We start from the raw sequence: 104,060 nt of genomic DNA, 5'->3' as shown, positions 1-104,060 counted from the left end.
AATAATTCCACATGAGTTTCATCTTTCCTGGCTCATTGGTTCTTGAGGAGAAGACTTTTCAATAATGCCATTAATTATTTGTTATTTTGTAATTATCTCCCCTTGGAGGAGGGCGTGGCCCTTCATTTGAACAAACTTGAATCCCCTTCACCCAAGGATACTTTGTGCCAAGTTTTGATTGAAATTGGCCCAGTTGTTCTGGAGAAGAAGATGAAAAGGTGAAAAGTTTACGACAATATCAACAACAACGCCAACGACGATGACAGACAACGGACAAATTTCGATCAGAAAAGCTCGCTTGAGCCTTCGGCTCAGGTGAGCTAAAAATGACAAGAGGTATTCAACTGTGTCATAATTTTCTTACCTGTGCCTTCCTTATGACCTTTAACTACTTTTTCAAGATTTTTTATTAAATTTTATAGAAGGGTATATTGGTGAGAGCGATTTAACTGTGTCAAAATTTTCTGACCCTGACCTTCCTTTACTTTTCAACATTAATTTTAAATTAAACATCATTCAAAGATACATATTGATGAGAGCATCTCATCTGTGTCATTATGACCTGCTGGCTGCATCTTCCTTATGACCTTCACCTCATTATTCCTTGTTCTTCACTCAGGGTTGTCCCTAACACCCAGGGAATTTCCCCACCTATAATGACTTAAATCCCTGGTTATTCTGGTATTTCCCCCCAACCTTCTTTTGTGGGAGGAACCCCATGCCCCCTCTACTTTTTACATGTCCCCTGCTATTTCAATTCTTAGGGACAACCCTGTCATTCATCTTTGTTTCAAAAGAAACTGTTCATGATATTTTTCATACCAAATATTAAAGTTCATATACCGATTGGTGAGAGCAATTCAACTGTGCAATAATTTTCTGACATCAACATTCCTAATAACCTTGACCTTCATCTGCTCTTCTTTGTTTGTCCCTGATCTTCCCTTTGACCTTGAACTTCACTTTTTCCTCATTTTGAACCTAGTTTAGAAAGTATCTCAATGAATTCCTTGAAGGATAAATTCATACAATTCCATAATTGCAAAAAAAAAAAAAAAAAAAAAAAAAAAAAAACCCAAGTGAAAAAAATAACTAATTTAGAAATGTTTTAAAATGTTTAATTTTTCATGGTCCTAACAAATGTTAACAATATTTCAACAACAGTAAATCCTACTCCCAAACTGATGAAAATTAGGAGAGAAATGCATACAAATCAATTCTAGCTTTGTAGAAAAATATACTAAATTAGTTCATACTTAAAAAGTTAGGAACAGTCATAACAAAAATAATATAAAAAAATATTTCATTGTACAATAATACAGGTGATTGAATGAATAAGTCTGTATTCACAATGTGCCACATATAATAAACATAATTCATCAATCAGGAATTTATGTGATAAAGAGATATATGAAAGTACATTTATATGGATCATATTGAAAATAAGGGACAGGAATTGTATCCCTACATCTTACCAAAATGCTTGTTTAATTAAATGCAATGAAATGGAAAGAATTTTTATGAAGTAGCTTATAACCAACAAAGAACTGGTTAAAAACTAATTTTTATTTAATGAAAAACTCAAATCAAGATATAATTATGTATGTTCCCAGTCATTAATTAATTATACTTACAGTTTATTCTTACAATAAATGTGAAATTTTTTTTAATAAAATAAACACAGATTAAAAATGCATGCAATCAAATGCTTTCGAACTTGGATTCTGGAGTCAAAATATTTCAATATTCCCTCAAATTTACATTTTTTTTTACAATAACCTGATCAGTTTTTTCGTGGAATGCCAGATTCTATAATATCATCATAATCATCCTCTGGCTCTGAATCCTGTCTTTTCCTCTGCAAAATAAATTCATATGAAAGCAGATTTTTTTAATTTACTCAGTGTTTTTATTGTTAAAGAAGCATATCCCTTCTCTTGAAAGTCCAGATAATTAAAAACAGATTTTAGAAAAATTAAAGGAAATTTATTTACAGTACATTTAAATGTACAAAATATTAAGATCACAACCATTAATTTATAATAAAAATGACAATAATATAAAGTTTGTCAGGAATTCCTCATGAGGTATAAAAAATATGTAAAAATATGTAAAACTTTTCAAATATTTTTTATAATATATTTGTTGCATTTATAAATGTAAATGAAAAAAGATTGCATCACTGTGAACATACTGCATGCAGCATAACAATGATATGAACAGAGAAGTCATGCATGAAATACCTTGTAATAATGTAGATTTTTTAAGGTTCCACATCCCTCTGTTCACTCAAATAAAATTTTGATTAAATGATGATGATTTTCCAAAAGAAAACTAAGTTTTAATTGAAATGTGTACACTTTCAGCATACCCTGGGGTGCAAAATTTAACAGAAATTGCTTTTTAATTTGACATTTTTAAGGGGAATATTTGTCTTTAATCTCAGTGAGTTATCTTTCTTATTAGAGGGTCTGTGAACCTTAAATTAAAGAATGGAGATGCCAGGAGAGTCAACAAAATTGCTATATGTACAGCATTCCTTGAAAAGTGGAAGACTTTGCCCGATTCTTCTTGCATGTAGTAGATTCATAAGCATTGACAAGATTGTATTATAGATATCAAACCAGCACTATGACAAAATTTCATACAATAATCACTGCACACTTCATACAAAAATAAATCAAATGAAGGCACTTTCATTTTCTCTTCTTCAAATTTACAAACTTAATATTTTGTATAAATTCTGATAAAATATAAACTCACAAAGGTAGGTTGGCAATACATTCATAATACACTGTTGCATTCAAATTGAAAATAAAATGATGAAAAAAAATTCAACAAAGGCTCAGAAACCAAACATGATGATTTAAGAGTTTTTGCATTTGAAATCCGTCAAAAATTCTCAGAATGGGAAATCTGCCAATGCAAATACTGTACGATAACATATATTGCACATGATTGATATTCAAACAAAAGTCATATTCATACATCACACATTTTATATCACACTTCCTCTAGATATTCAGCTGGTACCCATCCCTCCCTCCCATCAACTCTTGCATACCACCAGTCATCCTCTGATGAATCAAGCACTTCTACAACCCAACCTTCCTTAAACCCAAGTTCTGTGTCACTTTCCGGAATAAATTCTGCACAAGTTCTGTATTTGACAGAGGAAACGGAGTTACTTCCCTCTTCAGGGGAAGTAAATCCAGAATCACACACAGGTGAAGGGGATCTTGGTCCACACCCACAAGGTTCAATGTATGTGGCTGGTGCCCATCCTTCACTGGTTCCCACCCTCACCAGCCACCAACCCTCGGTTTTTCTCAACACTTCTAATTCAACTCCTTCTTCAAATGAAACTTCCCCATTTCCATCTGCTTGATATCTTGCAATAGTTTTATAGGACTGTTGTGAAACAGATGATTTTGAAGATGTTTTTCCTTGATCAGAGTCTTCTAACTTTGCACCATATATTTTTTGAACAATTGGGGATTTCTTCGGTATTGCAGGTTTAAAATCAGTATTTGTGTCTTGTTTTCCAAGATTAGAAGATAATTTTGAAGCGAGGTCTTTTGCAAAACCTGATTTAACAAGAGACTGAGGGGAACCCCCTTCATTTTTACTGTCTTTTACTTCATTTTTAGGTAGCACTGGCTTTTTAGGTTTTGCAAGAACAGGTGGTTTTGATTTCGGCTTGCATGATTCTTTTTTCCAACCTGGCTGGAAACTCTTATCAGTTTTGTTTGTTTTTGTCACAGCTGTCCTAGAATCCTCTTTCCCCCCTGTCTTATTCACATCTATTTTAGGAGGGAGAATTGGTGTTTTGTCCTCACTGATGGTTTTTTCTGGAACTATAGGCTTTGATGGAAAGGATTTCTTTGGCTTTTCTACAGCACTATAGTGCTGTGATGATGTTACTTCAACATTTGATTGTCTTCTGAGCCTTGCTTGTAAAGCATTCGCTAATTCTGAACTCTCCTCCTGCATGCTCAATCTTTTATGGGCTGACTCATTCTTTGTTGGTTTCAGATGAATAGCAGGTTTATCAAATTTAGGGGGCAATCCCGGCTTTTCTTGTTTTGGAACTGTTTTGTTTGAAAAATCTGGATTTGATTTTGCTTGGCACAGAGGCAGCTGGGAAATCTGTACACCAGTCTTTTTAGGGAAAGTATTAAAAATTGAACTATCTGTATTTTCATTTTCTTCAGTTGTAGTTTTCCGAGATTCAAACTTTGCCTTCAGTATTTCAGCTAAATTATTCCCACCATCACTATGGATTCTCTCTCTTGACACCTGTGTTGGCACTGAAGGCTCAGGGAAGCTTCGTTCAGTTTTGTCTGGTCTCATTGGTAATTTTGGTGGTAGAATTGGTTTCTTATCTGAATCTGAACTTGAGCTGGATGACTTTGCTTCTAAATCAGGTTTTGAAACCTCCTCTGATACCCTTGCTTCTAATTTATTCTTTAATGCAGCAGCAAGAGAGGAACGGTCTACAGGGGGTGGCTTTGGACTGCTGTCCCTATTTGCTACAAATCCAATGGGTGGGGGAGGAGGTTTTGAAGTTGGTCGTTTAATGGCATTGGGATTCTTTCTGACCCTCAACTCAGCCTGGCTAAGCGGCCGAACAGAATCAAGCTTCTCCTTAACCAGATCTGGTGGTTTGGGTAAATTAGGCTGTTTAGAAAACACAAAATTAGGTTTTTCTCCCTCCCCATTATTATTGACTGGGACTTCATATTTAACCTCTTCATATTCATTATTACGAATCATGGAGTCAGGATGCTCGTAATCTTCTTCATCATCACTATCAATTGCTACTTCAGAATAGTTTTCATCATTAGGAACGTAATCCTGAGAAATGAAGAAAGACAGTGGATAGGAGAGAGAATATACATTTATCTTCAGACAGATTCTCTGATTTGTATACAGTTTAATCACACTAACAATAATTTTTTTCCACAATATTTTTTAAATTTAAGTCTGATTTTGAAAGACTTAAAAATAATGAATAAAGTGCCATTTTTTTTTTCTATCACAGGAAATCTGTCTGATATACATGCAATACAAATTTTTAAAGTAAATATAGATAGTTACATAAGGAAATTATTGCTTTAAATAAAAAAGATAGAGATTACAATGTATTTTTACATATTAATATATCAATTAAAAGTTATATTTTTGTATTATATATTCAAAATGCTTTGTTAAATAAAGAACCTTTATTATAGGAGAAACATGCCCATAAATGTTAACTTTTATTTAAATTAATTTTGATGTTTGCCAAAAATATTTAAGAAATTAAATACTTACATGTACAATTGTTTAAAGCTTATTTGGATATGGTCAACAATAGATCAACAACAGAGAAAGTCTGCACCACAAATAGATATCTCCTCTAATTATTTTATGAATATGGATAATATCTAATCACACAAACTATGGAAAATAAAATATGCAGATGCAGGCTTTCCTGTTTCACTTGAACAGATGTCCTTTTTGATATTTTTAATCTATATATACCTCCTGTATATCTCCCATCTCCCTGCCTTCTATATAAGTAGAGGGGGCCCAGCCCTCATTATTTCCGATCCTCACAAACCACCAACCATCAGCTGTCTTCTGTTTGACCTACAAAAAAGAAATCTTTTATTAAGCAATATTTTTTTTTGTTTTTATGAAGTCAGAAAATCTGCACAAAATCACTTGACTCTCAAAAGAAACACTGATACAAACATCTCACCTCAACACTTTCACCTTTTGAGAAGCTGATACCATCCCCAACTGTGTCCGTAAAGTCAGCAATAGTTACATACTGAGTTTTCTTCTGTTTAGGGGGTTTTATATCTATTTTAATCTGAAAAAAAAAGAATCATCAGAAACATGCATTTTCCATTAATTTTATCATTTTTGGAGTTATTTCCCTTATCATGATATTTCAAAGTACTTACATTTTTGATTGAGTTCTGTCTGGGAGGTGGCCTGATGGATCCTCCCCTCTCTAAGGACAGGGACTTTTTAGACAGGTAGGGTTTGGTGGGGTGAGGTGGTGGGTCAGGTTCATCATCCCATGAGTCATCCCCATTATCCTGCATCAGGTCACTGATGTCTTGAAGTCCCCCCACAATCTGGACACCCGAGGCACGAGCTACTCTCTCCATGTGAGCTTTCTCAGCCTTCATCATGTATGTCGCAGGTGCCCATCCCTCTTTTCCTTTTTGTCTACAAATTGTAAATTTTCATCATTTTATCCTTTTTAACAGGCCAAATCTGTTCCATCAGAGATGTACACATCTTTGTGCCCAATTCATAAACATACAATCATCCACACGTTTTTTTTTTAATTCTTTATAAAATAAGATCTGAATATTGATAAACTACTCTTAATGGTTAAGGGAATGAATTTTTGAATCATTTTCATTTTCATCATGGATTTATATTTTTGGATTAAATTCCTGTAATTTTTGTTCTTTGAAACCTTTAGAAACCAAATTAAAGAAAATGCAGATTAAATGATATTGTGCTGCAAATGGTGGATTTGTAACACAGTATGATGTGAAAGGCAAATGTAAAATTTGCCGATTTACAGCTTAAACTCACCGGATCCACCACCAGCCGTCCAGATTTTTCTCGATGACCTCCACCACTGTCCCCTTCTCCAGAGGTAGCTCGTCTGAATTGGAGGGGTAGTAATCATCGGTACAGATGTACTGTTCCTCTAAAAATCATCACAGAATCATTAGCCACACTTCCTGAGTAAAACTAGTGAGTACCATTCTACATGTAGTTCTCCGAGGAAAACGGATATTAAATTACTGTAAACTTTTCTGATGATTCATATCTGTGTTATTGTATTTTTTATCCTCATGAATCAATCAAGGAACAAGTAATTTAACAATTATAATGATTCTGAAAAAGTTAGTGAAGTACATAAAATTACATTAAAAGGTAAATATCTAAAGAAGATTTTTTTTAAATACTGTTTGATAATTAAACGTAAACCGTAGATATTTTTCAATTAAAATTGTATTAATAGGAGTTAATTTTTCAACTTACTGGTATAGAGGGTTATATTATTTTTAATCCACTGGATTATATTAATGATTTTTCATGAAGCAAGCAATTTGAAAGCATTTATAAAACAGGTTAGCTGGATCTAAAAAAATATTCCATGGGTAGTTTTCATTTCTACTGAAGTCTTTATTCTGCATGGCGATTTTGGTGAAAAATCATTTCATCTGTATATCAATGCTGCAAGTATGGCCCCAATAGAAATTCCACATACATACATTATTTGACTCAACTTTTATTGAATTGAAGTTATATAACTTTACAAGAGACAAAATCTGTAACAAAATATTGATCTGTTTTTAATCACTATTACAATATCTCCTAATTTAAAAACAGATATCAGTTTAGATTTCTAGTGCAGTGTACATTATAAATAAGTAAACATTTCCCACATGTTGGGTTAATAGGAATTGTAAGTTCATATTTCATGCAGTTAATGTTTCGATGACCCACACTTAAATAGACATAAAGGGGAACAAGTCATAAGAACAAGAGTTATATTAATGGTTTTCCAATCACCTTCCCCCGGCCTCGCCCGTTCGCTTAGTTCCTCTTTGATACCATCCGCCCTTTTAAGATAGGTACTGGGGACCCATCCTTGTTGGTCCTGGACGTGGACAAACCACCAGCCTGAAATTTTACCACAACCACAATACTACAGAGCTTGCTGACAAGGAGTTTTATAATATATATCATGTACATCCCCTCCCCAACACAAATAAAATAGACAGCTTCGTCAAGTAAGGGATTCAGGTATAGCCTAGTTGCAGAGGTTTACATGTCCAAGTTCATTTGTACTTGTTCATGTTTTCCTTTCTAAATGCTAAAATGTTTTAAAATTTATAAAAATATTTTGCTACTTAGTATTGATGTAGAAAGGGAAAATAATATGAAACAAAACAGGTCGACTTTTTCTACATAAAGTAAACTAATTCTTTATGATGAATTCAGAAAGGTCATTCCGTGCTGTTTCATGTAATTATCATCTTTGTCAGCAAACTACCATAGATATGAAATAAACCATGACACCAGAACAGTTTTTTTTAAAAACAAATTTTTACCATAATTATGACTCTCTCCGTTTGAGTCATTCTGATAATAGAAGACACCTCTTATATCTATATCGGTGTCATTCTCATACAGAACGACAGACTGTCTATCAAATACACTGTCATTGTCTGCTACTGATTCATTGGTTACTATCGTGTTCAAAGGGAAAAAAATTACAAAAAATAAGTATTGAAAAAATATACAAACATGTAAAATCATGCACATTTTCATAAAAAATTATAATAGACAGAACCTCTTTCTCATATTTAGACATAAATGCAGCAAATAATAAGCCCTCCAAAAATCAGAATCGTTACAGAAAAAAGGAAGATAATAGACCCAACCCAACCCAAAGCAAAACTTGAAAAATCATTCTGAGGCATATTTTTTAAAGTCTTCAGTATCAGCTTTCATATCCTTACACGTCTTTCTCAAATTGTGTCTACTGAACATTGCCGTTATACAATGAAGATTTACCGGGTATTGTTAACTTACTAGACCTAATGAAAATCTTCACTGAAATTTCCTTCTTTATTGTGAATCTCTTTTCCCTTTGAAACTCTCACACAAAAACATTATGATATGTTAGTTTCTATACATCTAAATTAACCCCAAAACAGAGTAAATTTACACATGAGTCTTTTAAAACTACAATCCAGAAAGTGATAAGCTAAGGAAATGGGCTTTGGTTCAGGAATGTTTTAAGGATAAAATCAGCTGTTACATCATTACAGAAGACTCTGGGTTTATACAGTCTAAGAACATCCAGATCTGGCAATACCTACCACTTTCTGTTTTCTCTATAACCTCAACCTCAGTGCCAGCTTTCAGATTTAAGTCCCATTTATCTTCCTTCGTGTAGTCAGCTATGGCCCTGTACTGTTCGCCAAGTCTGGGCTCGGAAATCTTACTCGCTGTGTCAAAAGTCGCTTTTTTCTTTCTTCTGCAAAAAATACAGATATGCAAATCAAAATAGACCTAGGTGCTGGTGAATTTAATACTGTAAATCAACTATTTTTCACAATAATTTTTATTCACAATTTGTCAGTTTAATGTCCATCTACAATAAAATTTCCACCACTCAGAGGAAACTGAATTCCTCATAAATACATAATTATAAAGAAATGTTAAAGGTAAGAAATATTCTTAAGTAAAGAGAGTTGCAAAATCTGCGGATAATTCTAGTGCACTTAGTAAAAGTATGTTTACAGATTTTTTTTTACTCTTTGTGATTCAGTAGGATGTACCTTATATACCATACATACATGTATGTAATATGATAATCAACCAAAAAAAATATTGCATAGTGTATAAAGATTATGTAACTACAAACACTATATTCTGCTTTCAAAGAAACTTAATTCTGATGGTTGGGATATCCAAGTAAATTGTATTAAAATATTTCACCTAAAAAGAATTCTATTTTACATTAATGATTTCCTTATGACAACCTTTATATATATAGTTGGAGTTCTTTTAATCCAGTTTACTGCACACAAAAAGAACTTAAAAGATTCATTTTAAAACTAGCTGTTAAAGATAATGCAAACATAAATTTGGGTGATAATAAACCATATTTTTCATGCATGTTCCTTTTTCTTTTTCAGATGGATAATAAGATGTACTGCTATACAATAATGTACCAGTATCCATATACATGTACAAGCAAATGCATAAAGGTAACATTACAGCTTTTCATACAGACATTTGGTAAAAAAAAATTTTCGTACAGAGGTGTGATCCCTTTAAACTGTTGTCCTTAAATGATAGCAATGTCCTTAATAAACTCAAGTTGGTCATTTAATACAATAGTCCATTCTTCCTTTATTGTGTTCATACAGTAACATGATTTCCTGTTTCTCCTACATACATGGATATACACGGACTACCAATCATCTTCATTGACGAGGGGTGACTATAAGTGTATTACGTTAATGTTCCTAATAAAACATTCCTATCCTACATATAAACAACTCTGTCACACGTCAGACATATCAAGCCTCATGTTAGATTTCACGTCTTACAATTAATGAATATATTCCTGACGCTTAAATTCTCTTTAGGCACAAAAAAACTTTATTATAATTGTGATACTCATTATCAATAGATACATCTGTATTTAGCACTCTTCACCTAATCAAAAATACTGTAAAACTGAAATGACTGAAAATTCAGTTTTTAGTATAAATTTATGAAGTGTAGCAAACAAACACAAAATTTAAACTAGCTAGATTTCAGTCTCATATAATTATATACTTTTTTTTTCTTTTTTAAAGTATCCAATAATTAATGTCTTCTGACTGAATTACTTAAGTTTCCTCTCAAACCATTCTGTCTCCTCCTTAGTCATAACCAAAAGAATCAGTGGATGAATGAATTAACAAGATACCTGCACAAGGTACAAGAATAAGTCCAAATAAACTCCATCAGCATACTGAAAAGGGACGGGGTGTCTTCCCCTTCTATAACAGGGGGCTCCCGACTCACATTGGACATGATAATATAATCAGAGTCGGAATTCTCCGACAAAACTTCTAGATTATCAAGGTTAATGTCCATTATTCCATTAATCTGTAATTTATATAATGAAATGGAGTCTATCCCTTCTTTCACCACGCAAATTGCATTTCATTCATAATCTTCTCTCCAAAGGAATGCATGTTAATAGTTCTCTTGTTCTACCTAACTTAAGCATGTTGGGCAATTTGAATTCCATGTTCACAAATTTATAGTCCAATTAAAAATGAAAGATTCCTTTAGTTTTTTTACTGCTACAAGAAAAATCACAATGAACATCAGCGTATTAAATCAATGCACCCCAGACACCTGTGATGTTAATTAAGGAAGGAGAAATACATCCCTGTCTATCCCTGCCTGGGTGCTTAATGATCAGTCTTCCCGATTGACAGGTAGATCCACCCTGGGGCCTCAACATCCAATACATTAGCAGAGAATTGTGTACAATTATATAACAGTACACTGTCGTTTCGTGAAAGTTTACAGAGAGTGTGATAATTGATGTAATAAATTCATTATATCATAAAATTTTGGAATCTACAAGTAAATTTAAACTGTCAGAATTAAATATACTAAACACCTTTTAAACATCAATTAACATAAGAAAAAATTATTTAAGACATAAGATATTACATATTACTTAGTCTTTAAATTTCATTTTCAAATGATTATGAAGTTAATTTAAAGTCACAATAATAAGTCTTCATAAAATACAAACTGATTTTCACTTTCCATCTAAGTATTTTCAATTGATACTGAACATTACAAAATACATCAAACAATTAAATTTTGGAAAACATCTGTATTTATAGTCAAGACACCTTTCAGAAAGAAACACAAATGTTGCATACAAAATATGACTGTTATAAATGTTTCATAAACCATGGAAACCTATCATAATGTTACACAAATTTATGTTAGCTTGAATGACATCCCTATAATCTCATTATTCTCAATATCTAACAGGCTGTTACTTTATATTTATATAGTGTAGTTATACATACTGCATAGCCTAAAGTTATTTGAATGTGTTGTAAAAGTATCAAGTGTAAATACCTGTATAGTTAAACAAATAGAGAGTTTATCTTTGTTTAGTTTCCCACTCCTTTGTATACAAGAGCCCTATAAGAGATAATCCCAATTATAACACCAAGGACCTCCCTAAAATAGTCCTGCCTACACTTTGAAATCTTTCTACAGTCAAACCTCGTTATCTCAAACTCAATGGGACTTGGAAAAAACTTCGAGATATTTAGGGTAAAAAACTAAAATAAAAAGGGCTTGGGACTTTCCATTATCACTTCAACATATCCATTGTATTCCAGATATCCATGTTCGAATTACCGAGGTTCAACTGTATATGTTTCTATTTCATTATTGGCCGCAGGAGTGGCCGATCTATTTGTTGTTGTGTTAGAAAGTGCGCATGGAGAAATGAGGTGCTATTTCTTATTTAGTTTGGTAAATTAATTCATTCATGATAACATGTATTAAAATTAGAGTAAAATAATTTAAAAACTTGATTTAAATAAAGTCTTAAATGTTGTTATTATCTATTATTTTAATTTTTGTTCTTCTTCAAATGATTATTAATTTATGATTATATACAATGGGTTTACAATAGGTACTCCCCAACTTGGGAGAGTGTATGATATGAGCACAAATCGTTATGATTTTTCGGATAATAATTACAGTGGTAAAAGTGATGAATAAAAAAAATAAAAAAGTTTGTAAAACTAGTAAAAATAATTTTGTATATGCTACAGCTGCAAATGAAACAAGGATATTTTTCTACACTTTGCATTTTATTGTGTTGTCCATCACCGCGCCATGCTGCATAGTCTGCAGGAATCATCGACATGATCACATGACAAAGATCAGGGTATCCGCATGTGGTTCATCTGTAGATTTGAAGATAAATAGACCAACAATTTTTATCATCATATACACATTACTGATTTTCTCATCGATGAATCAGTTTGATGAACAAAAGCACTGATTCAGAAATTCCTTTTTTTTCTTGCAATTTTTCATCTTTCTTTCTTTTTTTGGGGGGGGGGGGGATTGTTTCCTGAAATAAAAATGTTAACTCTTTCAGCTTTGAATATCTTGCACTTTCCTTAAAAGCTTACTTGTGAAAATACTTTTTTTTAATGCTACATTTTGTTTGCGGCGGATTTGATGCTTTGCATCAATTTTACTTGTATAATATTGTATTAGTACTGTTAAAGCTCAATTATAATTACCAACTACAAATCGTCTATGAACAGGAGAGATGCTGAATTATTATCCCCTCGCAATGAAGTTGAGCTATGCGTGCATAATGGAAGTTATGCAAGTAATCATTTATTAATATGTGTGCTCTTTTGCTGTGCCCTTGTTGAAAATTATTTTAAGAACTATCAGGGGTATATCTAAAAGCTGCAGACTGCAACTCTGCTTTAAAAAATCATACTCAAAGAGGAAAGAGGCTCCAAATCACATAAACAAAGAGGAAAAAGGCTCAATTATTAAAAATTATGATAAAACTATATATCTTTAAATCTCAGGCTACAACTTTTTAAGCCTTCAAGTTGTTATTTTAATTTCTTCTTTATCTCTCAATCTTTCTCCTTGCTAACAATATTAGAGCTGATCCCACCAAGCTATACATTTCATATCACTCCCAAACAGTGATTCTTTTTTTTTTTTAAACATGTTAATTATGTTGCCTAACATGAAAAGAGCATGTAAACTCATGTTCAGAGATGAGTACACAAAAAAAGTTACATGTGTCATTTCAAATATAACAGAAAATTTGCAACTTTAATATTTCTGCCTGATTCTAAATACAGCAATCAGACAGTTCTTTTTTTTTTTTTTTTAAATTTAACCAGTCTACTTTCAGTGGGACTAGTTATCACCAGTAAAAGGAAACATCTGGATTTTCTAGGATATTTTAGTACTGTACATGTATCAATTTACAGCCACAAACTTTGTAAGATTGGGAGACTGAATCTAAATGTTAAATTAGAATTTGGTAGCTTTTAGGAAATTTCATGATAACTTTGATTAAAGGTTGTTAATAACAAAGAGATGATAGATGTAAGAATTAGGGATACAGGAAATAAAGGTAATTGTTAGCATGATTACAGCTTAAAAAAATTATTTCCTATATAAATCTACATGAAAAAAAGTCTATCATTTCAAGTGTTTTACTGAGCAGAGAAAGAAGTTCCAGATATCCAAGGACTTGAAATATCAAGGGTAAAATAACGAAAAAATTTATTAGACCTTTAAATCACTTCAACATATCTATGTTATTCAAGAGATACCGATCTGTTTGACCAAATTAAATCCACAGTACTGTTAAATGAAATTTAAATCAATTATTGGAAACATGATATGTTAACACAAGTGGCCCATGGGCTACATAGCTCACCTGAGTACTTTGGCTAGAGAAAAGCAGAAATCAATTCAGTACTGAAAAGTACAAATATATAAGTAGTCCCAAACTACCCCAAAGGAAGGGGGTATGATTTGAACAAACTTGAATTTAAACTAACCAAGGGTGTTTCTACATCACGAATTTAGAGGATTTTTCAAGAATTTTTCCTATATTAAATTATTTCTTTGTAAAAGTTTGATCTTCTATTGTGGCCCAACCCTATCCCAGGTGTCTTGATTTAAACAAACTTGAATCTACACCACCTGAGAATGCCTCTATATTAATATGACAAATTATGGCTTTGCTGTTCTTGAGAAGATGATTTTTTAAAATACATGTATTTCTTACATATTCAGATGTACAACTTTGATTGCCCATTGCAGCCCCACAAATACCCCCAATGGTCATAATTTGAACAAACTTGAATTTACATTATCTAGGATGCTTCTGTATTAATTTGACTAATTTTGGCTTTGCTGTTCTTGAGAAGAAGACTTTTGTTCATTGTGGCTCCACCCTCCTTTGGAGGTCATGATTTAAACAAATTTGAATCTGCACTATATAATGAAGTTTTCACATAAGATTCAACTTTTCTGGACTAGTGATTCTTGAGAACAAGATTTCTGAAGGATGCCATTTAATTTTTCCTACTTCTTAATTATCTCCCCTTGAAAGAGGGAGTGGCACTTCATTTAAAAAAGAAATATGAAAACCCTTCATCCAGGGATGTTTTAGAAATTGGCCCACTGGTTTTTGAGAAGAAGTTGAAAATGTGAAAAGTTTAAAGACAGACGGGAAAGGCAGACAAAATATAATCAGAAAAGCTCACTTGAACTTTCAGCTCAGGTGAGCTTATATAAAGTTAAAGGTATAACAAAACATTTATTGACTATGTTCTCAGGCAAAATGCATTTTGTTGAACCCTCACACCAAACTGTTTGCCTCATTCCTAATGGCCTCAGGTTAACAGTTTGGTTCTTGGTCCTACAAAATGTGTGTTGCCTTCGAACCTAGTCTGGTATTAAAATGTATATCAGGTATCCTGCAATACAATGCACATTAATGATAAGATTTATGCGAGACAAATTAAGGCATTATTGAACAAGTACGTTAAAAAAAAAGTCTGACATTTTTTCCCCAAACAGTCCAATAAATAATGAATGATGAAAACCATAATCCTTAGTATTTTTAGTCCTTTTGTCTGTGTGTGGACATGTTTAACTTGTCCTATCACCCCTTTAGATAAAAAGACTCTGAGTGCATCCACTACTGGTATACTTGTTGAAATTTAAGACAATTTCAATGTTAACACATGCACTAACAAGTAATTTAGTTTTACACATGATAGTTTTTGATAGGTTGATCTTATGCAAGTCTAAACAAAGGAAATAGCAAAGATTAAGATCATTGCTTGACAAATGGTTATCTATAAGGTCAAGTCTCAATTACCGAGTGAATATTTCTGTTACACAATCATGATAACAGACCTTCAGTGAACAACTAAAAATACACATCTTTTGCAGCATTCAAAGCAGTGCCATTAGTATGTATTTCTAGAAGCATCATCCATGCAAGTTTGGTACAAATATGGCCTACAGTTATTTGGGAATTAATTTACCAGCATAAAAAATCAAACCTGCTTAATCATTCAAAAAACTATAGGTCAGATGCAACACTCAAGCAACTCTCATACTGTGTATCAAGTTTGGTCTCATTAGCCAGCTTCAAAAAAATCCAAGTTTATTCACTCATATCAAAATTATAGGCCAGATGCAACATCAAAAAGTATGGTAGTGTAAATCCCTACAGTATGCTTAGTTCAGATAGTCATGCTTGGTCCAGGTAGGCCTTTAATTATGTTACATGGGAAACCTGGTCCAGAAACTTAACATGGGATGCCAATGTTGTGGGTATAGCAAAGCTCCTCATAATTCATCAAGGTGAACAAGCTAAAAATATTAAGCCACATGAAATTTCAGACCATTGATATCCTTAACATACTTTGTAACTGACAGTTGTGCCAATCACAATGGTTAATAGAAAGGTTAAGCATTTGACCGTAAGTGTCTACGTGTACGTGTAAACCTAGAAGTGTTTTTACAAGTACCGGTACATGTAACTAACATCATGTTCTGTTTAACAATCTGTTCGTGTAGCGGTACGTGTAAATGTCATTTCAACGAGTCACTTTACAATCCATTTGTATCAAATAATTCTATGACTTTGATTAAAAAAGATACATAAATGTACGTAATAAACTCTCAATGTCACAACAAACACCGCCTGAAAAATATACATTCTATAATTTGGGTTTAAGAACGTTCTTTCCTACGTGTACATATGAATCTACACATTGTGTACAACTTGTAGAATTACGCGCTATGCAAATCTGATGACGTAAATCGCAGTAAATTAGGGGATTTCCCTAGCTACATGTACACGTAGACGTACATGGTCATATGCTTAACCTCTCTAATATCAAGTCTCCTGCTGGAAGTCAAGAGAATTTTTGCAATTAGGCACTTCAGGATGAACCAATTTCATCTTTGCTTTGTTTTTATACAATAAGGGATGATGCCATCATATATTTGTAGGGTAAAGATTAGTATTGGCACAAAGCAGAGTACTTCCAATGTTTCTTTTATTTTTTTTAATTCCTTCAATTTTAATTTTGATTGGTAACACAGATTGTCTTGTTAAACAGCCAAAGCCATTTTTTTTTTAACTACTAGAAACATTTTTCTCTCAACCTTGCTATTTGGAAACATTTGAACTAAATCTTTAAAAAATATCTGCTTCATGTGAGGTTCTTATGATTAACAATTTATTGGGTAGGTCACACCATTAAATTTTAGTGATGAGTACAAGATATCACTATAAGGATCAAACCAATTTAATTCACCATGCTTTAACCTTCTGAGGCTGACAGATCTTCCTGAACATTAATTTCATAATTAATATATAAAAGAAAAAATTATTCATTTCAGTAAAACATATCATGAAAGTTTTCATCTGAAATTACTTCCTCTATTAAAATGATCAAGTCTTCTCTATCAGAATAACTTCAATTTCCTTGTAGTTAACTGTAAATACATAATGTCTCTCATTCATGATTAACCACAAAATCATGTTTAAATTCAATTATCCAAATTCCCGTCTTGTTACAGGATCTTAGTTCAATAACCAAGTGCAAATGCAACTTTTACGGTAAATTTACAAACCAGTTATAGTGAAAGTAGAATCTTATTGTTAAGCATAAATGGGTGTGCCAAATTTATTTTTTTTCACAGAGAAAATGTTTTTTTTTTAATCAATTAGAAAAATAAACATTTTACAGAGAGATAGATACTTACTATCTTTACAGAATTGGACAGACATCTAGCCTACATCTCTGATGAGATTAGAAGGGAGACCCAAAGGAGGTATCCCAGTCAACTTTGGAGTTTCTCATCACAGATAAAATTCAATGATGCTCTCAGCATCTTATTAAAAAATTAAGTGATGAAACTTTAAAATTTTGAGAGTCATGCATAGCATTAGGCCTTTAATTTTTAAACTTTAAAACTTTTTACCACTCCGTTTAAACATTATCAGCATGCTGGGTTCAGTCAAAGTCAAACAACTAAAAATTTATCTCCATTTCTCCATCAAGATCAAAGAATGACATGCTTTACAATCTGTTTACCTTAAAAGTTGATGGATTTATGCAAAAATGTCCCCATCATTCAGAATTAGTCACAGTTAAATGTAAATATGCACTTCAACATAGACACATACAGTTGAACTTTAGTATCTCGAACACTGATATCTCAAATACCATGGATATGTCGAAGTGATCTGGAAGTCCCAACTACTGAATCTACAAGTATTGAACCCTTGATATTTCAAATCTTCGGATATGTCAAAGTTCTTTATCAGTCCCGTCGAGTTCGAGATAATGAGGTTTTACTGTATATACATCCATGCATTACTTAAGTTTAATTAAATGTTTATTGACACACACATACAATGTGCATGAAGATAAATTCCATATTCATCTACAAAACATTGAATTTTCTGTTTATTACATTTTCTTTGATTTTCCCTTTGCCTCTGTCTTATCTTAACACAGTGTCATAGGCTTGACGTCATAGTTGAGCGGTTGAGACGTCATAGCTTAGAAGTTGTGTGTCAGATTGAAAACATTACATAGCATGGATTTTAGCAACATATTTAGGAAGAAATTTGCAGTTTTAGCTCTATCAAGATGCTTAGTTACAATCTCTATCTTATGACAGGCCAGAAATTATTTTTTACTTACTTTGATATCCTTTCACACTGTGAGAGAATATCATTTTTGGTATCCTTTCACACTGTGAGAGAATATCACTTTTATTCAATAAATAAATCACAGTATTTCACTGTTGAAAATGTAATAAATATATATATATATATATATATATATATATATATATATATATATATATATATATATATATATATATATATATATATATATATATATATATATATATATATATATATATATTTTTTTTTTTTTTTTTTTTTTTTTTTTTTTTTTTCTTTTTTTTTCAAACACAATGTTTGATGAAACAATATATTAAACTGCTAGAACTTATGTTCAAAATAAAATTTCAGAAAGTGCAAAGTAAAATTTGACATAATCATGAGCATTTCTCTCATTTATTATTCAATCAGTAAAAGTACTAATTAATACATACTAATGTCATATACCTGACTGATCACCTTCAATGATATTGCCAATACCAGGCGACTTTTATGTCCATTTTATAACAAAAACCACAATCTGTCCCTGATAAAATCAGACTTTTTACCATATCATTATCATTAAGACTAGTTCTCAGTCAAAACAGTATATGACTAACATTGTAGTGGGTGGCTATAGAGAAAAAACTAAGCTACTAGTACTGTATTGAATAATTCATGTTCAATGTGAAATTCAATTACATGTAATATGCTTTAAGTAGCATTCTAGAACAAAATGGGTTATTTGTGCAATAAAATTTGAATAAAATTGTCTGCATTTTACTGTGCAGTAAAAAAAATATTGCAAGCAGAAAACAATTATCAACTACAGTTCTCTAATTCTGAGCTATTACGGTACATTTATATTCTACAGTAAATAAACCTGTCTTTAACACTAAATAATGAACATTTTACTGATTTTACTAGAAAAAAAAAAACAAAGGAAGAAGGAAGAAATTAAATAGAATTAATTGTCTTCATTTATACAAGGGGTAATTATATAAATATCAACTCTTAATTTAAGGAGGGACTTTATTAGCACTTACTGCCTGAGTATATTCTATATACTTTTGCAAAGACACAGATTCGGTCTGCATATAATAGCCTATGTCATGCTAATGCAGAAGCTAATCAAAACAGCTAGAGGACCTGAAGACTTGTAAACAAGCATGCAATGTTTAAAGTATTAATCCATTTCATTGATGTAAAAATGCAATCACTGAACTTACGGATCTGATGAAAAGGAATTTTTAATCCGAGTAAAAATACTTCCAAGAGAAAGCTTCGAAGAATCTGCAGACTTCATTATAATGCAACAAAATATTTCATCCTTGGCAAAATCGTAAAACAGAAAATATGATCTGAGCACATATATATTAACACAACATAGGTTATTAGAGAGTGGTATAAACTTTCAGGATATAACTACATGGCCACTAGATTAAGGCTTGAGTCACTTGATATTAAGTAATGCATGACGATAGGTTTATGATGGACAAGGATCAATTTCTGACAACCTTTAGTCCAGTATTTGTGGTGACTTAACATTTGAAAGATCTCAAGGTGTCTTGTCTTTGCAAACCACAGACTGAAAAAAATGCCTATATACCGCAAACCATCTTCACGTTGCATATATCATCAATTATTGGCTTGATCGATGCACAATGTGAATTGGAACTGGTAGCTAGGTCATCTCAGAACATATAGATTGAAGGTATATTCAATTAATACATCATTATTTGTACAAAACTGAAAATAAAAGCTGTGTTTAAATTTAACCTAACATTTAAAAGTTTCAAAATCATATACTCTAGCTATTCTGATCATCTTAACTAAATTTATAAGATACTCAGAACTTGCAAAAGATTTGTTTAAAAATTTTTTACTGATAAGTATATATGGACATGTCCTTTTCTGAATCTGCATATACATCAATGTGTAATATATAACATGATATTCTTCTTATATGACTCATGGTATTATGTCAAAAATATTTTATCAGTAAACTAAATTTAATTGTTTGAAATTCTGCCTGAAACCTAATGTATTTTGTAATGTCAGGAAACTCAAACGAGACAACATGTACTTGACACAGTTTTAAACTTACACACATCAGGTAGGGAGATTGTTATTTATGACCATCCCTGGTATGAGCTCATCTTTAATTTTGAAATATGTTTATTTTTCATGACTTTTCATCAGTATTAAGTTAATTATGTCTCTCTTGCTAAATAAACTTTAGTTAACTCTTTAGGAAATTTAACACAAGCAGTGTTTTCCCTTTATTTCAAAGTAAAGGGTTAGGGATCAACTGTAACAATTAATTTAGCTAGCTAGGGGTTGAGGTTTATGAACAAAATCTTTGTAGACCATACAACAATTACATTTTTAAAAATTTTTACTTCTAAGCGGCATTTTTATCAACTGAAGTTGTCAATTTGGCTGGTTCTTAGGGAAAATACTGCACAAGTTATAATATGAAGAAAATAATCTTATTTTACATAATTTTCCATACCATTCACAGATATTCTATCCACTTTTATGATATGGTATCCCAGTTTTCTGGTACCTGTAGGACCCCAGTGAAAGTGTTTATTGAACAAACAAAGAGTTTAAGTGAACTGTTCCTTCATTCATAGGGACTGTATGATAACATGGTGTTGTAGAATTCTGTTACTATAACATTTTAAATGATATATGAAGACAAGAATCTTAAACAATTCAAAAATATACTAATTTTAAAAACAAATTCATAATATTTCATATCCTTTTAAATATTTACTTAGAATCAGATACACAAGTACATGTATTTGATTATAAATAATTCAAAACTCCACTTTAAACATTAGAATTCTACTTCAAAAAATTTCAAAGAAAACAAAACAACTGTCATGAGTGTGGATCTTACAACTTTGTTGGTCATAATTTATAACCAGATAATTTTACCTATATACTTACTGAACATGAGTATTGTCCACTACCCACGAATTACGGATTCTGCTTACAGTATCTGAAACACTATCCTTAATTCGATATACAGCAGTCAACATGGTCCCTTATTAACTGTAAAATAATTTTGTCACCATCGAGTGGTGAACTGATATCGAGTCACACAGCAATTTCTCATCAATATATAATCAAAGAGAAAAATTGTCACGAGGAAAAAAATATGGGATTAGCCAAAATTCTGTTCTAAGGGGAAGTAACATTGTTTTATGATCCATTGAATACCTAAAATAAATGAGACAGAAGGAGATCTTTGCTTACACCTGTATCCTTCAGGGGACATTTCAAAATTTAAATGGATCAATTTCACATCTCTTTCAAGCTTGATGGCCTTATCTAAACCACACATATATAGCCCTGGATGAAAGTTGAGAGAAGATGCCTGGTCACATGGTATATATGACGAGATTCTCAGAACTACATGTATATCCATGATAGGTATGCTTAAATGGATTATATCAAAATCTGATAGTATAATGCATAATTTTATCAAGAAATTATGTTTTAAAAGATGAGAATTAATTTACCTTTCAAATCCAAAATTAACATGCCAGAATTAAAAAAAAAAGCATTTTCATTTCAATTTATATAGAGAATATGACTTAAACAGTCACCAATTTAATACCTGCAATAAATTATCTTTAATGAAATTTGTTCATGACACCTTAATGTATTTGTTTACAGGTAAAAAAAGGGGGAAAACATTGCAACATGATAAGTTCATTAGCTGACTCACTAGGGTCAATGTTTGTTCAGAATAGTAAATACCTAATTAATAAGGTCATGGACTGTCCAAATGTTTAACATGTTCCAAGATATGGAAAAAGTCAACACATCAACGTGTCAGTCACCGAGAGACATGAAAAAAGCCAGATCAAATTAACGTTATAGGTATCTCTCTAAGGCCCATGTATGCCAAATGTTAGGTGTCTCTATAAGGTCCATCTATGTAAACTATGTCATATTTAATCATTATATCAAGACAAGTATCATGCCTAAATTTTTGGCATTAATTTTCCTTTCATCTTCCTAAAACCTGGTATTTAAGGATAAAATGCAATGATTATAAGACAAGGATTTAAATCCTGTTTCTGTCGAATTCTAGAAATATGTGTTCTATGACCTAAACCATAAAGTCACCAGCTATCAAATATACTTACAGCCACATGTCTTAGCTGAGATTTTCACTCTTAAATGGTTTCTTGCCAAAGATAACAACAGAATCTTCCCTGGCACTAAGGATTTTTTGATAATCTTTTAGATAATTTAAATATTTATAACAATTTAATACTATAATTAACAGGAAAGATTTAGATTATTTAACTACCGGGCAGGCAAAACTTCAACAGAGCTTAAAAACTATTTTCCATTCACAGGTATTTAACCACCATCAGAAAACGACTTTTTCCTCATTTATAAAACATCAATTTCCTTTATCAATTCTCCTTGAAATATTCTATATAAAAATGATTATAAATACCAGTAGTGAATAACAGTTGTAATATTCAACTTCCTGGAGTATTTTTTCGTTAAAAAGTTAACAATATGTACTTCTTGTCCAGTATGCTTCAGAAATGAAAATCTGTTACATAGTCTTCCCTATTAATTACATAAGTATGAACTTGAGGTGTGCATTGTTTTTAGTTAGTACACTGAAGTACAAAGCACTTCTTGTGTACTAGTGTACGTAGGAAAAATGCATCATGTAATATATTCTCCCATTCCTTCTCAAACTACTAGTATTATTCTCTTCCTGTTACATTGTTATTAATTGCTAACTACATGAAGCATGAAAATATACTGTAAATGCATTTTTTTTTTTTAAAATGCACATTCATAATTTGCAAGAAATCAATTAAGCAAGAAGGAAACATGTTTTCAATTCAATTTAAATACATGCATATACCCATGGATATATATAAACTGATGAAACTTAAAGTAGTCATGAGTCACTGCATAGCCTACGTAGTTGCTTGCTGTGGAAAAAAAAAAACATCACTAACCCACAAATTACATGTTCCACTTATGACCAAGGGCAACATTTTTCTGCTGAAATATGCTATTTCATAGTTGAGCTCATAAAGTCCTGGGTTTTTTTTGTTTTTGTTTTTTTTTAAAAATGTTTTCTTTGTTTTTCCCTGTGAAATTTAATCACTAACCTTGAAAATATCATCAACTCACATCTTTTTTTCATAATAAGCCTATATACCCAGTAATTGTCATACAGTTGCACCAATAATACAATTGGAAAACAAGAGGCTCATGGGCCACAAAGCTGACCTGAGTAACTATGGCCCTTCTGTTCTTCATCAGCAGATTTTTTCCCAATATATAATTTAGATAATATATTGTGGCCGTGCCCTACCCCCAGGTGTCATGACTTGAACAAACTTGAATCTGAAGATGCTTTTATAAATATATGATTAATCATGGCCCAATCTCACCCCTGGGGGTCATGATTTGAACAAATTAGAATCTACACTAGCTGAAGGTGCTTCAATATAAATATAACTAATGATTGCTTTGTTGTTCTTGAGAAGAAGAATTTTAAAGATTTTTCCTACGTATTACTATGAAAAACTTCGATGGCCCATAGTGCCCCCCCCCCCTTCCCCCCACCTACCCTGGGGGTCATGATTTAATGATTTGGACAAACTTGAATCTACACTCCTTGAGGATGCTTTCTTATAAATATGACTAATCATGGCTTTGCTGTTCTTGAGAAGAAGAATTTCTAAGATTTTTTCTATGTTTCTTATGTAAAACTTTGATTGCACATAGTGGCCCCACCCTACTCCTGGGGGTCATGATTTGGACAAAATTGAATCTACACTACCTGAGGATGCTTCCTTACAAATATAACTAATCATGACTGCTGTTCTTTAGAAGAAGAATTTTAAAGATTTTTCCTTAAGTATTCCTTTGTAAAACTTTGATTGCCCAAAGTGCCCCACCTAATCCCCGGGGGTCATGATGTGAACAAACTTGAATCTACACTACCAAAGAAAGCTTTCAAATAAGTTTCATCTTTTCTGTCCCAGTGGTTCTTGAGAAGAAGATTTTTAAATTACCCCACTTAATTTTCACTATTTCTTAATTATCTCCCCTTAGAAGAAAGTGTGGCTTTTATTTGAACAAAATTTAATCCCCTTAACCCAGGGATACTTTGTGCCAAGTCTGGTTGAAATTGACCCAGTGGTTCTGGAGAAGAAGATGAAAATGTGAATTTACAACAACGACCACAGACAACAGATAAATTTTGATCAGCAAAGCTTACTTGAGCCTTGAGCTCAGCTAGGTGAGCTAATAAAATGTTGAAAAATTGTTTGTTTGATTTATATGACTTGAGCACAAGTCAAAGAAAGATTGTCACGCGTAAAACTCTCACAATTTAATTAATGCAGCAATAACCAAGTTATTGTAGGTATCCTCAGGGCAAGTTATCTCCTCTTTGTACTATTTTATTATTACAGAGAAAATGTTCATCCTCCTTAATTTACGTGCTCTCTTTCATCAAACTTGATAGATGAATTCGATACTGGTCTCATTAATAAAATGCATATTAATAAGATGCATATAACTTGTTTTGATAGCTATAACAAGAGTCATTTTGTAATGCTGTTGTGCTAAAAAATGGCTTAATTCAGTAAAATACCTCTTCACATATAATTTTTTTTTTTTTTTTTTTTGCCAGGCATCTTTTATATATATACTGTAACAGCTTAATTAGTGGAAAATAATTTTCTGCATGAGGTAAATACAAGCATAACTTCAATTCAGGTAAATTCTAATTCATTGCAATATTTAGAGAAACACATGGATTAGAAGTCTTGTTGTAGTCATAATAAATAAGATCAATGGGCATTTCAATAATCCTATAATTATATTTCACTGTGTGTAAATATACTGGAATGTGCACAGGCTGCAAGAAAAAACATTAAGCCTGCAAGTCTATTTAATGAAGTATCATAATATGTCTCTCAATATATGATTAATTCAGCTCTGTGCACTCTGGGGCATGAATGCTTGACCCAGGGGGGTCACAAAATGTACACTTTTGTAAAAGGATCTCTACGTCATCATTATAAGTTAACCCCCCCCCCCAAAAAAAAAAATTATTTAACATAGATTCAGCCCCTGAACTCCTCAGACCCTAGTGGGTATATTTTTTTAAACACATTTAATTTTTGTGCCCTTCTACAAAAAGATGAAAATTGTTGAGAATTAATTAGTCAAAATAATCACATTAGGCTAACAGGTCTCACATGAAACACACTTGTATGACAATGGATATGAAAATTAATTGTAATAGGTCACCTGAGTTCAAGCAATGTAAACTCTGGTGATACAGGGGAAAAAAATCTTGTCCTAGAAATGTATCCTCTAAGTGACTGTTTCTTTTATATCTTTTTATACAAGGAAGAATAGTCCTTTCTAAGAAGTAGCATATACTTCCTGTGTTTTGAATTTTCTACAAAACAATGACACAAATGCTCTTTGTATTCCAACTTTTTTTTTTACAGATATATCGCAATACAATGACAAGGGAGAGAAGCATTACTTACTCGTCATCCGTGGGAGGATTGAGATCATCCTCCTCGACGCTGAAGAATTCCAGGACCTCATCACACTGGGAGATTTTCTCCTCCAAACTGATCAGAGCCTGGTAGAAAAAAAAAATCAATATTGAATGATATATGTAGTTGATCATTTGACTCTGGTAGTACATGTAATACCTAACTGTATATTAGTCACTCAGTTTTATTCTTGATTTCATGCAATCATGTGACAGTGTGATCTAACTTTCCAGATCACCACACTATGGTTTTCTAAATCCACAGCACTATGTTCTGAAGTTGATGACATAGTCTACAGTATAATATATTAGATTTTTTTCCTGCATGTCAAAAAAAAATGTGTTTTGTTTTATAGATAAATGTCATATAATTGCTTCCCAAATTTTGTTTAAAATAGAGGGGTATATTATAAATTTATCATTATAGAAACAACTTAATCTAAAGAGTCAGATCACATCAAGTTGACAGGCGCAGATCATCAGATCAAACGAGGTGCTTTGCATAATAATACATATACATCAATTTTATTCCATGTATATAACTTAGAATGAAAACATCTTCACCGACAACAATGATGAGCAAGTAAATTAAGAAAATATGTTCATCCAATCCTAAATTGTGAGAACTTAATACATAGAAACTTTCTAAATTCAATGAAATACACAATGTTTGATGTGCAGGACATAGATACACTACTCAATAAGGAAAAAAAAAATACTGTTCTCAAAAAAATCACCGATTGTTATGTACCAGTATTGTTCTTTTGTATTATGTTCTTCAATAACATCCCCTTTTTTCTATTTACTTGCACTATGCATAACCTAGTCTAGTTTTTTTTTTTATATTAAAAAATTTCCTTGTCCTTCTGTAATAACAATTTTTATTTAATTTGAATACAAATTTTATATAAAAAAAAAAAGTAGCAATATTTCTTCATACTTATTGTATTCACACCGTATATAAACTTCCTGTCTAAATATAGATTTCCCCAACTTGGTATGGTTACATAGTGTAACATTAATGATTAACAATGTGTGTATCATATATACTTCCTTAACATCAGTAAAGTGTCTGTTGCTGGAATCCACTTCTGAATATTCACATAAAAAGGTGGATTTAGAAAAAAAGAAAAATATACAGAATGGTGTAATATTTACATAATTGATTGATTGATATACCACCTAAATACTGAATTAACCCTATCACCAGCAAATTGTGCAGTCTAACTTGTAATTAAAGATGGAAAACAAAATAAAGTTTATTCTTAAAATCATCTTCACAATGTCAAGGTTTTGTGTTATTGTTCCTCTTCACAAACCAAGGGTTTGCGCGTACACAGGAACGAATATCACAAAACTTTGACATTGTGAAGATGTCTTATAGACAATCACTAGGAATATATTTACTTGTGAAGGCAGTAAACTGGGGTACCTTCAAATTAAATATATAGTTCCTATTCTATAGACCACAGCAGAACTCACCTTGCAATAATCATCTATCTGACTTAGTCTCTTCAATGCCACCTCTCTCACCTGGCTGCGGCCAAAGTATATTTTACCTGTATAAAATCAATTGGTTGATGAATAAGAGCAATGACCATTGCCAAATATATTCCTAAGTTGCCTACCTGCCTCAACAATGTCTTTAAAATCAGTTCTGCGTATATGTATAATTTAAAGTATGTTTCAAGTGTTGGAAGAATGTACGTGACTTGAATTTAAAATCAATATGTTACCTGGAAGAAATGGAATAACTCTTTGGTTAGGGTCTAGCTGTCCTGATTCTATTGGAAATTTCTCTAGTAATGAGTGCTGAAGTACAAAACATATGCAACTTATTTCAAAGCAATGAAGAGTTACTAATTCTCCATCAAACTTGGCCTCTTCATGTGAATTGAAAAATTCTCAATGGGCAATCACATAAGTTCTCAAAAAGATTTTTTTTTTCACTGATAAACTTTTCCTGATAAATTAGTTTGTAAGTTGACAAATTTACCAATAACTATGCTTCTCTTGAAAAGCCTAGCATGCACACATATTTTATATGTCCTTTATTTTAAAATATTGACTTTTTCAACATTTATACATGTACTATAAATTTTATAGCATATAAATTCATAATTTTAACTACATGTATAATGCTATCATAAATTACATATTGTACACTAGACTAATGTGTACTTTTGTAATTGATCAAGCAAATATCATGCCATCAGATTAACTTTTAATTCCCTGTTAAAAAGAACTGAACAAATTACCTGAAAATCAAAGAATCTGCTGTATCGTCTGTAGATAATATTGACTGTCCTTGTAGACCAAGTGACTCGTATAATATAAACCTGCAATGATGAGATTTGCTATTACTCAGTAAATTGTACTCAAAATGTCTGTCATATGACTGTTTCAACTCTTCATTACTGTATGTAGATCGTTCAAAACTACAGTAGCTAATCATCCTCCTGTTCATAGAACATGTAGAAAATTGATTTTTAAATGATTTTCTATGTGTGTGTGGTAATTAAGGGATTGTGTTACAAAAATATGTTTTTGCCCATTTCCTGTCTTATAATTATTTCATCAAACTTGGCAAATCACAGTTTAAAGGTGCAAAAAAAAATTACAACAACACCTCCTCCCTCCACCTACCACCCAAGTACCTTTTCATAATGCAAAATGCTTAATCATTTTCCCTAGATAATCCAAAATTTTCTTCACTTTCCTTTATCGTGTTTATAAACCTTTATAAAGTTATGGTAATCAGGTATTCTTGTCAATATCGGCCTAACCACATGTTATACCTACATTTTACAATGGCCCTCTCTATCAACTTTGTAAACTTACTGATAAAATTTCAAAGAAATTTTTAGATTAAAGAATACGTACATAATGTTTGCTGGGTTTTCTACGTTTTTGTACATCGGAGACTTCCACATTTGTGATCTTTCTCTCCTGTCTTGATCCCATTTTCCTTTAATAAAAAATGTTTACACTCATACCGTATCAATCATCGGTGAGTCAACTAAAACATGAGCTGAAACGCAACCAAAACAAAGTGTCACTGCTAAACCGGAAACTGCACTTGAGACATTGCAAAAGCGAATGTTGTCTGTGCTGTGTATTCGCTGCGAATAAATATAACAAGACAATGGAACGGACTAACCCGCTTACGGTCAATTTACAGTCTTTACCTGTGCACATTTACCTTCTCAATTTACCTATATAGGCATAAAGTGCGACAACCCTCGAAAGCGTGGTTGACTACAGCGGAGGGTTCGATCGTGAAGTCCAAAGGCGGATCAAGCACCGGGAGCCCCCCCCCCCCCGTTTGTTTTTTTTTTTACTTTCTTCCTACTCTCGATTAAGTCCACAAGTTAAAGTTTTCGGCACATAGAATCGGAGCTGATTTTTTTAAAATAAAATCCTGTGGAAAAAAGCCTGAACCTCAGCAATACACTCCTACCCCCCCCCCCCTCCTTTCCATGAAATAGGATTTTTGAGTTTGCGCCCCTCCCCGTCCTGAAATTATTTCTGGATCCGCCACTAGAGTCGTCGTGTATGAGACATTTTTCTGACAAGGAAAAAATTAATTGAATTTAATTGATATCAGAAAATAACAAAAACTCGAAAATTGAAAATCAGAAATCAAAGAATGTAGGCCCTAAATAGAATTTTTTGTTACAGACCTCGTAACAAATTAATTAAGATATCAGAAAATGTGAGTGAAATCCAATTCATGCTTCTTGTGATTTTTTACTGTCATCTCTCGGTCTGAAAATGGCGGGATAGATAGTCAAAAATCTTTGTGTTTATAAATCGCATGGGGGCGTGACTACCATAATCATGTTGATATATTGTATAACTTTAGAAAATAAAGCTATTTTATGCAGGTGTTCCCTCAATAATAACGTCTGATGGCCTCTTTTTGGAGAACTTAATTAATGCTCAAAGAATTTTTGCTTTTAGTACCCCCAATTGCAAACTGAAATTATTTGGTTGTGCCTCAACTAAAATGATTCCTACGGGCCTGTATTTTAATAAACCCGAACAACAGAACTTGTTGATATCAAAAATTGAGTTTTCAAAAATTCCAGCAGCTAGAAAAAGGATTTTAAATCCTGATATCAGCAAATAGGATTGCTGATACTAGTACCACAAAATCCCACTTGCTGTTTTCAAAGAAATCTGTTTTCTGATATGCAAATGTGATAAAATGTCTTAAAAATACAAAAAATGGCGCCGCCTTATACGTTAAATTTCGTATTTGACACTTTTATGGATAAGAATCATCTTATAAAAACAATTGACTTTGTTAATGTAAATGTAAACCTCTCCTCCCCCTCCTCCTTCTGAAATATATGAACTGATAATGAACTTTAAGTGGTATTTTCAGAGATTTCATACTCTGCTTAAGAAAAATACATGGAAATATATTTTTTAAAAATTAATCCAATCGTTCTTTCCATATTTATACTGTGGCACTGATCCCATTAAAGACGTTATGAACCCATGTGATTACAATAAAAATAAAATTGTTCGCCCTTAAATTCACGCTGTTCGCCCTACTTCTCGTTCGCCTAGACCCCGATCGCTCTAAAACTCGTTCGCCTTACTGTATGTGCTGTAAAACAATCAAATGTTCATAGCGACTTATTTTCCCTACAAACCGTGGAGTAAAACAGGGAGACAATATGAGTCTTACACTTTTTAACATATTTATTGATGATTTTACAAAATATTTAGTTTTCTCAAAAACATGCCCTGTTCAACTGAACAACATTCACTTTGACAGCTTATTTTTTTTGCAGACTATTTATAACTTATATCAGAATCAGCAGATGGGCTACAGCAGTGTCTTGATTCATTGGGAAGATACTGTTGTGACTGGAAGTTAGAAGTAAATACACAAAAAACTAATGCTATGGTATTTTCTAGCAAGAACCTTAAAAATTGAGTCGTAAAACAATGAGACTTAAAGAAGATGTTATTGCTTTTGTTGATGAATATAAATATTTGGGTGTTGTCCTATAAAATAATGGTAAATTGAAATATGCATGCGAGAATTTAGCAGGTAGAGCATGGAAGGCATATTTTACAAGAGACTTTGATAAAACTCCATTTGAAAAAAATTAAAATTTCATCTTAAAAGACATGTTAGGGGTTCATAATAAAACTTCTAATTTAGGGCAGAGTTTAATTGGTGCACTTCTTATAATTTTAGAATATATAAATTATTATTTAGATATTATTACAGATTACAGAAAATTGGTTCAGATCAGGAGAACTCAAACTTGCTTTTACAAAATGCATATCTAGAGGATGAAAAACTTGCAGGAAATGGAAAAACATGTTGTCAAAACTGTATACGAAGAATACTTAATGAAGTTATTGGTTCAAATGCTAATACATTATCTATAAATGATTTTGAAAATAATTTGAAAAAGTATTTTTAGAATATAGTTTTCAGGAACATTAGAAATATCAAAGAAAGGAGGTAATGGAAAATTGTCATTCTACAGCCAGTTAATAGGTCCACAAAATCTAAACAAGCTTGAAATTCAACCATACTTAAATTTTTCCATTTCCAAGAAGCCTCGTTCTTTTTTGACTCGGTTAAGAATAAGTGCCCACAAATTACAGATAGAGATTGGCAGATATTGTAATCCAATTATACCAAGAGATGAAATATATTGTATTAACTGTCATACTGTTGTTGAAGATGAAGATCATTTTTTATTTGTATGCCCTCTTTAAAAACAACTACGAAGTGAATATTGTACACATTTTTAATCCAACAGATGTTAAATCAACAAGAAATATTTGTAACTTCATACGTGATGCATTTAACATAAGAAAATCTATGTGACTGTCTATATTTGTATACTGTATGTACAATGTATGTAGTTTTTGTCAATAAATAAATAAAAATATGTAAGTCGGTAAATTTTCGTAATTTCCTTTGATTTTATTGAATTTCATGAATTCTTCTGTTTAAATTATAATTCATTACATCTATACATTCAGTATAGATGAAGAAATAACAAAATTAAAATTAAAAAAAAAAGAACCAGTTAAGTATGGTTGTGATACTCATTAATTTATTAGTAACTTTATTTAAAGTTATATTAAGTTGAGAATAATAAGATTCTTAAAAAAAAAAAAAAAAAAAACTTCTGCTTAGACGCTGCTTATCCCCAGATAAAATGACCTATTAATATCTCAATTCCCTTAATTATTTTCAAAGCATAACACTAATCTAAAAAAAAAAAAAAAAAAAAAAAAAAAACAAAAAAAAAAAAACAAACAAACATAAAAAGGTGTTTCCTAGTTTACAGCATTAAAATTAGAAACAATTTAACCAATTAAGTCTTTGATAAACATTAAAATCGGAAATAAAGTCAATATTGATGGAAAGGAAATAAAATTTGACTTAGATCTATTAATTAACAAAATAAAAAAAATAATAAGAAATGACTTCATATTATATATTTACAACAGGGCGAACGGGGTACAGGGCGAACGAGAATTATGGCGAAAGGACTTGTGCGAACAGGTAGATACGGCGAATATACAGATTACGAACAGTGATCAAGCTCAAAAGTCCATTGAAACAATACAAATCGGGAGCAGAGCAAACACGGACCTCTCAGTAAAAAACATCAGAGATGGGATCAGGTGCCATGGGGGAGTAAGCATCTCCTGTCGACAAGTCACACCCGCCTTGTCATGATCGGGCAAACGGCAATTCAGTGTTTAAAAAATGGCCTAACATTTAGTATGAATTTGCCTAAATGATAGATATGGTATTTGCTGACAAGGAATTTGTATCGACCATAGAACTTGCAAAATGATGACTTTAAACTAGACTGTTGATATATTTGTTTCATCAACGTGTTTGTCAATAACTTGCCTCATTTTAGAAATTGTTCGCACGTGCATGGGATATACCCTTGCGCATCCAATCAACTGGGAAATATACACCCCATATGCATGCAGGTAATAAGGGTATACTGCTACAGAAGGGAAGTTGACGATAGAAAAGTTGAAGTCATCACGTTTATCATAAAGTTTTGTTGTTAGGTTACCATTAATGTATTTTTATAGTAAATATCCAAATATGAAACAGAAGTGTCAGACTCTGTGGTATCTTTTGAAAAAAAAGAAAAATGGAAAGATTAACTTTGGATCATTTAAAAAAATGTCATAAATACTGCTTGTAGAAATACCCCTAGGTATTCAGCCCTGGACTTTATTATTCGTTTGTCAAACATTTAAAAAATCTGCCCGTGTAATACTGTCTGGTATGCGCGAAATTTTTCGTACGATAGAGACAGGCATATTACCAGTCTTAATACGAATATATTATGGTACGAGTAAGTTAATAAACCGCGCATGCGCTTTTCGCTTACAGGAAGTAGCAGACTGAAAAATGTAAACAGTTTCAATTTTTGATTTTAGTGTATCAAAATGACACAGAATAAACCTGTCAAAGTTGGTAAAGGTGTTGAACGGAGGAAAGATGCAGGAACATTACCGACAAAGGTTGAACTTAATTCTAGATGAAATTCCGTAAAGCCAGGGATGTGTATACTAACTTTGTATAAACGTCCCTGGGGCTGATAAAGCCTTTTCATATCTAAAAAAGAAGTATTGATGTGATCCCTTCAGATGTTGAAACTTTACTTTTTTATATAATATATTTTGATCACTTTGTGAATATACATGTTTATGTTCATCTTAAAGCGATGTATATATCACGGGCGGTGCTAGGACTTTCAGGAATCCCGTGATTTCGGGAGAATCCCGCTACAGGAAGAAGAATCCCCGGCAGAAAGGTAGAATCCCCCTAAAAATGAATTAGTTGGGATACATAAAGGGTTTAGGTGGTGATTACTAGAATTATATTGTTATCCGTACATTTTTATAGCCAATTTTACCTGAGAATCGACAAAAATCGGACGCCATTACTAGTTGTCGTGGTATACCGTATACCACGCCCGATCTAAAATCGCATTCGCTGACAACTACTAGTTCCAAGTTGTACGTGAAAAATATTAATGCTTATAAAAAGTGAATGATAGTATATAGGAATTTTATAATAAGAATTAACATGATTATAAATACATGAAAGGAAATAAAAAATGAATAAAAATTAAATCTAATTAAAAATAATATAATTCAATTCAATTCAATTTATTGACAACACCATCATACATTGGCATATAGTCATGAATACAATAAACAATAACATACATAAAATCAATAAAATTATTCCAGTAAGCATATCAGTTATGTTGAAGTTTTTTCTTTTCTAATATTAAAGCATTTTTTCAGAAAGTTACATACTCTTCTAGCAATTTTAATACTTGGAGGGTTGATAATGTCAATAATAGGGTTTCCTTCATGTAACATTGAGCATTAAATATATCACAAAATTGTAATCTATACTGATCATAACTAGAACAATAAAGTACAAAATGTTTTTCATTTTCAATAAAAAGTTTACAAGCATGACATACACGTTTTTCTCTAGGAATAGGTGGCCTTGAGTATCTCCCTATTTCAATATGTAGTATATGAGCACTAATTCTTAGTTTTGTTAGGATTGTTCTTTCAGATTTCTTCAATGGTAACTGTAGGTAGTTCTGTAATTTATATTCATTTAAATTTATTATATTACTATAAAAAGTTAATTTTCCAGAATCTGATTTAGAAATGTTCTTTAACTGTTCACAGATTTTGTTCCTATAGTGCTCCTCTAATTTATGTCTTAAAATTTTATGTGGTATGTCCAATGAGGATAAAGACAATTTCTGTTGAAGAGTAAAAAGTTTTCTTTGCCAAGATATTCTAGACCCAAATGTTTTATCTTCCTTAAATGCAGACACCACTAATTGGTTCTGATGCTCATTCTCTGACTCTAAATTTTTCAATCTTGAATAAAATTTAAACATATTTTCATAACCTGAATAAAATAGTGGGAACTGTCCCAACTCGTATAGAACAGCAATATTAGATGATTTTCTATGAACACCCAGAATGTCTTTAAATATCTGAAGTTGTATTTTTTCAAATGGGAAATGATCTGAGGATAATAAATAAATAAATATAAATCAAAATATTTCATGGCTTCATTGACTCCTTTTGTTCACAGTAGTTTTGTACCCCTTCAACTGGGAATTTTACATCGAAAATTATGCTGCAGAATTTGGAAATATTTGTGAAATGTATGTGTTACTGTAATATAAAGACAATGAGATACTATGTTTATCCCCTAAGTACATTTCTATATAAGCCAGGAGACTCAATATGGTTGATAAACAGCACAGTGAAAATATTTTGGTGAAATTTTAATTTGGAATTTATTTATGTATTTATATATTTTTATTTATTTATTTATTTTATATTTGAAAGTTATTTATTTATTTATTTATTTTTCCTTTATTACATTTATTCATTTCTATAATATTTATTTATTTTCTTTTCTTTGCTTGTTTTTGCATGTTTGAAAAGAAAATAAATACTCATTGCTATTAGAAAGCAATTAGTATTATCCAAGAATGAAATAATTTGAACACATGTCTATTAAAAATAGAAAGTTCCATAAAAATTAATAATATGTGCATGTTGCATATGTGACCACATGTTGAGGGAGTATTGTGATAATACTATTTACACATCAGCCAGGTTTGTTGGTATTTACTGGGACGGGCAGCCACCCCCCTGTATGTATACATGCAATATATATACACAGCTGTTGACACCTGGTCCAGTTGGTAATAAACACCTTTTGTTTAAACACCTGTTCTCTGTCCAACCACCCCCCTCGGGCACTGCATGTGTATACATTGGACCTTCACTATGCTCAATTAGTTCTTTAATTTCAATTCAATTTTGTAATTTAAAATGATTTTGTATTGTAATTGTACTGTCTTTTCATTCAACACATAATTATACCCTTACTGTCAGACATTTTATTTTAATTTTTTTATTAATATAATTTAACAAAATTGAAATTAAATGACACTATGCTTTACAAATTTTCACATAAGGACATTAGCCATAAGAAAATATGAATTTATGATAATAAAAATATTAATATCTGACAAATATCCATAGTTTCCTTATATTTCCAGCTCTAGCCACGTGGAGGCCTCCTTAGTGTAGAGCCTTGATTTAAGACATTTTTGAAACATAAAAAATATTAAAGCCAAAGGACTGAAAGATAAATAAAAAAGAAAAAGAAAAGAAAAAGGTACTTAAAAAATACTTTATCATTATTCAAAGTCAAAATATTTCTTTCAAATATAAAAATATTACAGCCAAAGAGAGCAATAAACATAAAGTGAATTATTAAATAACTTTATGGAAAATGACAGAAAAAATAATTTATAATTTTATTAACATCATTAGATATTGTCTGTCCACTGCAACATAAAGTTTTAATTTCAGTAATTTGATCTACCCTGCTCGACAATATCTCCTTCAGCAATTCTCGCAGTCACTTCTCCAGAACGAATTGCAATCATTGGTCAAAATCATGTGTCAGAATTAGGGAATAGTGTAACAAATGGTTGTGTGAATTTTACTTTGCCCAGTAATTATTCAATACAGATTTTTAGTGAGAAAGATACAACAACAGAATCAATTATTTTTAGTCAATCCTTTGGAAGCGCCGTTGAATTTTGTCCAACAAAAGTGTTTTTACAAGTAGGAGAGAATGACATAAATTTTTTTTCTGTATCAGAAATAGTGTTAGGAATACAAAAAAATTATTGAAAAATTGTTACGAAATGAGTCAGTTCAAAAAATATATATTGGGAGTCTAATTAGGCAAATGATTTGTGGAACGATGGATCCAGGAAAGTACAATTCGATAGTTTTGACAAAAATAACGTCCTTCGGAGAAAATATGCAAATTCTCAAACTGTGATATTTTGGAGATGTAGGGGTTTAATGAATTCGAATAAAAACATTTGGCTTGATGATGGGTTTACTTTGAACAGAAAGGCAATGGAAATTTTTATTCGACAAATTCAATTGGCATTGAAATGTAAAAAAATATAATTTTTTTAATTTATTTCAAGGTTTCAGGTAACATGGAAGAACATATAATACTTATGTTTGGAGACAGAAAGTCTTCACTTTCATCCAGTCTAGAATGAGACTTTTCTCCCCAGTTAAATTCAATAAATTCTTGTGTTAATTTTGTGTGTGTTGTTTTTCCTTTTTTTTGAATTAAAAGAAAATATAGAATGGTTTACAGTCTGATTTAAAATTGCTAAATATTTGAAAAACTTGATAAATTTTTAACTTACTATTTCTTAAAAACATTCTTCTGGTTTCATTTAAAATTCAGTCAATTTAATTTTTTTATTATTATTTGTGTGTGTGTGTGCTTTTAAATGAAAAAATAATTTTATATAGAATGTGACAAACTCTGATTTAAAATTTCTCAATATTTGAAAAAACTTGATACATTTTTAATTTACTATTTCTTTCAAAACATTCCTCTGGTTTCAGTTAAAATTCAATCAATTTAATTTTTTTATTATTATTTGTGTGACTGTGTGTGTGTGTGTGTTTCAAAATTAAAAAAAGTAATTTTATATAATCGATCTACATAATTTTATGTAATCGATCGCGATTTTAGATCGGGCGTGGTATACGGTATACCACGACAACTAGTAATGGCGTCCGATTTTTGTCGATTCTCAGGTAAAATTGGCTATAAAAATGTACGGATAACAATATAATTCTAGTAATCACCACCTAAACCCTTTATGTATCCCAACTAATTCATTTTTAGGGGGATTCTACCTTTCTGCCGGGGATTCTTCTTCCTGTAGCGGGATTCTCCCGAAATCCCGGGATTCCTGATAGTCCTAGCACCCTATCACGGGCATTGGAAGTTAATGTAAATATTGAGTATGTGCATGTATAAAAAAAATTATACGTGCACATACTCAATATTTACATTAACTTCCAGCGCCCGTAGTATATATTTGCATAATTGGGATATTGCCTGTCAGTGGTCATCATTAAAAAACCTGTACACCATTAAGGCATTTTCACTGTATTGTGCTAATTCGGGTGCCATAGTGTTATAATTTTCTTACATAAACAGTTAAAGGGAAAAGACACCACATGAATGGATTTTAAGTTAATTTGGTAGTTCTGGTGAAGATCTAATAAGGAAAATAATATACAACTTGCCTATATTGATAATTATTGAAATTACTGAACAAAACAGTGTTAAAAATCAAAATTTTATATGTTATGCTGTTGCACTTTAAGAAAAAACAAATTTGATTTAGTTGCCATTAAAACAATATTAATTAATGTTTCATGGTATGGTATTCAAGTGGTTATGTAGAAATGTTCCTCCATCGTCATATGCTTTTTTACTGATCAAAATTGCTCCAATAACATGGGAATGCATGGGACTGAATAATGTAAACATATACATTTATGTCTTTGTTATGCATCTTGTATTTTTATGCAATTGATACAAACAACAGCAAAATTTTACAGATTGCTTATTTGCCCTCTTTTTTTTTTTATATTGAATACTTTATTTACAATATAGTTTTGAGCACTAAGTTTTAAATGTAACTTTTGTTTATGCACAATAAGGATGTTGTATCATTTTTATTCATGGTCAAGAAAAATGCAAAAATTGTCAATTTGTAGTACTCATTAAAACCAAAATTTATAAAAATGCTACCAAAAAATAACTATGTGAATTTTGCAATAAAAAGACACTGCACTAGCTTGAAGAATCACAAAATATCACTGATATATATATTTCCACATTGTCCATTAGTATGATTACACTATAATGTTCATTACATGCAATATTAGAAACTGTCATTTCTTGTCACTCATTCAAGTAATTCAACTTTTTTCATGTTATCATCTCAATTTATAACTTTTAAAATGTGAAGTTTTATCAACAGAATGTTAAATTCTTTGGGATTTACTATGAACACAGTACACATAACAGCAAGTGGCTGAGAAACCAAGAATTACCAATTGTTGTTTTATATCTAGCCTATACACAGAATGCTTTATAAATAATTAAATGAATAATAAATTAAATAAATTAATTCCAAGCATCCATACCCTATCTTACAAAGATTTACAGAATAACAAAGGTAAATTATTGATATTTTAAATTTAAAAGACACTACAACAAGTGATGGTGAAGGCAGAGCAATAATATCTGGTAATATTCAGGTTTGTTTAAATTACCAAAGAATGTTAGTGCAAAAGTAGCAAGGATCAACCCATAAATTTAAAATAAATTGAAAATAAAGTAATTGAAAAAAATTGAATAATTACTTCCTTGCCAAAGATTTATTAAAATCTTATTGAAATTAGCAACATTGTCAATAATGGCCAATATTTGAATTCTTATCTTCAAGATGACAGATTTTGCTGATACTGGAATGATTAAATTTCTGTATCTACACTGAAAAAATCTCTATTCTATCTTCAAATTTCATTTTTCAAAAGTAGATGTAGTGTATGTTACACAATATAACTTCTTTCAGTATTTGATTAGCAGTGATACTTTAAGAAATAAATCTGAGCTTCAGTTACATACCAAGGAAAAATATTATTATAATAAATATTATTATTAAGTCAGTGTAAAATACAGTCAAATCTTGTTATCTCGAAATCAATGAAACCAAGATAAAACTTCGAGATATCCCAGGATTCGAATATCCAGGGTAAAATACTTAAAGAATATGGGGTTGGGACTCCCAAATTACTTTGACATATCCATGATATTCGAGATATCAGTGTTCGAGATACCGAAGTTCAACTGTACCTTTTTAAAGTTCTTAAGTTCTTAATAAAAAAGAAGATACCAACTGTTAAATTCCAATACTGATATGCTGAAATGTCAGTCTTGTTATCAATTACAATCGTGTTGCATATTACTGTATTCTCTCTAAATTGAAAAAATAGTTCCTAATAATATTTTCTGTAGTGTCTGTTGCATTTAAGGAATACAAATTCAAATGGTCATGGAAAAGGAAATGTAAACAAATTAATGCAAAGATTAATTAAGGAACAGTGTTTTATCTTAAATGCATGATTCAGTACAAAATTAAGGGCAATTTCAAGTACATTTGTACTTGTATCATGTACAGACGAACTTCGGTATCTCGAATACCATGGATATATCAAGGTGATTTGGAAGTCCCAAACCCTTATTCTTTCAGTATTTTACCCTGGATATCTCAAATCCTTGGATATCTCAAAGTTTTTTCTCATTCCCATTGAGTTAAAGATAAGGAGGTTTGACTGTATTTTACCAGAAATGTTTCAAAGTTTCATGTCAAATTATACTGTAGATTCCTAAATATACGCGAGAAATAAATTATCGCGTAATTACGCGAGAAGCACCACTCGCAAAATAAAAGTACTCGCTTTTATTTTTATGGTGCTTTAATGTATGTTAAATCTCTAGATAAATCACCCATTCGCGAATTATTGTTCTCGTGGTTTGACGCTCTTGGGCCTCTTCGCGATATTAAGTACTCGTGTAAAATAAGGAATTTACAGTACTATGAAATCTTTAAACATATCAAAATACCCCCCCCCCCCCCTTCCAACAAATAATATCAAGCTTTTTCTACAATTTTTCACTCTTGACTTTGAAAAAGGCACCATTTTTTTTAAGTATGAGAGTTAATCATAGATTTTTTTTCATTTTGATTTTAACTTGAGGATATAATATGAAGAATTTGTGGTGTCCGTTACGTAGAAATTTTTTGGATTCATATACCCAAGAGATACTGCTTACAGAAAAAGTTAAGAAAATTTATATTGATACAAGATGAAGTTTAGCTCAGAATGCAACACATTGAGCACAAATACTGTGAAAATGGCATGTAGAAAATTGGTTTTTACGTCATGTTTTTTTAATCCATGATTTGAATTAGTTGCTGCCCTACTTATAGCAGGGCATTTTCATCACCATCTCTGTAGTCTCATCCTGATGTCACTTTATTGTAATTTTCTCCATGCACGTTTCTACATGTGACTATATATGCACAAAAAATGGCATTCGCAATGTAAATATTTAAAAAAGATGTCAATTCAATTTTTGATTAGTCATGAGAACATATGACCTACAATGCTAATCAAGTCGGCATATTTCCTGAAGCTTGTTAGTTCATGTTCCTCATGAGTTTCAAAATTAAATTACATATAATTTCTTATACATGTATTTACATTTGTCAGTGAGTGCCAAAATCTTTTTTCAGCTATACCCCATTCAGACTAGTAATGGCAACACCTTAATAGCCCAAATCACTTTTTAGTAGCTAACTCACTTCCACTCCACCCAAACTTTCAACCAAAAAAAAATTTGATAAATTGATCTCTTGTATCATTTCTATCCTTTAGATTTAATTAATTTTTTTTTTTCAATTCAGACTGTTAACTTCATTGACGTGAAGTTTGGGTCTCAACTTTTCTGAAACATTTCTCTCATTCTTAAGCCATTCAAACATGTGGCTATGATGAGCCAAACCAAGCAAAGATTGACAGAGATACATCAACCAGGATATGAAAAATCATGAAGAAAATCTCAAAGAATTTAATTTTTTTTTTTCTGTGCAAAAATGTTTTTTGACACTTTTTGTCAATACTCATTATACTTGGATCAAAAACAAAAAAAGATACATGTAGATGTTACAAAAATTGCTACTACATTGTAGTCTAGGTGATAGACTGAATTTTTACTAGTGTTCAAGCATCGGGCTAGTCCTTCTGGCACACACTGTATTATTCATTTGATGATTGGACACAAATTATAACAATATTATAACAAATATCCTTTTTTTTAGTTGAAAAAAAAGCAGATTGTACCAAAATTTTGATGCCACGTATGGTATTATGTCACAATGGAACTATTTAAGATAACCTTTATCAGATTGCGAGAAAAGGAATTGCATTCCTATTTGTTAACATCTAGAGGAAAATAATTTGAAATGTTAATATGTAGAGATGTTTGATTGCAGGTGGTAATAAGAAGATTACCCCCAAGTCTTACCCCCGAGTCTCTGATTGAACAGATTTCACCTTTACCTGAACATGATTTCTTCTACTTTGTAAAGGCTGACATGAGGTAAGATATATACTTGCAATGGATGTATATAAATTAAGAAATAATAATAATAAAGACAAAGTTTTTATCTAAATAACATGAGTGTTCTACAGTATTTAAATTGGAGGTTGGAAATGTTTGGTGCCATCATTATTTAACTATTTGATATTTTTTGTATTATTTGTAAATGAAATAAAATTTTGGATGTATTCAGGACTTTGTTCACAAAGTATTGCTCCAAACATGAATCCCACTTATACAATAAAGCAACAGCAGTATTTCAAAGCAGAAATTAAAGTGATATTTGCCTCAATAATCTGTATCCCAAAAATATAAAGGAAGTTATGTTTCACTTGTTTCACTCATGTAACAGACAGCATACTTAACTCTGAATTCTTGAAAGAAGGAAGAGATTAGTTCGATATTTTAGAATGACATATGCCTCAAGACAAGGAAGAATTTGTTAAAGTTTCAGACTATTTTTAGTTGAATTTGAGAATTTATATACTTCTATTTTTAACAAATTAGCTGTAATGGTATTTTAATAACTAATTATATGAGTTAGTAGTGTCATATATTCAGTATTCTTTAATATATGTCTTGCAGCCTTGGAAGTAATGCATTTTCCAGAGCCTATCTCAACTTTTCAAATCCATCGGAAATCTTCATCTTCAGAGATAAGTTTGATGGCTATGTGTTCATTGACAGCAAAGGTATATAAGCATTGGTACACTAGTGCATTTTTACAGGCATTTTATGAAAAAATATTAACTTGAAATTTTTTAGTATTTGTTAACAATATGACTTATATCACCTGCAACCATAAATTAGGTTACTAAGGTTAGGAAGGATTAAACCATTTGTGTGCCAAGTATTTTCCTCTGTTCAAATACATACATACATGTATATTTAAAGTTATAGACCATATCGCTTATTCTTTCTTAAGAGGTATAATTTTTAATGCCATAAGTCTTTAAGATTTTGTTTGCTTCATAGGTATTTTGATCTATTGTAGGAAACGAGTATCCTGCAATTGTGGAATTTGCTCCATTCCAGAAAGTTCCAAAAAGAAAATCAAAGAAACCTGATTTGAAGAAGGGAACATTAGAACAAGGTCATTTTAAAAATCTGGTAGAAAGGGGGATAACTGTATGTTATATGCATACTTACTGTAGATTTAAATTTCTATTAAATAGCAGTTTGTTTTGACATGAAAGGATCCAATAGTGGGGGAACAATTTCTACAAATTACCATTTGCCATTAGATACATGTAGCTATAATTTTAAGATTGTTAGTTATTGAAATATCCTATAATCTATATTTCTTAAAATTGTTGTTGACTACTAAAATAGAACTGATAAATGCAATTTTTTAATACCTAGAAAACTTGGATTCTATGTATAAACAAGTTTTGAACAATGTTAACAGTGGGAATTTTTGTATTAAAAAAAAAATGGAGGAAGGAAGGGATTTTACCATTTATGTTTATAAATGTAAATCTTTGTCTTTAATTTTATTTTTTTTACCTACCAACCAACCTATTTTTGGGGAAAAACATCTGTTACAAAAAAGTGGTTTTATTGTTCTAAATACACAGAAATATTCAATCCTTATGGTTAATTATTTCACTTTATCAGACTTCCAGTACTACAATGATAAACAACAAGATAGTTGTAATGTATTATCAAGAGACTGTTCATATGTTTCTGCATTGCTAGAAATATTTTGCTGGACTGGACAGATCAGAGAAAATGTTTTTGTTTTTCTAAATACTAGTAACATTTTTTTTAACAGATGCAGATTATGTAAAATTCAAAGAGTGGCTAGAATCCCCTGAAAATGAAGATGCTAAAACTATTGATGAGTATCTGGAGGAACTTGAGGCCAAAGAGAGGGAAATGAAATGTAAGCCAGAAATTTCTTAAAGCAGTTTTGATATCGGTTTACTCTCAGTGTAATAAAAGTACAGTTGTAGTTTGCAGAAAATTGATTCTAATCATTAAAACCCCTGTAAACAAAGTTTGGGGAAATATATATACATGTATATATATAGGAATCACCTTGTCCATCTGTCTATCTGTCCACCTAATCATATCTTGGCCATATCTTTGTAACAGAGAAACATTGAAAGCTCATACTTGACACAAAGATTGCTTATAACCTGAGAATGTGTTATGACTTAAGGCTATTGGCAGAAAAAGTTTCAAATTTGTGTCCATCCATAAATTTCTAATGGAGAAACATTGAAAGTTCATTGGAAGGTTACTTATCTCTAACATGTATCGTGAACTTGACCCAAGGTTATCTAGTATTCAAGGTTACTTTTAGAATAATGTACCATATTGTGTAATGGAGAAACATTGTTAGCTGATACTGAGCACAAAGATTGCCTATGACCTATGATTGCCTATGACCTATGGTCATTTAGCAAGTTCAGTGTCATTGGCAGTACAAAACGTATAATTTGAGTTTAGTACATAAATCTCTAATGGAGAAAATTGAAAGTTAATACATGACACGGAAATTGTTTATGATCGAGGTGTATAGCATGATCTTGACTCTTAACTTTAAGAATTGTGTACTAGATCATTTTTGGCAAGTTCATGGTTACTGGAAGAAGAAGTGTAAAATTTATGTTCTATCTATAACTTTCTTATGGAGAAACTCTGAAGTTCTACTTCACACAAATATTACTTATGTCCTGAAAATGTGTCATGACCTTGACAAGGTCAATCCCATAAGTTCAAGGTCATTGGCAAAAAAACCCATAATTCGTGTCAAACTCTTACCGGTAATTGGATAAATATTTGAAGTTGATTCTTCAAGCAAAGATTACTCATGAGCTGATGGTATGTTGTAACCTTGACCCAAGGTCATTTTGGCAGGGTCACTGTTAGAAAAAGTGTAAAACTCATGTCTGGTGCAGTACTTTCTAATAGAGATACATTAGAAGTTCATACTAAACACAAGGTTATGTCTGACCAGAGAGTGTGTCATTTTCTTGAATCAAGGTCAGTTGTGCAAGTTTAAGCTCTTTTAAAAAAATATTGTAGCATAAATTGTAGTATAATTTTGTGAGCTCTCTAACAGTAGCTGTAAGTTAATAAATGAAATTCATCTTGTAATTCTTTTGTTTACCTGAATTCAAGGCAGTTGATATTAAAACATGATTAATCATGATGTCCATTTCTAATCTTCCTAGTAAGAAATCTGTTAATGTGTATATATGAAAAAGTATTTTAAAACTGTTTTGTTTTCAGCAAACCATGGCTGCGTGAAAACTTCAACACCTTTAATTGAGTATCTGAAGAAACGTAAAGAAGAGAAAAGGGCAAATATTTTAGTAAATGAAATTAAATTAACGTTCAAAATAATTTTTAGTCTTTGACATACTAGTATATATACATATACATGTATTTATTTTGGCTTATTTAATTTGAGTGCAGATCATATCGACTTCAATATAATTGAAGCGTATACAGTTACTGGTATATTTATTATAATATTGATTTACATGTACTGGTATAATTCAGCTGTGGTTATGAATTAATACTGAATGAAGAAACCACACCCTCCAGCGTAGCAACAATCAACATTGCTTGACGACGTGTAATATAATTTCAAAAAAATGTTGACTGCACAGAATTTATGTGCACATGGTTCACCGTTATATGTATTTCTATAGAACATTCATATAACATAATAAATACTATGTGTAGTTGAGGGTAATATTGAAAATTTTCACCCCTCAAAAACCATTGTCAAGCCTCTGCTGCTCTTCGGTTGACAAGTTTTCTTTGGGTGAAAATTTTCAATGTTACCCTCAACTACATGCAATATTTATATGATATTTCTTAATGAGATGCACACATAAAAGGTATTGATTTGAAGCCATGCATGTGCATGTAGGAAAAAGATGTTTTTATAATTATATATTTATTTTTGATAAAATTATGTTGTCAGTTATTTTTACTTTAGATTAACTTGTAATTCAAATGCAGTAAATTTTTACCGTACTTGTAAACATGTCATACTGTTGTGTGTATAGAAAATTCAAGAAGAACGTAAAAGACGAGAACAAGAAAAACGCAGGCAAAGAGAGGAAGAAAGGAGGAGGAGAAGGGAGAGGGAGAGAGAGAAGGACAGAGAAAAAGACAAGGATAGGGCACGGGATAAAGATAAGGATAAGCCTCCCAGTATTGATTTATCTGTGAAGGTATGTAGAGTAGCAGCAATTGAATTTATGTTAATATTATAAAATGAAATTCAAAATAGGTGCTTAAACGTGTATTTATTTTCAGGAATTCATCATGCAGGTATCGCATATTCTTGTTTTAAAAATTCGTACGAAGTTTGATGTTTAAATGTTATGAACAAGGCATGCTATTGTTAGAATTATTTTTGTTTTGAATTTATTTTCAGTTTTGTTGATCTTAATTTGTTGTTTCTGCTGCTTTTAATTACATGTAGTTAGACATGTGTTATTGCTTTATTAAGATAATAATTTAAGAATATATTACATATACATGTAAATGTAACTGTTTTAGTTGTTGAAAAATCCTGACAGAGAAGAAAAACAAGACAAAGTGCCATCATCAGGTAGGGGTGATGTCAAGTCAGCCAAAGATGAGGACATCAAAAGAAAGGAAAGAGAAAAGCTGCGCTTCTCTAAAGAAAACAGAGAGAAAATGAAGAATGAGAAATCTGCAGCAAATCAAGACCGTCCAAAATCTGGAAGAGATTCAGGAAGGGGATTTGGCAGGGAAGATCGTGCTGAGAGTAGAAAAGATAGGCAAGAGTCAGATAGACGGCCAGAATCGGGAAAAAGACTGGACAAGACTGGCAGAGAAGACAAGAAGTATGGAAGAGATCGAAACTGGGACAAAGATAGAGAGAGTGAGAGGGATAGACAAAGAGAAAAGAGGAATAATGAAAGAGGGTAAGTACCGAGTGTAACAGGATACGATGTATTGATTTCTGTGCCTGGCAAACAAAACATCAATGGAAACTAGTAAATTGTTTTTAAAAAAATGGAAATCTAAAGTTTGCTGTCTTGTTGATTTAAAATAATTATTCCACAAGATTAGGAAGAATTGAAAAGTCTTTAAAGATTCAATCATTTTGTAGGGGCAGTGCAAAGAAAGATACTGAGAGGAAAACTTCAGTGAAAGGAGAGGTAGTTATTCTAAACACTCAGGCATCCAATGTCTTATATTTTGTCTTGATATACATGTAGGATATATTTTTAGCTCACCTGAGCTGAAAGCTCAAGTGAGCTTTTCTGATCACCTGTAGGCCATCCCTCTGTCTGTCCGTCCATCAGTCTGTCTGTAAACTTTTTACATTTTAAACTTCTTCTCAAGAACCACTGGGCCAATTTTGACCAAAGTTGGTACAAAGTATCCTTGGGTGAAGGGGAGTTTAAATTCTTAAAATGAAGGGCCAAGCCTCCTTACAAGGGGAGATAATCAAGAAAAGACAAAAATAGGGTAGGGTCATTAAAAATCTTCTTCTCAAGAACCACTGGGCCAGAAAAACTGAAACTTACATGGAAACATCATGGCGTGGTGTAGATTCTAAATTGTTCAAATCATGACCCCTGGGGGTAGTGTGGGGCCACAATGGGGAATCAAAGTTTTACATTGAAATATATAGGAAAAATCTTTAAAAATCTTTTTCTCAAGAAACACTTGGCCAGAAAAGCTGAAACTTACTTGGAAGCATTCTGGGGGTATTGTAGATTCTAAATTGTTCAAATCATGACCCCCGGGGGTAAGGTGGGGGACACAATGGGGAATCAAAGTTTTACATTGAAATATATAGGAAAAAATCTTTAAAAGTCTTCTTCTAAAGAACCACTGGACCAGAAAAGCTGAAACCTATGTGAAAGCATCCTAGGGTAGTAGCTCTACCATTGATAACGTGAATGTTTGGATGAAATTCGAGTTTAAATATACAACATTGATCAAAGATATACTGGAATCATGTAATATACAGTATTATCCGGGAACATCAGCAGTTCCAGGTTGTGCAACAGCAAATACAAATCGTGGCATATCTACCAATGGGGAATCAAAGTTTTACATTTAGATATTTAGGAAAAATCTTTAGAAATTTTCTTCTCAAGAACCACTGGGTCAGAAAAGTTAAACTTACAAGGAAGCATCCTGAGGTAGTGTAGATTTTAAATTGTTCAAATCCTGATCCCCGGGGATAGGGTGGGGTCACAATACATATTACAAAGGGAAAATCTGGTGAAGAACAGCAGGGCCAAAGTTACTCAGGTGAGCGTTGTGGCCCATGGACCTCTTGTTTAAATAATTATCTGCCAAGAATCAGATGATTCAGATTATAATAAATTCCATAGGACACAAGTCTCAAAGACAAGAAGGAAACTGATGATACTAAATCCTCCTCCACCTCAAAAGAATCAGAGGACAAGGATACTACAAAAGAGAGGAAAACCTCTGCAGCCAGCAAAGAGGGAGAAGTGCTGGATGATGTAGAGAGCTCCAAGAGTACGTCCAGCAGAAGAGGAAGTCGTGAAGGGGAGAAACAGATGGCAATAGTGGATATCGACTCCAGTGACACAAAATCAGAAATCTCAGTGGACTCAGCAGGGGAGGATAGTAAATCTAAAAGCAAAAAGCTCGAGAAATCTCGAAGTCGAGATGATTTAGAGGACAAGAAGAAGAAAAGAAGGGTAACTCATGTATTTCTTTAATTGTTCATTATATGTCTTATGTAATTTACAAATGTAAGTGATATTATTGCTTCAGGGACATGAGGAAATTTAGATTTTGTCCTTCATTTAATATAAAATCCAATTTTGGTGATGTGAAACCATACCTGATATTTGAAGATATTTCAAAGCTGAATTGTTATTTATGATGTGAACATGTACATATTCTTCTTGACTTGTTGCTTTCCACAATTTAGGACAGGCCCGAGCGAGAAATTTATGACCCCAGAAAGGCAGCAGAAAGAAGGAGAGCAGCAGGGGAGCCTAGACAAAAAGGTAGGTGGCACTTTTCTAAAAAAAGTATTTACAGACCATTGAGTTAAGAGTTATTGCTGATAAAATAAGTTTTCTACTTAAAATGATCTGAGATGTACATATATTATACACTTTATTGATTTTTATTTTGTTTGACGGGAGGAAAGATATACCGTATAACGGGTATTTTCTGCCGTTGTCCAATTTTTGCGGAATTTTGCGGATAAGACAAATCCGCAAAAATTACAATCGCAAAATATTTTTAATATTTATTCAGATATTTTAAACATGCAATTATGATAAGTGGTGCGTATGTCTGACAGGGTTCTCATTAACGCAAGAACCTGCGTTCAGGACGCAAAAAAGATAGCTGGAAGGTTTTTTAAAAAATTCGGGCCACATCGAAATTCGATTTTAGACGTCAGGATTTGTTCAAAATATATTGAATCGAAATCTTCCTGTAAATAATATCAATTGAATAAGTATCTTTTCTTGTACCTACTCTGTATTTCGCAATAATATTATTAGTCCAAACTCCGATAGCTGCACACAACACATGGTGGCTTTCCTTTTTTAGCTCACCTGAGCTGAAAGCTCAAGTGAGCTTTTCTGATCACATTTTGTCCGGCGTCCGTCTGTCTGTCCGTCTGTCTGTCTGTAAACTTTTCACATTTTCAACTTCTTCTCAAGAACCACTGGGCCAAATTCAACCAAACTTGCCACAAAGCATCCTTGGGTAAAGGGGATTCAAGTTTGTACAAATGAAGGGCCACGCCCTCTTTCAAGGGGAGATAATTAGGAATTAGTGAAAAAATAATGGCATCATTTAAAAATCTTCTTCTCAAGAACCACTGGGCCAGGAAAGATGAAACTTATGTGGAAACATACTCAGGTAGTGTAGATTCAAGTTTGTTCAAATCATGACCCCCAGGGGTAGGGTGGGGCCACAATGGGGGATCCAAGTTTTACATAGAAATATATAGGAAAATATCTTTAAAAATCTTCTTCTTAAGAACAGTAAAGCCAAGATTGGTCATATTTATATGGAAGCATCCTCAGGTAGTGTAGATTCAAGTTTGTTCAAATCATGACCCCCGGGGGTAGGGTGGGGCCACAAAGGGGGATCCAGGTTTTACATAGAAATATATAGGAAAATATCTTTAAAAATCTTCTTCTTAAGAACAGCAAAGCCATGATTGGTCATATTTTTATGGAAGCATCCTCAGGTAGTGTAGATTCAAGTTTGTTCAAATCATGACCCCCGGGGATAGGGTGGGGCCACAATGGGGGATCCAAGTTTTACATAGAAATATATAGGAAAATATCTCTAAAAATCTTCTTCTTAAAAACAGTAAAGCCATGATTGGTCATATTTATATGGAAGCATCCTCAGGTAGTGAAGATTCAAATTTGCTCAAATCATAACCCCGGGGGTAGGGTGGGGCCACAATGAAGGATCCAAGTTTTAACATAGAAATATATAGGAAAATATCTCTAAAATCTTCTTCTTAAAAACAGTAAAGCCATGATTGGTCATATTTATATGGAAGCATCCTCAGGTAGTGAAGATTCAAATTTGTTCAAATAATAACCCCCGGGGGTAGGGTGGGTCCACAATTGGGGATCAAAGTTTTACATAGAAATATATAGGAAAATATCGTTAAAAATCTTCTTCTTAAGAACAGTAAAGCCATGATTGGTCATATTTATATGGAAGCATCCTCAGATAGTGAAGATTCAAGTTTGTTCAAATCATTACCCTGGGGATAGGTTGGGGCCACAATGGGTGATCAAAGTTTACAGAGGAATATATAGGAAAAAGTCTTTTTCTCAAGAACAGAAAAGCCATGATTAGTCAAATTGATATGGAGGCATCTTTGGGTAGTGTAGAATGAAATTTGTTCAAATGAGGGCCCCCGGGGGTAGGGTGGAGCCACAATGGGGGATCAAATTTTTACAAATGAATATATGGGAAAAAAATCTGCTGCTCAAGAACAACAAAGCCATTTGTTATATTGATATGAAAGCATCATCAGGTAGTTTAAAATTCAACACCCCCCTCCCTGTAAACTTTTCAATACTGTACTGATTTTTGCTTTTTTTCCTAGCCAATGTGCTCAGGTGAGCGATGTGGCCCATGGGCCTCTTGTTTTTTTTTTTTTTAAAACACTTTTTTTTTCAATCTTGTGTTTTATCTTGAGACAATAATTACTGCTTGTATACACAATGCGGCTTGATTGTCTAGTGAATTTCACCCAATGCAAACGACTGACAGGATTAGTTACGCTTCGATGCACATGACACCTGTGATTGTTAACCGTCAACTTTAAGGTACTAAATTATGCAACTGTTTGTTTTAGCTTAAAATACATACACCAAATTAATTTTGATGGTAATTAACTATACGTGTATTCTAGAAGATGGCTTGGATGCATTTATTATCCTTATCTATATATTTAAATATTTTAATAGATCGCATAAGACGTCTGTTGGAATAAAGATTTCTATTGTTGTTTGGGGGGAGTGATACTGCATTAATTCATTTCAATTGGGACTCGACATATTTTTACAAAGACTAATTAAAAGATATTAGTCTAATTAAGCTTAATACAGGTTCTCATGCACCTTTGATCAATATGTCTTAATGAATTTATAAAACGTAAACATGACAGGGTTCTGATAATTTATAAAGTTTAGTGATCATACCCCGTAAATAAATGTTTGCGGTATAATGCAACCGCAGAAATTGAAAACGCAGAAATTAATTTGCTACCTTTTAGGGGTTAAATCGCAAAAATTTCCAACCGCAGAAAATACCCGTTATACGGTATGTATAAGAGAGAATCTCTCATGAAATTTGTTCACATGCACCTACAAAATTTTCATACTCCCTTACATATTTTCTTCAGTGATGGAATTGTAAATAGTAAATAATATAAATAGAAGACACTATGCTTGTGGGTGTTTACTAAAATATATTTTTTCTTTAGATGATAGAGAAAAGCCAAGAAAGCAGAGTTCAGATGACAGGTCAGGGGAGAAAACTCCTCGCACATCACCTAGGGACTCCCAGGAGAAAACAGAATCAAGACCAAGCTCTGGAGAAGGAGGTCCCAAAAAGGATGCAGAAACAAGAGATAAAGCAAAAGGATCCTCCCCAGAGATTCCTGAATCCAATATCACAGAAGTGAGGGAGGAAAAGAATCGCAGTAACAATGCTTCCAATGAGAGTGCACAAAAGGTAGATAATGAGGAAGATATTGGATCCTCTGTGGATCCAGTGAAGGTTGAGGAGAAATGCAGCAAGAAGGAACCTCCTGTTGATCCCGAGGAACCAGAGGAGCAGATGGCTGCTGAGGCAGAAATGACAGCACCAGAGGATAATATTGTTGAGGATGAATTATCTGTTGATTGAATGCTTGATGATGCAGTGTTGAAGTACATATTAAGTTGATTGGATTTGATGTTAAAAATGAAGACTGAAATAGGTGTTGCTGTCAGAGAGGTCAAGGATATGAATTTATTTCAATACAGCAATAGAGAGTTAAAGGTCAATTATAGTGACAGAATTCAACGTCTGATAGAATTCAATATCTGATCTATTTATAGTAATTTTAAATGAGAAATGGGTCTATTGCTACATTTCTTGTAATGTCCAACTAATTCATAATGATTTTCATCAGAAAAAAAGTGCTTTCTTTGATTTGATTTTTACCCCTTGAGTTTTGATTGTTTTAAGCAAGAGGTACAATTAATTGGGTATTCTCTGAACGTAAATTAAATGATTAAACAAAAGAGGGGAAGTCAATATGTCATGTTGTATCAATTTTAACATTAACAAACATTAAAGATCATCAATAAACAACAAAATGTTCATTTTTTTTTTACTTTATAGGCCACCTGAGTCACTCAGGTATATTTTGTATATAGTGGGTAAAGGAGAACTGAATTTGATGTTCTCTGTTTCCCTGGGGCCTGAGATGTTGGACCAAACTGTCAAAATTTATGCAATTTTCAAAAAATCTTCTTAACTCCTGGGCTTCAAGCAGTCAAATGTTAGCATGATTAAAACAAGCAGTGAGCCCTCTATCAAAATTTGTGAATTCCATGGCTCCTGGGTGCAGTGTTCACACTCCAAGATGGGGTGGTCATACAATGTATATTGAAAAGGCATTTTATAAAGTTTTCTTTTTCTCAGGGACATTTAGCAGGCAAATTGTTGCATTCTTACAATAAGTACTCAAGGTTTTACCAAAACTGTGAAATTTATACCCCCTGGGTCCATTGGTCAGGCCCTAGGATGGGGTGTAGTTGAATATATATTTATTATTTGAATATTCATCTCTGAAAATCTCCTCTTTTCTTGGACATTAAATAGCCAAACTGTTTATATGATTTTAAGAAATACTTAGCCCTCTATCAAAATGATCAAATTCATGGCCTCAGGGGTGGGTCTCAGTTGGATTACATTTGGTGGATGAACAAATTTAGTGGTTACAACCACTGCATTACCCTTTACCAAATTATACCATTCATGTCCCCTGGATGCATGATTCAGGCTACAGGGTGGGGCTAAGCTGACCATATTGAAAATACAGAATAAAAGTACATTCAAAAACTTGTTCACGGCTCATGGACCTCTTGCAGATAAACAAGATTCTCATGGGCCACATCACTCACCTGAGAACTTTGGTTAGAGAAAAGGAAAAACCAGAAGTCTCTGATGAGACTGTAGCTCTACTGGTCTGTACATATAACAAAGCACTTGGATTTGAAACATGCAACAATAAATAGAATTATGTATCTTACTGTAGTCTACTAGTGTGCCAAGTTATATTGAAATCAAATGAAAACTGTAGGAGGAGTAGTGTTTTAAAGGAATTTCACAGAAATTTCTATTTTTAGTAACCATGGCAACACCTTTCATCGAAATCAAAAACCGAAATACATGTATCGTAGTGTATTCTGTGTGCCAAATTAGATTGAAATCAGACCAAAACTGTAGGAGGAGTAGCGTTTTAAATGAATGTCACAGAAATTTCTATTTTTAGTAACCATGGCAACACCATTCACTGAAATCAAAAACCAATGCACTAAATTATGTATCTTAGTGTAGTCTACTTGTTTGCCAAGTTATATTGAAATCAGACCATAACTGTAGGAGGAGTAGTGTTTTAAATAAATTTCACAGAAATTTCTATTTTTAGTAACCATGGCAACACCGTTCATCGAAATCAAAAACCGATGCACTAAATGATGTATCTTAGTGTAATCTACTTGTGTGCCAAGTTATATTGTAATCAGACCAAAACTGTAGGAGGAGAAGCATTTGAAAGGAATTTCACAGAAATCTCTATTTTTAGTAACCATGACAACACCGTTCATCGAAATCAAAAACCGATATACTAAATTATGTATCTTAGTGTAGTCTACTTGTGTGCCAAGTTATATTGAAATCAAATGAAAACTGTAGGAGGAGTAGTGTTTTAAAGGAATTTCACAGAAATTTCTATTTTTAATAACCATTGCAACACCTTTCATCGAAATCAAAAACGAAATACATGTATCGTAGTGTATTCTAATTGTGTGCCAAATTAGATTGAAATCAGACCAAAACTGTAGGAGGAGTAGCGTTTTAAATGAATGTCACAGAAATTTCTATTTTTAGTAACCATGGCAACACCGTTCACTGAAATCAAAAACCAATGCACTAAATTATGAATCTTAGTGTAGTCTACTTGTTTGCCAAGTTATATTGAAATCAGACCATAACTGTAGGAGGAGTAGTGTTTTAAATAAATTTCACAGAAATTTCTATTTTTAGTAACCATGGCAACACCGTTCATCGAAATCAAAAACCGATGCACTAAATGATGTATCTTAGTGTAGTCTACTTGTGTGCCAAGTTATATTGTAATCAGACCAAAACTGTAGGAGGAGAAGCATTTGAAAGGAATTTCACAGAAATCTCTATTTTTAGTAACCATGACAACACCGTTCATCGAAATCAAAAACCGATATACTAAATTATGTATCTTAGTGTAGTCTACTTGTGTGCCAAGTTATCTTGAGTTCATACCAAAACTATAGGAGGAGTAGTGTTTTAAAGGAAATTCACAGAAATTTCTATTTTTAGTAACCTTGGCAACACCGTTCATCGAAATCAAACACCGATGCACTAAATGATGTATCTTAGTGTAGTCTACTTGTGTGCCAAGTTATATTGAAATCAGACCAAAACTGTAGGAGAAGTAGTGTTTTGAAAAAGTGTTTACAGACAGACGAACAGACAGCTAGACGGACGGACGACGGACATCTTACTATTGCATAAGCTCTTCTGGTCTCTGACCAGTAGAGCTAAAGATCAGTTCAGTTTTGGAAAAGTGGCCCCACTGTACCTTGGGAGGGACAGTGTAGGGGGTAATGATTTGAATGAACTTCAATCTGCACTAACTGATGATGCTTCCATATTCATATGACTGTTCATGGCTTTAAAAAGATTTTTCAGATTTTCTCCTATATATTCCTGTGTAAAAGTTTTATCTTTTATTGTGGCCCTGGCCTATCCCCAGGGGCTGTGATTTGAACTAACCTGAATGCTTCCATATTCGTATGACCAATAAGGCTTTTGCTGTTCTTTAGAAGATTTTAAAATATTTTTAATATATTCCTTCTGAAAGAAATTGAAAGCTCATTGTGGCCCCACCCTACCCATAGATCATGATTTGAACAAACAAATCTACACTACCTAAGGATGCTTAGATTTGAATATTAATAATTTGATAGCCCATTGTGGTCCCACCCTACCCCTGGGGATCATGATTTGAAAAAATTCAAATCTACACTACCTGAGGATGCTCCTATATGATCAATCAGGACTTTGCTGTTCTTGAAAAGATTATTAAAGATTTCCCCTATATATTTCTATGAAAACTTTGATTGCCCATTGTGGCCCCACACCCTAGCCTCGGGGGTCAAGATTTGAGCAAAGATGAAGCTACAATATGTAATGAAGCTTTCACATAAGTTTCCTGTCTTCTGGCACAGTGGTTCTTGAGAAGATTTTTGAAAGATGGCATTAAATTTGTACTTATTCTGTATTATCCCTCCTTGAAAGAGGTTGTGACCTTACATTTGAACAAATTTAAATTCCCTTCATCCAAGGATGCTTTGTGGTAAGTTTGGTTGAAATTGGCCTATTGGTTCTTGAGAAGTCCAAAGTTTACGCACGATATACGGACTCTTATACGGACACCATTTACTTAGCCTTCAGCTCAGGTGAGCTAATAAATTGTAAAAATACAAAAATTGTGAAATTCGTGGCCTCCACGGTGGGAGTAAGCTGGCCATAAAGTAAAAATACATTACAACTTGGAATATCCTTTTCTTTACCCATGGACATGTACCAAGTGAACTATTTGCATGGTATAATAATACATGTACATAACTCTTTGAAAAAAATATATTGTATGAAAAATGCACTTGATTTGCAGCCAAGACATGAAAAGTTAAACTTTTATTCTCTTCCTTGATTTTGGAGTTGACAATGCTTTAATAGACTTTTAAACGTATTTCAACGATAACTTCTATAAAGAATTGTAAGTTGTGGTTTTTGATATGAAACGTAAGTGACAATCAAAATCTGTCTACATATGCATGTACATTTTACCTTATGATTCAAGAAATTGATTTCTTGAGGTAGAAAAAGAATACATGTTTACGGATCCACGCGTTAATTGACTTTTAAGTTGTGATGATCCACTACTTTGCACTTAAGAGATTAAGGTTTTAAAGTCAAACAGCTTAAAATAAAATTTAGCTTCGTGTGACTTGTCTTCATGCCAACATATTTGCAATGTTCTTACAAGTATGGGAAGTACCTGGACAACAACCTTATAAAGATATGTGCAACATGACTTTGAACTTTATTTTCTTATTCCCTATATAATTCAAGTTAGAGTTCCAATAAGTAATTGAAGAACCTTTGTGCGATTTTATGATGCTAGTAATGCTCCTCTGAATCAAATTTTGAGGAAATTTCAGTTAAAACTATAGTTTTGTTAATTTTTCTTTTAAAAAAATACAAGGATTTTTATAATTTCGTATCTGTTAAAAACTTCTTGTAATGAATGCTGATTTCTCTCTCATAATATTTGATGGTACAATGATTTTAAATTAAGAGTATCTTGGACAATTATCGGTGGGAAAGGTACATTGTGAGTACACGCACATGTACGTTGCGTATGACCTTTATACTTCTTTGTACTCGTATCAATTAACAGACAATATTTAAAAAAAGTAAGAAATATTTTGATCCCTTTATGAGGCACTGAAGTCAGATATATATGATTTCTTTCGTCTGAGGAACGGAATAGACAGAAATTATTTTCTACTTGGTGTTTTAATGAATTACTTGTTAGGAATTACAAGGTTTTCATTCGAATACCTGGCTAATACCACGTGGTTCTTTAGAACTGGCATCGTTAGCAAGGCTATGTAACACATAGAATAGATATACTAGTAATACATAAACATGAATTCATAAAATAAATATCTTGTGAGAAGTAATAATTTACAGCATCTTTTATGGCCAAGTGCCTGTTGAGAAGATTTTTAAAGGACCTCACCTATTTTCACCCCTCTTGTGAGATGGGGTTTGGAGACTATGACGTAGTTAAACAGAGTCTTGTGACCATGTTTCCTTCATCCCCTTAAGGGAAGATCTATATGCGGGACCCCGGGCCGTGATGGTAAATCCGCTAAGGATGCTCTGTTGCAAGTTCGCTTGTAATTTACTTAGTGATTCTGGAGAAGTTGATAATTTGAAAAAAAAATACAGATGCCAGATAGACAAACGCCGGATAATCTTCGATCAGGAAAGTTTTTGTTGAGTCCTTGGTTTAGTTGAGCTAAAGCAAAATGGTAAGCAATGCGGTCACTTCAATCATGTCTTCTATCTCAATTTGGTAAGAAAAAAATGAAGCATGAACAAACCTTCTTGAGGGAATGTAACTCACACGTTGTTGGTGTTGTGTTTCCTGGTCTGATTCAATAATATCTCAAAATATAACATAGCCTAATCTATGTAAACCTCACTGGGGTGATTTATGGACTACGTGAATTTGGTCAAAGGAGATGGGCAAACATCTCGTGCAGAAAGCCTATAGCTTCAGATATATAAATATGTTCATTTTGTGAATTTAGTATTTAGAGTAAAGTTCTCAATATTGAAATTTATGGAAATTATGATAAACAAAACTTTTCTGAGGGAAATTTTCTCGGAAAAAATTATTCCTTTAATTTAAAAAATAATGTGGTATTCTACGAAAGCCCATTGAGCTCAATTTGGTAGGTAAAAAAATTATTTTTCGCGTTATACGCGAAACTTTCGCGTTATAACGCGAAACTTTTGCTAATAAATGCGTAACTTTCGCGTTGTAACGCGAAACGTTCGTGAATAAACGCGTAACTTTCGCGTTATAATGCGTAACTGTCGCGTTATATAACGCGAAACTTTCGCGGATGAACGCGTAACGTTCGCGAACAAACCCGGATTTTTTTGCTATAAAACCGAGACATTTGCACAAGTCCCCATTTTCTCTTGATTTTAATGATTTACTGTATTCCTTACAATGAAAAACGAAAGACTTGTCCGGCTGTATTTTGAACTTGGACTAACACAAGCTGAAATTTTAAGTTTTCTCGCAATTGTACATAAAGTCATCATTAGTAGAGGAAAAATATATTCTGATGTATGTGACGTTGCTTTATTTATTTTGAATGAACTACAGAATTCGGGACAGCGTCATGGCTACAAATGGATGCATAACAAGTGTTTACGCTCTGGTTTAACTGTTTCTCGAGACACAATGTTTCATCTTCTGAAAGTTTTAGACCCAGATGGGGTTTTGGCGAGGAAAAGAAGAAGACAACATAGACGGCAATATGTCAGCAATGGCCTCGATAACGTGTGGCATATTGACTCCTGTGATAAACTGAAGTCTTACTGCATAGCTATAAACAGATAAATGGATGTATTGATGGATTTTCAAGAAATATTATTTGGTTGGAAGCCAACTCAACCAATAGCGATCCAAAAGTCATAGCTAATTACTATATAAAAGCCGTGCAACGCCGGGGGGATGTCCACAAAGGGTAAGGGCTGATATGGGGACAGAAACAAATGCAGAAATTTTTGAGACGCAATCATGTGGACGCTCACTCTGGTGACAGAAGTTTTTTTTTATATGGGAAAAGCACATATAATGATAAATCAAAGGATTGAATGGTTTTGGGGAATCCTAAGAAAGGAATTTGGGCAGTTCCGGATGAATCTATTCGCAGATATGGCCAACTGCATTGGAGAAACTATCTTCTGTAGAACTTTCTTGGACAAAAATTTAGTACAATTTTACTTTATGGACATCGACAAGATAGGCTAAGACCCCTTTTTAGCCCCTGGTTTGGAATCGATGTCTTTTAAATTAGAATGATGCAGCAGTTTATCAATAAAAACCTGTTGTCACCTCTGCCACAAAATGAGTATTGGTTTTAAGTTATGGGATACATAGAGGTCACAGGAAGGTAAGAAAATATGTCAATTTCCGAATTTTCATCGTTTTTACAGCACATTTTGTTTTAGATAACATAGAGCACAAGCTTGCCTATCTATCAAATTTATGTATTTTATACACTAGCATCAGATGCATCTTGTGTATAAAAATCTCAGATAGGCAAGCGTGTTCTCTATGTTTCTCGAAGTGAAAATATTTCAAATTTGAAAAAATTCCACCAGAATTGAGGAAATTTTGGGAAAATGTTCCACTTCTACAACCGCTTGTGGTCTCTGTGTCAGCTTTGAATCAAAATTAGTGCTGGTTTTAAAACAAACATCATTTTAAGTTCTTAACTACATACTATCACAGTTTTAACTGTGTTCTAATTTTTACATCAAATAAGGGGCCAGATTCGGCCATTATCATACCTTGTCCTTTGAAGAGTTGAAACGTTTATTTCAGATAACATAACAGATGCGTCTAAATTAATACATATCTCTCTATTTTTCTTTTTTCTTTCCTTCTTTCTTCAGATTTTTAAGCAGAGTTGCAGTAACCCAAATTGAATAGTGAGAACAATAAAAAAGAAAACAGTTTGAGTATTTAGCTTATTTTCATTTATATAGAAAGACTTGGATAACTTGGTGGAAATTTGGAACACGCATACTATATCTGGTGGAAAAGACATGCATGCATGGTGCAAACATACCAATTATGCTCTACACGCTTCCAGAACTGCACTGCCTTTGTAACGCAGATGAAACAGAAATCAATGCGTGCTCGGAAGAAACTACCCCAAAAGCTGAGTTTTTCTGTGATGAGACTGTTCGAGACCTATGCCTTGTGCTGATGGAGGGAGATGGACATGTATTTCCGAAAGATTCCGAGGACGCAAAAAAGCTATACACCCATCTTAGGGGAAAAGTATAATCGTTCCTCCAAATTAATTAATACACTGCGATAGTCACTCTTTTTTAACGTCATTATTTCTATCTTAACAATTCTGACACAGACTGTAAATTAAAGTCGTAATGAATATAATTGACCAAAGTAATCATCACCCCTACTAATGTTATTGTGATTTAAATTCAAGACACGTGGTGTAGGTTGACCTATTCTAAGCTTATAGGGTAGAACCGGTTGTATAAATAAAATTGGCAGTAAACAGGAAATTGATATAATCTGTTTCTTTTAAAATCATGTCCTATAAAAATGTGTTTCTAGAAGTTTCTGAAGGATTTTTAAAATTTTAAACAGAAATGAGTGGGGTTTAAAAAAATCTCAATCTACTTAATTAATCTTCGCTTTTGTGATAATTTACGGCGAAAAATGGAGCTTTACGGGTAATGTCGCGTGTAAAAAAAACTTAGTGTGAGCTTATCTCACTAAACAAGTACTACTAAGCAGTATTGAAAAGCGTCTTTGATTGTTCTACAAAGTCATCGGCGCTTTGTTTGAGTCTCAAAACATTCACTCATCAGTTAAACAGGAAAGTTTATATTTTTTTCACTGTTTTTCCTAATAATAAAAATTGACCAAGTATCTTTTAATAAGACAGTACATCAAGCATTACAATGCAATGTATTGTAGGGCAGTAATATTTTTATTTAAAAGCAAAATTAATTAGCTTGCAATTAAAGAACTTCACTCGACACTCCTATTTTCCTCGGGATGTTTTGCATATATCCATATCAGTCTTTCAATAAAAAAAAAATCAGCAAAAGTAACTGTTCTTTGATGAGAACTTAGCTCTGAATACTGTTATCAGAATATATTCTGTTTATCCTTCCTGGTGCTTATCTGCATCACTCTCAAAATTTACACTCACCAGTCAAACACGAGATTTCTCTCTTTTTCAATCTTTCATATACCCAAACTAGGCGTTGCATAAAATAATAAATAGCAATGAAACAAAATTGTCGAAAAATCCTTCGACAATATTACCGCATTGTTAATTTAGAATCGTATGGAAGAGAACAATCATAATTAGAAAAGGGGAATGAAAATATTCCATCCAGTCTGTTTTTCAAAACTTTTTAAAAAATAAAAATATATTAGAAAATATGTTAATTTACACCTTATTTTCAATACCATAATATAAAACAAAAATGGACTTCATTTTATTGATTAGCATTGCATTGTAGTGCAGTGCAATAAAATGCAGTTAAATTCTTATTATGGTAAACAGTATAAATTCTCTTGCAAACAGAAAAATCAACTCATCAGTCAAAAAGGAGTGTTCATTTCTTTTGGATCTTTTGAGCATACTCAAACTAGTCATTCGATAAAAAACAAAAACAAAAAAACAGTAACACGTAACTTTGCGAAAGTCCTTCGACTGAATAACTGATTGTTAATTTTGATTCATATCAAAGAAAACAAATATTTAAGAATATGAGAATAAAAGAACTCTCTAGTCTGTTTTGATACCTTTTTTTTTCAAAGCATGAAATGAAAAAAAAGTGTGTGTATTCAATCCGTTTTTAAATTCAATTAAGAAGAAAAAAATTGACTAAGTTAATTTTGATTAGACAATTTGGCAGGCATCACAATGTATCGCATTGTATTGCAGCAGAGTGCAGTATGGTGCAATTCTACTTGTATTTAAACAAGCACAATTATTTTACTTGTCAATGTATTAGAAATATTCCCCCACCTTCCACCCTCCAAAAACAGCTTTTATATACAATTTGTCCTTGTGATTGAATGTTTATTTGGAAATTTGCATAATGTAAGTTTTGTTTCAAAGTTCGATAACTCAAATTATGTCCCTTTGAACAACGTAGACAAAACGATCATTGATTTCTGCTTTATATTATGTAAATGTTTAAGCAATGCTAACAAGTAACAGGCCTGTATACTATATATAAGAAGTTAGAGAGACATTCACAAATGACCATGTGTTAAAGTCAGAGTAAATAACGGTGACGGGTAATGTCGCGTGTAAAGGACTGATTGTGAGCTTATCTCACTAAACAAGTACTGCTAAGCGGTATTGAAAAGCGTCTTTGATTGTTCTACAAAGTCATCGGCGCTTTGCTTGAGTCTCAAAACATTCACTCATCAGTCAAACAGAAAGTTTATACCTGTATATTTTTCACTGTTTTTCCTAATAATAAAAATTGACCAAGTATCTTTTAATAAGACAGTACATCAAGCATTACAATGCAATGTATTGTATGGCAGTAATATTTTTATTTAAAAGCAAAATTAATTAGCTTGCAATTAAAGAACTTCACTCGACACTCCTATTTTCCTCGGGATGTTTTGCATATATCCATATCAGTCTTTCAATAAAAAAAAAAAAAATCAGCAAAAGTAACTGTTCTTTGATGAGAACTTAGCTCTGAATACTGTTATCAGAATATATTCTGTTTATCCTTCCTGGTGCTTATCTGCATCACTCTCAAAATTTACACTCACCAGTCAAACACGAGATTTCTCTCTTTTTCAATCTTTCATATACCCAAACTAGGCGTTGCATAAAATAATAAATAGCAATGAAACAAAATTGTCGAAAAATCCTTCGACAATATTACCGCATTGTTAATTTAGAATCGTATGGAAGAGAACAATCATATTAGAAAAGGTGAATGAAAATATTCCATCCAGTCTGTTTTTCAAAACTTTTTAAAAAATAAAAATATATTAGAAAATATGTTAATTTACACCTTATTTTCAATACCATAATATAAAACAAAAATGGACTTCATTTTATTGATTAGCATTGCATTGTAGTGCAGTGCAATAAAATGCAGTTAAATTCTTATTATGGTAAACAGTATAAATTCTCTTGCAAACAGAAAAATCAACTCATCAGTCAAAAAGGAGTGTTCATTTCTTTTGGATCTTTTGAGCATACTCAAACTAGTCATTCGATAAAAAACAAAAACAAAAAAACAGTAACACGTAACTTTGCGAAAGTCCTTCGACTGAATAACTGATTGTTAATTTTGATTCATATCAAAGAAAACAAATATTTAAGAATATGAGAATAAAAGAACTCTCTAGTCTGTTTTTGAAACCTTTTTTTTTCAAAGCATGAAATGAAAAAAAAGTGTGTGTATTCAATCCGTTTTTAAATTCAATTAAGAAGAAAAAAATTGACTAAGTTAATTTTGATTAGACAATTTGGCAGGCATCACAATGTATCGCATTGTATTGCAGCAGAGTGCAGTATGGTGCAATTCTACTTGTATTTAAACAAGCACAATTATTTTACTTGTCAATGTATTAGAAATATTCCCCCACCTTCCACCCTCCAAAAACAGCTTTTATATACAATTTGTCCTTGTGATTGAATGTTTATTTGGAAATTTGCATAATGTAAGTTTTGTTTCAAAGTTCGATAACTCAAATTATGTCCCTTTGAACAACGTAGACAAAACGATCATTGATTTCTGCTTTATATTATGTAAATGTTTAAGCAATGCTAACAAGTAACAGGCCTGTATACTATATATAAGAAGTTAGAGAGACATTCACAAATGACCATGTGTTAAAGTCAGAGTAAATAACGGTGACGGGTAATGTCGCGTGTAAAGGACTGATTGTGAGCTTATCTCACTAAACAAGTACTGCTAAGCGGTATTGAAAAGCGTCTTTGATTGTTCTACAAAGTCATCGGCGCTTTGCTTGAGTCTCAAAACATTCACTCATCAGTCAAACAGAAAGTTTATACCTGTATATTTTTCACTGTTTTTCCTAATAATAAAAATTGACCAAGTATCTTTTAATAAGACAGTACATCAAGCATTACAATGCAATGTTTTGTATGGCAGTAATATTTTTATTTAAAAGCAAAATTAATTAGCTTGCAATTAAAGAACTTCACTCGACACTCCTATTTTCCTCGGGATGTTTTGCATATATCCATATCAGTCTTTCAATAAAAAAAAAAATCAGCAAAAGTAACTGTTCTTTGATGAGAACTTAGCTCTGAATACTGTTATCAGAATATATTCTGTTTATCCTTCCTGGTGCTTATCTGCATCACTCTCAAAATTTACACTCACCAGTCAAACACGAGATTTCTCTCTTTTTCAATCTTTCATATACCCAAACTAGGCGTTGCATAAAATAATAAATAGCAATGAAACAAAATTGTCGAAAAATCCTTCGACAATATTACCGCATTGTTAATTTAGAATCGTATGGAAGAGAACAATCATATTAGAAAAGGTGAATGAAAATATTCCATCCAGTCTGTTTTTCAAAACTTTTTAAAAAATAAAAATATATTAGAAAATATGTTAATTTACACCTTATTTTCAATACCATAATATAAAACAAAAATGGACTTCATTTTATTGATTAGCATTGCATTGTAGTGCAGTGCAATAAAATGCAGTTAAATTCTTATTATGGTAAACAGTATAAATTCTCTTGCAAACAGAAAAATCATCTCATCAGTCAAAAAGGAGTGTTCATTTCTTTTGGATCTTTTGAGCATACTCAAACTAGTCATTCGATAAAAAAAAAAAAACAAAAAAACAGTAACACGTAACTTTGCGAAAGTCCTTCGACTGAATAACTGATTGTTAATTTTGATTCATATCAAAGAAAACAAATATTTAAGAATATGAGAATAAAAGAACTCTCTAGTCTGTTTTTGAAACCTTTTTTTTTTCAAAGCATGAAATGAAAAAAAAGTGTGTGTATTCAATCCGTTTTTAAATTCAATTAAGAAGAAAAAAATTGACTAAGTTAATTTTGATTAGACAATTTGGCAGGCATCACAATGTATCGCATTGTATTGCAGCAGAGTGCAGTATGGTGCAATTCTACTTGTATTTAAACAAGCACAATTATTTTACTTGTCAATGTATTAGAAATATTCCCCCACCTTCCACCCTCCAAAAACAGCTTTTATATACAATTTGTCCTTGTGATTGAATGTTTATCTGGAAATTTGCATAATGTAAGTTTTGTTTCAAAGTTCGATAACTCAAATTATGTCCCTTTGAACAACGTAGACAAAACGATCATTGATTTCTGCTTTATATTATGTAAATGTTTAAGCAATGCTAACAAGTAACAGGCCTGTATACTATATATAAGAAGTTAGAGAGACATTCACAAATGACCATGTGTTAAAGTCAGAGTAAATAACGGTGACGGGTAATGTCGCGTGTAAAGGACTGATTGTGAGCTTATCTCACTAAACAAGTACTGCTAAGCGGTATTGAAAAGCGTCTTTGATTGTTCTACAAAGTCATCGGCGCTTTGCTTGAGTCTCAAAACATTCACTCATCAGTCAAACAGAAAGTTTATACCTGTATATTTTTCACTGTTTTTCCTAATAATAAAAATTGACCAAGTATCTTTTAATAAGACAGTACATCAAGCATTACAATGCAATGTTTTGTATGGCAGTAATATTTTTATTTAAAAGCAAAATTAATTAGCTTGCAATTAAAGAACTTCACTCGACACTCCTATTTTCCTCGGGATGTTTTGCATATATCCATATCAGTCTTTCAATAAAAAAAAAAATCAGCAAAAGTAACTGTTCTTTGATGAGAACTTAGCTCTGAATACTGTTATCAGAATATATTCTGTTTATCCTTCCTGGTGCTTATCTGCATCACTCTCAAAATTTACACTCACCAGTCAAACACGAGATTTCTCTCTTTTTCAATCTTTCATATACCCAAACTAGGCGTTGCATAAAATAATAAATAGCAATGAAACAAAATTGTCGAAAAATCCTTCGACAATATTACCGCATTGTTAATTTAGAATCGTATGGAAGAGAACAATCATATTAGAGAAGGTGAATGAAAATATTCCATCCAGTCTGTTTTTCAAAACTTTTTAAAAAATAAAAATATATTAGAAAATATGTTAATTTACACCTTATTTTCAATACCATAATATAAAACAAAAATGGACTTCATTTTATTGATTAGCATTGCATTGTAGTGCAGTGCAATAAAATGCAGTTAAATTCTTATTATGGTAAACAGTATAAATTCTCTTGCAAACAGAAAAATCAACTCATCAGTCAAAAAGGAGTGTTCATTTCTTTTGGATCTTTTGAGCATACTCAAACTAGTCATTCGATAAAAAACAAAAACAAAAAAACAGTAACACGTAACTTTGCGAAAGTCCTTCGACTGAATAACTGATTGTTAATTTTGATTCATATCAAAGAAAACAAATATTTAAGAATATGAGAATAAAAGAACTCTCTAGTCTGTTTTTGAAACCTTTTTTTTTCAAAGCATGAAATGAAAAAAAAGTGTGTGTATTCAATCCGTTTTTAAATTCAATTAAGAAGAAAAAAATTGACTAAGTTAATTTTGATTAGACAATTTGGCAGGCATCACAATGTATCGCATTGTATTGCAGCAGAGTGCAGTATGGTGCAATTCTACTTGTATTTAAACAAGCACAATTATTTTACTTGTCAATGTATTAGAAATATTCCCCCACCTTCCACCCTCCAAAAACAGCTTTTATATACAATTTGTCCTTGTGATTGAATGTTTATCTGGAAATTTGCATAATGTAAGTTTTGTTTCAAAGTTCGATAACTCAAATTATGTCCCTTTGAACAACGTAGACAAAACGATCATTGATTTCTGCTTTATATTATGTAAATGTTTAAGCAATGCTAACAAGTAACAGGCCTGTATACTATATATAAGAAGTTAGAGAGACATTCACAAATGACCATGTGTTAAAGTCAGAGTAAATAACGGTGACGGGTAATGTCGCGTGTAAAGGACTGATTGTGAGCTTATCTCACTAAACAAGTACTGCTAAGCGGTATTGAAAAGCGTCTTTGATTGTTCTACAAAGTCATCGGCGCTTTGCTTGAGTCTCAAAACATTCACTCATCAGTCAAACAGAAAGTTTATACATGTATATTTTTCACTGTTTTTCCTAATAATAAAAATTGACCAAGTATCTTTTAATAAGACAGTACATCAAGCATTACAATGCAATGTATTGTATGGCAGTAATATTTTTATTTAAAAGCAAAATTAATTAGCTTGCAATTAAAGAACTTCACTCGACACTCCTATTTTCCTCGGGATGTTTTGCATATATCCATATCAGTCTTTCAATAAAAAAAAAATCAGCAAAAGTAACTGTTCTTTGATGAGAACTTAGCTCTGAATACTGTTATCAGAATATATTCTGTTTATCCTTCCTGGTGCTTATCTGCATCACTCTCAAAATTTACACTCACCAGTCAAACACGAGATTTCTCTCTTTTTCAATCTTTCATATACCCAAAATAGGCGTTGCATAAAATAATAAATAGCAATGAAACAAAATTGTCGAAAAATCCTTCGACAATATTACCGCATTGTTAATTTAGAATCGTATGGAAGAGAACAATCATAATTAGAAAAGGGGAATGAAAATATTCCATCCAGTCTGTTTTTCAAAACTTTTTAAAAAATAAAAATATATTAGAAAATATGTTAATTTACACCTTATTTTCAATACCATAATATAAAACAAAAATGGACTTCATTTTATTGATTAGCATTGCATTGTAGTGCAGTGCAATAAAATGCAGTTAAATTCTTATTATGGTAAACAGTATAAATTCTCTTGCAAACAGAAAAATCAACTCATCAGTCAAAAAGGAGTGTTCATTTCTTTTGGATCTTTTGAGCATACTCAAACTAGTCATTCGATAAAAAAAACAAACAAAAAAACAGTAACACGTAACTTTGCGAAAGTCCTTCGACTGAATAACTGATTGTTAATTTTGATTCATATCAAAGAAAACAAATATTTAAGAATATGAGAATAAAAGAACTCTCTAGTCTGTTTTTGAAACCTTTTTTTTTCAAAGCATGAAATGAAAAAAAAGTGTGTGTATTCAATCCGTTTTTAAATTCAATTAAGAAGAAAAAAATTGACTAAGTTAATTTTGATTAGACAATTTGGCAGGCATCACAATGTATCGCATTGTATTGCAGCAGAGTGCAGTATGGTGCAATTCTACTTGTATTTAAACAAGCACAATTATTTTACTTGTCAATGTATTAGAAATATTCCCCCACCTTCCACCCTCCAAAAACAGCTTTTATATACAATTTGTCCTTGTGATTGAATGTTTATCTGGAAATTTGCATAATGTAAGTTTTGTTTCAAAGTTCGATAACTCAAATTATGTCCCTTTGAACAACGTAGACAAAACGATCATTGATTTCTGCTTTATATTATGTAAATGTTTAAGCAATGCTAACAAGTAACAGGCCTGTATACTATATATAAGAAGTTAGAGAGACATTCACAAATGACCATGTGTTAAAGTCAGAGTAAATAACGGTGACGGGTAATGTCGCGTGTAAAGGACTGATTGTGAGCTTATCTCACTAAACAAGTACTGCTAAGCGGTATTGAAAAGCGTCTTTGATTGTTCTACAAAGTCATCGGCGCTTTGCTTGAGTCTCAAAACATTCACTCATCAGTCAAACAGAAAGTTTATACATGTATATTTTTCACTGTTTTTCCTAATAATAAAAATTGACCAAGTATCTTTTAATAAGACAGTACATCAAGCATTACAATGCAATGTATTGTATGGCAGTAATATTTTTATTTAAAAGCAAAATTAATTAGCTTGCAATTAAAGAACTTCACTCGACACTCCTATTTTCCTCGGGATGTTTTGCATATATCCATATCAGTCTTTCAATAAAAAAAAAATCAGCAAAAGTAACTGTTCTTTGATGAGAACTTAGCTCTGAATACTGTTATCAGAATATATTCTGTTTATCCTTCCTGGTGCTTATCTGCATCACTCTCAAAATTTACACTCACCAGTCAAACACGAGATTTCTCTCTTTTTCAATCTTTCATATACCCAAACTAGGCGTTGCATAAAATAATAAATAGCAATGAAACAAAATTGTCGAAAAATCCTTCGACAATATTACCGCATTGTTAATTTAGAATCGTATGGAAGAGAACAATCATAATTAGAAAAGGGGAATGAAAATATTCCATCCAGTCTGTTTTTCAAAACTTTTTAAAAAATAAAAATATATTAGAAAATATGTTAATTTACACCTTATTTTCAATACCATAATATAAAACAAAAATGGACTTCATTTTATTGATTAGCATTGCATTGTAGTGCAGTGCAATAAAATGCAGTTAAATTCTTATTATGGTAAACAGTATAAATTCTCTTGCAAACAGAAAAATCAACTCATCAGTCAAAAAGGAGTGTTCATTTCTTTTGGATCTTTTGAGCATACTCAAACTAGTCATTCGATAAAAAAAACAAACAAAAAAACAGTAACACGTAACTTTGCGAAAGTCCTTCGACTGAATAACTGATTGTTAATTTTGATTCATATCAAAGAAAACAAATATTTAAGAATATGAGAATAAAAGAACTCTCTAGTCTGTTTTTGAAACCTTTTTTTTTCAAAGCATGAAATGAAAAAAAAGTGTGTGTATTCAATCCGTTTTTAAATTCAATTAAGAAGAAAAAAATTGACTAAGTTAATTTTGATTAGACAATTTGGCAGGCATCACAATGTATCGCATTGTATTGCAGCAGAGTGCAGTATGGTGCAATTCTACTTGTATTTAAACAAGCACAATTATTTTACTTGTCAATGTATTAGAAATATTCCCCCACCTTCCACCCTCCAAAAACAGCTTTTATATACAATTTGTCCTTGTGATTGAATGTTTATCTGGAAATTTGCATAATGTAAGTTTTGTTTCAAAGTTCGATAACTCAAATTATGTCCCTTTGAACAACGTAGACAAAACGATCATTGATTTCTGCTTTATATTATGTAAATGTTTAAGCAATGCTAACAAGTAACAGGCCTGTATACTATATATAAGAAGTTAGAGAGACATTCACAAATGACCATGTGTTAAAGTCAGAGTAAATAACGGTGACGGGTAATGTCGCGTGTAAAGGACTGATTGTGAGCTTATCTCACTAAACAAGTACTGCTAAGCGGTATTGAAAAGCGTCTTTGATTGTTCTACAAAGTCATCGGCGCTTTGCTTGAGTCTCAAAACATTCACTCATCAGTCAAACAGAAAGTTTATACATGTATATTTTTCACTGTTTTTCCTAATAATAAAAATTGACCAAGTATCTTTTAATAAGACAGTACATCAAGCATTACAATGCAATGTATTGTATGGCAGTAATATTTTTATTTAAAAGCAAAATTAATTAGCTTGCAATTAAAGAACTTCACTCGACACTCCTATTTTCCTCGGGATGTTTTGCATATATCCATATCAGTCTTTCAATAAAAAAAAAAATCAGCAAAAGTAACTGTTCTTTGATGAGAACTTAGCTCTGAATACTGTTATCAGAATATATTCTGTTTATCCTTCCTGGTGCTTATCTGCATCACTCTCAAAATTTACACTCACCAGTCAAACACGAGATTTCTCTCTTTTTCAATCTTTCATATACCCAAACTAGGCGTTGCATAAAATAATAAATAGCAATGAAACAAAATTGTCGAAAAATCCTTCGACAATATTACCGCATTGTTAATTTAGAATCGTATGGAAGAGAACAATCATATTAGAGAAGGTGAATGAAAATATTCCATCCAGTCTGTTTTTCAAAACTTTTTAAAAAATAAAAATATATTAGAAAATATGTTAATTTACACCTTATTTTCAATACCATAATATAAAACAAAAATGGACTTCATTTTATTGATTAGCATTGCATTGTAGTGCAGTGCAATAAAATGCAGTTAAATTCTTATTATGGTAAACAGTATAAATTCTCTTGCAAACAGAAAAATCAACTCATCAGTCAAAAAGGAGTGTTCATTTCTTTTGGATCTTTTGAGCATACTCAAACTAGTCATTCGATAAAAAAACAAAACAAAAAAACAGTAACACGTAACTTTGCGAAAGTCCTTCGACTGAATAACTGATTGTTAATTTTGATTCATATCAAAGAAAACAAATATTTAAGAATATGAGAATAAAAGAACTCTCTAGTCTGTTTTTGAAACCTTTTTTTTTCAAAGCATGAAATGAAAAAAAAGTGTGTGTATTCAATCCGTTTTTAAATTCAATTAAGAAGAAAAAAATTGACTAAGTTAATTTTGATTAGACAATTTGGCAGGCATCACAATGTATCGCATTGTATTGCAGCAGAGTGCAGTATGGTGCAATTCTACTTGTATTTAAACAAGCACAATTATTTTACTTGTCAATGTATTAGAAATATTCCCCCACCTTCCACCCTCCAAAAACAGCTTTTATATACAATTTGTCCTTGTGATTGAATGTTTATCTGGAAATTTGCATAATGTAAGTTTTGTTTCAAAGTTCGATAACTCAAATTATGTCCCTTTGAACAACGTAGACAAAACGATCATTGATTTCTGCTTTATATTATGTAAATGTTTAAGCAATGCTAACAAGTAACAGGCCTGTATACTATATATAAGAAGTTAGAGAGACATTCACAAATGACCATGTGTTAAAGTCAGAGTAAATAACGGTGACGGGTAATGTCGCGTGTAAAGGACTGATTGTGAGCTTATCTCACTAAACAAGTACTGCTAAGCGGTATTGAAAAGCGTCTTTGATTGTTCTACAAAGTCATCGGCGCTTTGCTTGAGTCTCAAAACATTCACTCATCAGTCAAACAGAAAGTTTATACATGTATATTTTTCACTGTTTTTCCTAATAATAAAAATTGACCAAGTATCTTTTAATAAGACAGTACATCAAGCATTACAATGCAATGTATTGTATGGCAGTAATATTTTTATTTAAAAGCAAAATTAATTAGCTTGCAATTAAAGAACTTCACTCGACACTCCTATTTTCCTCGGGATGTTTTGCATATATCCATATCAGTCTTTCAATAAAAAAAAAAATCAGCAAAAGTAACTGTTCTTTGATGAGAACTTAGCTCTGAATACTGTTATCAGAATATATTCTGTTTATCCTTCCTGGTGCTTATCTGCATCACTCTCAAAATTTACACTCACCAGTCAAACACGAGATTTCTCTCTTTTTCAATCTTTCATATACCCAAACTAGGCGTTGCATAAAATAATAAATAGCAATGAAACAAAATTGTCGAAAAATCCTTCGACAATATTACCGCATTGTTAATTTAGAATCGTATGGAAGAGAACAATCATATTAGAGAAGGTGAATGAAAATATTCCATCCAGTCTGTTTTTCAAAACTTTTTAAAAAATAAAAATATATTAGAAAATATGTTAATTTACACCTTATTTTCAATACCATAATATAAAACAAAAATGGACTTCATTTTATTGATTAGCATTGCATTGTAGTGCAGTGCAATAAAATGCAGTTAAATTCTTATTATGGTAAACAGTATAAATTCTCTTGCAAACAGAAAAATCAACTCATCAGTCAAAAAGGAGTGTTCATTTCTTTTGGATCTTTTGAGCATACTCAAACTAGTCATTCGATAAAAAAAAAAAACAAAAAAACAGTAACACGTAACTTTGCGAAAGTCCTTCGACTGAATAACTGATTGTTAATTTTGATTCATATCAAAGAAAACAAATATTTAAGAATATGAGAATAAAAGAACTCTCTAGTCTGTTTTTGAAACCTTTTTTTTTCAAAGCATGAAATGAAAAAAAAGTGTGTGTATTCAATCCGTTTTTAAATTCAATTAAGAAGAAAAAAATTGACTAAGTTAATTTTGATTAGACAATTTGGCAGGCATCACAATGTATCGCATTGTATTGCAGCAGAGTGCAGTATGGTGCAATTCTACTTGTATTTAAACAAGCACAATTATTTTACTTGTCAATGTATTAGAAATATTCCCCCACCTTCCACCCTCCAAAAACAGCTTTTATATACAATTTGTCCTTGTGATTGAATGTTTATTTGGAAATTTGCATAATGTAAGTTTTGTTTCAAAGTTCGATAACTCAAATTATGTCCCTTTGAACAACGTAGACAAAACGATCATTGATTTCTGCTTTATATTATGTAAATGTTTAAGCAATGCTAACAAGTAACAGGCCTGTATACTATATATAAGAAGTTAGAGAGACATTCACAAATGACCATGTGTTAAAGTCAGAGTAAATAACGGTGACGGGTAATGTCGCGTGTAAAGGACTGATTGTGAGCTTATCTCACTAAACAAGTACTGCTAAGCGGTATTGAAAAGCGTCTTTGATTGTTCTACAAAGTCATCGGCGCTTTGCTTGAGTCTCAAAACATTCACTCATCAGTCAAACAGAAAGTTTATACCTGTATATTTTTCACTGTTTTTCCTAATAATAAAAATTGACCAAGTATCTTTTAATAAGACAGTACATCAAGCATTACAATGCAATGTATTGTATGGCAGTAATATTTTTATTTAAAAGCAAAATTAATTAGCTTGCAATTAAAGAACTTCACTCGACACTCCTATTTTCCTCGGGATGTTTTGCATATATCCATATCAGTCTTTCAATAAAAAAAAAATCAGCAAAAGTAACTGTTCTTTGATGAGAACTTAGCTCTGAATACTGTTATCAGAATATATTCTGTTTATCCTTCCTGGTGCTTATCTGCATCACTCTCAAAATTTACACTCACCAGTCAAACACGAGATTTCTCTCTTTTTCAATCTTTCATATACCCAAACTAGGCGTTGCATAAAATAATAAATAGCAATGAAACAAAATTGTCGAAAAATCCTTCGACAATATTACCGCATTGTTAATTTAGAATCGTATGGAAGAGAACAATCATATTAGAGAAGGTGAATGAAAATATTCCATCCAGTCTGTTTTTCAAAACTTTTTAAAAAATAAAAATATATTAGAAAATATGTTAATTTACACCTTATTTTCAATACCATAATATAAAACAAAAATGGACTTCATTTTATTGATTAGCATTGCATTGTAGTGCAGTGCAATAAAATGCAGTTAAATTCTTATTATGGTAAACAGTATAAATTCTCTTGCAAACAGAAAAATCAACTCATCAGTCAAAAAGGAGTGTTCATTTCTTTTGGATCTTTTGCGCATACTCAAACTAGTCATTCGATAAAAAAAAAAACAAAAAAACAGTAACACGTAACTTTGCGAAAGTCCTTCGACTGAATAACTGATTGTTAATTTTGATTCATATCAAAGAAAACAAATATTTAAGAATATGAGAATAAAAGAACTCTCTAGTCTGTTTTTGAAACCTTTTTTTTTCAAAGCATGAAATGAAAAAAAAGTGTGTGTATTCAATCCGTTTTTAAATTCAATTAAGAAGAAAAAAATTGACTAAGTTAATTTTGATTAGACAATTTGGCAGGCATCACAATGTATCGCATTGTATTGCAGCAGAGTGCAGTATGGTGCAATTCTACTTGTATTTAAACAAGCACAATTATTTTACTTGTCAATGTATTAGAAATATTCCCCCACCTTCCACCCTCCAAAAACAGCTTTTATATACAATTTGTCCTTGTGATTGAATGTTTATTTGGAAATTTGCATAATGTAAGTTTTGTTTCAAAGTTCGATAACTCAAATTATGTCCCTTTGAACAACGTAGACAAAACGATCATTGATTTCTGCTTTATATTATGTAAATGTTTAAGCAATGCTAACAAGTAACAGGCCTGTATACTATATATAAGAAGTTAGAGAGACATTCACAAATGACCATGTGTTAAAGTCAGAGTAAATAACGGTGACGGGTAATGTCGCGTGTAAAGGACTGATTGTGAGCTTATCTCACTAAACAAGTACTGCTAAGCGGTATTGAAAAGCGTCTTTGATTGTTCTACAAAGTCATCGGCGCTTTGCTTGAGTCTCAAAACATTCACTCATCAGTCAAACAGAAAGTTTATACCTGTATATTTTTCACTGTTTTTCCTAATAATAAAAATTGACCAAGTATCTTTTAATAAGACAGTACATCAAGCATTACAATGCAATGTATTGTATGGCAGTAATATTTTTATTTAAAAGCAAAATTAATTAGCTTGCAATTAAAGAACTTCACTCGACACTCCTATTTTCCTCGGGATGTTTTGCATATATCCATATCAGTCTTTCAATAAAAAAAAAATCAGCAAAAGTAACTGTTCTTTGATGAGAACTTAGCTCTGAATACTGTTATCAGAATATATTCTGTTTATCCTTCCTGGTGCTTATCTGCATCACTCTCAAAATTTACACTCACCAGTCAAACACGAGATTTCTCTCTTTTTCAATCTTTCATATACCCAAACTAGGCGTTGCATAAAATAATAAATAGCAATGAAACAAAATTGTCGAAAAATCCTTCGACAATATTACTGCATTGTTAATTTAGAATCGTATGGAAGAGAACAATCATATTAGAGAAGGTGAATGAAAATATTCCATCCAGTCTGTTTTTCAAAACTTTTTAAAAAATTAAAAATATATTAGAAAATATGTTAATTTACACCTTATTTTCAATACCATAATATAAAACAAAAATGGACTTCATTTTATTGATTGGCATTGCATTGTAGTGCAGTGCAATAAAATGCAGTTAAATTCTTATTATGGTAAACAGTATAAATTCTCTTGCAAACAGAAAAATCAACTCATCAGTCAAAAAGGAGTGTTCATTTCTTTTGGATCTTTTGCGCATACTCAAACTAGTCATTCGATAAAAAAAAACAGTAACATGTAACTTTGCGAAAGTCTTTCGACTGAATAACTGATTGTTAATTTTGATTCATATAAAAAAAAACAACAAATATTTAAGAATATGAGAATAAAAGAACTCTCTAGTCTGTTTTTGATACCTTTTTTTTCAAAGCATGAAATGAAAAAAAGTGTGTGTATTCAATCCGTTTTTAAATTCAATTAAGAAGAAAAAAATTGACTAAGTTAATTTTGATTAGACAATTTGGCAGGCATCACAATGTATCGCATTGTATTGCAGCAGAGTGTAGTATGGTGCAATTCTACTTGTATTTAAACAAGCACAATTATTTTACTTGTCAATGTATTAGAAATATTCCCCCACCTTCCACCCTCCAAAAACAGCTTTTATATACAATTTGTCCTTGTGATTGAATGTTTATTTGGAAATTTGCATAATGTAAGTTTTGTTTCAAAGTTCGATAACTCAAATTATGTCCCTTTGAACAACGTAGACAAAACGATCATTGATTTCTGCTTTATATTATGTAAATGTTTAAGCAATGCTAACAAGTAACAGGCCTGTATACTATATATAAGAAGTTAGAGAGACATTCACAAATGACCATGTGTTAAAGTCAGAGTAAATAACGGTGACGGGTAATGTCGCGTGTAAAGGACTGATTGTGAGCTTATCTCACTAAACAAGTACTGCTAAGCGGTGTTGAAAAGCGTCTTTGATTGTTCTACAAAGTCATCGGCGCTTTGCTTGAGTCTCAAAACATTCACTCATCAGTCAAACAGAAAGTTTATACCTGTATATTTTTCACTGTTTTTCCTAATAATAAAAATTGACCAAGTATCTTTTAATAAGACAGTACATCAAGCATTACAATGCAATGTATTGTATGGCAGTAATATTTTTATTTAAAAGCAAAATTAATTAGCTTGCAATTAAAGAACTTCACTCGACACTCCTATTTTCCTCGGGATGTTTTGCATATATCCATATCAGTCTTTCAATAAAAAAAAAAAAATCAGCAAAAGTAACTGTTCTTTGATGAGAACTTAGCTCTGAATACTGTTATCAGAATATATTCTGTTTATCCTTCCTGGTGCTTATCTGCATCACTCTCAAAATTTACACTCACCAGTCAAACACGAGATTTCTCTCTTTTTCAATCTTTCATATACCCAAACTAGGCGTTGCATAAAATAATAAATAGCAATGAAACAAAATTGTCGAAAAATCCTTCGACAATATTACTGCATTGTTAATTTAGAATCGTATGGAAGAGAACAATCATATTAGAAAAGGTGAATGAAAATATTCCATCCAGTCTGTTTTTCAAAACTTTTTAAAAAATAAAAATATATTAGAAAATATGTTAATTTACACCTTATTTTCAATACCATAATATAAAACAAAAATGGACTTCATTTTATTGATTGGCATTGCATTGTAGTGCAGTGCAATAAAATGCAGTTAAATTCTTATTATGGTAAACAGTATAAATTCTCTTGCAAACAAAAAAATCTACTCATCAGTCAAAAAGGAGTGTTCATTTCTTTTGAATCTTTTGCGCATACTCAAACTAGTCATTCGATAAAAAAAAAAAAAAAAAAAAAAAAAAAAACAGTAACACGTAACTTTGCGAAAGTCCTTCGACTGAATAACTGATTGTTAATTTTGATTCATATCAAAGAAAACAAATATTTAAGAATATGAGAATAAAAGAACTCTCTAGTCTGTTTTTGATACCTTTTTTTTCAAAGCATGAAATGAAAAAAAGTGTGTGTATTCAATCCGTTTTTAAATTCAATTAAGAAGAAAAAAATTGACTAAGTTAATTTTGATTAGACAATTTGGCAGGCATCACAATGTATCGCATTGTATTGCAGCAGAGTGCAGTATGGTGCAATTCTACTTGTATTTAAACAAGCACAATTATTTTACTTGTCAATGTATTAGAAATATTCCCCCACCTTCCACCCTCCAAAAACAGCTTTTATATACAATTTGTCCTTGTGATTGAATGTTTATTTGGAAATTTGCATAATGTAAGTTTTGTTTCAAAGTTCGATAACTCAAATTATGTCCCTTTGAACAACGTAGACAAAACGATCATTGATTTCTGCTTTATATTATGTAAATGTTTAAGCAATGCTAACAAGTAACAGGCCTGTATACTATATATAAGAAGTTAGAGAGACATTCACAAATGACCATGTGTTAAAGTCAGAGTAAATAACGGTGACGGGTAATGTCGCGTGTAAAGGACTGATTGTGAGCTTATCTCACTAAACAAGTACTGCTAAGCGGTATTGAAAAGCGTCTTTGATTGTTCTACAAAGTCATCGGCGCTTTGCTTGAGTCTCAAAACATTCACTCATCAGTCAAACAGAAAGTTTATACCTGTATATTTTTCACTGTTTTTCCTAATAATAAAAATTGACCAAGTATCTTTTAATAAGACAGTACATCAAGCATTACAATGCAATGTATTGTATGGCAGTAATATTTTTATTTAAAAGCAAAATTAATTAGCTTGCAATTAAAGAACTTCACTCGACACTCCTATTTTCCTCGGGATGTTTTGCATATATCCATATCAGTCTTTCAATAAAAAAAAAATCAGCAAAAGTAACTGTTCTTTGATGAGAACTTAGCTCTGAATACTGTTATCAGAATATATTCTGTTTATCCTTCCTGGTGCTTATCTGCATCACTCTCAAAATTTACACTCACCAGTCAAACACGAGATTTCTCTCTTTTTCAATCTTTCATATACCCAAACTAGGCGTTGCATAAAATAATAAATAGCAATGAAACAAAATTGTCGAAAAATCCTTCGACAATATTACCGCATTGTTAATTTAGAATCGTATGGAAGAGAACAATCATATTAGAGAAGGTGAATGAAAATATTCCATCCAGTCTGTTTTTCAAAACTTTTTAAAAAATAAAAATATATTAGAAAATATGTTAATTTACACCTTATTTTCAATACCATAATATAAAACAAAAATGGACTTCATTTTATTGATTAGCATTGCATTGTAGTGCAGTGCAATAAAATGCAGTTAAATTCTTATTATGGTAAACAGTATAAATTCTCTTGCAAACAGAAAAATCAACTCATCAGTCAAAAAGGAGTGTTCATTTCTTTTGGATCTTTTGAGCATACTCAAACTAGTCATTCGATAAAAAAAAAAACAAAAAAACAGTAACACGTAACTTTGCGAAAGTCCTTCGACTGAATAACTGATTGTTAATTTTGATTCATATCAAAGAAAACAAATATTTAAGAATATGAGAATAAAAGAACTCTCTAGTCTGTTTTTGAAACCTTTTTTTTTCAAAGCATGAAATGAAAAAAAAGTGTGTGTATTCAATCCGTTTTTAAATTCAATTAAGAAGAAAAAAATTGACTAAGTTAATTTTGATTAGACAATTTGGCAGGCATCACAATGTATCGCATTGTATTGCAGCAGAGTGTAGTATGGTGCAATTCTACTTGTATTTAAACAAGCACAATTATTTTACTTGTCAATGTATTAGAAATATTCCCCCACCTTCCACCCTCCAAAAACAGCTTTTATATACAATTTGTCCTTGTGATTGAATGTTTATTTGGAAATTTGCATAATGTAAGTTTTGTTTCAAAGTTCGATAACTCAAATTATGTCCCTTTGAACAACGTAGACAAAACGATCATTGATTTCTGCTTTATATTATGTAAATGTTTAAGCAATGCTAACAAGTAACAGGCCTGTATACTATATATAAGAAGTTAGAGAGACATTCACAAATGACCATGTGTTAAAGTCAGAGTAAATAACGGTGACGGGTAATGTCGCGTGTAAAGGACTGATTGTGAGCTTATCTCACTAAACAAGTACTGCTAAGCGGTATTGAAAAGCGTCTTTGATTGTTCTACAAAGTCATCGGCGCTTTGCTTGAGTCTCAAAACATTCACTCATCAGTCAAACAGAAAGTTTATACCTGTATATTTTTCACTGTTTTTCCTAATAATAAAAATTGACCAAGTATCTTTTAATAAGACAGTACATCAAGCATTACAATGCAATGTATTGTATGGCAGTAATATTTTTATTTAAAAGCAAAATTAATTAGCTTGCAATTAAAGAACTTCACTCGACACTCCTATTTTCCTCGGGATGTTTTGCATATATCCATATCAGTCTTTCAATAAAAAAAAAATCAGCAAAAGTAACTGTTCTTTGATGAGAACTTAGCTCTGAATACTGTTATCAGAATATATTCTGTTTATCCTTCCTGGTGCTTATCTGCATCACTCTCAAAATTTACACTCACCAGTCAAACACGAGATTTCTCTCTTTTTCAATCTTTCATATACCCAAACTAGGCGTTGCATAAAATAATAAATAGCAATGAAACAAAATTGTCGAAAAATCCTTCGACAATATTACTGCATTGTTAATTTAGAATCGTATGGAAGAGAACAATCATATTAGAGAAGGTGAATGAAAATATTCCATCCAGTCTGTTTTTCAAAACTTTTTAAAAAATTAAAAATATATTAGAAAATATGTTAATTTACACCTTATTTTCAATACCATAATATAAAACAAAAATGGACTTCATTTTATTGATTGGCATTGCATTGTAGTGCAGTGCAATAAAATGCAGTTAAATTCTTATTATGGTAAACAGTATAAATTCTCTTGCAAACAGAAAAATCAACTCATCAGTCAAAAAGGAGTGTTCATTTCTTTTGGATCTTTTGCGCATACTCAAACTAGTCATTCGATAAAAAAAAACAGTAACACGTAACTTTGCGAAAGTCTTTCGACTGAATAACTGATTGTTAATTTTGATTCATATAAAAAAAACAACAAATATTTAAGAATATGAGAATAAAAGAACTCTCTAGTCTGTTTTTGATACCTTTTTTTTCAAAGCATGAAATGAAAAAAAGTGTGTGTATTCAATCCGTTTTTAAATTCAATTAAGAAGAAAAAAATTGACTAAGTTAATTTTGATTAGACAATTTGGCAGGCATCACAATGTATCGCATTGTATTGCAGCAGAGTGTAGTATGGTGCAATTCTACTTGTATTTAAACAAGCACAATTATTTTACTTGTCAATGTATTAGAAATATTCCCCCACCTTCCACCCTCCAAAAACAGCTTTTATATACAATTTGTCCTTGTGATTGAATGTTTATTTGGAAATTTGCATAATGTAAGTTTTGTTTCAAAGTTCGATAACTCAAATTATGTCCCTTTGAACAACGTAGACAAAACGATCATTGATTTCTGCTTTATATTATGTAAATGTTTAAGCAATGCTAACAAGTAACAGGCCTGTATACTATATATAAGAAGTTAGAGAGACATTCACAAATGACCATGTGTTAAAGTCAGAGTAAATAACGGTGACGGGTAATGTCGCGTGTAAAGGACTGATTGTGAGCTTATCTCACTAAACAAGTACTGCTAAGCGGTGTTGAAAAGCGTCTTTGATTGTTCTACAAAGTCATCGGCGCTTTGCTTGAGTCTCAAAACATTCACTCATCAGTCAAACAGAAAGTTTATACCTGTATATTTTTCACTGTTTTTCCTAATAATAAAAATTGACCAAGTATCTTTTAATAAGACAGTACATCAAGCATTACAATGCAATGTATTGTATGGCAGTAATATTTTTATTTAAAAGCAAAATTAATTAGCTTGCAATTAAAGAACTTCACTCGACACTCCTATTTTCCTCGGGATGTTTTGCATATATCCATATCAGTCTTTCAATAAAAAAAAAAAAATCAGCAAAAGTAACTGTTCTTTGATGAGAACTTAGCTCTGAATACTGTTATCAGAATATATTCTGTTTATCCTTCCTGGTGCTTATCTGCATCACTCTCAAAATTTACACTCACCAGTCAAACACGAGATTTCTCTCTTTTTCAATCTTTCATATACCCAAACTAGGCGTTGCATAAAATAATAAATAGCAATGAAACAAAATTGTCGAAAAATCCTTCGACAATATTACTGCATTGTTAATTTAGAATCGTATGGAAGAGAACAATCATATTAGAAAAGGTGAATGAAAATATTCCATCCAGTCTGTTTTTCAAAACTTTTTAAAAAATAAAAATATATTAGAAAATATGTTAATTTACACCTTATTTTCAATACCATAATATAAAACAAAAATGGACTTCATTTTATTGATTGGCATTGCATTGTAGTGCAGTGCAATAAAATGCAGTTAAATTCTTATTATGGTAAACAGTATAAATTCTCTTGCAAACAAAAAAATCTACTCATCAGTCAAAAAGGAGTGTTCATTTCTTTTGAATCTTTTGCGCATACTCAAACTAGTCATTCGATAAAAAAAAAAAAAAAAAAAAAAAAAAAAAAAACAGTAACACGTAACTTTGCGAAAGTCCTTCGACTGAATAACTGATTGTTAATTTTGATTCATATCAAAGAAAACAAATATTTAAGAATATGAGAATAAAAGAACTCTCTAGTCTGTTTTTGATACCTTTTTTTTCAAAGCATGAAATGAAAAAAAGTGTGTGTATTCAATCCGTTTTTAAATTCAATTAAGAAGAAAAAAATTGACTAAGTTAATTTTGATTAGACAATTTGGCAGGCATCACAATGTATCGCATTGTATTGCAGCAGAGTGCAGTATGGTGCAATTCTACTTGTATTTAAACAAGCACAATTATTTTACTTGTCAATGTATTAGAAATATTCCCCCACCTTCCACCCTCCAAAAACAGCTTTTATATACAATTTGTCCTTGTGATTGAATGTTTATTTGGAAATTTGCATAATGTAAGTTTTGTTTCAAAGTTCGATAACTCAAATTATGTCCCTTTGAACAACGTAGACAAAACGATCATTGATTTCTGCTTTATATTATGTAAATGTTTAAGCAATGCTAACAAGTAACAGGCTTGTATACTATATACAGTATAAGACGTTAGAGAGACATTCACAAATGACCATGTGTTAAAGTATTAAAGAAAATGAAGAAGACGGTGTTAATTTAATAAACCCTTTTGAAATGATGGAGGAAAATTTATCAAGAAATGTAGACTCCCTCCTCCCCTATGAATTAGTGACTAACAGTATCCTATTATAATTACTCTTTTAAAAGCATTATATGGTACGTTAAGCTCATCTCTAAGCCAGATTTCTGCAGTGTATAATTAATAGTCCAAAATGATGAAGAATTGTTTTACTAGTGGTACAGTTGTGGGAAACTTTTATGATTAATGCTACAGCTTTGAAAATAAAATGACAATTGGAGATCTTCCTGAAAAAAAGTTTAAAGAATTTCTTTGATTCAAGAAGTGAAAAACAAGAATAAATTTAAAGGAATATTCATTTTATTAATAAGTAGGGTTTTGAGATAAAATGCAAAAATTTCAAGACTAATATAACCTTTTATTCTTGCATCATTTTGTCTTTAGCATCTTCTGTACAAATGTCGCTTATAAAGTCAAAGAATGCGTCTGCCTTCATGTTTCTGCCAGTCAAGATCACGAGTTCCTAATTAACATAACAATATATATATTATAATTATATATACAATTTCGCGTTATAATGCGAAAATTTCGCGTTATAAGCTAAAGTTTCGAGTTTATTCGCGAAAGCTTCGCGTTATAACGCGAAAAAAAAAATGTACGAAAATGAGCTCAATGGGCTTTCGTAGTACGAGTATTCGTGGGGTTCGAACCGTAGCAATAAAAATTCTGAGTATCATTTTCTTTCGCGACTAGCACGCTAACCACTAGACTACACAAGTCATGATGAATGGGACATTTAAATCATGTTTGTGATATGACCCTTGACTTAATGGACTTCAAGTATTGGATTAACTTTCAAAAAGAAAAATGGAGCGGAGACCCACTCATATCGATGAATAGTGTTATAGTATGAGAAAATGACTCTTTTTGTCCTCTTTAGTCTGTGTATGCTATGTCATAGGCAAATAATTTCAATCTGTGTGAGGTTTTTGCCAATTGTAGAGATTTTACATAAAGTATATTTTAATGTTAGTTGAAATATCAAGGAAAATTTTGATATAATTGAGATTTGATTTTTCACCTTCATGTTTGTCACACTATAGGCTTTTTGCTCCTCATGTTCACCATCTTCTCTGTTAGATTTCACCAAAACACTGTCATAAAAATAAACAACATATTATCAGTTTTGAATAAATGAAATAAGGAAAAGACTATTATATATATATACTTACTTTATTGAAGGGTTTATAGTACAAAGACTTTCATATTTTCCATTTAGAGAAAGTACGGTGACCAGAAACGACATCCCCCCCCCCCCCAAAAAAAAAAAATAATAAATGATCTAAAAATTCTTTGTTGGCATATATGAGCTTCATACATTGAAAACATTCATTGAATATATATAATCGATCTACATGTATATGTCTGATATGTTAGAAAACTAGAGTCTTATAAAGAGGGATTTTATAAAACGTTTGACTAGGGTTTTTCACAAATCTGACACCAAATATTACACTATTCATATGGTATTTATATGTAGCCCTAAGTGCTTAAACCATATTTAACGCCCGAAACTATAGATAATACAGAGTTGCTACCCAAGGCTATAAATTATATTTAACAACAATGACAAGATTCACACATTGATTTTGAAAAATGGGGAATCATGCTACACGTATATACTTATACGCCGAAAAGCATCGGTGGTCCGCGAAATATAACAATTCTCCAACACTCAATTATAAGCATATTAAGTAACTTAGGCGATGAAATATTTGCTTTACGACATATTACGCGTTATAAGAATCACAAGTTAGAAAAGATCGCCTAGAGGGGGCAACGAGAGCAAATTGGAAAGTGCACACCTTTCTTCTTATGATCTCGACAAGGCAAGGTGACTAATGAACTGCTGTCAAAAGTTAGCCATCAACGCCGGTCAGTCGACAATGTAAATGTCATCGCTGGTACAAGACAACGGTCCTATTTCTGTAGGTTTTTATCATAACAGAAACATGCCTGCATTTGGACATAATCATTACTTTAGTGAGCTCTGCGGATTTTAGAAAAAGAAACAAACAGAAGTAAACGGTGCAGCCGCAGAAGACACACTTTGCGCGGGAAAACGTTCTGGCGGGATGGGAAGACTGCTACTAAAATGACATCGAGCTCAACTTTATACATCACTTAAGTTTTTAGAGGATGTTTTCTGATGACCTCGATGATTGATTTTCTATGAAAAATCATGAAAATCATATACCTTAAGAGGCGGCTCTCTAGACGTCTGTTCCTGTACGGGGTTTTAGTGCTGGCGGTGGTGCCATTTCTCTTTGTTATCGTTGGTGAGTATTCATTTTTTTGATTTTTGTTTATTTATCCCACATAAAGTAACTTTAATCCTTTTCACAAGCGATATAAGAGATATAAAAGTAACATTTATATGATACACTTAGGTTTGGGCATACATTTTGTCTGGAATACAGACAAATTTAAGATAAAATATAAGATTTTTTTCCTGTTGCTTTATAACTAACTATGTGGTATATTGGTACATATACTTCAAAATTTACTAAACAAGAAAGGGTCCAGGCTTTCCACTAACAGGGGATGGGGCGTGACATGGCAAAAAAATATCTTTGCATGGTAAAAATTGCTCGGTTTGATGGGTTGTTAACTACCTTTTAAGTAAGAGAGCTCGTTTTTCAAGTAAGAGTGGATAAAAATGCATGATTTTAAAATATTTTTACCCCCCTCCCCCCAATAAATCTACCATCACAGAAGAACTAGCCTGGACGTGTAGTTTGACATATTTTGTTCATAGCTGTCCCATTCGTTGGTCATACATGTAAATATGACGGTTCCGTTTTTGTTGTTGATGGACGCTCCCTTCACATTGACTGATCAAGACTAAACAATAAATACACATGTGTTTGCCTTCAAGTGCCTCATATATGGATCAAAATGTCTTCAAAAAATGCAAGACTATTGTATTTACTATTTTAAGTATCTTGTCTTTTATTATGAGTGCTAAGAAGGTTAAAAAGTAGTTGTCCAGACATTTGCAATAATTTTTAAGATTTTGCTGTCACATGAAGCTGAAATTTATTTTAAATTCTTTGATTTTAGGATATCTCAGTCTATCTCTTGTGTGCAACTTGTGGTGTTCTAGAAGTTAATGTTGAAAAACATTTTAAGTCCATTAGCTAATTGTTTTGAAGTCAATGAGAGATTTTTCAAATTAGACAAGTATAACGTTTCATCACAAACACCTGTCAACTCCAAACATCACGGAAGAGAATAAAAGTTGAATTTTTCGTGTCTTGGCTGCAAATCAAGTTCTTTTTCCATAATTATTTTTAACATCTCCATGGTTAAAGAAAAAATTGAAGAACAGAAATTTGAATAAAAGAATCTTTATCATAATTTCGAAAATCTGATATATGAATGCTTATGTACTGACATCAATGGAAAACATGTACTATTTGCAATGTAAAAATGTTAAAAGATTCCCATAACACCTAACCCCCCCCCCCTCCCCAAGAAAGGTTTCTAAAACATTCAGAAATGGAGACTTTCTACTTTCTATCATGTTCAAAAATGTTATCTTTTTGTTATCATCCTTATTAATCTATACAACATTTTACACTTTATAGGACATTACTGTGAAACATGAATGAAAAATTAAAAACTATAACTATAGGTTTTTATTAATTTTTCTTACATGACTATTTGTTATTTTCATGAATTTTGAGGAGAAGGCTTGTGTCATCTGTGCATCAGAGAAGTAGAATTTTGCAGTATATCAATATCTAGATAAATTTCCACTTTAATTTAAAATTGATGTGCATAGTACAATTTTATTAGTCTCATATTCGTATATAACCGTTGTATATATAAATTGTCATTTAACCTGTATATAAATTGGTATGAATTGGTATTTAACTGTTATATAAATTAGTATTCTTGAATGATAAGGGATGATAAAATTAAATTAATTTTTTTTACGAAAATCTGTATTTTAAAAGCAATGATATGTTTTTAAATTCTAGTGAAATTGAATCTTAGTATTGAAAGTATATAATTTTATGCAGGACACAGAAACTAGAGCAGGAACTTGAAATTTGACCATTAAATGCACTGATACGTGGAATTCATGTCTTGTTTGCCATATGATACCGTTTGTGTACACTGTCATCATTGAGGGATAGAAAACACTCGCACATGTAAATGTTAATGCAAAATTACAATAAACTTAAATATATCTATAGAAAATACCCTAATCCTACCATTTGCTTAAAATCTACTTAATATTCATATCACAGATAAAAAGTCTTACAAGTAACTGCAATACTCTGCATTGATACCAATGCCGAATAGGAAACAAAAAATTCTATTCGAAATGTATTTCTTGTTACTGATCTTGTAAACTTCTCCTAAACCTTTGAAAAGAATTTGTGTAAAGAAATCCCAGTCTTTATCTAAATGGGAAGAAATGATAAAGATTTGATAAATAAGTCAAAATATCGGAACCGTCTTATTTTCTATATCACATGGCCGTATAATCATTACAGTATGATATTTTAGTATTATGCCAGGTATTTTGCACAGGTGAATCCCATATTTCCTCGATTACTACACATTTTTTTCACCTTGAAAGCATACATCTGACCAGCGGCAGTATTTTATTTACTCGTATAAACAAGTAAATAATCTCATGACAATACATTGTTCTTTGTTAATGACCTCAACTGTGTCAGAAAAATCGAACATTATCTTAACTGACGCATACAATCATGGATTAATAGGACAACTCGTAAAAGAATGTAATAACCCACGCAACAAGTGTCGCTAAACATAAAAAGGAGCCATTTATAAGGCATAACATCATAACAAATTCTTATAAGAAAATATCAATGAAACATAATTTTATTTTTGTATATAGGTCATGGCATTTATATTTAGAATAGTTTGGAAACACATTTTCTGTATTTATACTGGATATATCCACGTTTTACGAAATTATAACATAAAATATTATCTATTATGTAATATAAAATATTTATAATATAAAATATAGTTTTATTTTTTTATATATATTGAATTGTAATTACACTGTAATATATAGAAGTTCCAGTTTATTAAGCCATGCAGTTATTTTGTCACTTTCTTAACAAGACATGTAAAAACCACAAATCCTAACTCTGGTGGGCCGATTCCATACTTGTATAAACAATATATGGTTAGCGGTCAACCGCTCAAGAAAATGTCCTTTTAATTCAACAAATCACGATACAACCAAAAAACAAAGTAACACTTGTAAGAGAATAAAGAAAAAAAGTTATATATTTTTGGTAACTTGATAAACAAGGGATGTTGTCTTGTTTTACGTAAAGGATCAAATATGAAACTTTACTTGAAATATTGCCCATGGGTAAGAGGTAGGATCTAGTCACATCAATGTCTTCCGACTCACTAGGCGGAAATCATTAATAAAATGAGATGTTTCATTCATCTAAAAATAATTAATGAAATTAAACAGCTTTATAGACAGTAAAAGGTATAAAGAACATGTTATTTCCTTTTTAAATACATATATTACTTCTTTTCAATAGACTTTGAAGTTATTAACACACATAAAGTTAATACTTTCTCAAGGAACACAATGGCATGTTGCATGACAGACTCATTAAAACAAAAAACAAAAAAAACTTGCTTTTGCAAACGATAATGGAAGTATCTTATTACACTGTAGAATTCTCTGTTCATTCAAAATGTAATATTTGATTGCCTCTTTTTTCATTTAAGGACAGCTGACAGTGGATTCCGGCAAAGAGAGGGGAAAAGAGCGAATACTGAGCAGGCACATTTTTGTAAGTGTCTAAAAAGTTAAACGAAAGATTTTTAAAACATTTACGTGTGCAAACTAGCAACTGCATTAAAGTCATGTAGTAATTTGAACTTTAAGATGTTTTTCTTAACCTTGTCATTTTACGAGTAAAGTACCAAGCCCTTTACCCTTGAAACTTTTCACGGAAGATAATTCGAAGCTGAGATAATTCGAGTAGGTATCATCTTGTGCGGGGAGATAAGTTCATTTCTTATTGACAGCGATATATCACTGTTGTCACTCATTCGTGAATGCTAAATTTGTCGACCCGATTCAGTCACTCAAAACAAGACCTCGTCTTGATTAACTTTCAGTTGTATGTATTTATAAGTATGTAGTGTGATTGGTTTGACCAATGTCTAATCTTCATCTTGGAATTCTGTTTTTTGTAAACTTCTTTTCGAACCAAAGGCTGATTTTGTAGTTTGTTCTATCTATAAAATCATGCAGGCTTACTGAGATGAGCTTCATATTTGAATAACTCGTGATTTTTTTTTTCATTTCCAATGAAATAGGCACTAACTTTTTATTGTGAATTCATTTCCTATTTAAAAAAAGGACAGTTAGGAATTGTCATTGTTGCAATTTTTATTTTTCAGATGCTCAATGACCCTGTTCAGAAGAGATTTGAGGAAAGAAACAAACATTTAAGAGAAGAGTGCTCAAGATTAAAAAATTATTATGTCGCTCAAAATTCAGAGGCAGCTGTCAAAGAACATCTAGTCCTTAATCGAAAAAATAAAATTGTATATTGTGCAATCGAAAAAATCGGATGTACATTTTGGAAGCGAATTTTCCAGATTTTGAGTGGTTGGAGAAATGTGAGCAATCCATTTAGCATTAAAGGAATCCAAGCTTATGAGGGATTCTCCACCGCCAAAAGACTTCCGTTTGACAAAATTTATCAGTTACTGCGCATGTCAACAAAATTCATGTTTGTAAGAGAACCTTTTGAAAGGTTACTCTCGGGATACGTGGATAAAATCTATTCGCCAAACACAGCATACTGGAATTTTATTGGAAAACATATTGTTAAAAATTTCCGTGAAAATCCATCCAATGTTAGTCTTGAATGTGGACATGACGTTACATTTTCAGAGTTTGTGGAATATTTCATTTACTCCCAGAACTCTAATGAGCGCCGAGATGCACATTTTGTCCCTAGTTTTGAACATTGCAGACCTTGTGAAATAGATTATGACTACATCGGAAAACTTGAAACTTTCCAAGAAGACACATTTCATATCTTGAAAAAACTGGAATTAGAAGATATGATTAAATTTAGCAATTTTCAAAATGAAACTGAAACCGATGCACTCATAGATACAGTAGATTATGTTTATTCCATGAAACGCTCTATACTTAATTGTATGACATTTACTAAAGGACTCTACCGAGCATGGAGGAAACTTCAAATACGTGGGATTTTAAGTAAACATGTAAAGTTTCCATTCCCAATTGACAGAGATGTGAATGTTACACCAGAACAGTTCAAGGATGCGTTATTCAAAGCGCATGCGCAATCAGGGGATAAAAAATTTCGCAAGAAAAACCGCGAGGAGGCCATGTTAGAGGCATACAGCAGAATTAGCCCTGTGTTGATGGAGAGACTGAGGGATGCTCTTCTAATAGATACGTCTCTTTTTGGATACGAAAAAATACCGAAAAAGTTACTAGACCTAAAATACACCGTCCCCGATGATGGTGGTTTCCGGTACTTCGACAACATTTGAGAGTATAGTATTTCAAAAATATCATTATGAATAAAAGTCATTCCATTCATTTTTTTTCTTGTAATTCTGTTTATATTCTGTCAAGTATTTGTCTTGCAGAGTTGCTGGATTAAATTTCTGTAAACTTTGTTTCTCTATTCTTGTTTTCCCTTCTAAACCATACCTTTAATTGTATTCATGTAAATTAATGAAACAAGGGTTTCTTCAATATCAGGTGCTCAAAAATGAAACAACGGGTATTATACTTCAGTATTATACACCAAAGTACTGAGCAATACATCACATTGGTAAGTTGGTTACAGTGTCACTGAAAACGAAATATATTTGCAATTCTAACCGGTATAGTTAAAAAATAATGAATTTTAAAATTTCATCTTCTCGTCAGTTGTAGACTGACTAAGTTCTATAAAATGTAGAAAAAATATAACTTGTTTACAAATACAACCCGTAGTCTCTGATGAGACTGTAGCTCTACTGTTCTGGTTTGTACATGTATTTATAACAAAGGAAGAGAAAAGTAGCACTTGGACTTGAAGCTTTGCAACAACAATAAATAGAATAATGATCCATGGTTTAGTCTCTTTTTGTGTCAAGATTTATCGCTATGAGAGTAAAACTGTAGGAGTAGCCTTTTGAAAAAAAATTACAGAAATTTCGATTTTCAGTAACCATTGCAACATCGTTCATCAAAATAAAAAAAAAACCATAAAGACAACTATGTATCTCAGTGTAAACTATTTGTGTGCCAAGTTGTATTGAAATCAGAAATTTCTATTTTCAGTAACTATGGCAACAACGTTCAAAGGAATCAAAAACTGATAAATAGAATTATGTATCTTAGTGTGGTCTACTTGTGTGCCAAGTAATATTCAATTAAGACCAAAACTGTAGGAAGAGTAGCATTTTGATAGTATTTCACAGAAATTTCTATATTTAGTAACCATGGCAACACCATTCACCAAATCAAAAACCGCTAAAGTGAATTATGTATCTTAGTGTAGTCTACTTGTGTGCCAAGTTATTATGAAATCATAACAAAAGTGTTGGAGGAGTAGCGTTTTGAAAGTATTTCACAGAAATTTCTATTTTAGTAACCATGGCAACACTATTCATCCAAATCAAAAACCGATATGCAGAATTATGTATCTTAGTGTAGTCTACTTTTGTCCAAAGTTATATTGAAATCAGACCAAAACTGTAGGATGAGTAGTGTTTTGAATGTATTTCACAGAAATTTCTATATTTAGTAACCATGCCACCCACACCGTTCATCGAAATCAAATATAGATAAACAGAATTATGTATCTTAGTGTAGTCTACGTGTGTGCCAAGTTATATTGAAATGAGACCAAAACTGTAGGAGGAGTAGCATTTTGAAAGTATTTCTCAGAAATTTCTTTTGTTTATTTTGTTATTAACTATGATAACACTATTCATCAAAATCAAAAACAGGTATATAGAATTGTGTATTTTAGTGTACTCTACTTGTGTGCCAAGTTTATATTGAAATCAAAACTGTAGGAGGAGTAGCGTTTTGAAAAATTGTTGACAGACAGACGGACAGACTGACAGCTAGACGGACGGACGACGGACACCTTACTATCGCATAAGCTCTTCTGGTCTCTGAACAGTAGAGCTAAAAACGAACACCCTACCAAGACAAAAACAGATAACTTACCAATTTCTTGTAAATTTTGAATTTACTGGGTGGCCGCGCTAATTGTAAAATTTACAACATGATAACTAGTTATCGTGTTATAAATTTTGCATTTACATTAACCCAGTAAATTCAAAATTATCAAGTTACACATTTTGCATGTACCTTTTTATTAAATTAATGCATTACCCATTAAATTAAAAAAAAATACAATACAATATGATACCAAGACAAAACGGACACCTTACAAGTCTGCATAATCTTTTCTGATCTTCGACCAGTAGAGGTAAAATCAGGGACCTATATACTATATTATCCCATGTTTACCCCTTTATCCCGTGGATATGACTCATTGGATAAATTTTTCATAATCCACAGTTGTGACGTCACAATGGTTTTTGCGTTAGCGCGATGAAGTAAAATAAAGTGGAGTCCTATATAAAACAGTGTAAAACATTGGTTGTGAAGTATTAAACATGGGATAAAAAGAATCTCCCATGATTTGTAGTTGGATATGACTTTTATCCAACTCGTTGTGTGTTTTTATCCCCTCGCCAAGGCTCGGGGATAAAAAACACACAACTCGTTGGATAAAAATCATATCCAACTACAAATCATGGGAGATCCTATATGTATATAGGTCTCTGGTAAAATGATGTCATTCATTTTAAAAAATATTTTATATACACTTACACTGGACTGAGAACCTCGACATTAGTATTCATGTCGTCATGCCTTTCTCATGAAAACAGGAAAAACAAATCACATCATAAAACATTACTTTTGTTATAAAAATGAAGGTGTAAAAACTAATTCTGGGTCTTTATCTTTCAAAATGATCCTTCTTTTATTGCATGTACATGTATTTTGCAAGTTAATTTTTTTTTTTTAAAAAAAATGGAACGATTTTTTAAAAGTTTGTTCAATTCAACATCATAAGTTAAGAATGCGGTTGTTTTTCCATTTAGTACATTTACTTTACCTGACTGAAGAGTTGGTGAAATTAAATACAGCAAGTATCTCTTACACATGCTAGAATTTTCCATGGTACGAACAATATATTCTTTTCTAAGCACAGTCTCATACCCCCTCCGAAAATTCTAAGATTCCCTTGATCCACCTATTACTGATATAACTTTTTTCTTTTTTAAAGTAAAATTCATAATTCATTGAGATGTCAGGGACCTTTATGGTTACTTATTTGTGCGAAGATTGCAATGCAACATCATTAATTAATAATGATATATACCGGGTAGCTCGTTTCTCAGAGCAAATCACAAGTTTACAAGCATCATAAATATATATTCTATATGAAAAAGAACACAACTTAACAAAAATACATGTATGTCAATAAATATGTACATTTATATGTATAATGTACATATTATCTTGCAAATACACGTGTTAAATTGAAAAAATTGTTTGCATGATTAACTGTATAGGCAGGAAAATAGATATCTACGTGTACAAGCATTATTAATTACAACGAGGATAACTTAAATATCAAATGTTTAGGTTTTTTTAAATTAATTTGTATATTCTACATCTAGATGCAAACCTTTATATATAGGTATATTCTAACCTACACACAAACTTAAGAAACATGCTGAGAAATACTTTACATGAGCCAATGACTATAAATGAATTATATATTAACCTTAATAATGTACATTCACACATATTAAGCATACTTATATAAGAATAGCAGGATTCAAAACATATTTTTTTTATAATAATTCCATATCCAATATATTTGCTCAAAATAATTCTTTTAAAATTAAAAAAAAGATAAGATAATTGTTGTTTGAAAACTTAATTCTGGCCTTTATTGCTTACACCTTGCTTTTTTCAAACAGCTTCATGTTCGACACATTAATTATAAGTATTCATAAGTCTCAAAATGTTACTCAAATGATACCCAAAAGAGCAACCACTATAGCTATGATTTATAAAGTTTCTTTTAAAAAGCAATTAGCTTATAACACCAAAAATGGGAATAAAACCTCATAACACATAAAGGACGGTTTCTAAATTTGTTTTCATAGCGTTCTTCTTTTAAGCACGGTGAATTTTGTTAATTCTTTGTTATTGGTCATCTACAACATTTCTTTGTTGAAAATCATTCTGAATCTTCCCACACAAGTACGCTGTTGAAATTAAAAAGATTCCTTGTTGACATTATCTAAGTAGCTTTTGGAGACCAGGTCATTCAACAATTCTGTTGAAATTTGCATAAGTACTAATGTGCCCCTTTATCAGGTGACTCTTTTTGCACGCTTTTGAAGCAGAATTTTGTTTTAAAAACTTCAACATGAAATGAACAAGTCTCTTACTGTGGTTTCCCACTGAACTTTAAATATGACACAGAGTCCGATTCATCCTTTTTATTGTTGGATGTTTTATTAGAGAATGTCATTAATAGCAAACTAACAACTTAACTTTAAGAAAAACGTGATGATTTCAATTTTTCTATTGTCAGCGTCTCTTTTAATGTAGCACTATACCACTTTCACCTGAATGTGGAGATTAAATGTATCCTAGTTGATTCAATAAAGAAAAAAACATGTTCTGTGTATTAAACATTTCTACACCCAGAAAGGCTACTACAAAAATGTTGATGTTACAAGGATATCAACAATCTCGTTTAAAGTCAACGTATGAAGCATTTACAATTCATAAGTTAAAAACTGAATCATATTTATGGTAAAGACGTGTTGAAATATTCATGCAAATTCGAAAACACGCAACTGGATGTGTAAAAAATAAGAGAACTTTAACATCACAATATAATATAACATAAACGACTACACAGTAACTGTACGAAAATGAATTTAAATATATATCTGATACCGATTATTAATGAATCTTAGATATTACTATACCATATTGTTAACTGCATGAACATATATATTTTATTTTCTAAAATTGCTCTGCATTTCACTTCGTGTATTTGTATAAGCATTCAATATTCTTAACTGAAAATCTTGGTTTCACTTTTAATACTTCCAACTAGTACATATAAATCCACCTCCATTAAATATAATCTTCATCACACATATTGTCTTATTTCTTCAGTGGATACACTAGGTATTGGCCTTAACTCCTGTATTTCAGCTTTTTTGGTTACTCTGGCCATAAAAGCCACCTACAAGTAAGAAATTACTAAAATTTTCCTCTCAATGCTTCAGTATTTCTAATCTTCTGTATGAATTTAATTCGTGTAATTTTTGTCATCGCTTACTTTCTCTTTCCTTCAATAAACAGATTGGGTGACAAAAATATAAGTATTAATTTCTTTAACATATAAATGTTCTGCCCTTATGCTCTCTTGCTTTCTTTCATAAAAATATAGCAGTTTTCGTTTGGACATAATTATTCATTTCTTATGATGAAATATGAAGATAACGAACAGTATTCAAGATCAAAGTCCATTTAAACAATACAAATCGGGAGCAGAGAAAACACGGACCTCCAAAAACACCAGAGGTGGGATCAAGTGCTATGGAGGAGTGAGCATCCCCTGCCGACCGATCATACCCGCCGTGTGCTCCTTGTCACGATTGGGAAAAAAAACCCGGAAAAATCCGTGGACAATGCAGTGTGTAAATAATGGCCTAACAATTAGTATGAAAAACATCAGTCAGCATTTGACTTAATGATAAGTTGTATTTGCTGACAAGGTCATTGTATCGACCATAAAAATTGCGAATTGATGACTTCAAACGAGACTGTTGATATCCTTGTTTCATCAACTTGTAAGTCAATAGCTTGCCTCGTTATATAAAAGTTTTACCCAACGCTTTCGCTTGATATCTTCTGTTTTGAAAAAAATAATGCATCCTCTTATGGAAGACAGCTCTGAGTTGGAAACTTCATTGAAGACTTATCTCTGATTTCGGATTTTTTATTAATGCTGTATATATTAAAACTAAGAGCATGTTCTACGTTCTACGAACATTTTCTAACACGAGGCAAGCTATTGAAAAATAAGTTGATGATACAAGGATATCAACAGTCTTATTCAAAGTCAACATTTTTCAAACTCTATGGTCGATTCAACGACCAATCTATTGTTAAGTCGCATTTCGATTGACTCTTTTCATACAAATTATTAGGCCATTATTTTCACTCTGAAATGTCCACGGATTTTTCTATTTGCCCGATTATGACAAGAAGCACACGGCAGGTGTACCAGTCGACAGGGGATGCTTACTCCTCCATGGCACCTGATCTCACCTCTGATGCTTTTAGAGGTCCGTGTTTGCTCTGCTCCCAATTCGTATTGTTCCAATGGACTTTTGAGCTTGATTACTGTTCGCTGTCTTCATATTTCAATGCTTGTATTTTTATGATTATTTCAAAACCAAACCATTGGATTTTGATAATTTTGTTAAATTTAGATGGAGAGAAATCATCCCGTTCAGAATCATTTAAGTTTAACATCTTATCCCCGCTATTCATACACCAAAAAGGAAAGTAAATCACTCTCTCCCAATCAATGTGTACCAACTTAATGATTTTACAACTTCTACATTTTTAGAAGATTAGGTATTCAGAAATGGCGTAATTCAAATGTGGATTCTCAAAAACTCTAAAGAACGTGTAGTAAATTTAAGGGGGCCGACTGGGGTTTTCATTGCGCAATACTTCGCGCAGCATAGTAAAATAAAGCGTATTTACTTTAAAGCAACTAATTTTTACATAATTTATGAAAATTAACAAAATTAGGAAATCTCAAGTTAAAAAATCTAATTACGTTTTTAAATAACTCATTTTTTAAACGATTTTTCAAATGATGGTTAGATAGACGTCGTAACAGTGTGGTTTTGACGTTATGAATAACCGAAGTTCTTTAAGAGGGGTAATTAATTATGTCATAAAATAAAAAATATAAAATAGATGCTCTTGAAATTTTAAATATAGGAAATTGAGAATCTCACAATCATTTTTTATGATTTTTTATATAAATCTGTGGTGTCCGTCATGTTTTGTAGTACTCTATAAAAACAGGAAAATATAATGAATTTTGACATTTTGAGATGTCCCCTCTGGAAACCAGACGGTAGAATTTTGTGTTTCTTGCACAAAATGTACAATATAGTATTACTCATCAAATAATAAAATTTGAGCAAAAAGTCTATAGTAGTATTAGTAATTTGCTCCGAAGAGCGAAAAAATGGTATTTTCCTATATAATCCTATAGTAAATGTACCCGTATTTTGAGACGGTCCCTCAAAAATAACCAGACGGTAGATTTTCACTAAACTTGGCATGTATACTGAAGTCAATGTAAGGTATATATGGTATAAAATTAAAGAGTTTCTCTATAGTAGTTTTCACACTATAAAACCCCAGTCGGCTCCCTTAATTTATTTTTTTTTTCCAAAACCAATAAAATAAAAACATATACAAAATCAATAAAACGTATGACTTTTCTGCGTCCCCTACGACCAATCCTCACATTAAATTAAACACCAGACATCAAAGCCAACTGCTTTAAAAAACGTAACTGGGAAAATTCGCTAAAAAGCATGTGATTCCAGACAAGTTGATATTAAAGAATGCTAGAGTTCCTCATTGACAATATAAATGTTGTCTCTCCAAACGATCCCCTAAATGCCCGGAGCTTGGCGAAAGAACAATATAGAGACGAGAAATATTTATTGTAAATTCCTTCTTTTAGCAACAGATTTAAAGTGTAGTTAATGGATTATTAGTATTTTACCTTGATCTGTGTAGTAGTAAGCCTCCTTAATGTTTCTCTGTCCATTCCAAAAACTATGGCATTCATCGCACCTTTAAACCAACAAGTATACACAGGTATATTTTGCATAAAATCAGTATCACCGTGTAAGTGAGAATAAATGTCAGAGATCCATTAATTCTTATTGGTATGACATTAATTTTGTTGCAAATACGTACATGCAACATTTATTACCCCTAGAAAAATAAATATCGATTTCTCACTGGATTTGAAGCATCACAAATAGATACAGATTAACATGTTATCAATTGTTACAACATACTTGGACTTGAGTGATAACACATACTTCAAGAATCTCCAAGAGTTTAAATTGATAAGATCAAATTTTAAAACACTGTGCCTTTTATATGCTCTGTATAAGTTTGCTCTTTGCCTTTAAATCTGAATACAATTTACTACTCAACACAATGCACCACTCTTCCCCCCTCTCTAACAATAACGATAATTCTTATCATTCAATGCGCACCAGCTATGACAGTTAATGTCATCGAGATTTTTCCCTTAATCTTATTTTTTGAAAAGAAATTGATGTACAATAGTTATAGTAGGGAAAAGTAATGATTAAAATACGCTGAACTTTTAATGAGTGAGACTGTTACCATGCAAAGGGGCTGTGAGTGCGGCCAATATGACTAGAGCAAAAACAGGGTCATCTGGCGAGGCGGCATTCTGTATTCTGCAATATGTCAAATATAGCAGGTAGGAGAAGTATAGGATGGATATTCACAAAATATTTCTTAAGTAACTTGTTACCAAAGATTCGGATATGGTTTAAGAAAAAATGAGTTACTATTAATTTGAGAGGAGATATAGGAGTTTCTATTTGTGTAAAATGGGTTAAAGTTTTCATTACATCTGAAGTTTTTTTTTTTTCGAAGATTTTTTTTTTGATCTCATTAACGTTCACGTTTTTTCTTTCACTTATTTTAAATTTGACTTGTTTGTCTTGTTTTAAGACACTGTTTGTTCCTAAAACATAAAAAAAAAATATTTAAAAAAAAACATTAAAGATCGTGAGATTACGTTGTATATGAGACTGCTTCGAAAGCTCTCTAGTCCAAATAATAAAATACTAAGAATAACCAAACAGACCTGTCTATTAGAGAAAATACGGAGACAGTCAAATAAACAAATGGATAGGCCCTCAGAGATTTGATGTCATCTTTTAGCATGGCTGTCTGTCTCTCATTTTCCGGATCATATGTACCTTTCCAAGTGGACAACTAAACAAAACAATTATCAAAATGTCTTCTGATTTTTTTTTAATATATGAATCTGTGTAGTTGAAAAAAAAAATCTCTGTGTCGAGAGTTATATTTGTTTTTCTTTTTTCAGTTTCCGGTATACTGTGATCACTTACGCTTCTATTTAGTGTAACAATTATGTAAACATAGGTCACAACCAAAACTGCAATGGCTATGAATAACGGTCCATACCATCTGCAAATTATAATAGCAATGCTTACACAATATAATGTATTTTTTTTTTTATAAATTTGCCCAAACTTATATATTATATGATCATTTGAAAAGTTGTGACATAAATTATGGTAGGAGTATGATCTTCCACATATTTTTCCTTTTTAAAATGCCGATATATTACAATCCGATTTCGGAGTTCAAAAGGTTATTTGAAAAGATTTACGAAAGGATGATGTTTTGAATTCCATATATCAAAGAATATTAATGCCTGGTATTTTACACATACTCACACTCCAAATCTCCAGCCAAAGTCATTTACAATCCAGCTGTTATTATAAAAAATAATAATGGAGAATACAGTAGATATTTAAAAGGCATGTCATTAATCCATGGTTAATGGTTTAAATTCTAATGGTAGAAGTACCAACATTGTCTGTGGTTTTGAATAAATTTTTTGAAAGTATTTTGCATCCTTGGAACTGTATACATTATGATGCGCTAACACACTTATGTCATTAAATAACTCCTGTCTTTAAATAATGTCCAAATATTAGGTCATGACCTTAATAATTCTCATGGCAAAACAAAAAAAATTGATAACGGCGAATATCAGGAATTAATCTTTGTGCCCATCAACATAATGTCATTGAAATAACTTGAGAGTACTTGTTAACCATGTACATTTTAATTTCAAACATTGAAACAACCCTATTTTCATTATTTTGACTCTGCAAAAATCGCCGCTAGGGTCCCCGTGATTTTACACTGTTGTTATCTATAGAGTGGCAGCAATAGCCTGTGGCTATAAAAAATTAATGATATTTTATGCAAGTTCAGTATTTATGAAATATTTTTTTTGGTACGAAGAATTGGCAGTTAGACGCATACATACCACCAAGCACCAGCTGGTCCATAACGGTTTCCAGCAAATGGTAGGAAAGACATGATGGCAGAAAAAGCCCAACCTAGGACATGGAAGAGTCTAGAAGACAAAGTACATATTACAGTTAATCCTACTGTTAGTTACAAAAGAAGAATCCCAAATATCACCGATCATTACTAAATCTTTTGGTGTGTGACAATATTTACGTTATTCTCAAAACCTAGCTAACTTGTAATACTCACATTTCGAACTTCTCTATATTTCTGGTTTTCACTACGTTCATATATAAATTTAATGTGATTATACACACCCAAATCAACACACACCAGACTGAAAATAGATTAACTTATTGATAGGTATTTGAAATATTTAATTTGACCAACAACCCCAAAACGATATCCTCCATTAGTAGTAGTAATATGGAATTTCTTTTTTTTTCTTTTCTGTAATACATGGAACATACGTTATTTTTCAAATACAATTGAATAATTCATATGTAGCAAATAATCATTATTTAAGCATTAAATATTTCTTGTGTTATTCGTATCTAAACATAAACAACAAATATGCCTTAATGTGCCATCTCTCAAACTGGACATACCAAAGTAACTTAACCACCAGGCTTGAAAGTCACACAATGGTCCATCAGGGCGTATTTCTCCCTATGAAAATAAAAAGATATCGAAAGCCACGGTACGACTGATCCATTTGATTGTCAATGAAATATGTTCAAAACAAAACAAAACACGGTGCAACTGATTACATGTATCAATGTAAATTTCTAGTCTATTAGGGTCAACCATTTAAAATGTTAAAATTCTGTACTCAAAGACTCTGAGTATAAATTTTGAACTCTTGTGTTTCATATTTAAGATATTGCTAAATCCGTAAATAATGTACATGTATTACTCACCATTAAATAAGCTGTACTGTAAAAGAAAGCAGCTATGCTTAAATACAGGATCAGTCTCTACAAGACAGATTGATGAATACATATACTTATTGAAAAGGAATATGACAATAAAAATCAAAAGCAACCATATATCACATATTACATCCAGTTTTACGCACAAGTTATACAGCTATATCAAATTCAGAATAATTGAGCATAAAATATTGATTATAATTTAAACTAATTTAATTCCAATTTAAATGTAAATACAGTGCAAATGTCAATAAACCTGTGAAAATACAGCGTGCTTTTTAAAGAGCCATATCACAAGTATCACGAATAAGCTAAAAAGAAAATACAGACATAACTTCAGTTAGTCAATTAGCATAGTATGATTTTTTCTTGAATTTAAATAACGTACAATTTCCAATTTGATTATCGTCACGTTTAAGCAACTATGCAATCTCCAAGCTTAAATCAAAATTTTTAATTTAAAAAAGAAATAATTTTTTTTACATAAAAGAAAAAAATAATTTCTCGCCTTCCAATTAGAGATAATGAAGCTATGCCCCGCCTTATATGAATGATCACATCCTATAAAAAAAAAAAAGAAGAAGAACTGAATGTATGTTATGTTAAATGGTAATGTTTATGTTATGGTTATTCTTTATTTTATATGATTATATATTTTTTAAACATAATACGCATTAGCCTATATACACATTTTTTTCTCCTTTATTATTATTATCATTATATGTATTTATTTATTTCCCCCTTATTTTTTATGGCATGTCAAACGTTACAATATTCGATCTTTTCCATTTGTATTGTATAATTATCTATTTGTATTGTATATAATGTTTATTTGTATTCTATAATATTCCATAAAATATTGTATAACTTTTATTTGGTCTATATAATTTTTATTTGTACTCAATAATTTTCCATTTGTACTGTATATAGAGGATATTCAATGTTTTGTAGAATAATATGGAATTTATTTCACGAGTGGGACAGGATTTTTTTTATATTTTCACGAGTGCGAAGCACGAGTGAAAATATCAAAAAATCCTGTCTCACGAGTGAAATAAATTCCATATTCATCTACAAAACATTAAATTTTCTGTTTATTACATTTTCTTAGATTTTCCCTTTGCCTCTGTCTTTTCTTAACACAGTGTCATAGGTTAGACGTCATAGTTGAGCGGTTGAGACGTCATAGCTTAGCAGTTATGTGATTGAAAACATAACATAGCATGGAATTTAGCAGAGACATATATTAGAAGCAACATATTTGGGAAGAAATCTGCAACATTAGCTCTATCAAGATGCTTAGTTACTATATCTTATGACAGGCCAGAAATTATTTTTTACTTACTCTGATATCCTTTCACACTGTGAGAGAATATCATTTTGGTATCCTTTCACACTGTGAGAGAATATCACTTTTATTCAATAAATAAATCACGGTATTTCACTGTTGAAAATGTAATAAAATATTCTATTCGTATTGTATAATTTTTCATTTGTATTGTATAATTTTTCATTTGTATTGTATAATTTTCCATTTGTATTCTATAATGTTTCATTCGTATTATATATTTTTTTATTTGAATTCTATAATTTTCCATTTGTATTGTGTAATTTTCCATTTGTATTGTATAATTTTTCATTTGTTTTCTATAAATTTCCATTTGTATTGTATAATTTTACAATACAAAAGGAAAATTATACAATACATATGACAAATTATACAATACAAATGAAAAATTATAGAATACAAATTGAAAATTATAGAAAACAAATAAAAATTATATAATACAAATAAAAAGAATATACAATACAAATGGAAAATTATCCAATATAAATAAAAATTATACAATACAAATAAAAAATTATACAATACAAATGGAAAAATTATACAATACAAATGGAGAATTACAGAATACAAATAAAAGATTTACAACACAAATGAAAAATTAAAGTATACAAATAAAAATTTTACAATGCAAATGAAAAAGTATAGAATACAAATGGAAAATTGTACAATACAAATGAAAAATTATACAATATAAATGGAAAATATCGAATATTGCGACGTTTGAAATGCCAGATATTTTCCCATTTTTTCATTTTCTGTATGAGTATTTCATGTACTCGTACCTCTGACCTGAATTTATGTACTGTAAATATTCTATATTGCATATTTTCAAAATGGTTTTGAGTGAATAAATTGAATTTGAACTTGATGAAGGAAGTTCACGTTTGTTGAAATATCCGAAGGCAATAATAAAGAAATAGTGAAAATAAGATGGATGTCTTTTCGAAAAACCCTGAGCTAGAAAAAAAAACACCTTAAATTTAAGCCTCCTTATTGATTTAACATTAAAGATTGCCATGTATTCAAATGAGCCCCGGATGAACTGATTTTTAAGTAGTTCCTTGTTTACATCATGCTTATGAAGCATGAAAAAATATATACGCAATTCTGTTAAACAAAGTTCTATTAAATTAATACTGGAAATATTAATTCGCAAAATTATATTCACCGTGACTCTTTTGGAGATTTAGCTATCAACATTTAAGACCCACATCAAAGTGGTTAAAT

The 104,060-nt window shown here is 31.6% G+C and overlaps 3 protein-coding genes across 6 annotated transcripts; 2 read left to right on the top strand and 1 right to left on the bottom strand.

The window, feature by feature from the left end:
* Positions 1 to 2,988: 2,988 nt before the first annotated feature.
* On the bottom strand, positions 2,989 to 84,110 carry LOC133181047 (SH3 and PX domain-containing protein 2B-like). Of its 4 annotated transcripts, XM_061315576.1 has the most exons (13): positions 84,099 to 84,110; positions 28,800 to 28,905; positions 28,175 to 28,255; positions 27,653 to 27,728; positions 27,399 to 27,475; positions 25,906 to 26,003; positions 8,910 to 9,067; positions 7,594 to 7,704; positions 6,604 to 6,721; positions 5,955 to 6,225; positions 5,747 to 5,860; positions 5,527 to 5,634; positions 2,989 to 4,857 (listed from the first exon to the last, which is right to left on the bottom strand). In XM_061315576.1, the coding sequence occupies exons 2-13, from the start codon at positions 28,878 to 28,880 to the stop codon at positions 3,004 to 3,006; spliced, it is 3,147 nt and encodes a 1,048-aa protein (XP_061171560.1). In that variant the 5' UTR covers positions 28,881 to 28,905; positions 84,099 to 84,110; the 3' UTR covers positions 2,989 to 3,003. The 4 variants fall into 4 exon arrangements, with proteins under 4 accessions (XP_061171560.1, XP_061171562.1, XP_061171563.1 ...); XM_061315578.1 differs by lacking the exons at positions 25,906 to 26,003; positions 27,399 to 27,475; positions 27,653 to 27,728; ... (1 more) ...; positions 28,800 to 28,905; positions 84,099 to 84,110 and adding an exon at positions 21,293 to 21,389; XM_061315579.1 differs by lacking the exons at positions 25,906 to 26,003; positions 27,399 to 27,475; positions 27,653 to 27,728; ... (1 more) ...; positions 28,800 to 28,905; positions 84,099 to 84,110 and adding an exon at positions 19,564 to 19,705.
* LOC133181046 (regulator of nonsense transcripts 3A-like) lies at positions 33,345 to 52,900 on the top strand. Its single transcript, XM_061315575.1, has 12 exons — positions 33,345 to 33,455; positions 41,954 to 42,060; positions 42,646 to 42,752; positions 43,055 to 43,153; positions 43,835 to 43,945; positions 45,301 to 45,383; positions 46,089 to 46,256; positions 46,588 to 46,979; positions 47,168 to 47,216; positions 48,408 to 48,743; positions 48,980 to 49,058; positions 52,028 to 52,900. The coding sequence occupies exons 1-12, from the start codon at positions 33,381 to 33,383 to the stop codon at positions 52,450 to 52,452; spliced, it is 2,031 nt and encodes a 676-aa protein (XP_061171559.1). The 5' UTR covers positions 33,345 to 33,380; the 3' UTR covers positions 52,453 to 52,900.
* A 1,350-nt stretch (positions 84,111 to 85,460) lies between the features above and the next one.
* LOC133181393 (carbohydrate sulfotransferase 14-like) lies at positions 85,461 to 90,856 on the top strand. Its single transcript, XM_061315908.1, has 3 exons — positions 85,461 to 85,557; positions 89,021 to 89,085; positions 89,702 to 90,856. The coding sequence occupies exons 1-3, from the start codon at positions 85,461 to 85,463 to the stop codon at positions 90,833 to 90,835; spliced, it is 1,296 nt and encodes a 431-aa protein (XP_061171892.1). The 3' UTR covers positions 90,836 to 90,856.
* Positions 90,857 to 104,060: the final 13,204 nt, after the last annotated feature.

This window comes from Saccostrea echinata, unplaced genomic scaffold, assembly GCF_033153115.1.
Source record: "Saccostrea echinata isolate AGI-Se365-2 ecotype Australia unplaced genomic scaffold, CSIRO_AGI_Sech_v1 ptg000008l, whole genome shotgun sequence".
Taxonomy (NCBI): Eukaryota; Metazoa; Mollusca; class Bivalvia; order Ostreida; family Ostreidae; genus Saccostrea; species Saccostrea echinata.
The sequence above is the reverse complement of the archived record's forward strand: the minus strand, read 5'-3'. Positions and strand labels throughout refer to the sequence as shown.

Coding starts and splice junctions, on each gene's coding strand:
- LOC133181393 (XM_061315908.1), top strand. CDS start 85,461: ATGAAAATCATATACCTTAAGAGGCGGCTCTCTAGACGTCTGTTCCTG. Junction 85,558..89,020: donor ATTTCTCTTTGTTATCGTTG/GTGAGTATTCAT, acceptor TTTTCATTTAAG/GACAGCTGACAGTGGATTCC. Junction 89,086..89,701: donor TACTGAGCAGGCACATTTTT/GTAAGTGTCTAA, acceptor TTTATTTTTCAG/ATGCTCAATGACCCTGTTCA.
- LOC133181046 (XM_061315575.1), top strand. CDS start 33,381: ATGACACAGAATAAACCTGTCAAAGTTGGTAAAGGTGTTGAACGGAGG. Junction 46,257..46,587: donor GTATTGATTTATCTGTGAAG/GTATGTAGAGTA, acceptor TAACTGTTTTAG/TTGTTGAAAAATCCTGACAG. Junction 48,744..48,979: donor ACAAGAAGAAGAAAAGAAGG/GTAACTCATGTA, acceptor TCCACAATTTAG/GACAGGCCCGAGCGAGAAAT.
- LOC133181047 (XM_061315576.1), bottom strand. CDS start 28,880: ATGGGATCAAGACAGGAGAGAAAGATCACAAATGTGGAAGTCTCCGAT. Junction 26,004..27,398: donor AGATAGATGATTATTGCAAG/GTGAGTTCTGCT, acceptor TTTTTCTACCAG/GCTCTGATCAGTTTGGAGGA. Junction 6,226..6,603: donor GACGGCTGGTGGTGGATCCG/GTGAGTTTAAGC, acceptor TACAATTTGTAG/ACAAAAAGGAAAAGAGGGAT.